The sequence below is a fragment of the Eumetopias jubatus genome, unplaced genomic scaffold (genome assembly GCF_037043125.1).
Source record: "Eumetopias jubatus isolate StellerSeaLion01/CBP00866 unplaced genomic scaffold, mEumJub1_p1.0 scaffold_8, whole genome shotgun sequence".
Lineage (NCBI taxonomy): Eukaryota > Metazoa > Chordata > Mammalia > Carnivora > Otariidae > Eumetopias > Eumetopias jubatus.
The window spans coordinates 49,813,115-49,957,293 of NW_028274814.1; the positions used below are offsets into that span (position 1 = coordinate 49,813,115).

The 144,179-nt window shown below is 43.6% G+C and overlaps 2 protein-coding genes across 10 annotated transcripts; one reads left to right on the forward strand and one right to left on the reverse strand.

Moving 5' to 3' along the window:
- The first annotated feature begins 29,697 nt into the window (after nucleotides 1-29,697).
- Nucleotides 29,698-63,768, forward strand: FAM234B (family with sequence similarity 234 member B). Of its 2 annotated transcripts, XM_028119666.2 has the most exons (13): nucleotides 29,698-29,758; nucleotides 39,849-40,247; nucleotides 43,567-43,665; nucleotides 46,260-46,448; nucleotides 47,498-47,628; nucleotides 51,268-51,415; nucleotides 52,187-52,328; nucleotides 53,355-53,498; nucleotides 53,669-53,750; nucleotides 56,916-57,071; nucleotides 59,684-59,801; nucleotides 60,474-60,694; nucleotides 61,289-63,768. In XM_028119666.2, exons 1-13 carry the CDS (start codon nucleotides 29,722-29,724, stop codon nucleotides 61,292-61,294), a joined length of 1,872 nt encoding a protein of 623 aa, XP_027975467.1. In that variant the 5' UTR covers nucleotides 29,698-29,721; the 3' UTR covers nucleotides 61,295-63,768. The 2 variants fall into 2 exon arrangements, with proteins under 2 accessions (XP_027975467.1, XP_087882054.1); XM_088025928.1 differs by lacking the exon at nucleotides 61,289-63,768 and having other exon boundaries at nucleotides 60,474-60,709.
- Nucleotides 63,769-64,605: 837 nt separating this feature from the next.
- On the reverse strand, nucleotides 64,606-80,613 carry GSG1 (germ cell associated 1). 8 transcript variants are annotated; one of them, XM_028119791.2, is made up of 7 exons: nucleotides 80,566-80,613; nucleotides 70,431-70,749; nucleotides 69,514-69,582; nucleotides 69,127-69,174; nucleotides 68,053-68,205; nucleotides 67,321-67,432; nucleotides 64,606-64,951 (listed from the first exon to the last, which is right to left on the reverse strand). In XM_028119791.2, exons 1-7 carry the CDS (start codon nucleotides 80,611-80,613, stop codon nucleotides 64,606-64,608), a joined length of 1,095 nt encoding a protein of 364 aa, XP_027975592.1. The 8 variants fall into 8 exon arrangements, with proteins under 8 accessions (XP_027975592.1, XP_027975591.1, XP_027975588.1 ...); XM_028119790.2 differs by having other exon boundaries at nucleotides 67,321-67,459; XM_028119787.2 differs by having other exon boundaries at nucleotides 69,004-69,174.
- Between the last annotated feature and the right edge of the window lie 63,566 nt (nucleotides 80,614-144,179).

A 144,179-nucleotide genomic window follows, 5' to 3' on the forward strand; every position in this document is an offset into this window, starting at 1 on the left:
TGGAAACTCGTTCCATTGTTGTACGTTATTGCAATCAGGCATGAGGAGCCATTTTGCTTTTGGTCCTCCGACCCCTTGCAGAATGGGCTTTAACTTATTGTTTTAAAAAATCACTAGCACATTAAAAAACTGGCATTTTACTTAAATGTTCACGACGAATATGCTAACAATACCACTAATAATATCAATGCAATCAATGAAGACAGCTCCTAACATATTTGGCATCTTTACTGTATGACAATTATAACTTTGTTTCCTCTGAGAAAAAGCCACTCTGAAAAGCCAGTAAATCAAGTTTCTGAGCCTTAAAAGCTGAGGCTGATAATTAGGCTCAGGACTGTGGTGTCTTGGGGGAGAGATGTAGGTTGGAGAAATAGATGTGAAAGTCATCAATATCTTCGGCTCGTCATGGGCACCTTGGAAGTGATGAAATGGCCCAGGTAGAGTAGGCAGAATAAGAAAAGAGACCCTGGACAGGACACTGAGGAATGCCAACATTCGATTGCACTAAGGAGAACGAGAAAAAGTTGTGACATCAGGAGGGGAAATCCATGGAGCCACTGAGCCAAGAAATCAAGAGAAGAGTGTGTCTCCAGAAGGAGCGATGGACAGTGTCAAATGCTGCTATGGAGTCAAATATGAAAGGGACTGGAAAGCATCCATCGGGTATAGCAACAAGAATGCCTCTGATCTTGGGGCGCCTGGGTGGTGCAGTCGGTTAAGCCTCTGACTTGTGATTTTGGCTCAGGTCATGATCTCAGGGTCATGGGATTGAGCCCCGAGTCGGGCTCCACACTCAGTGCAGAGTCTGCTTTTGTCCCTCTCTCTCTGATCCTTCTGCTGATCTCTCTCTCTCTCTCAAATAAATTAATAAAATCTTAAAAAAAAAAGAATGCCTCTGATGGCAAGAACGGTTATGACACTTGAGAGGTGCATAAATCAGACTGAGTGACCCAAGGAGGGTGTGGATAGTAAAGAAGTGGATGACAAGGTTTGGTCGTTTAAAAGGGCCGAGGGTGATACACAGCCGCTGAATGAGGAGGGAAGATCTGGGTACATTTTTTTTGAAACACGGGAGGGGCTGAAGCAAGTTTGAATTTTGAAAAGGACCTAGGAAGAAGGAAGATGTTGAAGATTCAGGATTGAGGTGGTCGACTGAGTATTTCTGAGAAGTTAAAAACAGGTGTGAATCAGACCATTCTGAGGAGTCTGGACGTTATCTTCCATCCTACAGAGAGGGAAGGAGGAAAAGATGAGCATAGGTGTCTACGCATTTGTAGGTTGCAGGTGGGAAGTTGTGGGAGCTCATGTCAGAAGGTTTTTCTTTTCTCCGTGAGCGGGTTATGAGAACGATGGCACAGGCACAGGGACAGAGCAGGCTCCATTCTTTCCCTATAGGCAAGGCATCGGCGAGTCAAATAATAATTGGCAAAAGGGTCTCCAGCTTGCACCAGAACACAGTTGTGTGCACTACTAAGAAGGCTAAAATGTATGGACCAGGTAGTGGGGATCTATTCCACTAAGGTTTTTACCTAGGCTGACCAAATAATCAGTGTTCCTGCCTCACATTAGCAGAGAGTGTCATCTGGTGCAACCAAGATTCTTTTGAATGCAGGCCCAAGAGCCTGAGGCTCAGAGAGGAGGGAGCTCCCTCCTCATTACCTTCTTCCCCCATCTGCGCAAAGACTGCGTCCCCGGTAAGCCTTTCTCATCCAGGACAACCTGCCGGGAGTTTGCCTGTGCACATGTTCCAACCTCAGGGGAGACCCCCCTCTGCTCACAGTAGTGATGGGTTTTCCTCTGCCTCCTCTTAGAACATAGCATAAACTCAGTCCCACAGATATTTATTCACCAGGGAATTGCTTCCTTGCAGTTTTGCTTTCAGATTACAAAACAAAAGGTCATTTCTTCTAATTTTGAACACTTCTTAGGGTCTGGTTTGTTTAGTCTTATGTTCATTTGGCACACATTTATTTAATGCCTACTCTGGTCTCAGGTAGGCTCCCATAGTGGAGCAGTGAGCAAGACAGACAAAAACTTTTGTTTTTGGAGTTTATTTACATTTCAGTGTGGGAGACAGGCGGTAAATAAATGCACCAATAAATATATAATAGTGCAGGGGGTGTGTGTTGAGGCAGATATGTGTCAGTGTGTGCCACTTTAGATAAGGTGGTGACATTTGAACAGAGACCCAAAGAAATGAGGGAATCATTGAGATAGCTAGGGTAGAAGTTTTTAAGCCAGTGAGAAGAACATGTGCAAAGGTCCTGAGGTAGGAAAATACCTGGTATGTTCAAGCAAGTGAGCAAGGCAGTGTGGCTGGAGGTGACTGAGAAGGGGAAGAGGTAGTAGTTGCAAGAGTGGCTACAGGCATGCGCTCTTCTAGAGCCAAGCTGCCCAGGTTCAAGCCCTAGTTCCACCGCATACAAGTTAGGTGACCTCAAGCAAGTTATTTGTCCCTTCTGTGCCTCAAGGTTCTCATCTGGAAAATGACGATGAATACCTACCTCATAGGCTTGTTATAAGGATAAATAGTTGGAAATCCCCTAGAACAGTGCCTGACACACACAGTAAGTGCTCCGTAATGAATCTTAAACCCAGAAAGAAGAAAAATGACTTGAGATGGTATGATGATTAATTTCATGTGGTAACCTGACTGAGTCATGGGAATACACAGATATTTGCCTCAGCATTATTCGGTGTGTGTCTGTGAGGGTGTTTCTGGAGGAGATCAAGATTTGAATCAGTAGCCCAGTAAACCAGATTGCCCTCCCCCATGTGGGTGGGTCTCATCCAATCTGGTAGAGGCCTGAATAGAACAAAATGAGGGCTAAGGGAGAATTTGAGATCTTGCCTGGTTTTGAGCTGGAACATTGGTCTTTTCCACTCAGACTAGAACTTATACTGCTGGCTCTCCTGGGTGTCCAGCTTGCAGACAGCAGAACGTGGGACTTCTCAGCCTCCATAACCACATGAGCCAATTCCTTATAATAAATCGCTATATATACAATATACAAAATTAGATATGATAAGATTATATATAAATCTAAATTTAAATAAATAGACATATTTAAATAAAGACATAAATTTATATAATTTGTATAAGAACACTGCCTGATACAGATGGGGTGCAGAGCAGATCATGTAGGACCTTAGAGGTCATTCATGTTCGTGGTAAGGACTTGAGTTTATTCCAAGGAGGATGGGAAGCCAGTAGAGGTAGGGGCAGGGGCAGAAGCAGGGAGGCCAGCTAGCAGGCCCTTGAGGTAATTAACATAGGTGAGGGGTGTTGATGGCCTAGATAAGGGTGGGGGCTTCGGGGATGGTGAGATATGGTTGGGTTCTACGAGAACTTGAAGGTACGGCTAATAGGATTCTGCTGGTGAAATGGGGTGTCAGGCGTTGAGGATGACTTGACTTGAAGGTGTTTGGCCCAAGCAACTGGAAGAATGAGAAACCTTAAAAATACAGTTATGTAGGGAGCACCTGGGTGGCTCAGTTGGTTAAGTGTCTGACTCTTGACCTCAGCTCAGGTCTTGATTTCAGCGTCATGGGTTCAAGCCCTGCGTTGGGCTTCGTGCTGGGTGTGGAGCCTACTTAAAAAGGTTAAAAAAAAGAAAAATACAGTATGTAGTACAGAAGCAATTACTATCTTTATGGCCCTTCTTCAGGAGTGAGGCTGCAGATGAGGTGCAGACTTAGACTTGCCTCTTAGCAAAGATACTCACCTCTTGGTTGTAATTGCTCAAATAAGGACAGATATATCCCGCAGCAAATAATCATTAATTTTTCGCTATAGGACAAAGTTCGTACTTAAAAATGGACATTGTTTTTGTTTTCTAAAGGAGGTGGTGTGCACAGACAACCTCAGCTCATACAACTGACAACCCATTTTGCCAGTGTTCCCAGTCTTTTGGTTCCTGGGAACCCCAGTTTCCCAAATCCCGGTAATGGTATCTGAATATTTTACGGCCCATTTTCAGCCAGGAGTTAAGCGCTTCTGCACACCAGCTAGTTGTCAGAGCAAGGAGCACATGGTCTTGCCCACTTCAGCCCTGAGGTGATGACAAAGAAGGCCTGTCTTCTTCCATCATACACCTCGTCCTCCTGAGGTGGTGCTTGGGTATTTCCATGCCAGGAGCAGTCTCAGCCCAGGCCTCATGGGGACTTTGCTATGCTAATGTTTTGGAGCCCCACCCCAGCTCTTCTCCTTGCCTGGTGTCAAGATCTTAGTGTCTGGAGAGCACATAGCCACAGCTACTGCTTGCAGCAGAAGGAGACCGTGTGTGTACATGTCAGGAAAGTGAGGATCCAGCAGTTCATAAAAAATTCATGAGCTCTCTGTGTCAGGTGCTGAAAATAGAATAAGGACCTTGCCTGTGACGCTTCTCCCCCATCATGGAATTCCATGCTTGTAAGACTCAGTAAGAATTTATAATCCCTGGTCAGAGATTAAAAGAGGCTTAAGAGATATAGCAACCAGTTGCATTGTATGGTCCTTCTTTGGACCCCGATTTGAATAAACTAAAGGTTAAAACATTTTTTCTAAATAATCCAGAAAATTGAACCCAGGAATGACTGTCCATTTTGTTGGGTATAAATTAATGTGTCTCTCTCCACCAAGAGTAATAACACAGTGGAGAACCTGGACAATCCCTTCCCCAAATGATCAAAATTAACATCTCCAACAAGGCATGATGTGCCTCTGTACTGATACTCCGGGAACAGAAAATCACCTATGTGGCATTCCAGCCAAAGATTTGTAACCTGAATCTTAACGGTAAAGACATCAGAAAAACCCAAATGGAAGAAAAATCTACAAAATTACTGGCCTGTATTCTTTTAAAATGCCAATATCTTAAAAGACAAGAAAAGGCTTAAAAAGTTGAACCAGATTAAAGGAAACTAGGGAGACATGACAGCTAACTGCTGTCTGTGATTGTGGACCAGACTCTGTTCTAAGAAATGGTATAAAGACTCTGTACTAAGAAATGCTATAAAGAACATTAGTGGAATAACTTGTTTAAATTGGAATAAGGACTGTAGGTTAGATAAATGTATCAGTGTTAAAGTTTCTAGAACTGATAACCGTATTGTGGTTGTTCAGGAGAATATACCTGTTCTTAGGAAAAACACACTGAAGTAGGAAGGGGGCAGGCGGCATGATGTATCCAGCCTACTGTCAAATGGTGTGGAGATAAATGGTGGTAGGTATGCACACTCACCCACATAGCCTACTTCTTTCCCCCAATACGTTAGTGCCTTCTTCCTAGTTTACTATGCCCCAGCCATACTGGTCTTCTTTGTACTCCTCAAGAATCAGGGCCTTTGTACTCACTATTCCCCTGCCTGGAATGTTCTTGCCCCAGAAATTCACCTGACCGGCTCCTTCTCATCATTCAGGTCTCAGATAACCTCTTCAGAGAAACTTTCCTTGACTACCCAACCTAAATGTTCCCTCTCCCCCAGAGCACTTATCATTATCGGAAAATATTTCATTAGTTGATTTCTACGTTTTTCCTCCTTTATTCTAGCTCTTTCCACTAGTATGTACATATCACGAGTGGGGGAACCTTGATTAGGACTCTGTCTCTAGTACGTAGTGTCAGAAACATAAGTTCTCAATATATTTTCTGAATAAGTGAAGGTGGGACGGGGTAGGATGGCGTGGGCGGAGTGGGATTCTAGAAGGAAAGTTGGCAGTATGAGCACAGTTATTGGAGAGACTCTGTGTGTGTGTGTTTGTGTGGTAGTGTCTAATGTTCCATCCTATACCAAGTACATTTTTTTAGAAGGGAGAAGAAAAAAGTTGTATAAAACTTGCTTGTTTGAAACTTAGAGGTTGATCATAATCAGCAATTTTGGAGAAAAAGAGGAATCAAAAGAAAGGAACTTTACTGACATATCCGTAACTCAATTGTAATGTCAGCGATTTCTTTTTGATGACAGAATCTATATTAAGATTGCAGCTAGAATGGTTAAAGGATCTAGTTCCCAGTTACATCTACATGGAATGGTTTGTCCTTTATTTTGGGAAATTCCCCTTCCATCTTACCCTGTTTAGAACAGTGTTATAATTTCCCCATTCAATGGTATCAAACACCTGGCTGTCATCTTTGGCTCTCCTTAGCTTCATTTCCTGGTGATACCTCTCTTCCAATACTTTGATATGTGGATCTGTGATGTGGGTCTGAGTTGCTCCTAGTGTGTTCTTTGCATCTCCTGTATTTCCTGCATCAGTGCAGATTCCTTGGCTCAAAATCAGAATCTCTGGGAGGGGACAACAGGAAAACAGTTAACTTTTTAAAAATTTCATGTTTTTTTTGGACTAAAGTATACATTTCAAAAATCCAAAATATGGGGCTCCTGGGCAGTCGGTTAAGCATCCGACTCTTAGCTCAGCTCAGGTCTTGAATTCAGGATGGTGAGTTCAAGCCCCGAATTGAGCTCCACACTCACTTAAAAAAAAAAAGTCCAAAACATACTGAATGATATGTAGTAAAGAGTTTCCTTCTAGCCCCTTTTTCTCAGCTACCCGCTTCCCTTTCTCAGAAGTGTATATTGTTATATTATTTTCAGGTATATTTTCCAGATTTCTTTTTGTACATAGAAAAATGCATGTATATATTCTTCTCCCCACTTTTATTACATAAATGGCAGCATACTATACTCATGGTTTCTGTACATTGTTTTCTTTTACATGCCAATATATCTTAGAAATCATTCCATATTGATATATCAGGAACATCTCCATTTTTCCCACAGGCTGTGTAGATTCCCATGTGTGGATGTGCCATACTTCACTTAAGTTGCAAATTAATAGACATTTACATTTTTTCCACCTTTTGGTAAGGAGAACAATGCTGTAATGAATAAACCGCTACACGTATCATTTCCCACGTGTGTAAGTATATCTAAAGAAAAATTCCCGGGCCAAAGGATGTATACATTTTAAGTCTTGATAACTGTTGCTAAATTATCTTCCACACAGGTTGGCAAATTCGCCAGTGAAACCATCAAGGCCTTGTGATTTCTTTTTTGGAAAGCTATAAATTACTGATTCAGTTTCTTTAATAGAGATGAGGCTATTCAGGTTATTTATTTCTCTATGCATGAGTTTTGGTGGTTTGTATCTTTCAAGGAATTAGTCCATTTCATCCAAACTGTCGGATTTGGGGGCACAGAGTTGCTTATATACTTCTTTGTTATCTTTTTGGTGTCTATGGGATCAGTTGTGATGACTCCTCTTTCATTTCTGCTATTGGTAATTTGTATCTTCTTTCTTTTTTTTCTTAGCTGGGCTAGAGGATTATCAACTTTATTGATCTTTCCAAAGAACCAGTCTTTGATTTTGTTGCATTGCTCTATTGTATGTCATCAATTTCTGTTCTAATTTTTATTATTCTTTTGTTCTTCTTGCTTTAGGATTACTCTTTTTTTCTAGTTTCCTAAGGTGAAAGCTTAGGTTATTGACTTTAGATTTTTCCCCTTTTCCAACGTAGGATTAAATTTCTCTGTAAGCCCCCCCCCTTTTTTTTGCATATCCCAAATATTGATGATTTGCATTTTCATTTTTGTTTAGTTGAAAATACTTAAAAATTTCTCTTGAAACTTCTTCTTTGGCCCATGTGTAATTTAGAAGTGTATTACTTAATTTCCAAATATTTGGGGGGATTTTCCAACTATTGTTCTGTTGTTGATTTTTAGTTTAATTCCACTGTGGTCTGAGAAATTCCTTTGTATGATTTCTATTCTCTTAAATTTGCTAAGGTAGGTCTTATGGCCCAGAATGTGGTCTTTCTTGATGAGTGTTCTCTTGTGGGCTTGAGAAGAATATGTATTCTGCTAATGTTGGGTATAATAATCTATACATGTTAATTAGATCAAGTGATAGTGCTCTGCAAGTAAACTGTATCCTTATGGGTCTTCTGCCTGCTTGATCTATCAATTACTAAGAAGAAAGTGTTGAAGTCTCTAACTATAATAGTGGACTTGTCTGTTTCTCCATTCAGCTTGGATGTGAACATGTTTACATTAGTATATCTTCCTAGAGAATCAGCCCCATTGTCATGTAGTGTTCCTCTTTATTCCTAAAATTTTTCCTTGTTCTGAAGTCTGTTTCTCTAAAATTAATATAGCTCCTCCAACATTCTTTTCATTAACATTAGCATTGTCTATATCTATCTTTCTCCATCACTTTATTTTTAATCTAACTGTGTCTTTATAATTAAAGTGGGTTTCTTGTCTTATAAAAAAAGTACATGGTTGGGTCTTGTTTTTCTTATCTACTCTGACAGTCCCTGTCTTTTAACTGGCGTATTTATGAATATATTTAGATGAATATCAACTATGTTTATAACTGCTTTCTTTTTCTCAGGGTTAGAAAGGTAAATTAAACTGGGATCGCCATCCCTGCCTCTTTTAATTCCTTGAAGGTGGAACTAATTTCTGTAATTCTTCACAGTCTGTGGTATTTCTTATGATATACTGTCATGGCTAAAAGAGGAGGCAGGTGATTTCAGAGGCTTCTTCTTGGCCATTTCTACCACGATGACTTTAATTCAACAGGTCAAGGAAAAAAATTGAGGATATACCCAGTGTTTAAGTATAGTCATCTCAAGGATGTACTTAGGGACCTGACAACCACTGGTAGGTTCATGTACCCATTGTACCCACTGTGAGATGAACTTGGGCTGAGACCCCACTGTCTCCTGGCTTTCATAAGCTTCTCCTGTAACCTGGGCATTATGGTGGCATTTCAGGTACCCTGGCATCAGTATCAGGCCAGACTGTGTGTCTAATAGCCTTCAAAAGATCTGGGTATTCCACTTTTCCTAGTATGTCTAGAAAATAACTGCAGGTTGCTTAGGTTCCTCTACAGTCAGTAAGCTCTGGGTCTCAGAATTGCCCTAGATCCGAAAAATGAGATTGCAAGTACCCATTGTGGTGAGTAATATCTACTTTGTACTCACAAGCTTTCAATTTTTGCATGGTTATATAAACCAAATAATATTCTAATCTGTTGCTCATCTGTATTGTTCCTGGTAACACCATGGTCTATTAGCCATTGCTGCAGGTCCTGGCAGGTCAAGGGACCTCGACTATCATTCCAGCCTCGGTCTGTATTACAATAATTGTGTTCACCTTGAGTTTTAAGATTAGGTGCCACCATCTGGCCTCTGCTGTTCTGGAATCCTGTCACCCCAGTTGAAAAAAGAGAGCCCAGTTTCATGGCAGAATCTCTTGCAGTCATCTGTGATGTACAGAAGATAGTTACTACTGAACTTCTTGAAGATCCTGGTGCCCCATTACCAGTGTTACCTCTTACTGCTCTTGTGATGGGAGTGCCCTCTGGGCCTTCCTGGGGAACCTAGTTAGGCGGCAGGTTCTCTGATTCATATACCAATCATTCCAACATCTATACATTCCTGAACTTCCTAACACCTTCCTCAATACTCTGTCTGGGCAATTTCAGCATTTTTATCTCATGGCAGACCAACATTGTGTCCAAGCTTCAAGGGGTCATCCCAACAGCATTTGAGGACTGACTTCAGGTGTCTCTATCAGAACAGAAGCCCCAGTTCATAAAAGAGTGCTCCCTTGTCAGTAATTGCTTCTTATCCTGCCTTAAATTCTTCCGTCCCCATCTAACATCTTTGAGCTCCACTCCCATACATGCCCTAGTTCCTGCTGATAGATGTTGGCCAGGTATTCAAATTCACTGTATACAACGTGTTTCCAGAGGAGGAATTACCCATTTGGGTTGTACTGTGATTTTTCCCTAGTCGTCGGTGGAAGAAAGTTAGAAAAGATGGAGCCAGATCTTGAGAGGGATAAGCACCATTTTGTGAAGTACCTTCCTCAGCTGGGGTCTTTTGGGAGTTTCCAATTGAATGGAAGCTGTTCTCTTTTAGCAAGGGTGAGGGAGCTCATGCAACTGGGAGGATTAAGAGCTATGAGGGTTCAAGGTTGTTAGGCTTATGTACCCTGACATCCCTGCCCTGGGTCTCTGATTCTCACTTTCATCGTATCAGGTCCTTGACCTTCATATGAGCCCTGTTTAGGCTGTTTAGTATTTTTTGAGCTCTGCTAGCCTAGTAAAGAAATCCTGGACTTGATTTTCAACAGAGTCTGCCCCCTGTGGCAACAAAGTTATAAGTACCTCTTTAAACACTGCCATGGAGGCTTTCTCACTTTCCCAGGATGTCTTAAGTTGTCTGGTTAACCAGAGCCCATCTTTTTTTAACTTTAATTTTTTAAATTAAAAAAAATCTTAATTTAATTAAAATTTAATTAATTAATTTATTTAAAAATAAATTTAATTTTTTTATTTAATTTTTTTAAAAATTATTTTTAACTTCATTTTAAAAAATGTATTTATTTGTCAGAGAGAGCGTGCAAGCGCACAAGCAGGGGGAGCAGCAGGCAGAGAGGGAAACAGGCTCCCTGCTGAGCAAGGAGCCCGATGCGGGGCTCGATGTGGGGCTTGATCCCAGGACCCCGGGATCCTGACCTGAGCTGAAGGCAGACACTTAACTGACTGAGCCACTCAGGCGTCCCTGGATTTCATTTTCATTTTCATTTTTTTTCTTCAAGGCTTCTCAGGCCATGAACAAAAGCCAGCCAACTCCACAGTTTTTATAATTATTTCCTTCTCACTTGTCACCAGTAATGGAGTCCTTACCCCTGGCTGACCTGTTTAAGTGACCCCATTCCAGAATCTCATTCTGAGGGTCTGCTTTCCACCTACTTCTACTACCAATTGTTTTAGCCCATGTTCTTAAAAAACACAGAGCCTGAGACAAGGACTTGTATGATGGTCATTATTTTGGAAAACGATCTTTCAAGGAACAGAAGAAGGAAGAATGAAGCCGGAAAGGAGGAACAGATAACCTAAGATCACCTCACTGAGTTTATCCACTGTGAGGAATTAGAGGTTTATCCTGCTAGGGAAGAATGTGTGTAAGAGTTGTCTGTTTGAATGGGAAGAAAGGGAATATCCCTGACTCCTGTTCTATGAGGGTTGAGCTGTGGGGTATTATTTCCTCTCTTGCATTTCCAGTTTTTAGAAAAATTATTTCATCCTTTTGTGTCTTCTAAAAGTGATCAATAAGGTCTTTTTAAAAGTATCATTATAAACTTATGGATTTCAACATATTTTTTATGTTTCATTCTATTATAATCATTATTCTTAATGATAAACTTCCATCTTTGGCTATTGGGAGCCCTTTCAAATTGTTTCAGTTTTGACCATTGGGAGCTCCTTCAGATTGGTTCCTGTGACCTTTCAACATGACTCGAGTGGACTTTAACAGCTTCCTTGTTTTCCAGCAAGACTAGGTATTCCAGGCCCATTCCTGCTCCCAATAGAACCTCATCTATTTTTCCAAGGAGCCTAGTTGCTTTTCTTGAGCTACTTCTCAAGAAGTATTTAGAGATTCAGTCTGGGCACTAGGGGTCCTCGTTGGGTTCGCTATCACTTTTACGCCTTCTCCTTGGACAGAACTAGAAACATGTACTCTTGTATGGAAGAGAAAAGTACCTCATCAGTTAATATTCATACTTCCAATTCAAATAAAACATTACAGTTTTTCTTCACCTAATTTATTTTATTTTATATTTGTATCTCTTTACTCTGACTCACTAACATGATTACTTAATTTAGCTTATTCTGTGTGTGTATATAATAGTTCCAAATATCATTAGCAAATTACATATTGGCTTTTTCCTATTATGTACATGACTATAATAGTTTAATACTATTGTTATTAGCAATATGACCCCTGAATACAATTTAAGATTTCTTTGCAATTTTATTTTCCCTTTAGAATACATCCCACTGGGAAAATACAGTCAAATTGCTATATTTTGAAATTACTGAATTAAATCTTCTCTATACAGTTAAGCCACCAACCTGATATATTTGATATTTTGTCTTTTAATTTTCAGGGATTGATATTTTCCCATCTTGATTTAATTTTGTTTTATAATTATGTAAAGCATTTACATGGTTTCTAAGTTAAAAGCTATACAACAAAGTAAATTCAGAGAAGTTTAGTTTCTAACCCTGCTCTCTTTAACCTGCTTCCTTTTTCCTCCTAAAAGTAGCCATTACATTTTAATTTATTCTTCCACTTGTGAAAATGTATGCATTTTTTTCATATTTCCTCACTTTTAAGATAAAAAATGTAGAAGAGTATACATTTTATATTGTACCTTGCTTTTCTCACTGAACTAAATATAAACATCATGGAATTTACTCCATAGTGGTACATAGAAATCCTTTTTTTTTTTAAAGATTTTATTTATTTATTTTAGAGAGAGAGAGAAAGAGCGTCACCGCAAGAGCAGGAGTAGGGGCAGAGGGAGAAGCAGACTGAGCAGGGAGCTCACGTGGGGTTGGAACCCAGGACCCGAAGGCAGATGCTTAACTGACTGAGCCACCCAGGTGCCCCAGAAATTTTACTCCTTTCTACAGCTTCATGGTTTTCCACCGTATGCATTTATCCAGATATAAATTGAAGACAGCAACAATAGATTTGAAATCAGTAACTCGAAGGATAGAATCATCACTTACTGCAGTGGGGAAAACTGCAAAAAGAACAGGTTTTAAGGAGACTATCGGGAGTCTTGTTGAAGACACATTTTGTGGGAGATATCTGTTCACATCTAGGGAGAGTTAGAGTAAACGCTGGTCTGTCCCGAGTCTGGAATTCAAGGACAAGGTCCAGGCTGGGCATATTAACGTGGAAGTTAACAGCCAGGGAAGAAGGTGAGGGATTAGAGGTGTAAATGCTTCAGGCTGGTGGTCAGCTCTCCCATCTTCATTAACTCCTAACTCTAGGTAAGATTTGAGTTGCTTGATTTTATCCCCCGGGGCCCCTATCTGACTGATTTCCCTGGTGAACAGGAAAACAATCATGGCCTCAAAGCAGAGTAAGGAAGAGGCAAGAGGAAATGTAAACTTGTTCTCACTAACCTACTTCTCCCTGCTGGTCATCTGCCCCAGGCTGTGGCCAACCTGTGCCCCACCAGCTACAGGTGCACCACCCCCACCTCCCCGGCCCTTCTGACTATCAATGCCGTAAGTTCCTGGAATTCATATCCCCCATAAGCCTTTCCTCACTTGATTCTGAGGAAGGGAGCCAGCAATCCGTGCCAGGTTTCTGTCTTTGCAGGAGGCAGAAACTCTATTTGATTTCTAAAATTAACAAGGGAAAGGAATATTTATTTTTTTTTAAAGAGAGAAAATATGGGGAAACTCTGGTTTATCATCTCTTTCAAATACTCTATGAAAACAACCCCAGAGACATTGAACTTGATTAGAGTCAAGTTGAGGAAAACAGGCATTCAGCAAAGCTGGGAATGGCATGCTGGGTGAGAAAATAAAATATTGACTAATAACTGCTAGGAAAAGGAAAGTATTCTTTGTGAAGAATTCTTATAATATAAAAACTCTGAAATTCTACTGTGGCAAACACGTATAATGCCTCCTTAAGAGATATCTCCCTAGTCTTTAACATGTAAGGGGAAAGATATAAAAGTTCATCACAGACTATTTTACAGGAAAATTGCAATCAATGTTAAACACGATCACCACTAAGACTATATAATTAAACTACGTGACATCATCTGAGGTTAATAAAATTTAAATAGATATTAGAAAAGTATTTTGATAGAAAACAATGTCTACATTTTCTATAATTTCTCTTGATTGACCCTATGCATTTAGTACATTTTCTTTTTTCTATTTCTGTTCTGGTGGTAACTTTAAAAATTTTTAAATTTTTTTTTTTTTTACAGGGAATACGCACTTGTTATCTACCAATACAACTGAATATAGAGTCAAAAGTGGAAGTTGTTCTACAACAGTACTCTCCCTCATGGGTGCAACACAACATACCTCCCATTTTTGACAGTTTTAGATTTATCTTTCCTATCTTAGTCCATTTGGGCTACTATAACCAAAATAACATAGACTGGGTGGCTTATAAAGAACAAAAATTTATTTCTCACAGTTCTGGAGACTGAGAAGTCCAATATCAAGGTGCCATCACATTTGGTGTCATATCTGAGCTTCCTGGCTCATAGATGACTGTCTACTTGCTGTGTCTTCATATGACAAAGGGGTGAGGGAGCTTTGTGGGGTCTCTTTTATTAGAGCACGAATTCCATTCATGAGGGTTCTGCCCTCTTTATGGAATCACCTCCCAAAGGTCTCATCTCCAAGTACCATCACACTGGGGGTTAGGTTTCAATATATGAATTTTGGGAGGACACATTCAGTCCATTGCACCTTTTCATATACGTTAAACATTTTTTCATGTACTCACACACACACACAGAGGATCATTACACATCTATATACATATATATGTATTTCTGAAACTTCTAATGGAATGATGGCTATGTTCCCATATTAGTACATTTAGATCTATGTCATTATTTTAAGTCACTGAAATTCATTTTGTACATATATTAATAAATTAGATTTTTTTGAAATCTATTTTTTAAATTCAAACAACTCAGTAGAATAATGGGCAAAAGATATAACTGACAATTTTCAGAAAAAGAAGCACATAAGAGAAGAAACATATGAAAATATTCTCAACCTCATTAGTAATCAGGGAATTACATACTGCATATACTCCCCCATTATTTTAAAGATTTTATTTATTTATTTGAGAGAGAAAGAGAGAGACAAAGAAAGAGCAGGAACAAGCGGGGGTGGGGGGTGGGGAGAGGGGCAGAGGGAGATGGAGAAGCAGACACCCCGCTGAGCAGGGAGCTCTTTGCAGGGTTCAATCCCAGGACCCTGGGATCATGACCTGAGCCAAAGGCAGACGCTTAACCGACTGAGCCACCAAGGCGCTCCTGCATATACCCTTTTATTAGCAAAAAGAAGTCTTGGCAATACCATGTGGTGGCCGGGATGTATGTACATCAAAGACTCTTACACATTGCTAGTGGGAATGATATTAGTACTACTTTCAAAAGCAAATCGCTATTTTTAAACTTTTTTTTAAGTCGGACACTTAACCAGACACGCAGACACTTAACCGACAGCCACCCAGGCACCCCTAAATTTTCAAATTTTTAAATTTTAAATTTTAATTTTTTTGTGCAGCTGTACATTTGCATATCCTTCAACACAGCAATTCCATCCCTAGGTATCTACCCCAGGAAAACTTCCCCACAAATACAAGAATGCTTACAACAGCACTGTTGCATATGGGAAAAATATGGAAACAACCAACATACATTAACAGGAGAATAGCAACACAAATTAGGACACACTCACCCAATGGAATATTGTACAATAGAAAAAGTAGTGAAATATAGCTACATGGATGAATCTTTGAAATATTTTGTTGAAGGAAAAAGCAAATCCAGAAGATGATATATGTATGATACCATTTTTATAAAATCAGAAACAAGGAAAATTAAATAGCTATTGTTTAGGTATATAACCACATGTGTTAAAACATTTTCATAAAGTAAGGAAATTGAAAGACCATCTTCCGTATATTGTTGTCACTTGTGGGAAGCAGAAGTAGAATAAACACATGGCTACAAACTGTTGGGAATGTTTTAGTTCTTGGGTTGGGTAGCAAGTTCAGGGATGACCACTAAATAATTACATTTGTAACATATATTTTATATCATGTATTCCTTTGTATCAAAACCTTTGTTTTGATGTGTAGTTGACATACTGTATTATTACTTAGTGGCAGGTATACAACATAGCGATTCAACATTTATTCATATTATGAAGTCCTCACCTCACCCAGTTACCATCTGTCACCACAAAGTTGTTACATACTATTAACTATATTCCCTATGTGTACATTATATCACTGTGTCTTAATTATTTTATAACTGGAAATTCGTACCTTTTAATCCCTTTCTCCTTATTTTGCCCACCCTTCCCCCAAATGTGACAAATTACATTTTTATTTCATTGAAACGATACACAAAAAGATAAAATTAAATGAACCATACCCTTCTTTTATTCTTTTAAAATGAAAACGTTATACATATAGTCTGAATAAGTAGTACCCGGTTATTGGCCCCAGTTGTATCTAGTCTCTAAATTGCCAGTTTGTATTTTTTGCTCATTCACTAAAAGAGAGAACAAATCCACAGATCTATAAGGCTAAGGTGTAAAAAGCAATACATTTGTAACAGAAGCAAATGGACTCTTGCATCCCTGATCTTTAAGGCGGAAAGAGTGGAGGAAAATGTAATCAACAATTTCTCAGATAAGAGAACAGAGCTGCAGGACTAAAATTAAAGCTAAAAAAAGAATTTGTAAGGGATTATATGGGAAGGGAGAAAAACATGGAAAAATCCTTTCTCTAAAGTGCTTTCTCTTATTTAGGTTTGGCCTACTAAAGAAAAAAGGAGCTTCATTCTTAGAAATGAGAACCAAAACTTGATTCTTGAAGGTTAACATAGAAAGGAAAACAAAGAGAGAGTTCTGTGATGGAATAGGATAAGTCAAAGTAGCTCTAGGTACATTCTCTTCTCTTAAAAAAAGCTATTCTTGGGGTGTCTGGGTAGCTCAGTCGGTTAAGCATCTGCCTTTGGCTCAGGTCATGATTCCGGGGTCCTGGGATGGAGCCCCACATTAGGCTCCCTGCTTTGTGGGGAGGCTGCTTCTCCTTTTCCCCCCGCTGCTTCCCCTGCTTGTGCTCTCTCTCTCTCTCTCAAATAAATAAATAAAATCTCTAAAAAAAAAAATAGAAAGAACCATTCTTGATCTTCAAGCTTCTACCATGGAAATGGACACTTTCAGTTTTTAGAGTACATACCTAAGGTCTATAAAGATTTAAAGCCCATGCACTGAAAGAAAACCTTTTTGAGAGGAAGGACAGATTAACTCCATAAAAAGCCTTCTCTCTAAGAAATGTGAGGCTGGATTGCTGAAGGAGAAGTTAATGTCAAAGGAAACATCTTGCACTGGGAGACAAGACTTCATATACCTAAGGCAAAGGGTAGGAGGGAGTAAGAAAAATATTTTTGATGGAAAAGAGCAAACAACTTCAAGTGAAATTTCTTGAGAACATGCCTCGTATTTCAGGCCTGTTAAGGATTGCCATATGGCAGGGGGATTAGGCTTTGTTCCCTATGGCTTCAGAAGGGAGCATTACTTTTGCTGGCTGGGGGTCACATGGTGTAGGATGTAAATGACTGGGGAATACAGAAGCAATTCTAACTTGGTGGGAGTTAGATTTGCAAACCTCTGAAATCCCTTCCAACACTGAGATCCAGCATTATTAAAAGAAACAACCCCACCCCCTCAAATCCCCTTCAAAGAGGCTGACACTGGACATGGGGGTGGGAGCGAGGTGGGGTGGCTCTGTGTGGTGGGGAGATTATTAGTAGGTGTAGGGGGTGACCTGGGGAAATATTTTTAGCAGGACCTCATCAATAAAACAGGAGCCCTGTCTGCCCTGGTGTGAAGGCTGTACTTACTGTCTTTTCATCTGAAGTTGTCATTCTGGATTTACTTAGAAGGCATGATGTTAAAGTTGGAGAATGAATGATGTCGGAGGCAAGTACATAGAGTGTGATTAAGGTTAAGGAAGTTTTTTTATTTATTCCATCTTAAACTAGATTTTTGCCAAATTGTCTCCTCCATTCCTTCATTAAAATGATAACTTGAGAACATGTATTTAACTATGTACCAGGAGTTGGAGGAGATGATATATTATCAATGAGATTAATATTTTAAAACCTGCATAATGATGTAATGGAAGATAGATTGAAAATTAAATTGTTATTCCACTTGGAAAGAATTATATAATAGAAAGCCAAAAGGTAATACGTTTTCCAGTGTCTAATATTTCTAGCCCAGTTTCAAGGTGAAAGAGAGAAGATGCACAGAGATTTTCTCAATAGGGAATTCAATCATAAGTATTTAAGGCTGAGGGAAAAAAAATAAATTTGTACTCTTAAAAATGGGCTGACGTTATGTGATACGTCCACTATCAGAAATCTACTCATCTTAAAGGAGAAAGTTTTATGTAAATAAATAAAAATAAGGGTTTTTCACAGGCATGAGAAAGTAGCTTCATGTACAGTCTCCTGAATAAAAGAATAAAATCCTACCCCCTGGGTGAGAGGTGAGAATGAAACTAAAGTATTGTTGATGATAATAAGAAAATAACTTCATGTAAATCTAAGAATCCTGCTTAATAGTTTGTAAAGCAATTGACAAGGCAAACAATAACAAAAAATCCAAGGTCTTAAACTCTAAGGTAAAAGAAAGAATGAAGAATAAATAAGTTTAATTTCACGCAAGAGGAGTCCCATGCACTATCATCTCTCGAATAAATCTCAATTGGTTTATTTTTGGGCTCTTTCAAAATTGGGGCCAGTGCCCTATCTCAGCTAGATTGCACCTTGATGCTTTTGACCTTGAGGGAGAAATTTCAGATACCAAGGGCCAGAGGCCACCAGAGGATTGCCTACCACCCTTATGACTTTGTGGCTCCCGTTGTCCTCCTGAGGTCTTTCTTAAAGCTCCAGTGATCCTTGGCCCAGATTTGGTGTTTCTTTTTCTATGAGGACATGGAAGAGAAAGGGCAATTGAGTGTCTGCAGGCATGACCTGCTGACTTTCAAGGGTTAGGATTGTTTTTCACTCCATATATTGCTTTGCTCAGAGCAGATACTGTGGGCTCATGGAAAGAGCCCATCATTTCCTCCACTTTGTTTGGGTCACCAAGGGGCATGTTTCTTCCTGTCCTCTTAGATATATGAAAAGAAACAAGCATGGTTTCTCCAGAAAGAGGGGCTTTTAATGGTGAAGTTATAAAAAAAATTCACCTTCTTCTCCTTTGTGTCTGATGTACAGCCTGGCTTCTGGGAAGAGGTTGATGAACCTTGCGGTACCTTGTTTAAGGACAATAATGAGGAATGGTCTGTTGATCCCATCTGCTACCCATTAGAAGAAGGAATCACTACATGGCTGGATTAGGATCTGGGTCCATGTCAAGGTATCTGCAGCTCCCATGAGAGTAGCTTCATGTACAGTCTCCTGAATATCTGCAGCTCCCATGATAGGTTTTTAGAAAGCTGAGCTAAAGAAGAAGAAAGTAGCCTGGGAGAGAATCTAAGATAGGGCAAGAAGAGGAAATACTGTCATTTGGAAAACATGGTATAAGAGAACAGATATTCATACCTATCAGGCAGAGATATAAAAAAAGAATATTTATGATTGTTGAAGGTTTGGGGGACAAAAAATTAATACCCATCTTCCCTGCATAGCTCTGACTGAACTGAGGATAGATCAAAGGGATGGGAAGATGGAGATAAAAATATCAGCTTCGCTATTAAAAGAAAGCTAGACTGAATGACATGGCTTAGATCTGTGGCCAAAAGGGCTTACAGAGTCTTTCTTTGAGTTAGAGAGACTTATCCAGCAGGACAACTGCAGAGAGTAGACCAAAATGTATGCTCTGAAAGTAGGAAGATCACTCCTAGTCTATTCTTCCTTGGCCTCTCTGCAGCATTTCAAGCTGTTGATTACACACCCACCCCCAAACATGTTTTTCTCTTGGCTTCTGGGACATCAAATTCTTCTGGTTTATTCCCTAATCTCACTGGCTACTCCTGCTGGTTTCCTCTGCTGGTTCTTCCTATTCTCCAAGGATCTTGAATGTTAAAATGCCTCAGGGCTCATTCTCCCCTCCCTGCCTTTCCCTTCTCTCCTCTATCAAAACTCACTCCTTGAGCTGATTTCAAACGGGCTCTTAGCAAATTTACATCTCTACCTAGGACTTCTCCCTGAACTCTGTTGCTTAATCGCCATTTCCATTTGTGTGTCTAATTGGATGTCCAATTTGGCACACCCCAAACCAAACCGTATCTCCCTTTCATCCTGGTCATCTCCGTCTCCCCTTCATTGCTTTTCCAGTTGCTCAGGCCAAAAGCCTCAAAGTCTCCTTAATCGCTCTTTCTTTCACAGCTCACATTCAATTCATTGGTAAATCCTGTGGGCTCTACCTTCAAAATAAATTAAGAGTCTTTCCAGTTCTCCCTAATTCTTCTGCCACCATTCTTGTCTAAACCACCATCAATTCTTTTTTTTCTTTTTAAGATTTATTTATTTATTTGACCGAGGTGTGGGGTGGGTGGGGGGCTGTGTGTGGAGAGAATCTTCAAGCAGACTCCCTGCCGAGCTCAGAGCCCCAACGAGGGGCTCGATCCCACGACCCATGAGATCATGACCCGGGCCGAAACCAAGAGTTGGTAGCTTAACCGACTGAATCACTCAGGCGCCCACCACCATTAATTCTCACGGGGATTATTGCACTAGCCAAAAGCATTCACCACTCCCACCACCCCCACAGCCTGTTCTCAGAACAGCAAAGTGATCCAAAGGAATCCTTTTGAAATCTAAGTCAAATCAACACTTTTTGCCCCCAAACTTTCAAAGGCTGCCTATTTAACACAGACTAAATGCCAAAAAGTCTTTACTTGGGCTGACTACAAACTGCATACCTTGTTTCTGCTCTGGCCATATCGGATCGCATCTCTTACTAATCTTTTCCTAGAACCACCCAGCACATTTTTGCTAGTCCTCAGATGGGCCAGGCTTCTGCCTCCAAAACTTTTCACTTGCTATTCATCCTGCCTCCCTAAATCTTTGTTCAAATATTACCCTCTCTAACCATCCCATTTAAAATTGGGCCCCCTGCTCCCCCTCACTGCCTGCAGCTTCCATACTTCATTTCCCCTTCCTTATTCTGTATTTCTCCATAACATATATCACCATCTGCTACAGCATATATTTTATTTATTTATCTACCTTCTTCCCTGCCTGGATCTACTGCCCCCACAAACACATACACCCGAGGGCAAAGAGTTTTGTCTGTTTTGTTTGATCTCACATCCCCAGCATCTAGAATAGGGCCTGGAAAGAAGCTGTCACTCAAATATTTGTTGAGTGACTAATTTTAAAAATGAATGAATGAATGAGTCCCAAAGTGGAAGCCGCTATGCTAAGCATGCCTTCTTTCCTTCTTCTGAACTTACCAGTCAGAAAACTCACTTCTTCCATGATGCTCTAGTGGAAATCCTTCCATATCATGGAAATCTGAGCATTGGGGAATAAGAGTCCCCCCAAAAGATAACAGAGGAAAATATTATACCTATTATAAAACATCTCCTCAAATAAGACCAGCACTAGTTTTTAAGACTGTGGAAGTCGTGGAAAGATTAGTTTTATGCAAAACTTTCCAGGTGAAGAACAAAACTCAAATTCTTAAGATTAACCCAGAAGAAGAAATAAAATGAGACAATCTGTATTAGGAGGAAATAACTTTACGCACAATCTCATCTCTAAGCAACCCACCTGTGGTCTTTAAGACCGGTAAGGAAATAAAAAGTAATTACTCAGATGAAGGAATAAAATTCCCAGGTATGGAAGATTAAGATATAAAAGAATAATGTTCATGATAAGAAAGAAGAAAAATCAATGAATGTGATTTTATGAACTGGATAAGTAAAAAGCAGCTTCATATAGAGTTTCTGGGAAAATTTCTCAGAGACTTTAGTTCTTTAAGGACAAGCTCTTGACAAGAAAATAAAATAAAAGAAGAAGGAATTAAAATATTTGTGGTGGCAAAGGTAGAGTAGATAGATGTATTTGTCTCACGATCTTTGCATGGTTTGTGGTGATGTATGTCATTTCAGCTCTGCCATTGTGATTACTCCTCTCAAAACCTCAAAGAACATGTTAGAGACAAACTAAACATCACATCAAGTACTGTGCCATATTAAACTCCAGGTTGACCAGACAAGCTCACTACAAAACCCAGAAAGCCAGTCAGAAGTAAACAGTAAATCAGGTTTTTATTAGATTGTCTTAGATGTAAGATTATCATGAAAGAAATAAGTTTTAGATCACAAGATTATAATGAAAAATACCTAAGACATAATTTTGAGGTTAAAGGTTTCAGAAATAATTTTTAGGCTTAACATAATTCATTAAATTACATTATAACAATGTGCTTCAAATAAGGAAAACTAGAAGTGTTAATTGTATAGGAATGAAAATAATGGGAAGTATTTAATTGTTTAATTTAATTTAATTTAATTAATTAGGGAGAACTTAATTTTATATTCGTATATCTCATACTGTGGCTGTTTAGCTTCCCCTCATGGCAGATCCATATAGAGGGAAAGAGTTTGTTTCCATACACAACGTGCTGGGCTGTCGTCGAAGGCAACATGGCCCAGTGGCTTCACTCAAGGTGGAAGAGAGCCAAGGAGCCTGTGTCTGTGTGTGATCACGTCACCGTGGCCCGGCGAGCTGGCAGCTGATGTCAGGCTGGGTGTAGGTCAACTGTCCCATCTACAGTCAGGCTCCCAGGAGAAAACATATGAGTTCTGTAAGGTTTATAATTTGCATAATACGAGGAAAAGAAACAACACCCATATTTTCTTTCTTGCCCAGAACAGGAAGGCAGGTGAAAAGTCAGAATCTGTGCATACACCATGTCTGAAAGACTAAGCACCAGTAACTCAATCCACCATGACCTCTTTCTTACAACTGCTCCCTCTGTGTGCATTCTTGTCTTTCTCCAATTTATTCTCCACATAGCAGCCAACGAGATCTTTATCACTTTTTGATCAAGGTCCTTTGAAGTCACAGCCTTCAAGTTATCTGCATGATCTGGCTCCTATCACCTCTCGCTCTCACAACCAGCTCTTTGCAACTCTCCTCCAGGTGTACTGGTTTCCTCCCAAGAACCAAGCTCCTTTCTGACTCAGGCCTTCACATGCATTGTTCTTCAGCCTTTATACCGCCAACTTGTACCTGTGCTTTGGGTCTCAGTGTCCCAGAGAGCCATTTCCCGTCCCCCTCCCCTCCTGCTTCCATGTTCTTTCTGTAATTCTCTCTCATGATCCTGGGTTCTTTTCTTTCATAGTGCTTATCACAATTTATAATGATACATTTTTTATTAGTTGCTTAATGTCCAGCTCCTCCAATAGATTACAAGGATCTCAAAGGCAAGGATCTTGCTGGTTTGGTTCATTATTTTACATTCAGCTCTGCTGAAAGAATTGGCCAGGAATGGCCCCTTGAGAAGGATATATAGTCTGTGGACTCCAGGAGCAAGGGTTTTGAGATAAGTGTCAATGTTTCTTATTCTGTATGATGATGCCTGGTGGGGACGCAGAGGTGAGAATGCCAAAAGTAATGATCATACAAGCACAATCCACCTAACCAGAGGGATGGGCAAGTGGCGGCATGAGGCATATGGGGTGTGTGCAGGGACTACTAAGGGACAAACCTTCAAAGCGACCAGGTTTCCTGAAGTCAGGCAGGCTGGCTGCTTGCACCATGGCAATGGTAGGAAGAGCAGTGGTGAAAGAACTTAAGAATATTTGGATTACATGAATCTGGCAATGCGAACTTTGGGGGAAAAAAAAGTTGTCTTAATTATAAAAAGTCTTCTCTCGTTCTTTAAAATTTACAATCAATTAGTTAACATATACTGTATTATTGGTTTCAGGGGTCGAGTTTAGTGATTCATCACTTGCATATAACACCTAGTGCTCATTACATCATATGCCCTTGTTAATGTCCATCACCCAGTTACCCCATCCCCCTACCCTCCTCCCCTTCAGCAACCCTCAGTTTGGTCCCTGTAGTTAAGAGTCTCTTATGCTGTGTCTCCCTCTCTGATTTCATCTTACTTTATTTTTCCCTCCCCTCCCCTCTGTTTTGTTTCTTAAATTCCACATATGAGTGAAATCATATGGTATTTGCCTTTCTCTGACTTCTTTTGCTTAGCATAATACCCTCTAGTTCCATCCACATCATTGCAAATGGCAAGATTTCATTCTTTTGATGGCTGTGTGTGTGTGTGTGTGTGTGTGTGTGTGTGTGTGTCTATAAATTCATCTGTCAGTGGATATCTGGGCTCTTTCCATATTTTGGCTATTGTGGACATTGCTGCTATAAATATTGGGGTTCTTCTCTCATTTTTAAAGAACTTCTTTTCTGAGTTGATTTCATTCTACTCTCACATGAGTCATTCGTGAATTCACATTTATCCAATAGACATCTGAAGGCAGTGTGCTCTGCATTGTATAGGGCTAAAAAAGACACATGAATCTCACTTCTATGCTTTAAGAACTCAACATTTAGTGTGGGAGTTTTAATATGGTAGAAACATATTCAAACCATTACAACACACCGTTGTCTGTGATAAGTAGTCTAAGAAGGGCAGAAAAAAGAAGTCAGTTATACAACCCGTGGTACCCTAATGTATTGACTTTTAGAGCATCACTTAGGACTTAACCAGTGAGCTAGAAGTGCAGAACTAAAAAGACTCAACCAGGGGTATAGTCTAAATGTTAACAAATTAGTACCACATAGGTCCTGGCCAATCAGAACATGTCTGACTAATCAGCTAGGAGTCCCAACCACTCAGAGCAATTGTTGGCCAAACATCAGTTATATTTAACACTGAACTCCTATCATGAACCAGGGACCATCTTTAAAGGGGTTTTTAGTGTGGTTACTATGCTGTGAGTGAGGCAGGGGTTACAAATAGTTTTCAATTTTGAGGCCAAATTGAATTAATAGGTCCTGGCTCCCCAGATAGCTGAGTTAAGGATTTGGAAGCTGTGTGTAGGCTCACTGGGAAAGAATATGGTGGTGATGGATGTGTGCCAGGGATGAAGAAAGGAGAAACTGTATCCATGTGCCATGTATTTGATATCCCTGCTTGTGATTAGAAACGAGACAAACCTGCATTCGAATCCTCCTTCCAGCATGTAGGAACTGTGAGACTTTGGGCCAGTGGCTTTGTCCGTCCAGCTTATACATCCTCATTGTAAGATTAGGGTGGTAAGACCTAAGGGACAACATCACGCACATTGTGTCCGCCTGCCCCCTGTGGGAGGTAGATGTCTTCATGCAAAGATCGTGCCCACTGTAGGATGGAGGCGAGATTCCAGCCTCCTGTCAAGGCTAATGGTAGCAGGAGGCAGAAAGGGAGGAGAAGGAAGAGCTTAAAGCTGGGACAGACACAAGAGGGTCCTGGTGGAGGAAGACGCAGTGATGGAGGTAGGAGCAAGGGCCTGGGAGAAGAGATGTGTCGAACAGATATTTCTGGTGAAATGCTATGTGTCCTCTGTGACTCCACCCCTAACCCCTTAAATCTTCAGGAAAACTACACAAGTCACGATATACTTGGTTCACTGGGGGGTTTTCTTGTTTGTTTGTTTTTTTGTTTTTTGAAAGCTGGTGAAGGGCCGAGTTTTGGGCCAAGGTTGGCAAGGGTCCAAAACAATGTCCTCTCCTGTAGGAGATTGGTGCTCAGTAAACGGTAGCTATTGGCATGCCCATTACTACCACAAGTGCTTTGGTAGACACAGTAACAAGCTAGGATGAAGGTCCAGAGGAACGGGAGCCAAGTTGTCCTGGCCAGGTCTGTCCTTAATTATAGTGTCATTCTTAAACGTATGTTCCAGCCAGAGACTTAAGAAGAAGCCTTTGTTTAAATCTCAGGGCCCAGAAGGCATTTTAAAGTTGAGACTCTAGAAAGTTCTGTAGACTGGAAGTCTGTATGAATCCAACCTGGATGGGCCTTGTGTTTGATTAAAGAACACTCTGAGAACATAAACCTGTTTGGTCTTCACCATAAGCCACGCAACTCCTGGTCATAGAATCCAGTTATTTGTGATGAGAAGTGAATATACCTCGTGTGCATGCGCTTTTAGACCTTCCTGATCTGAGCGCAAGGCTGATTTCATAGGACCCTTGACATGGGCATTGCTGAGCCCCTCCTTTACTCTTCTCAATCTCCCTGCTCTCATTGCTATTTGCTTTTCTTTTTGCTTTTTAAATCTTATTATCGCTTCCTGATTCTATGTCTTTAGCACCAGTGTAGCAGAGGGTAGTACTCTGAGCCTGAGACGGGTCTGCCAGTGGGTTTGGACTTGTCCATGCCCTGCTGACAGATGTAGGAATGGCCCCTAGAGAGATTGAGGAACCTCCTGAGAGACCTTACACACAGTGGAAAGTCTTAACTCAGGACAACAAGCTCAGCTCAGAAACAAAGCTTTAGTCTCTAGAGGAGAGGGGTAACTCTAAGTAGAGGAGTGCCGAACCCCCTCCCCACTACCAAGAACTCAGGTATGTATCCCATAAAGATGTAGGGTGTCTACTATGGCACAGACTGAATAGATACTCACTAAATTGTTTCTTTTTCTTCCTGGGCTCATACCTTCCTGGCATACATGTTCTGTGTCTGAGTTCTGGCCAAATAAATGTAGGCAGAAATCACATATACCACCTCCAGGCCTGGCCCAGAAAACTTCCTGCCTGACTGGGGATGCAAATAATCCGGTGGAGGAATCCAAGGCCTAAGGATGAAGAAAGAAGCCCTAGATGGAAACCCTGAATAACTAGGAGGAATAGAACCCCCATCGCTGCCTATCCCCATTTTCACTTTGACTGTGACATGAGCCCAAATGAACACTTAGCCTCTAAAACCACTGACATTGTGAGGCTGTTCGTTAAGAGCAATGACCCTGCCCTGACTGACTTACTAAGGAAAAATGGAAAGCTCTGTTTAATGAAAATACTGCATCTGACCTTGAAGAAGAGGCAGCATAGCTTTTGTATTTTTTCTAATTAAGAGTAACATAAAAACAGAAGAGAGGCAGTCTTCCCTGCCCTGCACAGCTTTGCCATTTTGACAGCGCTGAAATACGAAGTGGCATTGACTGGGGGGAGACAGAGGAAGAAGAAGCAGCAGTTTTAAAAGGAAGTAGAAATGGCCAGGAGGCTGGGAAGTCTCAGTGGTACCAGGAGGAAGGGGCGGGATCTGCTGGCGGACACAGAGGTACTGGTTCCACGAGGAAGCGGGGAAAGCTAGTCGGAGGGTCAGAACCAGCAGATGTGGAGACAGCGGTCACAGAATGTTAAGGATTAGATGACCAGATTTGATCTCGAACTATGTAGGATGCTCAGAGATTTTGAGCAATACTTGGGCTATCACAAAAGTAGTAAAAGCCAGCCAATATGGGTTCCCTCTACCAAGTATTTGAACCTTGGAAGGTTGGGGAAGACCATTGCCACCGCAGGCCAATGTAGGAAGAAGAGAGGGGGGCTCTTCTGGCTTCAGTTCTGACTTTCTGAAATAGTATTTCTGCTTCTCAGAGCGGGCGCGACAGTCAGGCAGCTTAGGGCTGTCCACAAGCATCCCTCTGCAGGTTTTTGTTCCTCTTGGTTTACTTCTCGGGGAGGTAAGCCAAGCTGGGAAGTCAGGAAGCCCAGAGCATTTTTGCATTTTCCACAGAGACCTCGGTGGGTGTTTGGGCAGTGAAGGTGCTCACATGAGGCCCGGTAACCAGAGAGGAACTTGCAGGCAGCTTTGAGTTCTTTTTCCCCTTCATGTGTATTTATTTTTTTTATAAAGATTTTATTTATTTATTACAGAGAAAGAGAGAGAGCGTGAGAGGAGGGAGGATCAGAGGGAGAAGCAGACTCCCTGCTCATCAGGGAGCCCGATGTGGGACTTGATCCAGGACCCTGGGATCATGACCTGAGCCAAAGGCAGACGCTTAACCAACTGAGCCACCCAGGCGCCCGGGTTTTTTCCTTTAATTGGAAGAAAACCACATTCAAGTTGAGAAACACTGTTCTAAGCCCGAGGTCCTGTGTTAAGATGCAAAAAGATGCAGAGGATGAAGGAGAATTCCAGAAGTTCCGAGGAAAATAAAGAGGAGGACTGCTCAGGGAGCTGGGAGGGAGGGAGTCCTCAGCATCTGCTTCCCCCTGAACATCATTAGGGCAAATCTGGGGTGATTTGAGGGAGAGTGGAAATGCCACAAAGATTAGGCATGGAAGGCTGAGGGGCTGGAGATGACACACGTCTGGGACGTGTGTACACTCACATATGGTTATATGCTCACACATAACTGTCTATGCATATCGGTGCTTTTGGTGACTATACCACGTGAAGGAAAATTTTAATTGAACTTTAACCTGTACAATTCTATTTTACTTCCATCACATAAGAATATGCCCTTTCACTATGAAAAGTGAACAGATCTCCTCTTTGCTTCCTCTTCTGTGTAACCTGGCTGTTCCAGCCCCCCTGCTTTCTCCCAGAAACACAAGTTCCTGTTCTTTTGCAGCTAAAACTGACCTATCGTACAACCTGCTCACTCTAAAGTTATTTTCCTCAGTCTTCATATCTCAAGAATGTGTTCCAATTAGCTAATCTGATGTCAGGCAAGCCACTACTGGCTTATTGTGCCTTGTAGTGCTGCTCCTTAGAGATGACCTACATAGATGTAAAATATGGTTTTTAATCCTACCTCCAGAGAGGGGGCAAACAGTAAAAACTTCGGGTATTATAGAACGCTGAAGGAATAAATGAATACATTACGAATCCATTATTATGAAATTTATTACTTGTTATTAAATGATTAAATTGTCAAAATGAACAAATTATTAGTAAAAAGAAGAGCTAACACTTATAAAACCTGTACTAGGTGATAGGCACCTTCTAAGTGCTTTGCATGTATCCTTTTAATTCTCAGGACTACTCTTTGGAATAGGAACTATTTCAACCCCATTCTGCAGATGAGAAAATCGAGGCAGAGATAAGCAAGTAGCCTTAGATCTGGCAGCTAGGAAATGGTGGAGTCAGGATTTGAGCTCAGTGGCCTGTCTCCAGACCCTGTGCCCTGTCAGAGTCCCTGATACGTTTTCCTGGGGAAGAGGGTGATGAGATGGCTGTTAAGAGTTCTCTCAGATTACACACTCAGGGTAGTCTTGCTCACCGTTTCTCATGGGAATGAGGCGGAGTCCAAGAGAGAGGTATCTTAAGAGCTTTTGTTTGACACTAGGAAGTCACATCATCTTTCTGGATCTGTTTTCTCTTCAGTGAAACAAGGAGGGTGGACTAGGTGGCCTCTAAGACCAGCCTAACTCTAAGCCCAACTTCTTTAGCATTTCTGCACTAAAATGCTGATCTCTTTCTTGGTGCCTGTGGGGAAGAAGCAGGTCAGTTCCTTTTCCTAGACCCTTCAAGCTAGAAGCTGCAGGGTAGAGTGTCCAGGAGATACCTGGAAAGAACTGGAAACCCAGGACGGGGGTTAGAGCCCTAGGAAACCTCGCCCTTTACTACGAAACGTAAAGAAACACACTTACTAGGTGCCTACTGTGTGCCGTGTGTTGTAACAGATTTATTTAATTCTCACAGTAAGCCTGTGAATGAGGTAGTGTCTCCATTTTAAAAATGAGGCTGAAGCTTAGTCATACCAAGTGACTTGTCTAAGATGGCCCAGCTTGTAAGGGATGCAGGCAGGATTCAAATCCAGTCTGTCTGACTCCAAAGCCCACGCTCATTTCACAACCGGCGCCTCCTTTATTACCTGCTATCTCATTTCATTATCGCTGCAAGCCTGGGGGGTAGTTATTATTACCCCATTTCGCTGAGCAGGAAAGTGAGACTCAGAGTGGTGAAGTGACTTGCCGGTGAGGGGTCCGGCTCGGAGCGGCGGGGAGGAGAGCCCGCCGCAGCGCGCACGTGGCCGCGGATGCCGCAGGCCGGGCCTCTCCCTGGCCCCTCTCTGCCGCGGTTCCCACCTTCCCGGGTGCCAGCCCCGCGCACCGCCCGCTGCGAACTACTCTTCCCGGCAGGACGCGGGCGCGCGCACGCGCACCGGGGCCTCCGCCATGGCGACTGTGCTGTCCAGGGCGCTCAAGCTCCCCGGTAAGGAGTCGCAGCCTCGCGACCACCCTGCCCCCGCGGGGCCTCGGGAGACTAGGAGGCGAGGCTCTGGGGGCGAAGCGGGCCGGGGCCTGGCCCCAGCCCCAGCCCCAGCGTAGCTGCAGGCGCACGGAGGCGAGCCGGTGCAGCCCCCGCGGGCTGGGGTCCGTCGCCACCAGGGGGCGAGAGGGGCGCACGGCTGGTCGGGGGTCGCGGGCGCGGGGCGAGCCTGGGAGAATCCGGGGAGGGACCGCTGAAGGCACGCGGGGCTGGTGGCCGGGAGCGGGCGGGCGCTGCTGCGGGGGTGACTGTCAGAGCACGCGTCGCCGCCATCCCAAGGGGAGGGCTGGTGAGGGGAGCATCCTTTCCTGAGGAGCCGCGGACCACGTACCGCAGGGTCCTGGGCTCCTTCTGTCTTGGGCTGCCGCTGGGGGCGAGGGGAGACAAGGGGGACAGGGGCGGCAGGAAGCGGGCCACCCTCTGGAGCAGCCTCTCCACTTAACAAACACTGACGCAGCCGTGAGGTTGGTGGGACAGGTGTTTACCCCTTCTAGTTTACAGAAGAGGGAAATGAGAGTTATTTGGCTAATTGACTTGTCCAAGGTCGCACAAACAGTATTGGAAAAACTTGAACTACAACGTCGGGATCTTTTGATTCCACTTGGTCAGCCTCTGGCTGTCGAGGCTAAGCATTTAGGAGGGAAATGATTTGGCACCTGCAATTTGCACATAAATTTTGGAATATTCTTTAAGGAGGCTCTGGTGGTGATGACAACTTCAGAGCTAATTCAGTACTTTGGGCAGCAGCTCCAAGCATTTTAGGAAAATTTTTCTCTTAAACTTCTAGAATGAGACGGTGCTGCTGCAAACTTGCTATTTTGATAAAGCATATTTATTCTGCCCAAAGAAATTTTAAACGTTAAGGCTTTACAATTTTTATGGCTCTACCTAAATAAATTTTAAAACCTTAAGCTATAAACATTTATTTGTAGGGATGACACTGGGTTGGGTATGAATTTGCATTTCTGTCCCCAGACTTCATGACCTCAGAGTTGTCCCCCCCACACACACATAGGCTCATGAGAACATTGGAAGAAACATTGATAATATCTATCTTGGAATGTGTATGTAACATTGAAATGAAGTGGGGGATGTGTCCCTTCACCTGCAGGATTAACTTTAAAGAGAGTACCTTTGTATATCCTTAGTGTAGGACGATATCCTCCCCAAGGAATAATGAGATGTCAGACATATTTAGCTTTATTTCTTTTCTCTTTTAGATTCCTTTTCTTCCCCACCCCATTCCACCCCAGCATAGATAATTGTTCTTCTCTAAGGATGGGAATGCAAGAAAATCGCTTTCCAAATTCTTGAGCTCTTTTGCCTTCTCACATCCTGAGGCTGTGGCATTATTACTCCCTGGAGTATCCAGTTGCAGTAACTTGGTCAACTGACAGGGTAGGGTGGGTACAGTCTGGTTCATGGGCCTGTGTTTGGACAGCATCTTGGGCCTGAACAGATAGGTATGTTTGATACTTTTTAGGGCCCAGATACAATGGCGATGTGTTCTTTTCTGTGATACGGATTTTTTTTTGTTTGATTGTCTGTTTGTGTATATACTTTTGCTCGTCTCCCTTTTGCCCTTTCTCCCCACTGTCCTAAATACAGTTTTTGGCTTTTATATTAGGTAGAAGTTGCTTTCTTATAGCTTTTTTTGGATGCCCTGTAGTTGGGACTGTGAGGCTGCTGTCCTGTGTGGGCTACTGTGTTATGTTACGTTAGTTAACATCCTCTCTTTTTTAAAAAAATTGAAGTCTAATTGATATGTCCTATTAATTTTAGGTGTACAGTATAATGATTTGATATTTGGATATATTGCAAAATGATCACCGCCATGACATCCTCACTATTTCTATGTGTGAGTAAGCAAACTAGAATGGTGACTAAGAGCACGAGACAGCCTTGGGTTCAAGTCTAGTCTTTACCAGATTAGTTACTTAACCTCTTTAAGTGTTAGTTTCTTCACATATAACGTACTGTTATTATGGAACATTCACTATATGCCTCACACTCTGCTACGTATTTACCTCATAGGGTTATTTGGCTCAGTAGAAGAAATGGATGTACTGAAGAGATTTGTTTACCTTTGACACATGTTAATTTTTCAGTGTTAGCTCTTATTATCACCTTCATTAGCACCATGCCCATTTACAAATGTGATACCTGAAGGAAGGCCTGATGTAATCATGAGCTAATGACAGATATCATCAACCTTGTGAAGAAAGATCAGTTTCTTGGAGTCTGTTTCACAGTCTCATACCCTTCCACTAAGCTCAAGACGGAAAGATGTTTGGCTCACATGCATACAATGAGGTTAATTAGTAACAGAAGGACAATGTGACATTCATAAAGCAGCCTGTCGAACAACTTATCTTAAGTATATATATATTTTTAGTCCATTTTAAAGTTTGAAGGTCAAAGACTGAAGGGAATATCAGAGCACAATGTTACTGTAATGATTTGTTTTATTATGTGTAATTTGGAATCATTATGTGCCCCTGGATAATCTAATCCATGAAGTGAATTACTTACCTTCAGTTGCAATAGAGTTTATGGTATAGTCTATGTAAAGTATCGTATGTATCATAGAATAGTATATATTATAGCATGTTTTCCTAAACATGTCTGGGGATGTTACAGTTGCATCTCTTTCCTGTTTTCTTCTGTACCATTGTGGGAATGCTATTTGGCATCCTCAGTCTTCCTAAGAGCTTTGCAATATAAATGCAAAGCTCATTTATATTGATGTATTATGAAATCAGCACCCTCTCCTTTATTCTTTGAAAACCTAGCATTGATTTAAAATGTGGGTGGTGGCTGAAATCAGCAGAGAAAAGAGTGCTAAAATGCTCTGTGTTTTGAAGCGTGGATTTGATGTCCAGTTCCTTGGCATGATTATAACTTTAGGCAAGTTGGTATGCTTTATACTTCACAATCCCTTGTCTTTCTATGAATAGATAGCAAAAATATTTACTTAGGAGTTGTCTGATCAAAACTTGCACTCTGTAATAATTAAGCTGAGGTTTATCTCTGTAATGTCTGGAAAAATATACTATCTTTTAATAATACATGTTACTGCAGAGAAGTTAGCCTGATTTTTGTTCCCATCCTTAGTGACTTGAATCTTTTTTACTGGCTGCTCATATGATTCTTTTTTTGTCCTTGAAGTTCAGCACCTTTACTGCGATATGTTTCAATACTGATTATTCTGTAGCAGTTTTTCTTGGGACTCTGTGTACCCTTTATTTTACAATTTTAGGTCTTGCTATATTATGGGAGCTTTTTTGGTATATCTTTTTAATTATTGTTTTTGGTTCCATATCCTTTTCTGTTCTCTTCTTCAGTTCCGAATATATTGGGTCACCTTTGCTCTCTCTGTCCATGCCTTTCTAGTCTTTTTAAAAGCCTTGATCTTTTTCAGTGGGAGACAGCACAGACTTCCTTCAAAGCCAGACTGCCTGGATTTGAATCCTTGCACTATGGCTTGCTTGCTGTTTAACTCTGGGCCAGTTACTTGACCTTCCAAACCTTCTCTTGAAAATGGAGATCATAGTGTGTCTACCTCCAAGAGTATGCAGATTTGTGGAGATAAGACAGTAAAAGGGGTGCCTGGGTGGTTCAGTCGGTTAAGCGTCTGCCTTTGGCTTGGGTCGTGATCTCGGGGTCCTGGGATTGAGCCCCGCATCAGGCTCCCTGCTTGGCCAGAGGCCTGTTTCTCCCTCTCCCACTCCCTCTGCTTGTGTTCCCTCTCTCACTGTCTCTCTCTCCCTGTCAAATAATAAATAAATAAAAATCTTAAAAAAAAAAAACAAAGATTAAAAAAAAAGGGTTTGGAAGAGTACATACAGAGGAAGGGCTTGGAACTGCCAGCCATTGTTGTTTCCATTTTATTTTGCTTGGTTTTTCACCAGCCTGCCATTTCTGTCTCTGATTCTTTTCAGCCACGTCTGCTCTCTTTGCTCATCCTAAGGATAGCTTTTCTAAAATTGTTTTATTATTTTCTTCCATTGTTTTTCTGAGCCCTGCTTGTTTACTTCTCATCTTCCCTATTGAGTTGTCATTTCTTCTTAGAAATATTCTTTTTTTTCTGTGATCCCGTATTTCAGAGAAGACTGTTTTCTTTAATTTTTTGGATTCCATAGCGAAGCATCTTTTCATTGTTTCCTCCATGTCGTGACATCACTTGCCCAGCATCAGTTCCTTGGCAGATTTTGTCTGCTTTGTTTTGTTGTAACTTCTTCCTTAAATATCTGCAGAACTTTGTAGTATCTTATAGAACGAGTACTAATGATAGCTTCTTTCTGATTATAAATCATATTTAACTGTCAGTTGTTTTACAGCTAGCTCTTGGCTGACATGCAGGCAGAGGCTGGGGCCAGGGGAGGGAGTGAGGGCAGTGAGAAGCTAGAATTTAATCTAATGGGACCCAGCCTGTTAAAAAGAAAAGAAAAGAAAAGAAAAATCCCCCTTTTTAGGACTGATTGCTCCACATGTGCTTTTCTTACTTGTTATGCTGACAGCCTGCTTCTTGTAAAGCCTTTCTCATGTCATCTTATCTCTCCTTTGTCTCTGTGGTGTTGAGGGGGACTTCACTGATGCCTCTGGGATGCCAGACTTGGTCTTTCTAAGCAAGAGATAAGTGGTTTGGCTGTATATCCATGGAACAAGGGAGGTGGTATAATTTATTGGTTAGGACTGTGGACTGTAATCAAATTGCCCGGTTTTGAGTCCTGGCTTTTTCTTCCTAATTCTGTGATCTTATGCAACTCACTTCTCTGTATTTTCATTTGCCTGTTGATACAGTGGGGATAATAATAATAATGCCTGCCTTCCAGGGTTGTCGTGAGGCCTAAATGAATTAACATCTAAGTGCTTAGCCCGGTGCCCAGAATAGTAGGTACTGAGTACTTTCCCCTTACCATCATCGCTGTCATCGTTGTTGTTGTCATTATTAACTCTGAACTGTGCTCATTGTTGGAGACCTGAGACCATCTGCCCACTCTTACTGTGCTTCTTCAATTGGATACAAGTTTTGCTGCATTTGGCAGTAATTTTTCATAAATTGTAGTTAGGGAATGTAGCTCTTTTTTTCCCCTATTTTTATTACCTCCCCTCCCCAGTTTTTAGGAAGGATACTGACAGAGTGCTTTCCTTTGCCATCATCAACTGGAAGCATGTAATCTTTTATTTTTTTTAAAGATTTTATTTATTTGAGAGAGACAGACTGAGAACATGAGCGGGGGGAGGGGCAGAGGCAGAGGGAGAAGCAGGCTTCCCGCGGAGCAGGGAGCCCGATGCACGGCTCCATCCCAGGACCCTGAGATCATGACCTGAGCTGAAGGCAGACGCTTAACTGACTGAGCCACCCAGGCGCCCCTGTTTTTTTTTTTTTAAGATTTATTTATTTTATTTTATTTTTTTTAAAGATTTTATTTGAGAGGGAGAGAGAATGAGAGAGAGAGAGCACGAGAGGGAAGAGGGTCAGAGGGAGAAGCAGACTCCCTGCTGAGCAGAGAGCCCGATGCGGAACTCAATCCCGGGACTCCAGGATCATGTTCTGAGCCGAAGGCAGTCGCTTAACCAACTGAGCCACCCAGGTGCCCAAGATTTATTTATTTTAGAGAGAGAGTAAGGGGCAAGGGACAGAGGGAGAGGGACAGAATTTCAAGCAGATTGCCTGCTGAGCTCGGAGCCCAGTGTGGGGCTGGATCACAAGACCCTGAGATCATGACCTGACCCAAAATCAAGAGTTGGACGCTTAGCTGACTGAGCCACCCAGGCGCCGCTGCAAATTATTTTTAGTAAAGATATTACTAAAAATTAGATTTAGTAAAGATTTTACTAGTTTCTGTAACGTATGCAGCCACGTTCTCTGCCTGTGATGGTGTGTGATATCATAAAAATGCATTTCCTTTAAACTGTTTTTTTGGCCAGTATTTTAACCGATTGAGCCACCCAGGTGTCCCTGTTGGCCAGTGTTTTAGTAATGATTATACTTTGTTTTAGACTGGTATGTTTGTTGCGAGATGACTAGCAAGATTGAATTTAAGTATCAGTGCTAAATTTTTCACTTGATGCTAAAAATCCAATTGTACTACTATAGAAGACAGCTTAACTGTATGTAGAAGATACTTGGGAGTTTGAGTTGAATCAGTTGTGTGATGTGACTGCGAAGAAAACTGGCAAGATCTTAGGTTACAGTAATTGAATTGTAGTGTACCCTCTGGGCTAGGGAGGGCACGGTTCTGCCCTTTGCTGCTCTGGTCAGACTGCACCCTGGGGATTGCTGCTCTGGTCAGACTGCACCCTGGGGATTGTATCCAGTTCCGAGAACCATACTTAAGAAGCACTGACATATCACACTGTGTCCAGAGAAGAGTGAACAGGATGTTACGGATAATGTGAAACAGTGTTTCCTCAAGTAATGAGTTTAAAGAGATGGAGACATTTAACCTGGAGATGAAAAGATTGGGTGGGCAGTTGGGAGAAATAGTGCAACAATAATAATAGAAGCTGAAATTTGTTTATTTAATTTCTGTCAAATAAATAAGTAAAATCTTTAAAAAAACAGTTTTATTTATTTAATTTGAGAGAGAGAGAGAGCATGAGCAGGGGTTTGGGAGGGGCAAAAGGAGAGGGAGAGAGAGAATCCCAAGCAGGCTCCATGCCCAGCATGGAGCCGGACACGGTCCTGGATCTTAGGACCTTGAGATCATGACCTGAGCTGAAATCAGGAGTCAGTCACTCAACTGACTGAGCCACCCAGGGGCTCCTAGAAGCTGACATTTATCGAGTGCCACTGTAAGCCAGACACTAAAGAGCATGCATATGTTATCTTATTTAATCCTCAAAAACAATCATATGAGGTAGGAAAAATAATTACCCATTTCAGAAATGGGAAGAATAAGGCTTAGTAAAGCTAAGAAATTTAATCGAGGTCTCATGGCTAATAAGAGATGGAACCAAGATTTGACTCCGTTTGTCAGTTTGTAAAGACTTAAACTCTTTAAATACCATAGCATATGTTTCTTATGATTGATATTTTCAAGTTTTGAAGGATTTGCATGTGGAAGAGGGGCCTCAGAAATTAGAACCAGCACGGATAATTGGCAAATGCCCAGAAATAGATTCTTGAATCAGTGTATAGAACTGCTTTCTGGATTGGAGAGCTGTGAATTCCCTCATGCTAAGTGACTGCTTGGTGGGTGTTTGATTATGTGATCTTCAGAGTCTCCTCCTACCCTGAGATTTGAGGCTGCCATCTCTGTTTTCTTCTTTGTCAGATATATTCTTTTTTTTTTAATTTAAAAAATTTAAAATTGTGGTAAAATACACATAAAATATACCATCTTAATTATTTTTAAATGCACAGTTTAGTATTGTTAAGTATGTTCACATTGTTTTGCAACCAATCTCCAGAACTTTTTCATCTTGCAAAGCTGAAACTCTAAAAGGTATCCCCCGCTTTTTGATAATTTTGCATTACGCCACTTTGTTTTTATGAAAGACCTACCTGTTTTCTCTAACCTAGAGAAATCCAAAGAGGATTCCTGCTTTTATGAAAAAAAGGTAAAAAGTGAAAGTAGCATTCAGCGTTTGTTCTGCAGCAAGTCATTATAGAGGCAGCGCTCAGCCCCCCAACCTCAGCAGTGAGGGGGCCCCGCCTAGCTCCTTCCCCGGGAGCCACACTCAGCATCTCAGCCTCAAGCCACCGGAGCCTTGAACTGTGTCTGGGAGCATCTGTGCTTTATCTCCGTTTCTTTTGTGCATCTTTTAGCAAGATGTATCCTGAGGTATCGGAAAAGCCTAGGAGAGGTTATTGCTTGGGTCTGGGAAACCTCAAAAAATTTTCCATGTAAATTCATGGTTGTTGTTTCTTTGCTTTATGCTATTTTAGCTTACAGGGAGTTTGATAGGAACCTTCTACCTTGGGATAGTGAGGGAAACCTGTACCCATTAAATAATAGCAACTCCCCATTTACCTTTATTCCCAGGCCCCAGAAACCACATTCTACTTTGTTTCTGTGAATTTGACTGCTCTGGATAGATGCCTCATATAAGAATCATGCAGTATTTGTCCTTTTGTGATTGGCTTATTTCATTTAGCATAATATCTTGTGGCATGTGTTAGAATTTCTTTACTTTTTAAGGCTGGATAATATCCCACTGGATGTATATACCACGTTTTTAATCCCATCAGGTATATCCTTTTAGTTTAAAAAAAAACTTTAAAAAGTTTTAGAATTAATGTTATTACAGCAGCCTATGGTTGTGTTTGCAAATTATTGTAACTAAAGTTATATGGGACGGTTAGGGAACGGTGTATCCTAATTAATAAAATAATTTGGTTCATAGAGTAGATGTGTAAATTGTAGGAGATTAGCTTGAACCTGTACTGACTTTATGGCATATCCTGGAAATACTAGTTTGAATTAAATTCCTAATAATTGATCTATTTTCTTATAATTTGTGCCTTTAAAAATCAAATCCATGTGGGATAAAATGAATAGCTTTGAAAGTGAAAATACATAAAAGTTTCCAGTTTGCCCAGTATCGTCTGTGGGTTTTTTTTTTTTGTAAAATATTTAATGTTATAAAATATTTCTGTGTAATGTTTATTTTAATCAAATATTTATTGACTTTCTGTGTATGAAACACCAAGCTTTACACTAATGATTTTACTTCCTGTGTTAGTTTCCGTATAGTGTTTTATTGTTTCATTTTATGTCTTGAGTAAACAAGACATAATATATGAAATGACATCACTAAGATAACAGTGACCAGAGGCAGAGATTTACATCAAGAATTCTTCTTTCTTCCTTTTTAATTAGCTGGGTGGTATTTTCTTTTTTATGTCTCTTCTTAATAAAAGATTTAACAGTATAGTTTAGTATATATAGTTTATATTAGTACAGTCTACCATGTAATTTCTAAAACCAGAAATCTTTTCTTGGTTTTTGCTTGGTTATAGCATGAACAAAAGGCATAAAATCATTCAGTCCTTGGCAGCGGGGGCCAGGGAATGGCTTGGGAGGAGGAGTGCTTAAACTCTCCTATAATTTTCACCTCTCAGCCACCCCAAATAAATGTAGTGTCTAAGTAAAAACAGGGTGCTTGTTGTGTAAGCCAGCTTTGAGACAGGTCCTTTACCTCTGCATTCCTGCTTGATTCCCTCCCCTCCTAGAATACTTGCTCAGAATGGCATTTTTAAAGGTAAACACTGTTTACTGAAACGTGCTGACAGGGCATCAGAATCATAGGAAGCTCAGAAGTGAATTTTAAGTAAGATGTCTCCAGGTGACATTTAGTGTTCAACTTTCCAAGTTGTTTCCATGGAGACAATTGGGAAGCCACAAATATCTGACTGTGAGAAGCAGTAGTAGAGAACAATTATTCTAAAGTTTAGGCAAGTTCCAGGGAAGATTGGAACATCACAGATCTAAGAAAATCAAAGGAAATATGCACATTAGGCATATGGAAGGTTGATATAAGAGCCATGTCTTTTTCATTAGTGAGATTCACACAAATTAAGAGAGTTTTGTTTGTTTGTTTGTTTCCAAACTAAAAAGGTATCTAAGGGATGCCTGGGTGGCTCAGTCGGTTAAGTGTCTGCCTTCAGCTCAGGTCATGATCCTGGGGTCCTGGGATGGAGTCCCCTGTTAGGCTCCCTGCTCAGCAGGGAGCCTGCTTCTCTCTCTCCCTCTGCCACTCCCCCCTGCTTGTGTGCTCTCTCTCTCAAATAAATAAATACAATCTTAAAAAAAAAGTAAAGATTAAAAAAATAAAAAGGTATTTGAAATTTACCACTTTCTCTGTTTCCTTTTCAATTTTCTTAAGCTCGTGAAAGCAGTAATTCTAGAACACTGATTTTCATTCTCCTCCCATTCTTTTCCTTACAGATAGCCATCAAGAGCTAACCTTGTAAACTTAATTTGTTTTCTGTGTTTTCTTTTAGGTGTCCACAGTTGCCATGTAGTTGGTAAGGGTTTCTCCTTCCTAGTTCGCCCTGACGCTCTGTCTTTCTGTGTTTCAGGGAAGAAGAGCCCAGACCTAGGGGAGTATGACCCCCTCACACAGGCCGATAGTGACGAGAGCGAGGATGATCTTGTGCTCAACTTGCAGCAGAAGAATGGAGGGGTCAAAAACGGGAAGAGCCCTCTGGGAGAAGTGCCAGAGCCTGACTCCGATGCCGAGGCTGTGGGGGCTGTAAAGCCACATCTTTCAGAGGTCGCCACAGAGGGGTACCCCTCGGAACCTCTTGGGGGCCTGGAGCAGAAGGCAACCTCTTCCATCATGTCTTATGTGCGCACGTCTGTGTTTCTGCTAACTTTGGTCATCTCCATGATCCTGGTGCTCGTATGTGCTTTCCTGATCCCCTGTCCCCCCCGAGATCTGCACAGCACTTGGAGCCGCCACCTGGGCCTGCAGGGAGGTGAGTTGTAGCATTTCTCGTCCTAATTCTGTAAAATTTTGTGTTTACCTGTAATTCAATAAAACTTCTGATTACGTGGAAAATTCCCTCCAGGTCTTTACAAATAAATGTGTGTCATATAACATCTCTCTCCCTGTGTGTGAAGGTGGTTAGGAGGTTAAGATTGGAAATAAAACAGATAGATTGATACAGCTCCAGAAGCTTGGGAAGATCACTGCTCTGTTGTGTTTCTATTGGCGTTGGTCTTAATTAGTTGCAGAGAGGACAGAGGATTGGTTTGCTGGGTCTCTGCTGTGCAGCCAACACCGTATTAGGGGAGAGCAAAGCCGTAGGAAGGGCTGTTTACCGAGAAAAGTAAGGCTCAAGGCCTGGCCAGACCAAAGGCCAGGGATTTTGTAGGACCCTCAGGCATTCGTCAATTATAGGAGCCTGACCCAGTTTGAATTTTAAAATAATTTCAAGTAAAATGAACTTGCTTTCTTGCAGTAAGTTTTCTTTCTTGCTCCTAATGGTTGGGGTGGTGCCACCCAAGCAATTCTAGCTATTGTGTCTCATTCTGGAGCAGATTTCTTTAAAACAGCTTGCTCTGGGTCAGGAATAAGGATTACATCTCAGCTGTCAGTGCTGAGTGGTCTTGTGTTTTGTAAACTTCACTGGGGTGAGAGGGGTTCAGAACGTACCACCACAAAATATGTTGCTTTGGCATATTGTGTGAGTTGAAGACACATGAATAACAGCAGATGCAAGAAGGGCACTCCAACCTTGACCTTTAAATTCTTCCTGGAAGCAGGAGATGAAACTCCCATGTGCAAGATGCCCTCCCTGTACCAGGAGGAAAGAAACATTCTCATCAACAGAGATGGGGAGTTGAGGCCAAGGGGAATCTGTGCAAACAGACCTTGTAAAATAACTCTTACCTTCCTGTAGTCTCCTCGTCCATGTTGGTTTCCTTTCCAGGGCTACCCCTCTTTGTTCAATGAGCACAGAAGCCCTGAGGCCTCGCCACCTGTGCTCTAGGTCTTTATGTTCAGTGGGGGCTCCCATGGACATGGAGAATCTCATTAAATAGACTTGAATGCTTCCCTCTTGTTAATCTGTCTTATTAATCAGTTATCTCATTTTCTGTCTTGTTACTCAGTCCCAGCTGGAAACCCTAAGAGGGTAGAGGAGAAATTTTCCCACCTCTACAAAACTCCCAGACCGCTACATCATTTTGATCTGGAAGTATTTTACCTCTGACATATCACTGGTCCTAGTTGATTTAGCTTCGGATGAGTTCTGTGTTCTCACTGTTACTATCTCTCAAGGCAAAACTGAGTAGATGTGACTTACAGTATGTTCCCACTACATAGGAGATCTCTCCCTCTCTTCCTTCCTTTTTTGGTGGTTTTTTTTTTTTAATATTTATGTATTTATTTGAGAGAGAGAGAGACAGAGATAGCGAGAGAGAGCATGAGCGGGGAGGAGAGGGAGAAGCAGGCTCCTGCTGAGCAGGGAGCCTGACGTGGGGCTCAGTGTGGGGCTGGATCCCAGGACCCTGGGATCGTGACCTGAGCTGAAGGCAGATACTTAACTGACTGAACCACCCAGGCCCCTTTTTTGATGGTTCTAAGTGAGCTCTTACAATATTTATATACGGTGTAAAAACTAGGAACAAATTGTTGGTGTATCCACCACTCAGTTTAAGAAATAGGACATTGGGGTGCTTGGGTGGCTCAGTTTGTTAAGCACCAGGCTCTTGATTTCAGCTCAGGTCATGATCTCAGGGTCCTGGGATTGAGCCCTGTGTTGGGCTCCATGCTTAGCAGGGAGTCGGCTTGAGGCTTCTCCCTCTCCCTCTGCCCCTCCGCCCACCACTCCTGCTCTCTTTCCCTCTCTCTCTCTCTCAAGTAAATCTTTAAAAAAAAAGAAATAGGACATTATAAAGACCTTTGAAACCTCACCAAAGCCACCTCTTCCTGCCAAAGAGTTCCAGTATCCTGAGTTTTGTGTCATTATTTCTTTACTTTTTGTTAAAGTTTTACCACATGATAAAATAATTTTGCCTATTTTGAATTTTATGTAAATGTAATTAAGCAGTCTTCTGTGACTTGCTTTTTGTTTAGCATGTTTATAAAAGCATTTTTTGAGATTCATCAATATTGATGCACTGTAACTAGAGTTTATTCATTTTTACTACTGTCTCATTTCCCATGGTATGAATATCCCATGATTTATTGATCCATTTTACTGTTGATGAACATTTTGGTGGCCTCTATTTTTTAAAAAATAAATAATGCTGTTAGGAAGATTCTTGTGCGTATTTCCTGATGCAATGTGTAAGAATTTCTCTCAGGCATTAACTTTTGATTGATATTGCTAGGTCATAGGGTGTGTGCATGTTCAATCTTAGTAGTTTATGTTAAATTATTTTCCATAGTGGTTATGCCAATTTATACTTCCACTAGCCACGTGTTGAGTTCTCTCCATATGTGGCAGGCATCCTCTAGACTCTACACTGTTGAGGGGTAGGACAGCACTATCTACTTGTCACTGCCCAGGCTGGAAGTCCAGGCTCCCTGCTAGGCCTCTTCTGACACCACTGGCAGGGGTGGGGGGCTGCCTCATTAATGCAGGGTGGGGTAGAACTGTTGGCTTCCCTTGTGTGTGGAGGACCCTAGGTGGGGAGGAAAGTCCCGGCTCCCCACCTGGCCTTCTCTGACATGACCTTGGTTGAGGGGTGGAGGGGTACCTTCTTATGATTGGGCAAAGGTAGAAATCTAGGCTCCCATTTAGCCTTTGTTGTGGGGCTGGGGCTGGGGCCACAGTTCTATATGTGTGGCGTTTGGTTGGAGTAGCACAGTTACCATCTAAAACTTTTTCTGTCTTGCTCTGCTGTTCCTTTCTTGGACCTTTGGCTAAGGGAGCCAGCTTTTCTTGGGCCTTTTTTGTCTGTACCTGTTGGCATTTCTGGGTTGCCAGCTTCTGTAGCACCTTGTCTGGGACATATGAGGCCAAAAGAAAACTCAGGGGAGTCATCACCTTGTTATTCCTTAGGCTTCTCAGTCCCTAGCCAGCCTACATTTTCCCCACCTTCCGGAGTCTTCTTACATTTATTTTCTCTGTAATGTGCAGGCAGTTGAGCTATACTTGGAGGGATCGACATAATTGTGTGTACTCTGTCTTATCCAGGAACCAGGAGTCGGCCTGGTGTTTATGAAGGTGCTGGCAGTGCTATGTGTCTGTTCCCTTTCTAACATGGAACAGAGAACTCGTTTGTGGCGACTTAACTCAGAAAAAGTTAACTCTTCACTTTTTCTGTTTTTGATATGTTTATCAGGTGCGGACCTATCTCCATTGGAATTGGCTGATGTGAATGGAGACGGCCTGCGTGATGTACTTCTTTCCTTTGTAACTTCAAGGAACGGGAGTGCAACTGGTAAGACACATGCATGTCTTTTAGAGGCTGCTACTGGACAGGCTCACTGATTGGAGGGGCTGTGAGCTAAGAGAAAAACATCAGCGTTGTCTCCTGACGGGCACTGTAGAAAAGGGTCTGGAGTGACTAGAAAGTCATTGTGGGGCTACCGTACATGACAAACCTTATCAGAAAGCTCCTGCATGTAAGTAAAGCTCATTTAAAGAAATCATGGAGATCCGTAGCTGGAAGGAACTTTTAGTAGTCACCCAGTCCCGTGAAGAAAGGGAGATCCAGGGCGCCTGGGTGGCTCAGATGGTTAAGCATCTGCCTTCGGCTCAGGTCATGATCCCAGGGTCCTGGGATCGAGTCCCGCATTGGGCTCCCTGCTCCTTGGGAGCCTGCTTCTCCCTCTGCTTCTCTGTCTCTCATGAATAAATAAATAAAAAAAAAAAAAAGAAAGGGAGATCCAGAGAAGAAGAGACTTGTCCACACACTTGCAATGAACAGCATTAGTTCTTAAGGTTCTCGTGTTTTCTTCCAGCCAATTTTCCATTGCTTCTTAGATCATAGTAAATGTTGACACAATCCTACCTTCCCATCCCCAGCAGAAAGCTTCTTGTTCATGTTCTAAAATATTTTACCCACATTACCTTGGCCGGGTGCTTTCTTTTTACTGCTTCTATTTACTCCTCCCTCTCTGCTCTCCATCCTGCTGTCTGCTTTGGAAGGCTGACCAGTATGCATTATGTCAACAGGCTCCCTCACCTACCAATTTCTAGTTAGGTTTGGCCAACAGGGAGCACAGGCAAGAAATTGGAGGAGGAGAAGAGAGTGAGGAGAGGGTATTTGTTCTCTTGGCTCCCTCCCTGCCAGGATGACCTCAGGCCGCCTACGTTCTTGATCATAGGTCACATCCTCTCTTAAGGTGGTATTCTTATAGGACTTTTCTTTTCGTGGATTCCAGGAATCACTTCCTCTCCTGTCTCTTTGGGCCTGGGACTGTTCTGAGGGACTGCGCTATCCCTCATGGTTTCTCTACAACCTGACCACATCTCTGTAAATAATCTCTTTATTAAACCTTACACAACTTAACCTAATTGAGTGTGCTGATACACATCAACTGGAAAAAAAAAAGAGGTTGCATTTTCAACATAGGTACATGGGGGCTCCTGGTTTGTCCTGCAGCACCCATTAAAGCGGGCGCACCCTGCAGTCTGTAAACTGATATAGTAACTCTGGTTTGAGGCTGAGGATGCCCTAGTAGCTACTTTTTAATCATCCAGGCCCTGGGATAAACATCTAGGTATGTTCTAGAGAATTCTAGGCTGCCTGCTTCTCTGGTGTTATTAGTAGTACCTTTCTGAGTCTTGTGTAATATGTAGAAGCAATTTAGGAATAGATCTGTTTACAGAGAGGACCTTCAGCCTAGAAGGTTGACTTTTGGCTTTAATAGACTTTAATTACATTTTTTTTCTTCCTATGACTCATTAGCCTTTGAAGTAAAAAATTTTCCCCATCCGCTTTTAGATTTGGAGTTTTTTTTTTTAATCATTTGATATTTTACACAGTTTCCTGTTTATGAGGACTCGTATGGCAAGGCTGTGGGTTTGGACACCACACGGACCAGCCTGATTTGGTTACAGATTATAAAAATAACAGCTAATCTATGGTACTTCCTGTAAGCAATGCACTAGTATAAGGGCATAACAAATGTTATGAATGAATTTATCCCTCCACATAATCCTACGGGGTAGACTAATATTCTTATCCCCCATTTGCAGATGGGGAAACTGAGACATAGGGAGGTTAAGGAACTGGCTCAAAGTTCCATACCTGGTAAATGGTAGAGCTGGGATCCAAACGGTGTAGCTGAGAGACTGTCTCTAGAGTTCATATCCTTGGCCCTTACGTTTTCCTAAGTATTCTTGGGAAACCTCCGGGGCTGTGTCAGCTGATTCCATGGGACTCTAGACCAGGAAGACCTACTAAGTTGGAATCTTCAGGTTTATTTTTAAAACATTTACTTTTTCTGCTTTTAGGGAGCAACTTGCTAGCAACAATTAGAATTCAGGGATTCCTTTGCTCCCTGCTCTGTACATGTTCTAGATCAGTCTTACTTTTCTGAGCATGCCTTTCCCTTTTGATTTTTTTTTTTGTTGCTGTTCTCAGCAATGACTTTCCCATATTCTGGATTTTGCTCCTGTCTTTTATTCAGCAAATGATTGCTTGGTCGCTGTATGTGCTAGGTGTGTTGCGAGGCACTGAGGCTACAGAAATGAATGTGATAGTCTTTATCCTTCAGGGTATTTAGGATATTTAGTGGGGGCTGAGGTGACAGACATGTAAGCAAGCGTGCTGGGAGGGGTGCAGGATGCACACAGGGTGGCCTGGAGGAGGTCCACAGCATCTTGTCTGACATGAGGAATGTGTTGAGCAGATATGATAGGTGCTTTGTTGTTCACTTGGTGCCAGGAATATGGGAGGCTGTGGAAGACACGGGTGTGAGTTGCTGCCTTAGCACCCTTTACTTGTGGTTTTCCAGCCTCCTGCTCACCTGGACTGTTTACCTTCTCTGCCTCTTTTCCTTTCTTGTGTCTCTTGTGTGCTTTTAGGTGTCTCAAAGCCAGCTGCTATTCTGGTGTGCCTTTCGGGGATGAATGGCAGCACACTCTGGTCAAGTACCTTCCCCGAGGAGGCCCGGGATATAACATGTTTGGATCTGATGCCAGGAAGCGTGGCTGAAACCATCTGCCTTGTGACAGGGACACACAAGATGCTCAGTGCATTCAATGCGACATCAGGTAAAGATCATTCCACGAAAGTCTCTGTCCCAGTGAGCCGTAATCTCGGATCAGAACAGTCTCGTAGGGAAGGGACCTTTCCGCTCTCACATGGTGGGAAGTCTGATTTTCCTCCTTTGGAAGGGGGATTGGAGGTAAACAGAGGAAGGGGTTGACTAGGTTGAGTAATAGATCATGGCCAAACCTGTCTGGTGATAGGATGGGACTAAACTGAGTTACCCAAACAGAAACTACCCTGAGGCTTTGGCTTCTGAGTAGTCCTCCTCCTCTGTGCAAAAGACAACGGCGCTTTCTCTCTTCATATTTGATATAGATGGGGTCCAGGGGGAAACCTGGCCGTTAACCATTTAAAACAAGGGTCAGGGAAGATACTGAGGTTCGTTGATGCATCTTGATTTGACCTTTTACCTTCTTACTGTATTTAGACACCCATGACATGAGGAATGAGAGAGAATCAAATATAATGAAGGCCCTGTGCAAAACCATAAGTGTACTGCTTGTTAATGCTTTGGACTCGACCGAAGCTGAATGCATAGCAACCTTCCCAGTTTTAGAGGTTGGAGTTTGGTAGCGGGGTAATTCTGAGTGAAAAAAAAACTTAAATGTGAGTGAACCCCAGAACTGATGTCATTTGGAAAACCTCCTACAATTTCCCTGCTCGTGTGAACACGTGGTAGGAAAGAGAGTCGGTCTGGTTGGCTGCCCGTAGACGGTTCCTTAATAGTTGTAATAATCTCTAACAGATCAATGCCTCTGCCCCAGACAAGTGGGCTCCTCTTTCTTGGAGAGACTTCAGCACCTCCATTTTATCTAAAAAACCTAGGTGTGATGTTATCACATGGGTTTATTAGTCAGACACTTGAGGATTTCAGCTCACACTCCCTGCTGCCTTCGTCCTCAGTAAGATTAAAACTAAAAGAAAAGATGGGGTCTGCTATCTGTCATTTGCCCACTGAGTTTCTCTCTTCTGACCCAGGAGCACTGCATCTGCCTTTTCCAGAGGCCAAAAGCTGTCATTGTGATTAGCCTATTTCCCCCTACCCCCCCAGGGAAAGCCATTTGGACTTTAAACCCAACCTACTTATCCAATGGTACCCTGGCTGCCCCAGGGGTGGTGCTGCCGGACTTGGATGAAGATGGCGTTAGAGATCTTGTCGTTCTGGCCATCGGGGAATTGCAGGTATGCTCTACATTAAATGGTCTCCGTTTCTCGCAGGACGTGCTTCAACTTCAGTCAGTTCCTAGTATTGGTATTATAAATGCTGCTTGAAACCTTTTTACAAGGGCTTAGTTTAAGAAAATTCTCTCTGGGAGATTTAATGAATAAACTGCCATCATGAACTCATTTTCCCGGCAGTCTCATTATGTTCTCATTGATTGTGGCATGGTGGAGCTTAGGAGCCAGAGAGCTCTGTGTTTACATTCCTGCTCCACTGTGGCTCTGTAGCCTCGGGCAAGCCATGGACTGTCTCCAAGATAGAACATGGGGATGTTCTATCTACGTACAGGGTTGTTGTGAAAGTTGGAGCTCACATATATGAAGTGCCTAAAGTAGTGCCTATTTTTTACCGTGTGGGTGTATTGTTAGTTATAGTATATATAGTTAACCTTTATATAAAACAATAAGACAGTTCCTCCAATATATATAGGAAACATCATACATTGAATAATAACAACAATGTCCTAAGAAAGAATAGTTGTAACACAGGCTATGACAATACAGACTTTGAGTCCAGTACACTTGTCCTTAAATTATGCGCCTTGATTATGCTTTGCTGGAGCTCCAGTGTACTAGAACTAGTTATTCTGTGCACAAATAAAATAATAGTAGTTTTCCTTCCTAAATCACAGGAAAGAATACATTAATGACCAGATTTATCTCCATTTTAAGTTTTTACTCCTAACACTTTCCTTCGAGCTTGTGTCAAAGTTCCTTTAAGACTTTTTCTCAGACTTCCTATGTGAGTTTGCCAGGAATTTTGCTTGTGGACAAAAGAATTGAACAATCAGCAAATAATATTTGTGGGACAATGTGGATATAGATCATTTTGCTTTATTTGATAGCTTATTTTAATTTTAAGAGACCTTGTGTTTGCTCTTGTGATTTTTGTAATGCATATACATGGAGTAGAGTTATAAAATCTGCAAGTAAAATGATTTTGAACAGAGTGAAATCTGTCAGTATTTTATGGTTTTCTGCCAGGAGCACCAGAAACAAACTGAAAGTGCTTCCCCAATCCCAAGTTTTGAGGTGCACTGCTCTAGTACATCTGGTGATACTTTGTAAGATGAAAACAAAGAAGTAAGGTAAATTTCTGAGGGCTAGTTAGTTTGATGGGTGCTTTCTGTTAGTTTTCCTTCCACTAGCAAGTTGGTCTCAAAGTAGATTGAACCAAAAACTCAATTATTTACATAATCTTTTTTTATCCCAGTCATTGTGAATAAAGAGACCAGGGTCTAGGGAAAATTTCAATAATTCCATCAGGGAGTGACTATCTGAAGATCCCAAAGTGGAAAGTATGGGGTGTTTCTTTTTAATGGTTTAATGAAGTATGGTTAGCAGAGGCATAGCAAGAAATTGAACAAGTTTATATATCCTGAGCAAGTTTAAAAATCTTGGCGTTCATACCCTATTTGGCTTCTTCTTAGCCAGTGGTGGTTGCCAGGCTGGAGGTTCAGGCTTTTAGGGACCCTCCACAGTGAGGCAGCCTCTATTAGAGGACCTGGCTTCTTGCCTACTCCTACTCTGTGCTTTTTTTTGGTCCTAACCAAACAGCAGAAAAAGTGTACTCTCCAACTTGCCTCACAGAATTTACTTATTTACACATAGTGTAGAGATATGAATAGTCTCCATTCTGTCTGAAATGTGATAGTACTAGAAACATCTTAGAGAAGCAATGGGTTTAGAGCAGTAGCCTCACCTTTATACTGACCTCTTTTGACCTCTAATGCCAGCAACAAAGAACCTGGGGAACCTGAGCTCTGGTTTACTCTAAGCTACAGTATGGAAGGCTCTCTCTTCTTAATGAATGGAACCTATTAGGTCTATGATTTAGAGTGATTGCATTCTTAGATCTGGGTTTAGAGTGAGGTGGGCTTGGGACATAGGAACTGATGGTTTGGGGTTAGAGAAACTGATCTGGCCTAGAACATTAGTGGGAAGGGACCTCAAAAGCCATGTGGTTGACCCTCTCACACCATGTTATAATCTCTGATACAGTATTCCAGACACATTGGACTCTCCTTGAGTCCTCAGGCTAATGGGAATATCACTGATTTGTAAGACAGTTCATTTCATTTTTGGTCAGGTCTAGAAAATTCTGTCATATTGGTGAGAATTCTGCTTTCTCGTAGCTTCTACTCACTATTCCAGCTTCAGCTACTTTGAATGAATCCTAATCCTCTTTCTACATAAAAGCCCATTAGCCTTAGCCTCATCCTACTAAGCCTGCTACTCCCAAGGCTAAATACCCCCAATTTCTTATACTGTCCCCCATGCAACATGAAATCTAGACCCCTCTCTTTCTTGCTTTCTTTCCCTTTGCACTCCATTTTATCCATATCTCTTTTGAAATGTTGTACCTGTATCTGAAAACAGTACTCTATTTGTGATATGACCAGTTATATCAATGTAAGGAAGTTGTTACTTTTTTTGATATAGGCTTTATATTTCTACTAATGCAGCTGAAGATTGTGATAGCCTTTCTGAGATTTAGTTTTTTTTGTAATGGGTTAAAGCACCCACCCCTTTTAATTAATCAATTAATTAATGGCCCCATTTCGTCTTTCAGATTTTGACTCATCTTCCAAGCCTAAGACTTCTTTGAATTTCGAATTTGCCATACAGTGTATTAGCTATCCCTTTCAGCTTTGTGATAAGTTTGAGATAAGCTATACATTCAAGTCCTTGATAAGAATGATTAGTAGGAATGGGACAATATAGCAGGGTGTTGTGACATTCCACAGAAACCTCCCTCTGGATTGACATTGACTCACTCTGGGTACACTGAAAACTGTATCTTTTTATCTTGTCCAAAAGAATTCATGATGCTAAACTTTGTCAAAAGCTTTAGTGAAGTCAGGATATCACTACAATTCTCGTTATTTCCCAACTGGTGACTCTATTCTTAAAAGAAAACGCTCTAGAGCAGGAGTTGGCAAACTGTGACCTGTAGGCCAAATTTGGCCCACTGCTTGTTTTTATAAATAAAGTTTTATTGGAACACAGTCAGTGCCTATTCATTTATTATTATCCGTGGTTGCTTTCATGCCATGGCGGTTGACTAGTTGCTTCAGAAATCATCTGGCTTACAAAACCTACAATGTTTATTTACCATTTGACTCTTCACAGGACAGGTTTGTTGATTTCTGCTCGAGAGTAAGGTTGATAGCAGCCAGGCAGGCTAGGCATGTAATGTTATGATGGGAGAGGCTGCCTGTATTGATTTTAGTTGGGACCAAATATTACTGGGGATTTCTGGGTTTGAGAGTAGAGACCAGGAGTCAGCTGTCTGTAGTTAACACTGGGCTAGAATTCTGTGCCTCAGAAGACTGTTCATCAAGCAACAACCGTGCTTCAGAGAAATTGCCTAGGCTACCATAAAGATGGTTTTTGCACATATCTACCAAGGGAATGGGAACGATGGCTTCATTTTCTTACTTCCAGGGGAAAAAAAGTGAAGCAGGTTTGGCTTTGTGCTTTCTAACTTTGCGAAGTGTTTCTGAACCCTTAGCTAAAGAGAAAGCAGTGACTTTTGGAGAAACTACTTGGTTAGGAAATGATAGGGCATCTACTGACTCCGTTTTTTCACTTCTTCAGCCAGATCTGTGCTTTCTGTTGGTGTCTGGCCGGACAGGGAGTCCCGTGGGCCGACCCGTGAAGTACAACATCGTGGGAGTGGGGAATCTGATTGGTCCTCAGGTTTATGTCACCACAAATGGGGCTGTCTACATCCTGTTTGGCTTTGGTAAGAAGCAAAGCTAGTTTTGCTGCCGTTCCCCATCTGTGTGTGTGGTAGGCCTCCCTTTTGAGACAGAGTGAAAGCTCGGGAATTGCTGACCCCAGCCCTTTTGCCACCTCCTGTCCCAGGGGCCTCTCAGTCTCCCCCACGGATGGCTGGTTATTCACTCTGCTCTCCCCGGCTGTCTTCTCCAAAGAGAATACTCTTTGTCCAGCATTTCCTTCATCCCTCACCCACTCCGTGTTCAACCAGTCTGGGTGGGCTCTGTGAGACGCTCCCTTTTTTTTTTTATTTTATTTTTTTTTTATAAGGATTTTATCTAGGGACGCCTGGGTGGCTCAGTCAGTTAAGCGGCTGCCTTTGGCCCGGGTCATGATCCCAGGGTCCTGGGATTGAGTCCCGCGTTGGGCTCCTTGCTCAGCGGGGAGCCTGCTTCTCCCTCTCTCTCCCTCTGCTTGTGCTCTCTCTGTCAAATAAAATCTTTAAAAAAAAAAAGATTTTATCTATTAATTTGACAGAGAGAGAGTACAAGCAGGGGGAGCCTCAGAGGGAGAGGGAGAAGCAGGCTCCCCACTGAGCAGGGAGCCCGATGTGGGGCTCGATCCCAGAACCCTGAGATCATGACCCGAGCCAAAGGCAGCCGCTTAACTGACTGAGCTACCCAGGGGCCCCTGTGAGACCCATCTGATCAGGCTCTGTGTCTCTTGCTCAGATCCTCACCCTGGGAGAGTTCTAGTAAATTCAGCTTCTCAGTGTTGATTCTTCCTGTGGTGCTAGGAAATATCCAAGCTGTCGCCCTGCGGGACATTTTTGTTCAGGCCCAAAATCGAGACAGCTTACCACCTTCTCTGCAGATAGAAGAGCCAGAATGGGAGAAACGAAGATCCATCAACCTGTCTGAGCTCATTGACATTTACAGGTAGGGCAGATGTCTGACCTTGTCGCAGTTCAGTCTCCTGAGATCTCACGAGCTATGGAGTCCCCACGTTTGAACTGGGCCGGTGAATAAGGGGGCAGAGGTTTGGGGGGAAACAGTGCTAGCCTTAATATACCATCTGCCGATCTGGTGAGTTAGAGACGTTTTTTTCTTGGTAACATACGGTGCTGATGACTGTGTGTTGGTGATCGTGATTTGTGATCACTCTGCACATAGACTGCAAAGAAGGATATTTGTTTAGTGTTCTGAGTCAGAGCGGGGCAGGCTGAGATGGGGAGACCTTTAGGCAAGGAGAGAGATTTATGTAAAAAAACCTGCCTGTAAAACTGAAGTATCTGCCCTACTCTTTTTCTGTGTCTTTCTCTTAGTTGAAGAATCATTTTGGCAGGAGCAAGGCTAGCATCCATGAAATCTTATTTTTTATTCTTGTTTATTTCTTAATCAAAAGCATGTCGTTTGTCACATGCAGTGGATTTTACCCATTTAACCCCAGGCCTGGGTAGTGATTGTCTTCATTCTCTTCTATCAGAAATTTCAGATCATTTTCTAGCATTTTCTCAGACAGTATCACATTGTTTCAGTGAATTGGGCAGGTGTTAAATCGAATGGTCCCAGTTGTCCAGGAAAAGAAATAATTCGAAGCAGTGTAGACCATGAGTTGTTATGCAAGCTTAGTGACAGTCTCAGGCCTCCTTTCCAGGTCTCCGTCTGCCTTCCCTGCCATTATCATTGGCTCTGTTATCTTCCCCAGAGTATCCAATGTGAGAGATCTGGCTCTGCAGCCCTTCCCCTGGGAGTTCCTTTTGAACTTGCATGAATTTTCTAGGGATTCTTGCTTTCTAAAATGAGATTCAGCTGGAACAACAGAGTGCCCCCCTCGATAAGATAACGGTGGAAGTTGAATACAAGAGTATATAGAAACACGTACCCCGAGAGAAAGAGCCCCAACTTGTGGGTCTGGAATCTCATCCAAGCTGGAGACTAACCACTGGGTCTTGTTTAACTCAGCGATGGTGTTGAGCTACTCCAGATGGTGAAGGCACCTGATTCCAACAGCAGCAACCTCCTGATTACAACCAGACAAAGCCTCGTCCTGCTTCGGGGGCAAAATCTTACACCTTCCTGGACACTGAGCCTGCAAGGCCTGCACAGGTTTGCTGTGTGCGCCTCCTATGGGCTGCTCTTTTGATCTGCTTTCCCACGTTTAAAAAAATTGCCCAGAACAATTGCCTGATATCTGGGGTGGTGCAGGAGAGGGAGAAAGAAGTCCTTGATTTCTCTTCTGCTTCACTCCTCATCACTTACTTTGTTCTCCTTTGCAGCCAGCCTACTCCTGGGTATTTCACGGACGATCAGACCTTAGACTTCCTTCTCCAGATACAGGATGGAGTTGGGATGAAAAAGGTAAAACTTTGGGACTCAAATCAATTAAAACATCTAGAAAGTGTATTTGTTGTGTCCAGCCGTACGCTAGGCACTGTGAGAAATAAGAACCTAAAGTATGGTCCCTTCCTTCAGAGAACTCAAAGTCTAGCTGTTGGATAAAATGAAAACTCACAGGTTAGTGCTAAAATCTGTAGCATTGGAAGCTTTTCCAGCTAACCTCCTTCCTGTACGTGAATTCCCTCTTCTGAATTCTTAACTTAGAGTTCGGCACTAGGAACCTTCTGAAGTCTCTTGGTGGGGAAAGGTAGGCATAAATAAACTTAGTACTTAAGTATGTATCTTCCTAAGATTTCAGAGAAGGTGGGATATCTGGGGTGGCTGGATTGTTATGGAAGACATAAAAAAGGAGGGAAAGATGATGAGCAGGACCTCAAAAGTTGAATTGTATTAATATGAGGAGGGGTGGATATGAAGGCCTGTTGGGTCAGGAACACCGACACCAGAATGCCCAGAGACAGAATAGTATGGCATGTTCTAGGGACACTGAATAGGTCTTTCTGATTTTACATGAGGTTGCATATTGTGAAGATATAATGATTGGATAGGCAGTTTTCGTTATTTTTTTAAAGATTTATTTATTTTAGAGAGAGAGTGTGCGTTCACGCACGAGCAGGGGAAGGGGTAGAGGGAGAAGGGGAGGGAGACTCTCAAGCAGACTCTGTGCCCAGTGAGGAGCTGATGCAGGGCTTGATCTCACCACCCTGAGATCATGACCTGAGCCAAAATCAAGAGTTGGGACTTGATCCCAGGACCCTGAGATCATGACCTGAGCCGAGGGCAGATGCTTAACCGACTGAGCCACCCAGGCATCCCTAAAATTTCTTTTTTATAATTAACCTAGCTTTTTGGTTTATCTTCACTGTAAAATATGTATTTATATTATTGTACACCGTTCTCTGGGAGCCAACTCAACACTTAATCATCGCCTCTAATGTCTGCCAAGTCCTGTGCCAGATGCACAGATAATGTCTCTGGAGACATAGCATTAATGAAGACAGGGCCCCGGTCTCGTATAGTTCGTAGTAGCTGGGGTGCCTATATGCACACAGCTCTGCCAGGTCTTGGTGAGTGCTGTAATGGAGGTCCGCACAAGGCCACAGGGCATGGGGAGCAGATATAGTGAAGGGAGTCAAGAGGTGCTTCATGTTGGTTGTGGGCTAGATGTTCACATCATGAAAGCAGAGAAGTGGTTTGCTGGATCCGTATATAAGGAGAGGCTGAGGGGCCTTTCCGCCAGGGAGATCCGAGATCCGAGTGAGCTCAGCGGATGGAAGGCCCTGAAAAGCAGGGCTGCAGCATTTAGGTGACGTATTGGAGGCAGTAGGGTTATTTGGTCATGAGCGGAGGACAGAGCTGATGATAAAGGCATCACTTCAGGGAGAGTCTTCCAGCAGTGCTGGGTAGGAAAGAAGCAATGTCTGATGGTGTTTCAAAAGAATTTCAGGTAGAGATTGGAGTTTTCATTGGCATTCCCAGCAGGATTAAGGGAGAAGGGTGTGTGTGTATATATATATATATAGCTTGATTAAGAGCTGAGATGCTGAGGGTTTGGACCTGGAATTTAATCCTGGCTCCACTGCTTATTGATGGCCTTGGGCAAATTACATAATCTCACCTAACTGTAGATTTTATGTCTATAAAGTGGGGGTGATAATATTACCTGTCTTCATAGGGTTATTATGACAGTTAAATAATGTGTGTGACTGGATACAATTTTTTAGTGTGGTGTCTCAAGACTTTTCTCTCAAACTACCAAAGGGAATCTTGAACTGCTGGCTTTGGGGAGTCTGTCTCTCCAGGTCTGAGCATGGACACAGAAGGGCCGGATCGAGGGGCTGGAAGAGTAGGGAAGTGGTTGTTGACAGGGGTGCAGGCCTTCTACTTACCCAAGAACAGACACCGAGGAGAGGGTCCGTACAGACAGGGGCTGGGGTTGGGTGGGGAGTTTCTTGTGGATTTGGGCCAAGGAGAGGCTCTAAAAGGATGAAGTGCAAGGTATTTGGGGTGAAAAGGAGATAGAAATGTGGCCAGGGATTATGAGCTCAGTCCCCTTCATTATCCTGTGAGAGGTGCTACAGAGGAATACATTTTCTCTTGGTTTATTTGTTTGCCTGTCTCAATGTGCTCTTTTGGATTTGAGACCAGCCTGGGGCTGAGCTCCGTATGCGTGACACCCAGGAGTCGAACTCATAAAGCCTGTAGCACAGCGCGTGGCGCAGGCATCCACTCAGTCGCTGCCCCCTCAGTGGGCGCTGTGGTCGTGGGAGGGAGGGAGCGGGCCGGAGGCGCTGCTGTGGGCCTCGTTACAGCGCCCCCCCTCCGAAGGGTTGCCCTCTCTGGAGGAGGACTGCCACAGACTCCGAACGGTCTTGAGTTCCAGCCTGTCCCGGAGCCTCCATTCCCTCATCTGCAGAATGAGAGGAGGATTGGTTGCTTTATACTGGTCCCGTCCCACTCGAGGATTTGGCAGACCTTTACACTCTACCTTTAGGGCGCCCGGGTGGCTCAGTTGGTTGGGCGACTGCCTTCGGCTCCGGTCGTGGTCCTGGAGTCCTGGGATTGAGTCCTGCGTCAGGCTCCCTGCTTGGCGGGGGGTCTGCTTCTCCCTCTGACCCTCCCCGCTCTTGTGTGCTCGCTCTCTCTCTCTCTCTCTCTCTCAAAGAAATAAATAATAAAATATTAAAACAAAATAAACTCTACCTTTAAACTCCCCTTCTATAGACAAGGGCTACAGAAAACCAGGTCTGGTCCCTCGTCGCTGTTTAATGCTCTCTGCATGCCCAGTTTGTTCACATGTAGTGAGGTCAACCTGTTAATATATGTGGTTTTTCATTCTTTTGTGTGTTTTCTTGACCTGCTTCCTTTTTTTTAAGAGAGGGAGTGGGGGCAGGGGCAGAAGGAGAGGGAGCAGGGGGAGGGGCAGAAGGAAAGAAGAGGGAGAGAGAAAATCTTGAGCAGGCTCCATGCCTGGTGCACAGCCCAACGTGGGGCTCCATCTCACAACCCTGAGATCATGACCTGAGGTGAAATCAAGAGCCGGTTGCTGAGCGACTGAGCCACCCATGCGCCCCAGCCTGCTGCCTTTCTGAAGGTGGGCTGTACTCACTGTCTTCTCTCTTGCAGATGATGGTGGTGGATGGGGACTCAGGCTCCATTACCTGGAGTTACAGTGCTCCCTGTCACATGAAAGAGACGCCAACCACGTCAGCAGTTACTTCGGACCAGAAGTCAGTCTTCCTCTTCTGGGCTGAAGGGATGTCAGCTGCATCTCCCAGTTCTGTGAGTGAGCCTGGCGGGCGTGGGGAGGGGGGTCGTTTTGTCGCTTGGTGAGATGACAGCCGCTCTGCGGGGCTGCCTGGGTCTGGAGGGGTTAGTGGAGAAGCCACGCTTCCAAGTGGGTGTGGGTACAGCACAGCAGCAGCCGAGTGCGCAAGGCTGGAACCTGCTTCCTCCCGAGCTCCGCTTGCCCTGGCCTTGCCTTTCAGCCAAGCACTGTGAAAGCTGACAGCAGCCCCTGGCTACAGCTGCCAACGCTGGGAGTCTAGGTGAAACAGAAGTCCTCTCAAGACGCTAGGTCCAAATCTCCAGATGATTCACATGTGCTGTAGTCAAAGAGAAGTAACTGTGACTCGTCTGGAACGGGCAGAGGAGGTTTCATGGTGGGTGAGGCTGGGCTTCGAGATGAATAAACTGAGTCTGCAGAAACGGTGTGGGGCAGGGATGGCTAGGCAGCTGGAGAGGACGGTGACGGGGCTGAGGTTGAGGGGTCATCTGGGGGAATAATAGGAGAGAAGATCCGATGCCCGGAAGGCAGATTTTCGAAAGTCTCAAATGCTATCCTGCAGTATTTTAATGGGGTTGATGAGGCAGGGTACCACCTAGAAGAGGTGCCTGGGAGTTTTTGGTAAGATCCACCCTGAGTTGGTTCAATGAAACATATCTTTTTTTTTTTTTTTTAAGATTTTATTTATTTATTTGAGATAGAGAGCGAGCAAGCGATAAAGAGAGGGAGGGAGAGCGCGCAAGAGCGGGGAGGGGCAGAGGGAGAGGGAGGGAGAGAAGCAGGCTCCCCGCGGAGCAGGGAGCCCGACGTGGGGCTCAGGACCTGAGCCGAAGGCAGACGCTTAACCGACTGAGCCACCCAGGCGCCCCTCAGTGAAACCTATCTTGACCAGCACCTGCTCTGTGCCAGGCACTGTGTTCTCTGTAGGGACCTAAGGATAGACTGGAAACAGTGCTGGTGCTCTAGCAGAGAAGGCAGATGGTCCCCGGATGCTGGGGGGACCCGGAAGGATGAAGAATCCTGAATTCATCGACCGTGCACTCTTGGACAAGCCACCTAACTTTTCTGAGCCCCGTGCTCTTTATTCATCAATGGAGATGCTAACATATTCCCTCATTTTGAAGATCAGATTTACTCAAAATCTAGATTATAGTCCTAACTCTGCCCTGCCCTAACATGTGCCCACAGATAGTTCACCTGACATGTTAACTTCTGGTTTCCTCACTTAATAAAATGAGGGGATTAGAAGAGGTGACTCTCCAATGTAAGTGTCTATAAATCACCACAAAACAAAGGCATCTTACAGATGCTGTAATTGAAGCACAAATAAGAGGTTTAGGTGGAAGCACAAAGGGAGGGGTACTTTGTTGGGGGCAGCTGGGGAGCTTTTCGTAAAAGAGGCAGCATTCAGGTGTAGGATCTAAGGTCGAGGGTTGTTTTCATGCGTGGAAATGGGCTCCAGAGAATCGTTAGACAGTCTCAGGGGGAAGTAGGGTTGGCAGACGTTAGACGGATCAAAGGTTACAACCAGACATTCCTGAAGCACGGCCGGCCAGGTGAATGATGGAAGAGGCTGGAAAAGGCAGATTTGGGTTAAATGGTTTAAGGCCTTGGCTTTCAGGCTAAGGAATTTGGGCTCCATTCCGTGGGCAGTGAGGAGGGAGTTTGGCTCTTTGCTTGTCATGTGGACAGAGTCAGAGGTCTGTCCTGTCAGGTTTGTGATCCTGAGGGTATGTGGAAAATGCCCTCTTGTGCTTCCTGGCACGTGGTGGGAGTGTGGCTGCAAGCGTCCTGCCTATGTTTCTTCTCACTTCGTGGACTTCCTATGCTAAGAAAATGGGATTCCCGTTTCCTCCACTAGTGGGGTCCAGGATGGTCCCGGGGTGGGGGAGGTACTTGGGAAGCTTGGTAGAGCAGTCATTTACTAATCCGTATGTGCTATTTGTGTGCTTTAACAACTGCGTGGCCGGGCTGCACACATGTGTGAGAGCCCAACGTCCTCCCTGCACCGGGGTCAGGCTGGCGAAGGCAGTTCCAGTGTGCATTTCTTCTGCTGTCAGGACTCTGGAGACTGCCACTTGGAATTGGAATTTTTGTTGTAGAATTAATGATTTGCCTCTGTCTGGACAGTGTTCGGTTTGTTTCAGGAACTGAGAAGATTTTTGTGATTTTAGCTTGATTCTTGCAATTGCCTTTCATATCCAATGAGAGATGTCTTTTCATGTATACATTTTGTGTCCACGAAGCCCCACCACGAAGCAAGAGATGACCCAGTGTTCTAATACTCCCACAGGCAGAAGGCTTGGATTCCCCCCCCGCTCACCCAGGGCATGCACATTTCCATTCCTTTTTTCTTCTCATAAGGTAGAAAGCGTTTTATACTCTAGTGGTTTGAAGAAGTTAGTGATTAGTCTGTTTTGAGTGCTCTGAAATATGTCTCTTGTATATGGGAGTTTCTCTCAAACGCATGCTTGTAGTTGGGGTCAGGTCATAGCATCTGAGAGGAATGAGTAATCACCATGGTCTCCTCTGCCCTTTTCATCGGAGGCCTGTCACATGTGGGAATGCAGAGTTACCTACATTCTTCCCTTTTGCTTCTCATTGTCAGGATGTCATCCCAGGAACTGGGCCACCCAGCCTTCACCACCTTTACCTCCTGCATCCAGCATTCCCCTCTATCCTTCTGGATCTGGCCAATGCCACGGGCACAGTGATGGCTTCCGAGGGTAAGTCCTAGTGATGGTAGGGGCTGCGTACAGATGAGGGGAGAAGGTGTGCTGGCTGTGTGTGTGAGGATACCCTTGTCTCACCGAGGGAGGGACGTGTGCCTTCAAACAACAGCAGGGGGGTGGGGACATTGAGCCCTTCCCACGCATCCTACAGAATCCTCTGACTGGATCTGAGTTGTTTTTCAATATTAGCGTAAAACATTATTCAGTGGGCATTAAATAGTGGTAATTAGGAATTGAGACCCTTTTTATTACAACACCTGTTTTAAGGATAAGAGACAAGTGCTGGCGAGGCAGATAGCTTCTGTGACCGTGTACTGACAGTCTAGGAAGTCTCAGAAGTTCTAGTCCCCTATGCTCACTTTTTGTCCAGTTGTCACCACAGTTGGCATATCCTTGTCTCCTGATTTGGGGCTTTCTTAGAAACAGCTTCAGAAAAGGAAAGGTCTAAAGACCGAGGGGAATGTGCTGCTTGGCCGGCATCCTGTCATTCCCCACTATGCACCCACTGTCTGGCTCGGTGCCAGGCATTTATTAGGTGCTCAATAAACTTCGTGTACGAATTAATGAGTAAATGAATGAATGAAGCTCGTTGCTAAGTCAAGCCACTCTCCTGTTAGCAGAAATTTTCTGTCCTCATTAATTGCTCTTGTTTTTGTCCTTCCTCAGTTGGAATTAACGACCTCTGGAAAGATGCCTTTTATGTTACCAGGACAACAGGGCCAAGCTCTGAAGGCCATCCGGCACCCCTGGTGGTTAGCAAGCTTAGTCTACGGTGGGCACTGATGGAAGGCCAGGTGGTGCAGCTCGAGGACACCACCCCCAAAATCGGCCGTGGGGAGCTTCGGAGATTCCTCTCTAGGATAAAGTTTGTTGATCCTCCCCACCAGGTGAATCTCTTCTGAACGATATATTTGATTACTACTAAGGGTTTGGGGCAAAGGCTACCAACTCCAGCTTTGTTCTCTAGAAAGTAGCGGGGAGTAGGAACCTTCTTGATTAGCTGGGTGTCAAGAACGTTGTTCGAGAGCAGCTCTATTTTCTTAGGGTGCTTTATGACCATTCAGAAATGGTACTCAGTTGTTTTTAGCTGGGAATGGTACCATCGCCCTTAGGGGACACTTGGAAATGTGGAGTCATGGTGTCTATTATCTCAGTGACTGAGGGGGTGGATACGACCGGTATTTTCTGGGGAGGGGCTAGTGATGCTAACATCTTGCAACACTTGCGAAAGTTACATACTCCAAAGGATTATCTTGCTCAAAATGCTAACCTCCCAGCCCTCAAATACTGTGGTCTAGTTCAGTGTTCAGGAGTTTGTCATGGAAAAAACAAGGTTCCTGGATCTTTCTGGCAGGACTTACGAACTATCAGGGCTAGACAAAAGGACAGAAGAGCAGAGAAATAGCCTGACCTTTGGGTTTCCTCCATTTCTCTGTCATGAAAAGAATGAAAGTCACTGATACCTGTACTCTTTCCCCTAGATATAGTCTGAGGAATCTTCCATCTCAGAAGAAGTGAACAGAGTGGTACCATCTCTCTCCCAGCAGCATCACGTCAGTTCTTTGGAGAGAAGGAAGACTTCAACCTCACTTCACCGGCTCTGCGTGATTGTCACAAAGCACTCTGAGGGCGCATTCTCGGATGACAGCACCATCCGTTTGGCTGGGGTGTCTGACCTACCTTCCCAGTCCCTGCATTAACCCCCTCTAGGCACTCCACGGATAGTTTGGAAATGTGACTCTCACGGTGTATTTTTTGTGTGTCTAATTTATAAACTCCTGCTGGGAAATTCCGGTGAGGTTCTTCTCTGGAACATTCTGTTTTGCGTTATGCCACCTGTGTGTATGTGTTGGTATTGGGATGACATAAGTTTCTCGATCTGTTCTAAGCTCTAGGGGCCCAGTTTCTTGTCCTTCTGAGATAACACTCGGCTGGTTTGAGACTTAGGACTTCCAGTGCCCTGCCTCTGATCGGGGCCACTGGTCCTTTCCCTCCGTGTTCTCTCACCGCCTGGACCTTGGCTTCTTCCCACCCTAGTGGCAGGGAGACACAGACAGCGGGAGGCCGAGGGAGCCATCCTTGCGTTCCCATCTTTTATGTTCCATAGCCTCCCGCCTCCCGAACTTTCCATCTCTACACACTCGGTGACCATGAGCACCACCACATTCCTGTCGGAAGGGGAGCAAGAGCATCAGAGTTTGTGAGCAGCCTCTGTGGGGTCCGTGTGGCATTGCGGGGCCTGGATGGGCCTGGCCAGCATGGCCTTTTCCCCGCAGTAACTTCTGAAGCGCTCGTGGGCGCGGCTGCCCTGGCTCTGTGAAGTCAGGAACCGTTCAGCCAGGTAGCTTATCCCGGCCTCATCTCCACTCTGCTCTCTCGGTCTCCTGGCATCTCCTGTGGGCTGTCCTCCATCCTGCCTCTCGTTTGCCCTCTTTTATTCAGAGGTGTTTTTGCTTTGCTTGCATGAGAGCAAAGCTGTTTCTGGATTTTTATTCCTGCTCCTTGAGTCCCATATGCAGCCATTTTGCCTGCACATCTCCTTCCTTGTAGAGCCTTGGAAAACACTGTACTTTGAGAAAATTCCTATGTAATTACTCTAACTTTTATAATTGGTTAAGTTCTTTAGAATTATCTCCAGTGCTTAGTTCTCCCTTCTTCCATAAATGTTGCTTCTAATAAGTTCTCTCCTAAACTTCTAGGTCATTGTTTTTATAGCAGAAAATCCCACGTTAGCTGGTGGAGAACTGCTTTTCTTCTTGAATAATTTTGATAGGTCTTACTCGAGTGCAACTCAGGTTCTGTCTTTACTTGGGCTTGTATCTTTTTAGCTTGGATTAATAAAGGGAGTCCAGAAAAATTTAGAGATTACAGAAATTTAGGGATCCCAGATTTGAAGGGATGTGTATTACTTGCCCAATGGTAGGCATTGTGACATAACATATTGGTAGCAATAGCAGATTGGCCTGCCAGGTTTCTGGGCACCCCCTTGCCTTAAGATCCTGAAAGCAAATTTGGTTTCAACACTTTGGGAGACTTTGTAAACTTAGGGGAACAGTTAGAGGATAGGGATGATTTTAGATTCACTTCTAGAGTTTGAATCTGCTTAGGTAGAAGAGCCTAGGATCTTGTTTAGCCTAGTAGAGGATTCTAAGGACTAATTTATAGTTGACTGAAGAGCTAAAACTTGACTTGTGGTCCTGTGGCCTGGGCTGAGCCATCTACGTCTCACCCTCATTCTTCACCATGTTGAGGCTTTCTGGGAAAGCCACTTTAGGTGGAGGAGTAAAATGCAAAGTCGTTTACCTAAAGGGCCTGGTCTTGTGGGGGGCGGGGGTATCTTTTTGGGTAGAAGATGGTGTCTATACCGGGTGAGTCCCAGAAATGAGAGGAAGCTAGAAGAGCATCAGTCCCTAAATTCTTCATGGTGTGTTTACAAACTAACTTAACATAGATTGTTTTGACTCTGAGAAGTTTGAATCCATTTTTGCCAGACACGGGACAGGCTCTGGGTTTCTCCTCCCTCCTGCAGCCAGGGCAGAGGGTTGGAATGGTGGCCGAGGGTTGCGGAAGCTTCATCTGTCCAGCGTGGGTGCTAGCCTGTCAGGTGTGTCCTGACACTTCCTTCTCCTTGTAGGCACCCACCCAGCCGGACCTCTAAGATAGGAAGAGCTCCTTCCTTTCCCCACTCAAGCAAGGCCAGTGTGACTGCCACTTAGGGATCGCAGTGACTTGTGCAGGTGTAAGGGTCTTCCTTCTCCCAAGCTCTCCTCCGTGCTATCCTTAGAGCCCCTTGCACCCTAGACAGCATCCCCCCCCACCCCCCAGATGCTCTCTACGCCCCCTCCCAGTCAGGGATGCTGATACCAACCCCCTTGAATGTGAATTGCTACTTTTATTGTCCATACTACAGAAGAGCCAGCTGGTATATTGTCAGGAAGCACTATTTAAAATGTGAATTGTTGGAGAACAAATAAATACTATGTATAGGAAACACACTTGTGTGTCATTCTCATTCTTCTTAGCCATCGCCATGGTTTGTTTTCCCTTATGGAAAAGAGGAAGAACAGGTGGGTGGGTGAGTTGGGGATCCAGAGGGGAGTGTATGCTGTGGCCTTGTTCACTGCGGAAGTGTCCCTTACCGCAAATCCCCTATGAATAACTACAGTGGACCTGTCCCTGCATGCTGTGGGGGCCTTCTCGTGTATACTAGTCCCCTGGTGGCTTCTAGATTAATATTTAAACTTCCACTGGGTCCCTACCATGTGGGTGTGGGACACTGTGATGGGCAGTGTGGAGGGTATCTGTCCTACATGCCCAAGGTCCCAGGAAGGCCTCTTTGTCTTCCATTCTATGACTTCCAGGAAAAGTCAAGTGCACCAGGGAAGGCTGAGCCACCGTGGACGACTGTTGAGTTGCCTGCCTGCATGCCTCCAAATCCCAGATAGAGGGCCAGATGGAGAAGCCCCTAAAGGGCAGGAACTGGATTTTACTTCTCTTTTTCGTCTCCACTGCTGAGCCCGGAGCCTGGCACACAACAAGCCATCAGTAAAGGAGAGAGGGTGACTCTGAACACGGGAGAGGGGTGTGGTGAAACGAGACATGGGAAGGGAAGGAAAGCGCTGGGAAGGAAGAGGGGCAGTGGCGCCCTGGCATGCACCCCTTTGGACCTGCACCTTAGATACACTTGTCCCGAACCTGTGAAAACCATGCTCGAGAAACAGACTCTGGCTTCAGTACCTGTTGATAGCAAATGAACATGGAAGGTTGGGTTCCGCCTGCCCTCTAAATCTGACTACTTCTAACACAGTTCTTCCTCTACGGATGACCCAGCCACCTCTTCCTTTAGCCTCTGGCTGGGTTCTTGCTGAAATCCCTTGTGGTGTAGCCCCGAGTAGAAGTCAGCTCCTTCAGAGACTGAGCGGACGGGCTGAGGGTGGCGCTGGTGGTAGCTGGTCAGAGGACCCCCCGTGGGGGCTGCACAGGACGGCTGCTCAAGGAAGCACTGGTGATGGTGCGGCAGGCAACTCAGCTTTCCTTTGAAGCTCCTACTGTGCTTGCACTTGAACTGCAGCACCAGCTGGGTGTATGTGTTTAAGGTGGTGACCGCCGATGCCATGCAGCAGGTGAAGGAAAGCCAGGCCGTGCTAGGGATGAACAGAAAAAAAATGGGACGGTCAGAATCTGACCTACGTACAGGCTTGAGAGAAAAATATGATCCCTTCCTACTAGTAGACTAGGCTGATGCCCCTTAGGGATTCAAGGACCGGCGTGTGTTCCCTTCCGCCGTGCTGCGGGGAAAGCACTGTGCTGCGGGGAAAGCACTGTGGGCCAGAGGCCTGAATTTGGTCTGACTTAGTAGGGTATGTTCTGAATGGTTTGTAGTCAAAGAGAATGACTCTTGTAGTGTTGCACGTCAGACCAGGAGTTTAACAGACTGGGTTTCACTGGATCGATTAGCTGTCAGAGCTGTGCGCTTTTATTCCTGGTGTGCCTTTGCTGCGTACATAGAACACGCACACACTCACACGCAACTTTCTGGACTATGGTTTCCCCACCTGCAGTTACCCTTTTGATCTCCCAAGATTCACAGACCGATAGCTCAGCTGTATAGAGTGGACGTAGCCCAATGCAGCACCCCACACCCCCCACGCCCCCCCACGTCCCCACGCCCTCCCCACGCCCTCCCCACGCCCCCCCACCCCCACGCCCCCCACACCCCACTCCCACACCCACCCCACACCCCTCACCCCACATCCACCCAACACAAACACACATCCAACACGCACACACACCCAACACACACACGCACACACACACACCCAGCACACACACACGCACACACACACACCCTGCCCAAGATTTTCCTTCACTCAGATCAGATGCTAGGAGCGATCATTTCTCTTCCATCTTCTTTTGTTTTGAGTTTTTTTTAGCTATCTTAGGGGCCACAAAGTTGAGCCTCTGCATGTCGTTCGTTCAGGCAACACTCACTATAAACCTGGAGGTATTATACATTATACCAGTGGAATTTGCCTCTTGGGAAAACAGTGCAGTTCTTGGCTTACAGGAGTTTATAATGGATGGAAGAGAAGCTGGAGACTTAAGAGAAGCTGGATGGATTCAACAAAGAAAAAAAAACAACCAACCACCAGGGAACTATATCAAACGCATTCCTAAAATCTTGGGAAGTCAACCCCTAAATCTCCCCATGATTCTGGGAAGCCCAGGAAACAGGAAGTTGTGTGAGGTTAGTGAGGAATTTCATGAGGTCAGGTGATGGGTAAAGCCAGGCCACACGGTGGCGCTGCGTGTTCCTATCTGCCGCCCCTGACAGACTCAGCCGACTCAGGCCGGGGATGGGGCAGATGGGAGTGGGGTAGCCTGAGCTCTGCAGGTGTCTGCAGACAGACAAAAGGTGCAAAACCATGTGTCTGGAACATAAGCTCTGGGGGCTGGTTTTGGAATAGCCCAAAGACGCCCGAATCCAATAGCACATGTTCTATCATGAGAGAAGGGGATAGGATCTCCTAACAGGCATGGATAGGCTTCCAGATTGCCTCCGTCAGCATGGAAACTCGAGCCCAGTGCCGTGTGTTTTCAGCACTGTTAAAGTACTTAGCACTGACTCCAGCCCATAATGCAGGCCCAAGGTAGCACCTGCGCGGTGAACAGAGCGTGTTCCTCGGGGGAGGAAGTGAGGAACTCTTAAAACAGAGGGGATATTTGCTTCCAATGTGTTTGTCATGGTTGCTGCTTCTCTCTTCTTAAGAGAAATCAAAAATAACTGACCCCTTAGTTCTTTAAGGGTTAGGGAATGACTGGTAGGGGAGGTTCTATTTCTCACACAATGGGGTGGAATAGAGCAGAAGTAGGAAGAAGTGACTCTGTTACAGGAGAAGAGTCAGCCATTCACAGGGGATGGAATTCGAACCAAATCTCAAGGCTAATCCTTCATTTCTCGGCCCTCCAATACCTTGAATCATAAAACGTATAAAATACAGAGCATCGGCGCCTGAGTGGCTTAGTCGTTGGATATCTGCCTTCGGCTCAGGGCATGGTCCCAGGGTCCTGGGATCGAGCCCCACATCGGGCTCCCTGCTCGGCGGGGAGTCTGCTTCTCCCTCTCCCACTCCCCCTGCTTGTGTTCCCTCTCTCGCTATCTCTGTCTCTGTCAAATAAATAAATAAAATCTTAAAAAGAAATAAATAAAATACAGAGCATCACTTGCATAAGCCACACAAAATCAGTCTCATTTCCCAAGGGAACATGCAACAGCTGTATCATTAGGAAAACTGGACAAAGCAAGCTGGAAGAATCCTCTCTGTGCCTCCACAGGAGGTGGGGAAAGAACAGGGGTGGCCTGATGGTCCAGCTCTCTGGTCAACAGACTCCCGGGATGAGGGATGAAGAGAAGACAGAAGGACACCCGAGCAGGCATCTAGTTGAGGGCAGCACATCTAATGCAGGTTGGCTGGGGAGGGCCTAGAAGGTTCAGGAGATGGTAAGCACTTACTAGAAGGCCCAGCCATAATTCCAAGCATGTGGCCTCCAGTCTTCTGGACCCAAGTTGGCAGTTGCCTGGAAGACTTGTGAATACATCATATGGGCCACCATCCCCAGGAGGCCTGCAGAGGGAACAGGAAGGCGGTGCCCTTAGAGAGAGGCTGGATTTGCCAGCTACAGGGAGTATGAGTTTGGAGCAACCTCCTCATTTTGCATCAGGAACAGCCTACGGGGAGATGCTCCATTACTCATCTGCCCCCCACATTTCTGGGAACACTGATCTGTGACGGGGGCTTCTCCTTGAACTTTGCAAAAGGTTGCCCCAGGCTTTAGGTGGCGAGGTATGGAAAAAGTTTCTGAGTCAATGCTGCACTTAGGGCCTTTTACTTCTTCCCACCCATGCCCTCAACACGAGCTTTATTCTTGATCTATCTTTATATCTGCATCTCTTACTCCTACTTGATCCGACGGAGTCTTGAAAAGCTGTGTGTAAATGCAACTGAAAAGTAAGCCAAACTGTATTTCACATACTGAGAAAACTTGCAAATAAAAAGAACCTAGAGAGAAATCATTTTGCCAAGTACATAATGATCTAATAGAAGATTTCATTCCAACTCCAAGACGCCTGCAACGTCTCTCATCCCTCCATTCTTGACCCTGCCTCTGGACAGACACACGCGCCCACCAGAGGCGCTCCAAGGTGGCGAGGCCCCCCATCCACTCCAGCCTGGGCGGCACGCACCCGACAGGATGGAAGAAAGGGCAGCGAAGGCGCTCAGCTTGAGCCCACAGCCCGGGTTCCCGGTGAACAGCAGGTCCGTTAGTAGCAAGAGGAAGCTGACGAATTCAAGTCCGATGGACGAGAAGTGGGCTCCCAGGGATAACCATAGGATCTCTGTTAGAAACCAGACGAAGAAAATAAAATTCAACTATAAAGAAAAAAAGAAAAAAGAAAAAAGAAACCAGAGGAAGAAGAGCCCTCACTCTGACACGTTCCAGGACGGAACCCACGGAGCCCGGCAGAAGGGAAAGCCTCTCAGAGTCAGAGAAGGGGAGAAGGGGACAGAGTTGGCACCAGGTGGGAGCTTTCCCTACTTTGGGTCCTTTGCTGTCGCCCCTGGGCTCGCTGCTAGCTGCTCGGCACCCGATAAGGAATCAAGTAAACTTGATTGACTGGAAATACCGTCAGGGCAATTCAAGAAGAAATCAGCTGTCACCAAATCTTGCAGGGGCATGACTTTGCTGTGGGTCATTTTTGTTCCCTTTTTCCTTATTGAATTTTGGAGCAATCACTTCTGTTTCTTTCTCCCTCCCTTTCCAGTTTCACTCCCTTCTATTAAAAAATATATATATATATATCATTTAAAAAATACGTACATACTGGAGGGAAAAAAAACACCTCTAAGCTTTTCCTTTTCTTTTTTTTTTTTTCCCTCTAAGCTTTTCAACATGGTTACTTGGCAACGCGAGGAGGTTAGAGCTGTTGGTGGTTTTCTATTTGTGAACTTTATTTGTCCCTGCTGTCCCTTGTTTGCATTCCTGCATATGAATGAGAGGCAGCTCTGGAGGGAATGTGGGTCACCCCAGGGGCTCAGAAGAAGGGAAAAGAAGATCACAGAACAGTGTAGAGAGCATTGTTGGGCCAGAGGGGTCCAAGTCAATGGCGGCTAAATTGGTGATCAAACCCACATACTTGCCACAAGCCCCAAGGGAGGGTGGGGGAGGAAAGCCTTCTCCATCAACCGCTTCCCTCCAAATCGGAGAGCGGGGTGACGTGGGCCTTGCAACGTGGCAAACTCCAGTAGTCCTTTCTCACCTCTCTGGGTTGGTGGTGTGAGTTCATTGAAAGTTCGGCACCTCTCCCCTGAAACACAGATAAGGTATGACTTCAGGGGCAGATGAAAACGTTCCCCCCCCAACCCCGCACCGTCCCACACCTGGCGCCACCCCCTCCCTTGGCTCGGACCAGTGCCTGCCCAGCATGCGGCAGGTAGGCACTAGACGCCTCTCTCTGAAAGCAGGAAAGAAGGGCTCATGGATGGACAGATGGATGCATGACTAGGCAAGAATCACTCAGGATCCATTTCTCCGTCCCCAGTTCCTGACAGTGAAGAAGAGGACGTGAGCCTGAAAGCGCTTCCGCGGGGAAATGTTCCCACTTCTCAGGTCACGGAGGGTTAACAAGCCTAATGTTAACCAGCACCTTTTGCTGCCACCGTACCCCTGGTCTGAATGGTTCGCAATTGTTTCCGGGGCTGGGGTCGGAGCTGTGCTAAACGGCACGTTAATAACACACATAAACACACACACATACATTTATAATCCTCTTCCATCTCCTTTTTCCCTTGGCCCAAATTGGGAGAAATAGGTTAATTGTACTGGATTCTGGGCTTTAGGAAAACGTCACTACCAGGTGATGTCTGATGCTTTGAGCAGGGAGGAGGGCTGTCCCTAGGCCAGCTGGTCCTAAGCCGAGGAACACAAGTTAAGGAATGCAGTGACACAGGACCCCGCTTTGCCAGTACGTGCCGAGCTGCAGGAGACCTGGGAGGTCAAGGGTGGCCTTCTTCCGCCTAGTTACCCTCCTGCGGCTTCAGTTCCCCTACCTTGTAAATTGTAATGGTGATAGAGCAAGAAAACCCTGTTGGTGGGGTGGGGGAGGAAGGGGCTTCACAGGTGATCTACTCGGACCCTTTCATCTCACCAGGGAGAAAATCAAGGTCTGTAGAGAGGAAGCTGCGCATCTGAGGTCACAGCTGGGCAGAGCCAGGGCATTTTCTCTAAGAATCCTCTCTCCTCATTTGGTCTCCAAACAGCAATCCTAACTCGCTAGAGGGGGAGTTCTCATGATGTTACAAGTCGAAATGAGACCCTTTAAGGATGGTGCGATTTTAAACCCGCATGGCTGCTAGACAGGAGGTTTGGAAAAGCCAGATGGACTTCTGGGTCTTATTAAAAGGGAGTCCTAGGGAGAAGCGACGGGATACAGAGGTGGGAGATGCTGAGCCTGGGGGTGAGGCCCGGTGGGGTGCGGGGAGTGCTGTATACTTCCCACTGGCTCTCTGCCCGCGTTAAATTCCCTGGGGGAAAGAAAGCGGGCAGCTGGACCGAGGAACCTACCTCGTTCTTCCACAGTTTCCTCACAGGATAGCCACATGCCACTCCAGAAGGAATGGAAGGAGAAGGTGTCATCCCCAGCCTCCCAGCTGTATTGCACCACCTCCTGGGATGATGCGTTGGTGCTGCTCCCATCCAAGGGCACCGGCACGTCCAAGCACTCGGTTGCCAGACCTTTTCCGCACACGGGCTTGGGCACCTTCTGTGTGCCCACAAACCAGCTGTTGCTGAGCAGGGATGTTGTGGAGAGGCTGAGTGATAGCATGTTGAGGAGGGCAGATAGGAATGTCCGTTGGCCAGAGGAGCCCTTCGGGAGTTCCATCTGTAACAGACCAATACACGCGGAGAGCGTGATTTCAGAACCTCCTTGGAGATCTGGATACCCTTCCCTGCGGCTCCCTGAGCTCAAGCCACGCTCCTCCATGGTGACGCACCCCCCCCCCCGCCCCCCGCCAGCCCCGGGAGCTTTCTCCAAGGAGCCTCGCGTGTGGAGGCTTAGCTTCAGGAATGGCCTGGAGTAGGCACACCATGGTGATGATGTTTATTTAAGCTGGACCTCATTCTACTCAAATGCTTATTGAGGATGATCTGAATAAGTACCCGATAATAGCCTCAGGCGGAATGTGATTAAGCCACAGAGCTAGTGTATATCAAGTTGAGTACAAGAATTGGAGCCACCCTAATGCGCTTACTGGTCATTATTTTTGGTTTTGTCTTCAGCGAAAGGTAGTAGCACTGATTTGCTGAGGTATTTGTTGTTGTAACAACGCAAGTTTTTTGGGTGTCCTCTTCTCTGTATCACAGACTCCTCCAAGAGGAGAGTAAAGGAGGATATGGCCTATCAGTCAATATTAAACTGGATCACCCCGGGGCGGAGGAGCAGCAAGGATTAGGGCTTTCAGGATTAAAGAAGGCAGTGGACCTACTGGGATGTGGGGTTGTCGAAACCCTTGGAGGGGAGACGAGGCTGTAGGTTCTGAGAGAGGTGGTGATCTGGGTCCAGCTTTCAGACACTACCACAGAGAGGGCAGAATCTCAAATGGGAGGTGGCTGTGTGGCGCCCATGTAGACGGGACACCAAATGTCGTGGTCACGGAGAGGGAACTGGAGGGGCATCTCCACTGCTTGATGCAGCTGTGGTGATGATTCACAGGGGGGACAGTGTGGCTCTGGCTGGAGCCCCCGACCTCCCCATCATTTTTAGCCTAAGAGAAGAGGAGAGCCAGCTGAAGAATGACCAATATTAGATGTTTCAACCTTGGCGAGTGGTGGCTTGGACCCCAACTGAGCTGTAGAAAAATAAAGAAATCTGCCAGGTTTTGCACTTTGTGTTACGGAGCAGTTTATGCTGTTACATTAATACGTACTGAAGGGAAAAGAAACCCATATTTAGTTGCTGACAGACGCTTCTTAAAGTAAACCATCTTGAGCTTTCCAGGGGATCTCTCATATCAGAATTAATCAGACCTAAATCTGCTTAGCTTAAGAAACGTAAATAAAACCATAGCTAAATGGGACAGGCCCATAAATCTGCTTAACATTTTCTACATCTAACAGGGAACTTTATCTTAGAAATATAGCAGTTTGTTCTCCAGAATTTCCAGGGACTAAAACAGTACATACCACAGACAAAGTGCAGATTATTTATGGCCATAAGAAATATACAAGGTTCATATGCATATAAAAATCAATATATAGGACATATGATAAAACAACTTCTAGAAAGCAATCTGCTAATACGATTTTTTAAAAAGCACTCAACAAATTAAATCCACCGAAATTGTCAGTCTATGCAGGACTCTGGGTGACCTTGGTAAAGACTGAAAACCACAGCCTCTGGAGTGAAGAAAGAGCTTCTATTACCCGGTATGGAAGTCACACACTGCCCCTGTCCGCCCGAAAGAATGTTTCCATCTTGCTTTTAGTTGTGAAAATCCTATTGGTTTTAGCCATTGTTCCATTACTATAAGTTATTCTTTCTAATTATTTTCATATCCATTGCTTGAACAGGAAATGGACTTCCAGGTAAAACGTCTTCAATAATCATTCTGTATAAAGATTGAACTAATGATTTAGGCAATTCTACATTTCAACAACTTCATTTTCAATCTAATACAGGTTGGAAATTTGTCTACTATCACAGATTTTTTACTCTACCCTCAATTCGTTTCAAGTTATGCATATTTATAAGTTATTCTGCAGATTATTCACAGATAAGAATAAGGAACCCCGCACCAAGGTGATAACCAATTTAAAGAAGAAGCGATTTGAGAAACAAAGGATGAAAAAGAGCTTGGAATGAAGCTCAAAGAGGATGCTTCCAGAAAGAGTGTCCAACCAAGGGCAGACACAAAGAGCCTCATTCAAGAATTATCTTGACAATTGAATGGGAATTCATTCAAGAGCCTTTTCAAGAATCATCTTCAACACTTACAGTACTGTGCCCTTCATCATGTGTTTTATTTCTCCCTAAACATGCCTTTTCTCTCCAGGATCCAGATAGCCTGTTGAATGGCAAGACCAAGTCTAATTTTGCAATGATCTCTTTAAGGAGATCATGGAGAAGTAGCAGCCATAAGAAAAGTTGTATCTTTGCCTATGCTGACAAGCCCTATACCAAGGTGACTCTTTACTCTCTAGAAAAGTGACAGAGAGTGGCTTCCCAGACACTCCAAGCTCAGAACGATAGGAAATGCATAGGTGCCAAAATGTCACTAATTCTTCCATCAACATAGGTTAACAGACAAACACAGAGTTAACAAAGACAACAAACTGATGAGACAGGCACAGCTCTTAATCAGGTGCAAAATAGCTATGCAATGTGTGTTCTGAGCAGTCAGAGAGGGAAGCTGGTTACCTTGGCCATGGTCAGCGTCTTGCAGCTCGTCAGGAAGGACCATAGGATGACATCTGCGCCCCAAATCCCCTTGGTTTAATGTTGACAGAGTGAAACTGCCTTCCCACTCCCCCGCCTCCCTTCCTGTCCCTCCTCTTCTATCTCCTATTTTTTTGGAGTGCCTCATGATTAAATGCTGCCTTGCAGGGAACTTGGGCATTTAATAATTGACAATGCAATCATGGCCCAGCTGTTCTGGAAGATTACACAGGAGAGCTTGCCAATGGGTATCAGGGATTAAACACAAAGAAGCAAGGACCTGCATTCACAGGGGGAAGTTTCTCTAAAAAGTTAAGTGAAGATTCAGTTTTCACCTAACTGCCATTCCCTAGGAAGCTGGTGTGAATGGCTTGGGCTTGATTTTATGGCAGATACGGAAAATATTACAGGGTTACCATTACTACAAGAGTTCCCATTCCTTTGTGTAGGGGTTTCCATTCCCCCTCCTTTTTTAAAAGATTTTTTAATTTATTCGTTTGAGAGAGTGAGCGAGAGAGGACAAGCCAGGGGGTGGAGCAGGGAGCCTGATGTGGGGCTCGATCCCAGGACCCCGGGATCATGACCTGAGCCGAAGGCAGATGCTTAACCAACTGAGCCACCCAGGTGCCCCTTCATCCTTTTAATAGGCTGTTATCTGCAGTGTCAAGCCTCATAGAGCCATGGGTTTGAAATTGCTTCCTTGTGTCATGGGTGGTCTCCACCTTCCAGTTAGCATCGTAAGGATTATTATTATTATTTTTTAAAGATTTTATTTATTTATTTGACAGAGACAGAGACAGCGAGAGAGGGAACACAAGCAGGGGTAGAGAGAGAGGAAGTAGGCTCCCCGCTGAGCAGGGAGCCCGATGCGGGGCTCAATCCCAGGACCCCAGGATCATGACCTGAGCCGAAAGCAGAGGCTTAACGACTGAGCCACCCAGGCGCCCCCGCATCGTAAGGATTATTAACAACGTCCCTCCAACGGAATACCGAGAGGGTCCTCCGTGCCTCTGCCGATGTTCTTCCTTATACCTGGAATGTCTTCAGTCTCTCTTTATCTGGTGATCTGCCTCTCATCAACACAAGTGTAAAAGTCACTCATCCTTTGAAAATGTTTCTTTTCTCCCAGAGAACAATTCTCTCCTCTCTGTCCTTCCATACTGGACCCCTCTCGTAATACTTTCTATATTTCATGATAGTTGTCTGGATTGTAAGTCCTCAGAGGCCCCTCCTTTATTGGAGCAGCCGTTCTCAGTTCCGCGACTGAGCATCAGAACAGTCTTTGAAACTTTGGAAAATATTCAGATTCCTGGGCCCCGCCCTGAGATTCCACCGTAGGGGTGAGGCCCAGGAATCTGTAATTTTAGAAAGCTCTTCGTAGATAGCCAGGGATGGACTTCTGGTTTCCGGTTCCGCATGTAAAGAGCTTGGAAGTTGCCACTTCACCTTAACAAGTAAGAAGCTGAACAAACTGGAAAATATGGAGCCAGAGAATTAATCAAGTATGACCTGTTTGACTCACGTGGGGCTTACGTTGAATGAAACCCTCATATTCTGCCCCGGCCCTCCCCCTCCTGGAATATTCCAGATTTGCCACCAACCAAGTCGTGGTTTTCCCATTCTGTATTTGTGCAGTTAGTTGGGGGAATGAAAGGCGGGCTCCCCTCGGAGGGAATTAGTCCACGTTCTAGCCGGAGGAGTCTCTCTGGCTCTTACTTCCTACTTTTCTAGGACTGACGTGTCCGCACATTTGACACACATGTGCTTATGCCCAGGCGTGATTCCCGTTATCACCCGAACGACCCTTATTCATCCGGACAGAGCTGGGAGCTGGAATTTGGTGGTCACGTTTCACGTTGGAATTGGCTGTCGGTTTCCTGGCTACAGCTTTTGTCCTGACGCTGGGTGGCGCTATCGCCTTACATTTTTTTTTTTCCCCTCTTCGGGCGCAGGCTGCCGCCACCCGTCCGCAAACGTGGGTGCAGGTGGTGGCTCCTCCCCGTGGGATGGCTCTTTTTTCTTCCTCCGGCCTCCTCCCCACTCACACATCTATAGAACGCCTTGTGTCAGCCCTACGGAATTCAGGGCTCGGAATGAACTCTGGGAGCATCCAGCCGCTCCCTCGAGGACATCTTGTAGGATTATTTCCTGTAGCACATTTTTCGTGACCGGGTTCCAGTTTTCAGTGACTCATGGATCCTTAAATACTTCCCCTGGGAAATACAACTCCACGGTATCAGAAAATAGAGTCAGCCAGTGCTTCCTGAGGGGTTCTGTGCACATTTTTCTTTATTGAATCGTATCCTCATTCCCTTTCCACCCCACAACAGTGAACAATTCTTTTCCCTTCTCTGTGCTTACACCCCTCAAATACTTGCAGACACTTCTCATATCCCGCTTGAGTCACCGTTTGGCACAGTCTGATGTCTTTGGTTTTTATTGCCTCTGCTCATAAACCGCACCCCCTGTGCCTTAATGGGCTGAAATTTGCCTTCTCCGGGGAAAAGGGGATGGGAGCGGCAGAGTCTTGAGGTTATGTGAGGAGGCCTGGAGGTAGATTGAAAGTGAAGCAGCTTTGGGGTCTCTCACTGACTCGGACCCCTTCCAAGAACCCTTACATACTCATCACTTTGTATTAGTTTTTTTTCTTTTTTTTTTTTTAATTTTTTCATTTATTTGACAGAGAGAGACACAGCGAGAGAGGGAACACAAGCAGGGGGAGCAGCAGACAGAGGGAGAAGCAGGCTCTCAGCCGAGCAGGGAGCCCGATGTGGAGGAGGGAGCCCGATGTGGGGCTCGATCCCAGCACCCTGGGATCGTGACCTGAGCCGAAGGCAGGCGCTTAACGACTGAGCCACCCAGGCGCCCTGTATTAGTTTTCTTAAAGAGAGCCTCCGAAGTTGTATTATTTGAGGCCTCTCCAAAGCCTGAATCTATCCCTTCAGAAGCCGTGCGTTTTGCATGGCTGGGCTGGCTGGCTGGCTATTAGCCATGATCCATCTTGAGGACACCCCCTGTCCCCATGGACCCTATGCCACAATGTCTAATTTCTTTTTTTGACGAAACATGAGTTTCTCTGCCTGGCATCCCACTCACTTCCTCTCGTTATAATTTAGGTATGTTTATATTTTTTCCTTCTTCTCTTTCCTCCCTTAGAACAGAAAAAGTCATTGCTAGTCAATGCAACATGAATATAATTAGGTTGGGCTCAGAAGCTCATGACTCAGGCCAGACACAAAGATTCCGTATCTCAAAACAGTATTTAACTTTGGTATGCGGGACTGTTACCATGTCAGGATGATTCCCTGCCCCCTGGACATATATGTGACTCAGCGTTTCTGACATCACAAAGCCAAGGCCTGGGACTAACCTGTGCTTGCTAGGGTCCTCAGTGACTATAGCCTGCACTGTACCAAACCATATTTACTAAGTATACACAAAGAGAAACAGTGGTCTTGGGACACCCACACAAAGTCTGTAAACAGGAATCCAATTTATTACTTTGTGAATACACGGTAGATTAGACGTGATTAAAACAATGGGTTAGAATGCCCAGCCAGAGCAGATTGTGTGGCATAGCCCTTGCCTCATGGCAAAGCCTGGGGTGAAGGGATTTGGGGTTTGTTAGTTAGTTTGTTTTTTTCCCCATTATCAATAGAGGCATCTTCTCCTAAAATTGGTTCATTTGCAGCTCCCCCCCACCCCCACCCAGCAGTAGTATCTTTGTCCTTTGCCCCGAAGTCAGATTTCTGACCCATGCCTCATAACTAATTCCTTTCTGTTACTCAGCACTCAAAAAGCTGGAGTGGGACGTGAATGATTCTGCTGTCACTGGCTCTGATCTACAGGCCCCTGTTCTTTGTTCCTGCATGTTCCACTGTGTGCCTTTCTCATGCAGCCCAGAACATGCAGGCTTGACTTCAAGTTGCTAGCTATAGGAGCAGCTGTGTTTTGTTCATGGTTGATCTGCAGAGCCTAGCACTTTCGAACATGCAGAAATGAGTGAATGAAGTTTGTAATGGAAACCAGGCTCAGAATACAATTAAGAAGCCTATGAGTGAAGAGAAGATATGAATAGAGAAAAGTGTCCAGTCTTCTATTGTTAAAGGACGCACGAATTCTCCTGATTCACACACATAAGAGCGGCAAGAAGTAGAAGGTAGAAGGTCCGCAGATCCACAGACACACCCGTGTGCCTTTCTACACAGATGCACATCGAACAGATCCTCTGCCAATACATTTCCTCCCACCTGTGGAAACATTCCTGTTTTTTTGATGAGCGAAACCCAGAAAACAGCAATGATCTCATGAACGAGTATTATCTTTAGTTCACAGAGACCAGGGTACAAACAGATTGCTTAAAAGCCAGTGACAGATTGCAAATGCCATGTTCCTTTCCCAAGCTCCAGGATTCCCTACTGATTAGAACCCTTTGGATGACATATCTCGAACCATCTGAGATTTTCCAGCTCCACAATTTTTGCTTCAGTTCCTCATGTTTGACTCATTCACTGATGAAGATACGGAAGGTCTTCACACATTTTGATCTTCCTTCCAGTCCGGAGGGGTACAGTAATGCCACAAAAATGCCCATGCTGAGTGTCCAAAATATTAACACCAGTATAGGACACTCAGCTCTGGGATTTCTGGGCTTTCAGGTTAACCTCCACCGCAACAGTGTTTCATGTCCACAGTGCCCCCAAACAGGGGCGTGTAGAATAAGAACGACTCCTTTCTTTCTAACATGGGTCAGGAGTTCTGGGAACACTTCTACTTCTGTTCCGCGGGAAGGACTGAAGAAAAGCACTTTGGGGCCTCTCCTCTCTGTCGCCTTTCCCTTTCCGCTGTTAGTGGAATTGTTAGAGGGCTTTTGCTAATGCAGGCATTTCCAGGAGAGGAAGCCGCCTTTCTTCCCTGCCCCAAGCAGCTGGAGTGAATCAGAGGGGCAGCCACATCTGCACATCCTGTGGGGCAATCGCTCACGCGCGGGTGACCGAGCCCTCGGGGCCTGCTGGGGCTGGGGGATCTTGGGGACCGCGCGGGGCGGGGCGGGGCGGAGGGGGGGCTGACAGGAGCTCTCGCCTCTCCAGGGGTGCTCAGGGCGCCGAGCTGGGCTGCCCCATTTCCATTCCGCGTGCGCCCCGCCCACCCCGTTCTTTCTTTTCCTGCTCTCTCCCCTCTCTCCCTCCCCGACTGTCACGGTGCCCGAGCCCAGCCGAGTCCCCGCCGGCTCCCCTCGGCCCTCTCCCTCCGTGAGTAACACGCCCGCCCCGGGTTTACTACGGCGCCCCGGTCGCCTAGCAGCGGGCGCGCGTTGCCACGGCGACGGGCGCGGAGCGTGTTTGGAATTGTTTGGCGAGGCCCCGCCCCAGGGGCCCCGCGCCTGGGACTACGCGAGCGGGTGGGGCGGGGAGTGGGGCCTTTGGCTTCCTCTCCCGGCTCTGGCGTCCGCTGAGAGCCGCGGCCCGGGGGCCCTCCCGAGAGAAAGAGCCGGCCGGAGGGAGGCCGAGCCCCAGGGCCGGGGCCTGATGGCCGTCTGCCCTGGCGAGGCTTGGCAGAGGGAGGGCAGAGACGAGTCGGTCATCTGATCAGCTCCTCACACCTAGCGAGGGTCAGGAGGTGCGGGTTGCCCTGGAACCCAAAAGTCAGGCATTTCCCAGCCCCGCCCTTCCCCTAAAGCTGCAGATCCCTGTTCTGGTCTAAGTCTTTGCCTCGTTTCCTGGCTGCAAGAGAGAAATCCAGAGACCACGAATCCTCAACTGATCTGGGTTCTAGTCCCAACTCCACCCACGCCTGGACTGATTTTGGCCAAGTTACGTAATTTACCTGAGTGATTCAGAAGTAAATTAGGAGAAAGAGTAGTCCTTCACAGTTTTGCTGTGAAGACCAAGAGGCAGCGGGGAAAGTGTAAAGGAAGTGGGGGGGGGGGGGCGGCGAAGGGAATGGGCCGTGTTCCAGACACCTTGCTAGGCTCTTCAGGCAATCCTCACAATCAGCCTGAGGGAGGGGTGGTGACTCCGTTCTAGAGGGAGCACTTGACTTGCTCAAGGCCACAAGGCTCATAAATGGTGGAGTCTATATTCAGAACCTCTTGATTCATCCCCAGGCTGCCAATCAGGAAAGGGGAGGTGCACACACTTCAGCAAAAGGCAGGGATTGCAGGTCAGATTATGGAAACTCACACGGAACGGCGCAATGGATGAAGTGTGTTTTATACTTCAGATATATACTGATAAACCCTCCCATATTCCCTCTGTTTCTCCTCCTAAATCAATAATAAAAAAATAAAATTTACTATGCTTGGCTTTTTCTGTCATGTTCTTACCCATTTCTGTGGGTTCTCCTATTTACGATCTATTCACTTTGGGTGCTATCCTGTCTCCTGTGATGCCTAGCATCCAGACAACGAACAGCACACCACGTGTGTGCGTGAGTGCGTGCTTGTGTGTTTTATTTCCCTGTCTAATTGTAAGCTTCATTTTTCTCTCCTGAGAAAGGCAAGAAGTGCGAGAAATGAACAACATTTGCTTTTCTAGTAACCCTTGGGGCTGAAAGTCGGCCGTTCTCAACTATCTCAGATGACAGGCAAGTCATTTCCAGATGTGGAAACATCTTTTGTTGACTGAGGGTCTTTCTGGATCTGGAAGGATCCCTGCAGATTCTCCCAGATTCTCTGAGACCAGAAAGAGGAACTAGCACAACCAAGGTTGTTGTCCTCCTTAGTTCCAGTAGATTCCGGATCAGAGCGGCTACCGGCAGGACCGTGGGGGGTGCCTCACCTTTCTCTGGCAGAGAACTTAATATCTGCTCTTTCAGTTCATTAGAGTCATACACAGCTCTGGGGTTGCCCCTGCCACTGGGCCTTTTACCAGGAACCAGATTTTGGCAACAGGAATCATACAGATGGGAGAGGAAAAAGGAGAACTAGAGGGCTCTAAGCCGTCCTGGGAGCAGCAGGGAAAAGTCAAGTGAAGAGGCAAAGGGGGAGGAAATGAAAGGTTAGTGGAAGAAGCTGAAAACAGAAGGTCGAGGTTTGGACATCACCAGGTTTATCAATAAAAATGGGGCTTGAGGAACCGATTTCTATTTCCTTTTGTATAATCCTACAGTGTGTTCTCTAGTTCAGAACCGTGAACATGTGAAATAAAGCGGTGCATTTGTATAACCTGTATTACAAATCTAACACTGTATGCCTGAAACTAGTATTACACCGTGTGTTCACTGGAATGTCACTAAAAACTTAAAAAAAAGTGGCATACCTACCTTCTGGGTGAGACAAACATTTTGAGTCAGTTGAGAGGGATTGCTCATTCACTTTTCAAGCTCTGAGACAAAGGTGTTTCAGTTCCTCTTCTGCTCAGTCTTGGCTCGTTGCGTGGAATGTGTATCTGGTTGGAAGATGAATCAGGCCCCCTCTTGCCAGCAGAGGGGTGAGGTGCTATGAGGTGGGCTGGGGAAGATGGAAAAGGATATCCTGCAGCCAGGACACCAGTTTGGGCGGGGCTGGCTGATGCAAGAGGTTTTTCTCTATGACATCACAGTGGTGGGCAGGGATCTCTCTGCCGCCCCCACACACCCCCGCCACCTTGGGTACCCCCGCCCTGGGGTACCTAGCAGAGGCCTGGATGTCTTCTGAGTCATCCGAATCAGAGGTTCTGTTACTGTGTAAGAACCTCCGGGCATCCTTGTAAGCGAGCGGATTCTGAGGGTTTGGGTTAGCTCCCACATGATGCTGCCCAGACCACACGCAGTGGTGAAGCTCTAGACCAGGGCTGCCAAAGAGAAATACAATATGAGCCATACATGTGATTTAAAGTTTTCCAGTAGCCACATTTAAAAAAGTAAAATGGACACGCGCGTCGCAGTACAACAGTGCTATCTTACGTAGTGGTATAATTCAAGTAAAATGTAGTCCTCCTCAAAACAATAAAGTTGACTTCAATGGACGAATAGCTGACACTGCTTCCACTTTTAAAATTTAAATGAAAGTGAAATAAAATGAGAAATCCAGCTCCTTAATTGCGTTAGCCGTGTAAGGGCTCAATAACCACGTGTGGCTCGTAGCTACTGTATTGGATAACACAGCTCTAGAGCGTTCCCAGAAAAGGCCACAATGTACAGAAATCACCATTCTAAAGGACCAGTATCTGGAAATCTAGCTGATGTTCACAAACTTAATTTTAATAGTATGTAATGAGGATTTGGGAGCTATTAACACTGAGATGTAACTCTGAGGCTTAAAGAGAGGGGTGGTGTCTTCTCCAGTATTCCAGCTAAGAGTCTGCCTGGGGGCTTTCTGTCCTGTGAGACATGTCACCCGGAGTATACCCCTGAGCTTAGCCTGGGTGCTCCTCACTGGGATTCCATCTTCCTTTTTGCCATCCACCTAAATCCTATATGACCTTCAGGATGCATGACTCCAGTCTCAGTTCAGCCCAGAGTCTTCCCTTGTGATTCTAACTCTTACCTCTCTCTCTTCCCTTTGAGCTTGCGTAGCATGTATGGTCTGGCTCTGCAACGGGGACCTTCTTACTAGCTAAGATACCTAAGTAAACGTCTAGGAGAGGACATCAGATCTAAAATGACCTATCACTAACTTGAACAGGAGGAATTAACATGCTTTGTTCTTGGCGTGTTTCAACTTGATCAGATGTCAGCTCTCTCTAATTTGCAAATTTAATGTAACCCTAACACAGATACCAATGAATATTTTTAAAGAGCACGACAAGCTGATAGTAAAGTTCATTTCAGAAAACACATGCGCAAGACTAGCCAGGAAATACTGGGAAGAAGGATCTCTGAGAGAGGACCAGCCCTAACAGATATTAAAGCAGGCTACAGGCCTCTACAGGGGACACAATAGGGAGCTGGGGCATGACTAGACCAAGAGACCAATGGAATAGAAGTCCAGAAATACACATAGCTATATAGAGACATCCAGCACATGGCAAAGGTGGTATCTATAATTACTGGGGCAGAGACGGTCTTTTTAACAAATGGCATTGGGACAAACTGGATAGCTATTTAGAAAAATATAAATTGTACCCACTTTTTATACCATATACAAGAACAAACTCCAAATGGACTGGAAATCTGAATGTAGAAAACGAAATTATCCAAGTGCCAGAAGAAAGCATGGGCAAACGACGCTAAAATCTGGGTGCAAATAGAGGCTTTCTGAGGATGGCTAAAAATCCAGATCCTAGATAAGAAGAGATTAATACATTTGACTACATTAAAAAGCAAATAAACAAAAACCGTCTCCATGGCAAAAATCACCATAAACAAAATAAAAAAACAAACGTAAACTGGGAGAAAATATGAGCCATCCATATGACAGATAAAAAGCTACTATCTCTAATATATAAGGGACTTTTAAACATTAAGGGAGAAAAGAGATCAAAATTCCTATAGAAAAACAGGCAAAATTAAGGAACAGGCAACTCATGAAAAGAGACATATAAGTGGCCCTAAATATATGAAAAGGTATTCAACTTCATTTATAGTCAGAGTAATGCACATTAAAACAGCAATGAAGGACACCTGGGTGGCTCAGTCAGTTAAGCAGCTGCCTTTGGCTCGGGTCATGACCCCGCGGTCCTGGGATCGAGTTCAGCGGGGAGTCGAATCGGCAACATTTAAAGAAACTACGTGTGCATTTATCCCTTGGCCACAGAAATCCTAGTTCTAGGAATTTACCCTGAAGATGCAACGTCAAAAATATGGAAATATATATGTACAAAGTCACTCATTGCAGCACTATTTGTAATCACGAAATATTGGAAACTACCTGAATCCCCCAGCATAGATTAGTTGAATTAAATATGGCACATACAAACAATGGGGTACTGTGCCGCTATATAAAAATAAACTGGAAAGTCCACATATATACTACGGATACACACTACGCTATCTTTTGTGGAAGAAAGAAGGGCAAATAAAACATGCAAATATTGGCTTACTGTTACCAAAGAAACACAGGAAAGATAAACCAAAAAACAATGAGGTTGATTACTCAGTGGAGGGAGGGGTAGAAGTGATTCAGGAGGGAGAGACACTTCTCTGAGAACAATGTTTTTTGTATAGTTTTGACTTTTGGAAGCATGTTAATGTTTTACATATTCAAAAAGAAAATTAAAGCAAGATGGGAAGGGAAAGAAAAATCCACAACTGAAAACAAACAGAAGCAAACTAAGGCAGTTGTATTTCGTATAAAAACAGCAACCACACTGAAGGGGGCAAAGGAATAGAACAAACCCAAGAAACTCATGAAGACGGTGTTGGACTCTACCTTCTGTCTGGGTGAGGTTGAGTTGGGGGAGAAATGCAACCAACTCCTGAGCTCATTTTAGTCAATATACTTCATTCATCTTGTGTGGGCGTGTCAAGCAATTTTGAAACATTTTAGTTATATTGTGACACCCTGCAAATGGAAATGTGTGACTGCTGCTGGGAGCTACAATTCCCATATGGGAAAGTGACATCGAAATAAGGAATGAGGGAAGGCAAGAAGGAACCTTATCGGGGTGGATTGGCATTAAGGGCATCAGCGTGAATACACACACACACACACACACATCTATACATATACATATAAATATATATACACATAATTATATAAACATGTACATATTTGTACATGTGTGTATATGTGTAATATGTACATGTGTATTATATTTGTGTAATACATGTCTATTTTTTCTAGCTTTGTCCACTGAAAGGGCCTAGAAGTAAGGACTCCCCAGTAGCAATGAGCACCTAGTACTCAAATCTTGGCCTCTAATATCAAAAGCTCATCAAAGAAATGGCCAGTCCCAGAGATGGGGCAAGGTAATTATGAGATGAACTTTGAGCATTATGTCAGAAAGTAAGGTAATGCTTGGGAAAAAAAAAAAAAGGATGAAGGGCGTATCAGAAGGGGCAGAAATCACCTTGAAGGGATTTCTACTGGTTAAATCTGGTATGGTTTGAGCACCAAAATAATTAAGTACAGCACTGGGTGATAAATGATTGGAAAAAAACAATTTTGGAATTAATGATTCTATACTGATACATATATAGGCAGATAGATACACAAATAAATAAGGGACAAGGGAAGGCGCTTGCTTACTGAACAATGCAAGGAGCTGACTGGTTAATGGAGACAGCAGGCTGGAATTGAAAAATCATCATTTTGCAACTGTTATAGTAAAGACAGGTTTAAACCCAATCATCAGTGAATGCTAAATACAGGGGAAATTTTTGATGAGCAACAGGCTATTTTCAGGGTCTCAAAGGGCTTCCCCATAGATTGCTCAGTAATCGCAAGGGAAAAAGTAACTGTGCAGTAGAGAACTCAGATAACCCTTTGACCAGGTGATTAAAATGGACCTGACCAACGAGGGGCAGATGGATATCGTTGTGTCTCTAGATGTGAAACCTGAGCCAGAATGTGGCATCGCTTTTGTAAGACTTGGGTGGAGACAGTGTGAAGTGGGTCTAAGCAGGAAAAAGCGTCGGGCAAATCCCAAATGAGTAACACTCGATTTAAAAAGTTGGACTGTGGGCTTCAAAAATGTCAGTGTCACAAAAAGCAAAGAAAAGCTAGGGAAATAGTCCAGATTAAGGAAATTAAAGAGGCATGACAACTAAAGGCAATACCTGATCCCAGACCGGATTCTGTCCTGGAGGAGGAAAAACTTAAAATAAAGGACTTTATTGAGCCGATTGACATCATTGGAAATCTGATGGTAGATTAAAGTATGATATCAGTGCCACATTTACTAAAGGATAACTGCATTACGTGTGCGTAAGAAAATACCCGTTCTTACAAAATACACAATAATGTAGGAGCAGAAGATTGAGATGTAAGGAATTTGTTATCGGGGCGTTTAGAAAAAAATTATTTGAGTATGAGAGACAGAATGAGAAAGAGTGCAAATGATAGAGCAAATGAGGTAAAATTGTAACAACAGGTAAATTTGGGAAAAGGGTAGATGACTATTCTTTGTCTTAAACTTATCTGTGCAGTTTTTCCATAAATTTGATTATTTCTGCCCCCTCCACAATTACTGAAAGTGTCCAGAGAGCCCCAAACATTTCTCAACTATGTTTTGGAAATAGATGTGAATAGATCCAGAGCCGGTGTTAGATCCTCTTGGGACCAGGGCTTTTGTCCCGACGTGGCTCTCAGTCTTCATTTCGATCGATGTTTTGTTTATTCTGTTATTGTTCATGAAGGAAAGGGGAACCACTGTTCCTCTAGTCCCACCCAGTTCATTCCCGGGGGCAGAGAATATACCTTACTCATCTCTGAAACCCCCACGGTGCCCATAATGCCGATGCTTGCTCAGTTCTCATTGGCTGACTTGAAATGGATTGGATAAGGCCAGATTGTTCTAGTATCTGAAGCTTTTGTGGGGAGATCTGGAGAAAAACCTCTTCAAAGTCAAGGAGAGCAGTCTAGGGAGTAACATCTCTGAGATCGTCCCTTTTGAATCTGGTGAAAGGGGTATAAACAGAGCTGGGTGCAGAGTTTAACAGAAAAAATGGTTGTGGTAGGCTCAACACGCACCCCCCCACACCCCTCCCCCAAAATACTCCCATCCTAATCCCTGATCTCTGGAGCCTGTAAATGTTAACTTACACGCAAAAAAAAAAAAAAAAAAAAGAAAGAAAGAAAGAAAGAAAGAAAGAAAGAAAGAAAGAAAGAAAGAAAAAAGAAAAAAAGGACTTTGTAGATATGATGAAGTGAGGGACCTTGAGATGGGGAGATGATCTCGGATGTCGAGGTGGACCCTAAATGTAGTCACATGTGTGTTTATCAGAGGGAGGCTGGACACAGGCAGAAGAGGACAAGGCAGTGTGGCCATGGAGGCAGAGACTGGCGTGATGGCGGCCACAAGCCAAGGAATCCAGCAGCTGCCAGGAACTGGAGGAGGCAAGGAGGGATGCTCTCCTGAGCAACCCCAGACGGAGTGCCGCCCTAAACTGACACCTTGCTTTTGGCTTAGTGCAACAGCTTTCAGAGGCCGAAAATCTGAATAGTCAATTTCTGCTGTTTGAAGCCATCGAGTTTGTGGTAATTTGTTAGGGCAGCCACAGGAAATGAATGCAGCGGTAGAAAAGGAAATTACTTCAACTTTCATCCTCGCCCCCAGCTCATACACAAGGCTCGTGGGAAGACATGTCCTCTCTGAGCCTTGTTGCTTTTAATTTATAAGAGAAACGATGACCAAGTAGGGATTCTGTGAGTGAAGGAACAAAGGTCCAAAGAATACAACCTCTTCATGCAAGCCTCTCTTCCCTCCGATACATAAAGGTAGGTGGTTCTCAACCTTTCCTTCTTCCCCTGATCCATTCAGACAGCACAGGCCCAGCATGATCTGAGTTGACTAGATGGATAATTCTGCCTCTTGTCTTTTTCTTTCTTAAACCACTGTTTGGCTGAGAGAGGACCCAGTTCAGAGTTTTTAAAGACAAAAATCTAATTGCATATACCGATTAGTCATATACTCCTTAATTAAATTCAATATGCTCAAACTCTTCCTGAGTAGCAATAATAGTATAATGATATTACATGATTATTAATAGCACAGTATAGTACAATATAATGTGATGTAAGACACTATGATGTTGTCTAGCTAGTATTTATTGACTACTTACAATGTTCTGTGCTTTGGGCTTTTTTATTCATTGTCTCATTCAGTCCCCATAATGCAGTCAGGTGGGTTTATTAACATTATTTTACCCATGAGGAACCTGAGGATATGACTGTCCAGATCGCCGACCCTTGACTATCTGGTAAGTTACAGCAGGACTGTGGTTCTCAGGAGGGTTCTGAGCAAGCAGAAATACCATGGTCTGGACACACATCTTGCCCAACTTACTAGAATGACTAACAAACGTGGCAGAAGTTCAGAGAAGGTGACTCTCCATGGAGGCAAACTGAGAGAGGATAGGGCTTGCAGGGAGGGATGCCAAGGCAGTTTGAGGTCTGAGTCACCAGCGATTCCAACAGAACTGCTAGTTTCGAGTGGTGAGCGCTCAAGCAGTTCTGTTCAAGGTTGCAACCATCTCTGGCACCGTGTAGCTTTGAGAGAGTCCAGGACAGGAGTTTTCTCAAATGTAGGTCATTTCCAGCTTGGCTTTGAAGAGTCCAAACCATCTGCACGCATTCTCTACTGGGTGAAGGGTAGAATTTTTAACATTTGGATGCGATGCTACTCGCATAGCAAATAATTAAAAACTGCATGGATTGCCTTCCTGCTTATACTTCAGTCTCAAGACTGTTTATATAATATTCTGGCTTTCCCTCTTGATCTAAGTAGTTGCTGGTGCTGTGGAAAGATGATGGGATAGATTGTTAAGTGGAATGGAGGTGCAGGGTTAGTGCCAAAACTCTCAGGTAAATCATCTAAACTCTGGATAAATCTGTTTCTTCATCTTTAAAGCCGGGATTAATAAAACCTCTCCTACTTACTTCATAAGGCTGTCATCAAGCTACAATGGAAAAATAAAAGCTTAAGAGCTTTGGATTTAGACAGATCTGGGTTCAAATCTACTTTTTCCTTACAAGCTGTATGACTTTGAGCAGATTTATTCAAAATCTCTCTGGCCCTCCGTTTCTGTGTCTGAAGAGTGAAGCTAATAAGAGCTACCTCATAGGGTCTTAGAGGCGATTTAATGAGATAACAAATATAAAGCACTTAACAGTGCCCGGCACAGAGTAAACATCTAATTAATGGAAGCTATTATTATTAATAGCCCTAATTGACATAAAAGGAATTTAAAAGGGCAAAAGGAAGTGTGCCGTATATTAGTTGAAATAGTAGTAAACGCAAGGCTGAAATCTAAACATGAAATCTAAACGTGAAATCTAAACACGCCTTTGAAGATGTGCAACTATGTTTTTATTAACTAATGACGGTGAGCAAGGCAAATATGCTTGTTCAAGCCATTAGCTGTAGAACTCGAAGTATGACCAAACTGTAACGGAGTTCCCCAGCTGGAGACACTGTCCACCTGTATGTAGATTTCACATACTGGCATTCATCCTGGCATTTTGTGAAGCATTTTATACCATGTGTGACTTGCTATGCATCTTCTCCTACTTCCTCTTAAGACTATAAATTCCTTGAGAATAAAGACAGCATTTTCTCTGTGGCCATAAAGCCCCGCAGGGCTTGGTGAGGATTGCGTGGGTGTTCAATGCATAAGGTACTAATTGGTGCCCGAGTGTGGCATGGATGGTTATGAACTTTCCCTCCCAGTGTGATTCTGGGAAGCTGTGGACAGTGTGTGTGTATGTGTGAGGGGAGGAGTATGCAGGGAGAGGCTAATGATTTGCCAGGTATTGGGAGACTCTTAGGCAGGAAAGCACATGCACTTCTCTCTCTTGGGGCTTCCATCCACGGAGGAACGAAGAAAAGCAAATTCCAAAGCAAAGCAAAGAGGACTGGTTATGCGTCCTTTCTTTCTTTTTCGAAGTACTGCCTTTCATTAATGTCGACCAAAGCCAGTGTATGCTCTGACACTCCCCAGCCGTGGGAGCTTGACTGTGTCATTTAGGTCACTTTGAGCTTTAGTTTTTTTACTCTTAAAATAGGGGTGATGCTATCAGTTCTATTTACTTCACGGAGGTGCTATGGCATCTGATGAGATAGCACGCATAAAAGTTACGCACACTCTAAAGCCTGATTCGCAGGCTTTGATACACACAGGTACCATTATGATGTCACTCACCTAGGGGCACGGATCTTTATCGGCTGCTGCTTCTTTGCCCAGAGATGGCCGCTGCATTCAAAGCATCACGTGCTTCCCTGGCTTTCGGGGGGGGGGGGGGGCGGGGACTGCTGTACAGAGCACTGTAGGGGATGGGATATGCCCCCTCAGTGGCCCTCGTTTTCCAGCTCACACACTGGGCTGTCAGTTGCTCCCAAACCACACAGGCCCCAACCTGGCTCTCCAGAAGCAGAAGGAGATGTGCTCAGATATGATCCCCCCCCACTCCAACACTTGTGTGCAGGCACAGACTAGTAACTGTTTTGTCCCGGCCCCATGTGGCTGTTGGCAGGCATCGAGGCGGCAACTAGCTGTGTTCAGAATTCTCTTGAGGACCCAGAACAGAATTTCCATGTGGGAAGGTAACTAATCCCCAGCTGTTCCGGCTTCGTGGGGGCTTGCAGGGTTTTCCACAAATATATCTACCCCGATACCTCCCTTCTGCATTCCACAAGTTGCCAGATTTCTCCTTCCAGATTCTTCGATTTAACTCACCGTGTTGGGTGACCCACTTGTACCCCTGGTCCATGGAGCTTGAAGCCTGAGCTAGCTTAGGATAAAATCAGCTGCTGATGCCGCACAGGCCTCCTGTCTGCACCTCCTCAGGCCCCAGAGAAGAAGGGACACTATCAGTTGTCACCATTACCTCCCTTATCAAGGAGATTTCCAGAAGAGAGGGGGGCAATCTGAGGTTGCTTTTGCCTTTCCCATTGGTGATCACAAGACGTGGAGTAAGTAAGACAGGGGAAAAGTCTGGAGACTCCCCTGCTTACGTTTCTCATCAGCTCAATTCCTTTTTGCCAGCCCGTCAAGACCCTCCTGGGCAAATACTCTTCCTACCACTCTCTCCAGCTCATCACTTTACCTGGAGGACGTGCCTGGGGCAATAACAAGAAGGGGCCTTGGAAACACGGTGCCCTAAAGGTTTCATGTGGACACTTGCTGACCCTGAGGCGCCAAGAGGTGAGGTGATTTTGTTAAAGGCCCCAGAGCCAAGCAGGGGAAGAGGTGACCCCAGCCAAGTCCTCTCTGTTCTCCCACACTGCACGGGACTGAAGGTCTTCTTTGCAATAATCAACACATCGTAAACTAGAAGAAACTTGAGAGGGCTTTTGCTTTAGTTCTCTGATGGAGGAGCATCTGCCTGGCACCCAGGCTGCGGGAGGCTCTGTTTACTTCTTTTTCCTAAATGACTTTCTTTCCTGAGCTCTATTTCCCTCTCCCGATCCCGATCTCTCTTTTTTTCTCTTAATCCCTTCCTCCCTAGAAACTGTCATTCCAATGACAATTTTAGCTCCTAGCCTGGGGATGTATTTTCTTTAAAAAAGAAAAAGCACAAAGCAAAACAAAGCAGAACTGCAACAGCAAAGGACAAGGGTGTGTGCAAAAGAACTGTTTCCCCCTTGGCACCTGGGGACACGGGGGCCTGGTTCCTGCCTGTCCCTCCGGCCCTTGCTGCTCCGTCCCCATTTATTTTGATCTTAGATTCTTTCATCAAGTTTTCTGGGCCTCAAAGAACACCCTGTTCAGAGAGCTCCGTCACTTCTCCACCCTTGCTGCCACAGGCCGTGGAATTCCAAGTCAAACAGAACTTTCCTGCCTTTTTCCATTCAGCACAACATTCCTGGGCTTGTTTCCTTGGCTGGTGGGAGCTCACAGACAGGAAAATGGAGCAGTGAAGGACTCAGCTCAATTACCACAATAGAGATGATGGAAAAGTAGATACAGAGCATAATCCCCATACTTACAAATCATTAATAGGATTACTCTCTGAAAAACATCTTGTATATGCAAATTTAAAAATTACATGGGGCTTGGAAATGTTTTGAAACCTAGACAAATCATCCAGGAGCGAAGGGGCTCTGCTCCCTCTTTCTGGTGACCGGCAATTTAGACCCAAATCAGGACTCTTCTGAGAGTGAAAGGATGTGTTACTAACAAGGATGCCAGGGGTCTTCCAGCTTGTAATTAAACACCTTTGCGAAGATAGGCAGTGCATTTGTCTTTGGATAGCTCTGAGCATTAGCTAAAATTAGCCTCTTTGCCCGTATGTAAATTCTTCCCCTGGATTTGTCAGGCAGGGTCTCATCCCTCTTCCCAGGAGAACAGATCAGGTATTTGAGGATATAGCTCTTCTCTCTTCTGAGTCTGTTCTTCTCCAGGCTAAATATGTCCAGTTCCTTGAGCAATTCCTTATTTGGTATAGTCTCCTGTTCTTTCACCATCCTGGCTGTGCTGAATGAGTTCCACATGGTCTGTATTTGCAAGTGTCTGCCCAGAGCTCAGTGTGGTCCTCCTTCAGCCTCCAGCAATTAGATGTCTCAATCTGTTCTTACACAGCAGCTATTTAGACAGACTTGAGGAGCAAATGCTCAGCAGATACCCCCTTCTTTTTCTTTCTTTCTTTTTTTTTTAAGATTCTATTTATTTGACAGAGAGAGACACAGCAAGGGAGGGAACACAAGCAGGGGGAGTGGGAGGGGGGAAGCAGGCTTCCCGCCGAGTAGAGAGCCTGATGTGGGGCTCAATCCCAGGACCCTGGGATCATGACCTGAGCCCAAGGCAGACGCTTAACGACTGAGCCACCCAGGCGCCCCACCCCCTTATTTTTCTTGAGCTTTCTTTTACACACTTTCTCAGGGCACACTGGATAGACTGGGTGTTCACCAATATTGAGGCCGGAGGTACAGAGGGAGGAACATGGGCAGGAGGATGGAGGCTCTAGTCCCACCTGAGCTGGTCTTTTATGAAATGGACAGGATTAAGTCACCTTGTTTCTCTTTCTCTCAAGCACTTCGTTTCCAGAATTCTGTCGTTGCGCCACTTACAAGATCTTCAAATTTGAGCAAGCTACTTAATCTCTCTGTTGCCCCCCAGCTTCCTCATCTGGAAAATGTAAAATCAAACTGTTGTCATCAGGATTAAATTGAAGGTACTGAGAACAGCATTTGGCCACGTTGTCTCACCCATGCTGTTATTATTATGAGGCTTGCTGCTCTCCTGCCCTCCTTTTTTTTTTTTTTTTTTTTAGTTTTTATTTTCTTGGTGCTGTTGATCACTCCTGGGGAGGTTTTCTAAAGCAGCAAAATCTGCAAGCCACCTGAGCGCTTCGGGGTGAAAACTCACCTTCTGCCCTCTAGATTGTAGGTGTCTCTGTGGGAGGATAATAACACCCAACATCTGTCATTAATCCCTTTCAGGCTCCCAAGACCTTTCATCCTAAAGGATTCCAAGGCTCCTGAGTAAAAGAAGCAAAAACATTCATTAAAACATTAACATTTGTATGGCAGGTACAACAAGTCATTCGGATACAGCACTTCATAAAACTGCTCCTTACCTGAAGTTTTGGTTTTAAGAAGTGAGTTTATTCCAAATAATCTCTAAATTTTAGCGAATTAAATTCAGAACTTCACCCTGAGTTCCCCAATCTTTCTTTCCCCGCAGAGACAAGGCTCCGAGTCCCCCCTCCAGGTCTGTGTCCTCAGGGAGGGGAAGTGAAAGGCACAGGGCAAAAGAGGAAAAAGGCAGTAACGGGTTCTTGCAAATAACATCTCAAAGAGCAAAGAGAATTGGACCTTTCCTCTTAGGATCTCCAAACTGTTTATACTTGACATAGCTGATACCTGCCGCCGGGCATAATTGTACTTAATTTATAGAGAGAAGATTTTGACTTGCCCAAGGTTAGAATTTCACCTCTTAGGCGGAAGCAAACAACAATATTATGTTGGTTTGGGAGACCCGACTCACTGTTCCTGATGTTTTAATTAACGCCGTGGTGTTCATCGATCCAGGATGTGCTGGAGGTCTGCTCTGATGCTAGTTCTGGGCAGCACCGTTGGCCTGGTTGCCTGCCTGGTAGTGACCCAAAAGTAAGGGATGCGGGGCTTGTCACATGCCCAGTCTCGAGGGATAGAAGGCTGGCTCTCTGTCTAGCTCGGTCGCATTAGAAATCCTTCATGTTCTGGTGAGAGAAAGTGATGGCAAAGTTCTATTTCTGATGGCCCACATGAACGCTCTCAGTAAGGGGTGTCATCTGCCTGGAGATTCACCTGAACCTATCTGGGCGGATCTTATCACAGTGCAAGCTTTTAAAGACAAGTGTGTCCATCTCCAGTGGCAGCAGATGCTGGGTTTTCCTCTTGCCCTACCCCCTCTCTCCCCTCAACGCATGGCCGGCCAGGATGGAGGTAGCACCAGACGAAGTGGGCTGTGGTCTCTCACTGTCTCTGACTTCTTGGGTTTGGTGGCAACATTCTTAGCTGTAATTTCCGGTTCCTTTAGGGAGAAGGGAAAGAGATGTGAATGAACAGTCAGTGAATGCTTATGTTGAGTCAAAAACACTGCCTACGTGATTTCACTTACTTTACCAGGTTGTAATGTTACTTGAAACCCTTGGTTTTTTTTTGGAAAATCCAAGTGAAGGAACATGGTGGGCCATGTGTACTTTTGACCAGAACATAAAGGGACAGAAGATTCTCTTTGTAGGGCCTCTGCTATTCTCTCTACTCATAGGAGATGAAAACGCTGAAATGTCAGATTATAACACCGATAAACTTCCACGTGTGGGTGCTTTTTGAGAGTGCCAATCCTCAATTGCGGGTTTGTGAACTGATAGATTCCTATTACTTTGTGGACTACCATACCTGATGACAGTAGCAATTTGGATTTGTGCTGGTGACTCTGTAGGAACAACTTAGTATATTTAGCATAACAAATTGAGAGAGCATTCTCAACTCTTTACTAACCCTGTGTCTGAGCTATATAGCCGTTGGGCTGGGAGGCCATGACTGAGGTACCTCTACCACCGTGTACGGGAACTAACTTGGAGAAAATAAACTACCTCGATACCCCAAATGTGTATAATGATGGCAATAGCGTAGTAACTATTTGTAGGATCAGCTTGATTTTGGTCCGTATTGCTTTAGTTTTGCTTTTGCTCATGAGAGTTATTGCTTGCTGGCCATAATAGCTCAGAACTTAATTTCATTAACATCTTTTTGAAATAGATGACATGTTTTGTGGCCCAGAGATCTCAGGAAGAGGGCAAAGATGTTTGCCCTGGGCTTCTGAGGTTTGACCCTGACTGTTTCCTGTGGGTGGGCAGATGGTTTGTTCCACATGACGAGTCCTGGAAAAACCTTATGTGAATTATTGCAATTTGCTTTGCATATATAAATACTTAAGTCTGTGTTTAATAATACACTTGATGCAAATATCCTATAAACATATTAACTGCTAAATCAGCCGTTCAGATAAGTTCAATGGGCTTGCCATCCCACGAACAGTTTTTATTAACCTGTCCTCTCTCCTGGCTATGAATCTTGTATCAGACAGTAAAACTGATTAAAAGCAATTAACATTCTTTCCTATTGACTTTTCTTAAGCCTCTCCCTCCTGGTAATAGGTATATAGAATGGTGACATATGAGACTCAATCAATTTATAAGTGTTTACGGGGCATCTTTACCATATAGCTAAGTATAGATGCCTGATCCAGAGGAGGTGGGAGATATGATCCCTGTCCTCAAACACTAACAATCAAGTCAGGGAGCTAAAAATAACACTCAAGAAGTAAGCAGAAACATTTCTGAGAGTATGTATAAATTATGTGACTAACCTCTATCCTGATACCTATTTGAGAAGGTCAAAATGGAGACAAATGAGCTGGGACTTGAAGAAGTTGTAGAGTTTGTACTGTTAATAACAGTTAGTAATAATGGAGTACATTGGTATTTATAGTGAGCTCTTTTTATGATTCCCTGTACCATCTCTCTGAAAGAGGTGGTGGAGGAATACAATTTGTTGAGTAAATATGCAAAGTAGACCAGATGATACCTACCTACCAGATGAAGTGGGTTTCCCTAGAGAAGAGGAATCTTGAGCTTAGGGAACCCAAATCTTTTATAATGGGCAGTAAGCCTTCTTGAATTTTGTTTCAAAGGGAGACTCTATTTTTCAAGTCTACTTATTATACAAATGTCCTTGAAAAGATAAATCTGGAACAAAGAGTGGTCAGTGCCTCTCTCACAAGACAAGTGAATGAGAGAGACTCTTGCAGAGTGGTCTTCCACCTTGCTCAAGGTTGCCCAGCTAGTTAACATCAGGGCTAGGGTTAGAACCAAAGTAGCCAAGAGAAGTGTCGTGATCTCACCGGTTCCCTGTTCAAGACATCAAACTCAAATTTGTCCCAATACCTGAGACCAGCCCTCATCCTGTTTGGGGGAGTTTTGTTGCTATTCTCGTTCATATGAGGCATCCATTATAAGTGTTGGGGTTCCTTCTTTGTGCCATGGGCCCAGCCCCTGTCTTGGGCTCCATTCTTACGGTGTTTCTTGTCTCATTCCTCGGGGCTGAAGTGCCTGCCTTGGTCTTCCACCCAGTTCCACAGTCCCAGGAATTTCACTGCTGTATTCTGGGCCACTCTTGGCCAGCATCATGCCTGGATCTTTGTGTCTTCTATCTCACTGTACGTGGTCCAGTTGTCACACTTGCAGGGACTTCTTGATGCTGACCTGCCCACCAAGACCTTTATCCTGTCACTCCCTCCATAGGAGCTGTTCCATAGGCCCAGTTAGACTTCAAATATCTTCTCCTATAACATCTACTCCTATGTGTGTATCTGACTCCGTGCATTGTATTTTGTTTCTGGGTCATTGTCCAGTTGCTTACTTGATTTCATTCCAGTAAGAGAAGGAGGTGGTGATGGGGAGATCAAGGATGAAGATCATAAGCTGAGCGCTGTAGGGGGATGAGTATAGTGGACCAGCCCCAAGGCCAGTGTGATTAGAACTGAGTGGCCCAGAAGAGACTCTGAATGCCAGGCTGAAGAATATCAATATCAATAGAACAACTAACTGAATCATAGAACATCACAAGGCTTAATGGGAATGTGCACAAACTGATAGAGAGAACCTGGGTTTTGGAATCAGACGGAACTGGGTTTGAATCCTGGATCTGCTACACACTAGAGCATGACCGCGGAACTTTTGGTCTATGTCAGAGTTCCTCATCTATAAAATCATGGTAATAACATTTACCTCATGGAGCTGTGATGAGGATTGTTGATAATACGGATGCAACATCTAGCACTGTGACTTCAATTTTTAAAGGCTCAATAAGTGGTAGCTGTTATACATTTATCATTATGGAATGTTTGCCCTGGAATAGACCTTAGAGCTTGAGCTAACCCTCTTATTTTAGACATGGGGAAAAAAGAAAAAAAGAAGAGCAGAGTGGTCAGCAAAGTAACCTGTTTGCCCAACCTTGTCAGCTAGGGACAGAATCTTACTCATTGAACACTTATTTATCAAGCAATACTTGATAAGTGTGCAGTCAGACATTTATTAGTTGGTGACTTTGCTGCAAGCAGTCAGGAGCATCCTCGGGAGACACAGACTAGGGGTTTAATTCAGGCTTACCCTATGCTGGGGGAACTTTCCTTTTTAGCCGTAGACTGTCTAGATGTAAACGGTAATGTGCTCCCATGACATGGCCAGCCTCTCAGCTCTTGAACCTCACCACCTTTCTTCTGTTCCTCAAAACTGCCTCACCCTTTGCTGCCACTTTGGGCCACTTCAGTCAGCTTATTCCTACCCATCCTACTCATTCCTATTTTGTTTAAGGGTCATTTTCTCACGGAAGTCTTCCCAGATCTCCCCAATGAGGCTAGGCTGCCTGTCACGTGTTCCTGTAATGCCCTGTGCTTCTTCTTTGAGGTATTCCTTGTGCTCTGATGACATCTTCAGTACCTATATTTCCTGCTAGAAATGGTGGCCCTTGTTCTCTGGGACATCCCCAGAGCCTGACAGAGAGTAGATACTTAGTGCATCTTGGTTAAATGATTAAATAAGGCTTGCTAATGGCAATTGCTGTTCCAGAATTTTGGAGTTGCTGCTTAGAATGTAGAACATGCTCTCAAAATGGGATGATAATAGTCTCAGAATAAAGGAGAAGTCTTCCAAAGAAAGGTAATTAGAAAAATTATAGTGATATGTACATATTTATGTACTCTACCTACACACACAAGCGTTTTGCAGTGCCCTTATTTTTTCTCATTTTATCTTGTAGGGACACTTCATTATGGACTTACTTGGCCCGAGGACTAGCATTTGGAAACTGTGCTGCTAGAAGTCAGTCATTAATTAACTGTAGCAATTGCCATTGCTCCACAGTGCTGAGGAAAGCAGATTTCAGAGTCCCGAAGGTGTTCATGACAAATGTACCAAATATACATCCATCTTTTATTTCCTCTTGGTACGATTTTTATCCCTAGTTGTACTTCTTTTTTTTTTTTTTTAATGAACATCCCCACCCCCCACCCAACCATGATGGCTTATTTAGTTCCAGGGCAATGCACACAAGAGAGAGGCACATGCAGGAAAAGACCATTTCTCTGAGAAATGTCATTTAGCCAAAATAGAACATGGTCCCCTAGAGCAGCTGAAATCCCTTCGTGGATTTATGGTGTCTCCAGATCGTCCCAGTCCTGCCTCAGGATGAGAACAAAGGAGGCATGCTTAGGAAATGGGGCCTAGGGGTCCCGTGTAGAGCTGTGTAGGCTGTGCCCCTGTCCCCAGCTGAGAGAAGTGGGATCTCTCACCAAGCTGTGCAACCAGGTGGGGACTGGCTGTGCTAGAAGGACGAGGCCACATGCCCCAGGTCACAAGGAGAAAGGGCTGGAGGTGGTGGCGAGTCAGTGAGATCATAGAATAGTTTGGTTTAGAGGACGTGAGCTTTGCCGTCAGAGAGACATGCGTGTAGATCTCTGCTCTGCTACTTACTATGTGCCTTTGGGCAAGGTTGTAAGCCTTGGTTTCCTCCTCTGTAAAACAAGGATAACAGGGGTGCCTGGGTGGCTCAGTTGGTTAAGCGTCTGCCTTTGGCTCAGGTCATGATCCTGGGGTCCTGGGATGGAGTCCCGCATTGGGCTCTCTGCTCAGTGGGGAGTGTGCTTCTCCCTCTGCCCCTCCCCCCCCCAACTTGTTCTCTCTCTCTCAAATAAATAAGTAAAGTCTTAAAAAAAAAACAAGGATAAGGGGCGCCTGGGTGGCTCAGTCGGTTAAGCGTCTGCCTTCGGCTCAGGTCATGATCCCAGGGTCCTGGGATCGAGCCCCACATCGGGCTCCCTGCTCAGTGGGGAGCCTGCTTCTCCCTCTGCCTCTGCCTGCCTGCCTGCCTGCCTACTTGTGCTCTCTCTCTCTCTCTGTCAAATAAATAAATAAAATCTTAAAAAAAAAAAAAAAACAAGGATAAGAGCAATATCTGTTTCATAAGGTTGTTGGGAGGCTCAAATGGGATAATGTGGGTGGAAGCCTCAGCAGAGTGGCAGGGCCATATTTAGTGCTTCATGCACCTGTGTCAGTCATCTGTGACGTACTTCTGGACAGAGAGCTCATTTACCTTTTGCTCTTTTCTCCTTACCTCACCCCCCTGTCCCAACCTGTGCCTCCCCTTAGTGTCCCTACCAGTCCCATTTATGAAAACTGGAAAACCAAAGGCCATCCTAGACTTTTGTCTCTTCTTCTCCCTCTAACATCTCAGTGGTCCATCAGTTCTGCCAGCTCGACCTCCATCTCCACCCCTTATTCCTGCTACTTGTTCCAGAACAGCACGCAAGTCCTCTCTGGGACAATGGCAGCAGCTTCCAGGCTGTCTCCCATTCCCAATCTTTCAGAAAGACACATCTGTTCTCATGCAGTCTCTTGCTTAAGACTATCTCTGTTTATCTACAGAATCAAGCCCAGAGTTCTTTGGGAGTAATTATGGCTCCACAAGACCTGGCTTGTCTCCTCACTGCTTCTGCCTCGATATCTGTGTTCCAGAGATACTTTCTATAGACTCAACAGCTTCATGGTTTTTGTTTTTATTTTTAATCTCCACACCTTAAATGTGTTGCTCCCCCTCCCTGGAATGCTGTTAATAATAATGATAATGATGCAGCAAAGGAGGATATAATAACACCCAGCATGCACTGGGGAATTTACAACATACCATTCTCAGTGCTCGGTGCTTTACGTTCATAATCTGCCTTTCCCCAACCTTGGTCACCTAGTGAACTCATCAAAACAATTATAATTTTTTAAAATAGATTTTTTATATATTCACAGGAGTAATCCAGAGGGCTTGACTTTGCCTGTGTCTCTTACCTACAGGCGGAACCCACATTGCTGCGTGTGGTAGCTAGTACTATGCCTCTTATTCTTTTTTTTTTCACTTTTAAATTGACCTTATTTTTTAGAGCACTTTTAGGTTCACAGTAAAATTGATTGGAAAGCACAGAGAGTTCCCATTTACTTCCTACCTCTCCTCTACAGCCTCTCCTACTATCAGCATCCTGCTGATGTATCACCAGAGTGATACATTTATTACAATTGATGAACCAACATTGATACATCATTATCTCTAAAAGCCCATAGTTACATTAGGGTTCATTCTTGGTGTTGTACATACTATGAATTTTGAGAAATGTATAACGACATGAATCCACTTTTGTAGAATCATACAGTATAGTTTTGCTGCCTTAAAAATCCTCTGTGCTCTGCCTATTCATCCTTTCCTCCCACCAACCCCTGGCAACCAATGATCTTTTTACTAGCTCTACAGTTTTACCTTTTTCAGAATGTCATGGTTGGAATCATACAGGGGGTAGCATTTTCAGATTGTTTTTTTTTCACGTAGCAATATGCATTTAAAATTCCTCCATGTCTTCTCATGGCTTGATAGCTCATTTCTTTTTAACAGTGAATAATATTCCGTTGTCTGGATGCACCACAGTTTGTTTATCCACTCACCTACCGAAGGGCATCTTGGTTGTTTCCAGGTCTGGGCAATTACGAATAAAGCTGCTATAAACATCTGTGTGCAGGTTTCTGCATGGACATCCATTTCCAACTTCCTTGGGTAAGTGCCAAGGAGTGTGACTGCTGGATTATTTGGTAATAAGAGTATGTTTAGTTTTATAAGGAACTGTCAAACTGTCATCCAAAGTAGCAGTACCATTTTGCATTCCCACCAGCAATGAGTGAGAGTTCCTGTTGCTCTACATCCTTCTCAGCATTTGGTGTTGTCAGTGTTCTAGATGTGGGTCATTCTAATTGGTGTGTCACTGGCATTTCATTGTTGTTTTAATTTTTAATTGCTTAATGGTATATGATGTTGAACACCTTTTCATAGGCTTATTTGCCATCTGTGTATATTCTTTGGTGAGGTATCTTCCTATAGGTCTTTTGTCTATTTTTTTTAATTAAAGATTTTATCTATTTATTTGTCAGAGAGAGAGAGAGAGAGTGCACGAAAACATGAGCAAGGGGGAGGGGCAGAGGAAGAGGGAGAAGCAGGTTCCCTGCCAAGCAAAGAGCCAGGCACGGGGCTCAATCCCAGGACCCTGGGATCATGACCTGAGCCAAAGGCAGATGCTTAACTGACTGAGCCACCCAGGCATCCCCTTTTGTCCATGTTTTTAAATTGGGTTGTTTGTTTTCTTACTGTTGAGTTTTAAGAGTTCCTTGTGTATTTTGGATAAGACTCTTTTATCAGATGTCTTTTGCAAATATTTTCTCCCAGTGTTTGGTTTATCTTCTCATTTTCTTGAGCTCCTACTCATTTTCAAAGCACAGCTCAGAGCTCACCTTTTGTGACAGTAGGCCTATCTTTTCCACTCCCCAGCAGTTGGTCTGGATTGACTTTGTGCTATTACTGTGCCTTTAACGAACATCCATCCTATTGTAAATAGTTACCCACCAGACTATGGGATTTTTGGGGAGAGAGTCACGTGACTCATTTTTGCATTTCCAGAGCAAAGCACAGTGTCTGGCATGAATCAAGTACCCAATAGGTGTGTGTTGACTAAACTGAGGTGGCAAATGAGGAAGAGCATGCACAGGGCACCCCTGCCTCCCTCAGAAGCATAGGGTGGGTTGGGGGGTATTCCTTTAGCAGCAGTAGTGAGAAATACGCTCTGCGAATGGCATTTTGGTTTAGGCGACGTTCGATCTTCACCTGAGCACGGGTATTTTTGCCAGATTCCAGATGCAAGCCATCCAGTCCCCACCAGAGAAGCTGCAGTTGGGCAAGAAGCTGAATGCCCTGCGCGCTCACAACAAGAATGTTTGTTAAAATGCTCTGAAACCCTCCATGGGCAGGGAACCTGGTCCGCGCAGGCGTGCAGTCTTTCAGAATGTATCCCGACTCAACACTTGCCGCACCTCTTTCCATGTCTGCGTATCTGCAAAGCTAGAACTCTCACTCAGAAGGAACGATTTACCATTCTGTCAGCCTCCAGACAGTCCCTTCTGGTTTCCTGAACAGAGCGCCACATGCATGTACAGGTGCATGCTTAGGTGCCCAAATTCCTTCTGAATTCTTTCACGGGTCAGAATGCTGCAAACATTACCATCAAAACTCTTTCCTTACTCTCTCCCCCATCCCCCACCCCCATCTTCCTTCTGCTTTTTCTTCTCAAATTTGCTTCTCTTTCCTTTGGCTTGCAATGTTTTTGTAAAACTCTCCCCTGTCTGACCCATCGAGTCTTTGGTATTTAGCTCAGAATGTGTTCCATTATGTTTAAGAACACTTTTCAGTTAATGGGGCTTCTATTGGGAGCAGACAGCACCCAGAGTTGGGTGAAGCCCTAGGGGAATGCGGTTGGAAGAAGAAAGGACTTTCACATGATTTATAGGCTTGTGACTGTTTCGCTTCATAGACACGAATGCTGAGACATTCAGATGAATAGTAGAGAAAAATCCTGTAAAGGATCACCAGATGTTTTGTCTGCAAGACTTCAGGCTTTTGATGTTAGGCAGGAAAAACATGTGAATTCTTGACTGAATTTTGCAATTGTCACAGGGCGTTTTAGGGATATTTGGATTTTATATTAATTTATTTATTTTTAAAGATTTTATTCATTTATTTGACAGAGATACAGCGAGAGAGGGAACACAAGCAGGGGGAGTGGGAGAGGGAGAAGCAGGCTTCCCGCGGAGCAGGGAGCCCGATGCGGGGCTTGATTTCAGGATCCTGGGATCATGACCTGAGCCGAAGGCAGACGCTCATCGACTGAGCCACCCAGGTGCCCCAGGGATATTTAGATTTTAATCTTTATTAGCATTTTGGGTCAATTCAGGGGATTTAAAAAGTTACCAAATTATTGCAGGCTCATTGTAAAAAGTCCAAGTCATATAGAAGTCTACAGACTAGCAGCTTAAATGTCCTTCTCTGTCTTCTCTCCCTCGCTCCAATTTTGCTCTTTTCTAAGATGAGTCACGGGTTGAAGATGTATGTTTTTGGACACTTTTTCTGTACATTTGCATACACACATAGTTTTATTATTATTTTTTATGTAAATGGTCATTTTATACAATGTATTCTGTAATGTCCATTTTTTCAGTGAACAATAGACCTTGGGAGATCTTCCATTTCAGTATAGACAGCACTGCCTCAGACTGTGTCTCTGCACATTGGGCTCTGTACAATGACACACTGTCATTTACTTCACCATCTCCCCAGGAAGGGGTATTTGGGTTGTTTTCTTCTCTTTTTTTCCTTTCCTTTCCTTTCTTTTTCTATTTTAAACAAAACAGCAATAAATATCCTTACACATATTTTTTCCCTGTGTGTGTCTTTCTGTTGGATGTTATCAAGCTTTATACATTTTTTCTTATTCCAAGGGAAATTAAAAATCCTTTTCTATCCATTTTTTAAAATTTCAGATTGTCTGCTAATTTTCTTTGTCTACTGTTCTTAGGAGTTTTATGTATTTTCTTATTCATTTTAGGGGGCTCCCCTCCAACATTTTATTATGAAAATTTTCAAGCACACAGAAAAGTTGAAAGAATTGTGTAGTGTGGGGGCGCCTGGGTGACACAATCAGTTGTGTATCTGACTTTTGGTTTCAGCTGGGTCATGATCTCAGGATTGTGAGATCAAACCCTGGGTTGGGCTCCTCACTCACTGCAGTCTGCTTGAGATCCTCTCTTCCCCCTGCCTCTCCCCCTGCTCTCTCTCTCTCAAATAAATAAATAAATTTTTAAAAAGAATTGTGTAGTTTATGCCTCCATATACCTACCATCTAGCCTGATAATTAACATTTTGCTATATTTACTTTATCATATATCTTTTCATCTATCTATTCCTTTATTCATTTGTCAATCCACCTTATTTTTGTGCGTTTTGAAGTAAGTTGCAGATATCAGTACACTAACTATTTCAGTTGCTTATCAACAACAGGATTTAACATTTGTTTATAGTCCTTTTTATTTTTCTATGTGAAATTTACATACAACAAAGTACACACATCTTAAGGGTATGACTCAATGTAGGGAGCTTTTCTATTTTTTTTTAAAGATTTTATTTGTTTATTTGACAGAGAGAGAGATGGGGAGAGAGAGAGAGAGTGAGCATGAGCAGGGGGGAGGGGCAGAGGGTGAGGGAGAAGCAGACCCCCCGCCGAGCAGGGAGCCCTATGTGGGGCTTGATCCCAGGACCCTGAAATCATGACCTGAGCGGAAGGCAGATGCTTAATGGACTGAGTCACCCAGGCGCCCCTCAATGTAGGGAGCTTTTTATATATTAAAAGTAGTCATCTTTCTCTCTCTCTCTCTATATATATATTGCAAGTATTTTCTCCCAATCAGCTTCTTATTTTTCAACTTTGTTACGTTAGTTTTCACATATGGAAATGGAAAATTTACATAGCCAATCTATCAATAATTTCCTTTGTCCATTCTAGGTATTTTTATTTTTATTTATTTTTTATTTGTCAGAGAGAGAGAGCACTAGCAGGGGGAGCGGCAGGCAGAGGGAGAGGGAGAAGCAGACTCCCCACTGAGCAAGGAGCCTGACGCGGGACTCGATCCCAAGACCCTGGGATCATGACCTGAGCCGAAGGCAGACACTTAACTGACTGAGCCACCCAGGCGCCCCAGGTTTGGTAGTTTTATTTTTAATTTGTAAATCCATATTAAATTACATTTTGTTGGGGGAGGACTATAACTTCACTTTTGCATTCAGAAAACCAATTGTCCTAAGCTAAACACTCTTTTTAGAATTATCTCCGATAGTCTTTGACTGTTTTCTCCAAACCTTGGAAGAAACCGGGAGAGCCAAGAGAAAAGGCGGTAAGACTTAGCAGCAGGCAGGGGAGAAGGGGACGGAGAGAGACAGGATGAGAGTTTCGGAGTGAAGGTTCTAAAGGTCTCGCTGCAATTTTCCGCAACCATTGAATGAAGCTATTTCTGGCATAAGACAGTGAAAGTGTTTGGTTTTCAACAGTATCTCCCAATAATATCATTTTCTAACCAAAACAATACGGTAAGATGATTCAGTGTTTGGGAATTACATAAAGAACAGTTTCTGGATCTCCTTAGCCAAGACATCTGTGAAAGAGTTGGAGTCCAGATTAAGTTTGTAAGATATGAACTGCAGTATTAGTGATTGATGAGTCTGTAGTCATGCGGAATGAGAGAGGAAGAAGGCAGGGGTCAAGAGCAGACATGTGGAGGATCTGGTCTGCACCTCGCTGATTGACTTTTGCAGTAGGGACAAGGTGGCCTTTGGCAAGGGAGTATGACTTGGTGTAAGTGTTGCCATTTGAGAAACAAGGAAGCAAAAGCAGCTTGGATATGTAGTTCTTTTGAGAACATATCTAGAATACTTCATTCGGTCTTGGACGTGTATTACTGTTATGTAGGATGACAATCAACTGGAGTGAATCAGAGAAGGAGAAGAAGAAATTACTTGTGAAGATACATGACGATAATATATGCAAAAGCATTTCGTGAACTGCATTGTGTAACACAGAAGCAAGTTCTTTCTATTATTATCATAACAGAGGGAAAGAAGAAGAAAGTAATTTTTTTTTGGTTCCATGATAAACAATTGTAGGCATCAAAAGAACCGTATGTAGGGGTTCATATATATCATGCTTTTCTCCAAACACAATATCTATTTGTTCAGGATCTACTCAGAAGATAATATTGTACCGCAAGACCTAGCCATTCCACTTCTTGGTATTTACCCAAGAGAAATGAAAGGATATGCGCATGCAAACACTTGTACACGAACATCCATAGCAACTTTATTTGTAATATCCCTGAGTTAAAGCAACCCAAATGTCCATCAACAAGTGAAAAGATAAACAAATGTAGTATATCCATACAATGGAATACTTATTAACAATAAAAAGGAATGAACTCTGATACACCCAACAGCATGGAAAAAAAATCTCAAAATAACTTTACCAAGTGAAAGAATCCAGGCAAATGTTTGGGGTGGGGTTAATGGGCATATTCATTATCTTGATTATGGTGATGGTCTCATGACTGTATATGTATGTGAAAACTTTTCAAGTCATACAATTTAAACAGTATATTTTGTTGTATGTCATTATACCTCAATACAGCTGTTAAAGGTTAATGTCAGAAGGTGGCATATTCACTTTGAAAAACCTAATCTTTTCTAAAAATTGAAAATGAAATTTTTTTAAGCAAGCAACATTTACTACTGCTTTTAATCCACAATTTGGTGTAGAAAAATCCAGTTTATACCATATATTTTTAAAGTTAAAACTTTTCAAAGATTTTTTCTTAGAGTTGAAGCAGTCTGTGTTGATCATGTATGAGATGAAAAATGAGTCAGAGGGAAATATAAGAGGTTTATTTTTTTATAAAGATTTTATTTATTTATTTGACAGAGAGAGACACAGTGAGAGAGGGAACACAAGCAGGGGGAGTGGGAGAGGGAGAAGCAGGCTTCCCGTGGAGCAGGGAGCCCGATGCGGGGCTCGATCCCAGGACCCTGGGATCGTGACCTGAGCCAAAGGCAGATGCTTAACGACGAAAGATAAGAGGTTTATAAAGGCATCTATTCACCACCACCCTCTTAGGGTTAAGGAATCAGTTCTCCAGAGGGAAATTAGAGAAGCTCCTTTGCCATAGTCAAGGAAATCCAAGTGAACAAAGACTCAGCTTAAGAACAGAGCTCAAAACTTGTAAATGCTTTCATCCAAAGATACAAGCTTTTCCAAACACCAATTAACCAAGTCTCACAGCATGCTGGGAGCAAAGGGGTACAATCATCACTCCTTTTACAGAGCGAGAATTAGAATCCAAAACGGTTCAGACAGCCTGCCCGAAGTACCTGGTGTGGCAGCTGCTGACTCGGGTGAGGCTCGTGTTCTGCCTCCTGGTTCCCTTACTTACTCCAACGAACAAAGAACCCTCTAGCCCTAGACCCACCTGTGGAGGGAGAAGAAAACTTAGGTTTTAACCAGTTTGCTTTGGAGCAGAGATGGTATGAGAGGCACACCAAGGGTGGGATCCAAGGGTCCGATGCTAATCTCATTTCCTCACTTCCTCCTAACTATTTTGAACCAGTTCATTGCTGTCTTCACTGCACTCTTTGTGAGTGACAGAATCTATTATCGAAGGCTAAATGATTTTCTTGGTAAACTTGAAATCGGGATTTTCACCCATTTGCTTTGTGTTTTCAGAGAGCTGTTTAGCACAAAATAGAGATTCTTTCCACTCCAAGGAAACTCTGGGAAACTCTCAATCCTCCTGGATTGCTTGTGTGATCAATTTTAGAGTCTTTGGGACCCAGAGAGGGAAAGCCTGTTAGACCCAAAGGACCAGCAAATGGAAGATCTATTTGACATAACCTGGGAGGTTTACTCATGAATTTTGAGAAATATTATAGCCTATCTGGGGCTTCCCATCTCCCACCCTTTCCTGGAATGTGAGCTCTGTTGGCTTTGCCTCGTAAGTGTGGAGGAACCAGTTAATTTAGATGTGGGATCCTATGATTAGTGGCAATCTTTTCCTGGATGACATATGGTGAGAGGTGCTAACCCAAGTAAGACTCATTTATTATGAGTTTCTATTGCAGCTCTCCCGGTAATGCTTGACTTGCCTGGGAGTTACTCATTTAGCAGGAGCAGCCATCTGAAACCCAGCTGAGAGAGCAGAAGGAAGCCAAGAAAGCCTTTGGGTGGCCAGTATGGGCATCAAAAATTCATAGAGCTACTCGACCTCTTTTACTTACTTTTATTTCAGGCATTACCTAATAAGCTTAATTTTGATCTACAGTAGATTATAGTCAGTGCATTAATGGGGCAGGGAGGAAATTTTAGAAACAGGAGCAAGAAGCTGGCAACTTGATGGTGAAGGACGAGACAGAGGAATTATAAAAGCACAAATAAGAATGCAAGAAACAATCTGAGATGAGGCCAAAGAGTTTTCTGTAATTCCAAAGCCCAGGAGTTCTTTTATTTTGGATATCGGAGCCCAATATTGGAGGTTATTTCTTTGTTCTACAAATATGTATTGGGAGCTTGAGCACTCCACCAGGTACTGGGTATGTAATGTCAGAGCTGGTTCTGTCCTTGTAGAGGGTAATAAAATGTGTTGGGTGAGTTTTATTTAGGAAACTAGAGAATAACACAATATATTTAGAAAGATTTCTGTAACAATGAAAAAAAATGTTTCAGTGATTTGATTCCCCAAATTTTAGGCTCCAGGAATCTGGGATAATCAATTATATAGAACAATTCATTCCCCACTGGACCTAATAAATGAGGCATCAATTATATTAACATGACTTTGTTATTAGTTTTATATTAAGAGCAGTATGCATATGTGTTATTTTCTGGAGACACAGATGTCTGCTTTACCCTTTAATTATTGCCAGTTCCTGTGACATTATAAATTTCAGCTCAATTAAGGCAGCCTACTGCTCCTTGGGGTGAGGAGACTGGGCACAAGCCTGGGTGTTTGATGAGTGGAGGTGACAGATTTGAGGGAAGAGAAAGTAAAGAGGCAAAACAGGGGTGCAAGGGACCTTCTATTTTCACGTTTATAGAGGACTCTCATTTTGCCAGCTTCTCTCCCTACCTCTCACCCAGTCCCACTGTCTAATGGAGAAAAATAAAGGTCTAAAGGGAATAGATTTAATGGAACTGGAACAGAGGGTGGGGCTGCTTGGGGATGTACTGTGCATTTAAAATAAAACAAAACAAAATGCCTCTTGATTGCCAAGTCCTCTTGACTGCCAAGGCAGGAAATTTCTGCCCAACTGGAAGGGCTGGTTGCAGAAATCCTTGAGGGCCTTTCTGGAAAGCCTGGAGGAGGCGTGGCTGTGAGAGAGCTCCTCTGGGCATCCGCAGTCGCCTGTAGCCTGGTTGAGGGAGTGAGTCAAGTGTACCAGGGGTGTGAGGGCAGTGAGATGAGTCTGACCCAGCAGAGGGACTGGGTCAGAATGTGACCACGTTCAGGCAGGGTCATCTCTGTGTCAGAGGACTGTGTGGGCCCAGCAGGCCAAGGACGACTGAATTAAACAGCTTCGATTCAGAACCAGAGCCAGCATCAATCCATGGACAAGGCTTCTCCTCATGCAATTTACTTTGACTTCCACCTTTTCAATGTATATTTCTCATCCTTGTACCCTTAGTACCTAGAACAGCTCCTGGTGTGAAGCTCCCGCAATGTTAAATGAATGAATGAACTTAGGAAACTTTTTTGCTACCCTCTTACCATTATAATAAACTCTATTTCTGGAGCTCCTTGTCATCCCTGGTTTAACACACACACACACACACACACACACACACACACACACACACACACACACACCAGGAAACAAAGGAAACCGTTCCCTACCTTGCCTAGAATTTCTCATACAGTCAGATCCAAGGAAATTAACCAGGTGCTAAAATTGGCAGAAATTGGGCAAATTATCCCCACATTCTTATTGCCCATTACTTCACAAAAGTTTCCGGAGAGTAAAAATAAATACTTAGTGTTGTCTTAGTAAAGAGTTTGGTGGTTTACCCTTAGTAATGAAGTGTACACTCAGAAGTTTATGGTTAGGCAAGTTTTACCCTGAGGAGTTAGCAGTCTAATTATAAGGAACACAAACAAGCATAAATACACATAAGTGCTTCGCTCATCAAAATAACCTCCAGGCAGGGCCTCTGTTCTGAGGTTTCTGAATAGCCCTATCTTTTCAATATGGTGTCTGGGATGTCAGTGTGTTCTAGGTCTCTGCGGTGTTAGGTGACTGCACTTAGGGAGGTAGAACCGCGGTTCTGCCTCCTCAGAGCCTGAACCTTGAGCCCATGGGTAAGCAGTAGCTATCCTGCCCCCTGCTCTATGGACGGCACTCCTCGGAGGGTCCACAGAAGCCAGTCCACAGACGACTACCAGCCTATCATTAGTGAAGGAGTTGGCACCAGAGGTGCCCCTAAGCACACTGTTAGGTTCTGTTAACATTTCAGAAGATGACCTCTAGAGCAAAGGTTGACAAACTTTTTCTGGAAAGGGCCAGAAAGTACATATGTGAGGCTTTGCAGGGCAATATCGGTCACCATTACTCAATGTTGCTGGTGAGTAGTGCCCAAACAGCCAGAGACCACACGAATGGGTGTGGTTGTGTTCCAGCACAACTTTTCTCTTCCCCCTTTTCCTTCCTTCCTCCCTCCCTCCCTCCTTCTCTTTCTGTCTTTTGACAAATATTGGCACAGGTAAGAAATGCCCAGTGGGGTAGATGTGGCTTGGGGGTGGGGGAGGTGCTGTAATTTGCCAACCTTTGTTCTAGATGAAGGAAGCTCTTCATGATTATGTTCTAGTGCAGGTTTCTTGTCTTGAGTACCACTGGACTGGACAGCCTATGAAGGGCCATGTCAGGTAGGATCCCAAGGCCCAACCATCTGTTGTCAGTGAGAACACTAATACAAATGTCACGGGGAGGGTTTTAGTTGCTCTCCGTGGATAATGATTTTGTAAGAGTAAGCAACTACCCCTTGACCACACTGCATTTTCTCCCAAACTCACTGATGGCTTTACCATCATTGCCAACCTTATAACTACTTCATTTAGTGAAAGCCCACCCTCCCTTTGCCCCATCTCCTTCTCAATCTTCTATGCTACTACCTACCTTCTTACTTCTCTCTCACTTCTAGTTTTCTGTTGTGGTTAACCTAGTTTTTGGCCAGTCACCCCCGCTTCCATTTTCTCCCACCAACAGTTCCACTTTCTCCCACCAACAGTGCTTCTATTAATATCTCCTGAAGCAGATGCTCCTTTTCCCATTGTAGTCACAAAATGGTCAAGCCAGGTTTTTTGGGTCATCTTGCTTCCTATTTAGGTGTCCATATCCTTTCTCTGGAGTTCTGTGCTATTTAGATCTTCTACCTCTTACTTCTCTGGGCCCTAGTTCTTAAAGACTTTCTGCATTTTGCCACCAAAAAGACCCTTATCTCCAGAAGTAAGTTTCCATGCTGTGCGCCTTATTGCTTCTTCTTCTTATACTTTTCTATCTAGTTTCCACCTGAGCTCACCTCTACCTTCCTAAATTGTTTCCCTGACCTCTTGATTTACTCTTCTGAGTTGCCATCAAAAAGCAGCAACTTTTTCTCTGCATGAAAAGTTACCCAACCACCCTTCTTGTCTATATTTCTTGGTCCATTCACATTCTTAGACATTGAGTCTTTACTTTATACTGTCACAATCGATACAGTGGACTGCAATTTTTTTTTGTTTTTTATTTATTTATTTATTTTTCTAGGAATCAACCTCCCCTACTGGGTTGACAGAGGCTGGCTTCTTTAAACCTTGGACTCAAAGGTATCTAGCTACTACCTGGTATCTGGTGCATAGTCTACGAATTTATTAGGCTAGGCTAAAGACTGTACAGATCCACCCCCGGCCCCATGATTTCTTGTAACTAGGCAAAGGCACTCTCAGAATAAGCAGTGGTAAGGCTCCTGAGGAGTTGTGTGGCCCTTGGTCAGCCGGGCTCTAGACAAGGTCTTCTGTCTCTAAGTGGGTCTTTCTTCCACTGTTACAATATCCACCTATCTTCTTTGAGGTGACCACTCTGCCTTCTGGGCTCTTGCAGGTCCTATAGGAATCTCCCAGAAAGGCTGGATTGCAGACATCAGTAGAATGGCTTCATGCACTTGACCATGACAGAGAATAGGATTGGGAAGGGTTAGGAAGGCTCTGACTTCTCCCCTTCTCCTCCCAATGGTGGGATGCTCTGGATGTAACATGAACTCCTCTATCAGATTGCTCGTCAGTGATGGCACCACCATCCACCTGTCACTTAAGCCAGAAACAGATGTCCCCTAGATGACTCCCTTTCACTCACCTGTTCACATCTGTCATTGATCCTGTCATCATAGGCCTCAATATCTACTTCCTTTCCCCCCACTGCCACTTTAATTCAGGTGAAAATGGGAATGATAATAAGCTTACCTGCCTCTTAAAGTTGTTATGAGGATCGAAGAAGTTAATACACATTAAGTACATAGAACAGCATCTGACACACAGTAAACACTCACTAGACTTGAGTTTTTATCATTGTTGTTATTGTCATTGTTATTTTCTCTTCCACTTTGGGGTCAGGTGCCGCTGATATATGTAATTAATATTCCAGTCTAGCTTTTACCATGCCACGTTGTATAATCTCCCGTTACTTGTGAACCTGTAAGACTGCGTAGTGTCTGACACAGAGCAGATATTCAAAACAAATTTTTCTTGAATTAATGGATGAATCTAAAGCAAGGATTTTTTGGTTTCCCCTAAAATCAAGTAGAGGGAGGAGATGAGAGGAGAAAGAAGTTGAAACAAACAAATAATCAACATTTTAAGAAGCCTTATTCCTCTCCTTGCCAGAGATACACACGCGTCCTCTGCACCAGCAACAATTGGAGCTCATTTTCCTTTTGGTTCAGCCAGGCAGGCGTCAGCGGTCGCCTTCGGGTCCCATCTCTTCGATCTATCATAATGGGTGATCAAAAGTTGGTTTCTCCACTGAAAAGTTTTGTTGTTGTTGTTGTTTCACTCCGTTGTTACTTCCAGGTTCACAGCTCTTCTGAACATTCCTGAAGGCTGGTCTCTGGATAACTGAGATATTAAAGACAGTTCTCGGGATCATTGTCAAGAGTGAAATGGACCTTCAATTTCTCAAACTCTACTAGCAGAAAGCCAATGTTGTTAGTTCAATAACAAAAGGCTTCTGATTCCTATAGCTAATTTTATTGGTGGTGGTGGCAACGTAGAATTCATTAATTAAGTTCCCCTTGTTGCTCATGGTGCCACAGTCCTACTTTCTTAACGATTGGACTTTGTCAGACATTTTCTAACAAAGCAGTAAAGTGTGCTGATTTGCAAAGTGCATAGCTCATGTGTAGGTCTCTTCAAAGAGGGAATCACATGACAGTTTGAAAAGGGTGCTGTAGAGGTGAGTGGGGTGAGACAGTTTCCCTCATTCTGATTAGGTTGTAGCCAATGGGAAATGCTGGAACCATTCAACTTTTCTTTCAACCAATGTTTATTGAGCACTACCTGTCTAATAGACAATGTGCTAGGCCCAGAAAACCCCAAAAGGAATGACACAAATTGCTGTCTTTCAGAAGCACATAGCCTGGAACCGTCTGCCTGGGACAGTGAGAGAAGTCACCATGTGATGTTATGTGGAAGAGTCACATCCCATTCAGAGATTTAGTCCAAAGTCAGCATATAAAGTGAAATGACAAATAGTCAAGAAAATCACCCCCTCAAAAATCCCTAAAATCAAGCCTCAGAAACTTCCTTCATTTTTTTCTTTGCATGTTAGCGAGAGCTTCCTTAAATTTTTTTTTTTAATTTTGTGAAGCTATATTTTGTAGGGTGTCCGGAATAAAAATATGTCTTCCTCTTTCTCTTTGTTTTCTCCTTCTTTTCCTTTTCTGTTTACTGAGCATGTGCAGTTAAATCCGTGCAAGTTAAATGTGCATTTAATACAGCCCTTTGGTTATCCCTAAAATGGAAGTTCATAATGACTGTATAAAGTGCTCTGAAAGCACAGGGAAAAAATGTTCTAACTTGGCCTGAGGAAATCTAAGAAGGCTTTACTGAGGAGGTATAATTCCAACTGGTAGAGGGTTAAGAGCTTTCTAAACACACAGAATAGCATAAAGAGAGGCCGGTAGCTACGGGAGAGCATAGTTTCTTCAGGGAATGATCTAGAGTTTATGTTTGGGGCAGGCATGATGGTAGTGGAGAAGGTGAAGAGTGATGAGAAAAGAGCTTCATCAGGGCGAGACCACGAAGGGACCAAAACACACCAAGTGGCTGGCACAGCTGGAGGAAAGTGACAGGGAACGTTGTGTCCGCTCCCTGGCAGCCCACCGTTCTCCACCCTCTCTTCTTATCGCTGGCCACTTCCCCCTCCTCTTAACTACTTCCTGAAATGGCCTAATGCATCATTCTGCACCTCAGTTCTGTTGCCGGATCTGACTCACGGAGTATTGTTGTCTAGCTGAGGACAAGGATGCTTTTCTATTTCCTAAGCCTCTTTTTGTCTAAAGATCACCAAGTCATCTGGAGACATGGAGTCATTATGGATCCCGACTGTGGCCCTAAATGTGGGTGGGTGTCATGTGTCTATTTCATAGATTAGCCTGGGATAGCTGCTCTTGGGAAATCCCAGGAACCAGAAATTGGTCTGGATGGGAGCCTAGATGCTATTCCACTTTCTGCTTTGTCATTCAGACCACGAGATGGACATCTTCAGGGACCATAGGAATATTGTCCTCTTTATTTCCCTAGAAAGAAAAAGTGAGTTCCATAGTTAGACACCTCTGGAGAAACTAAGGAAATGACAATGGAATTTCTGGACTGGAATTTATTCAAGCAGCTTTGGTGTTATCTCTAAAGCCCGGAGAGATGCTTTATCAATTAGAATCAGATAAGGTGACATATAACACAGAAACCAAAATTACAGGGTTTTAAACAACATATAAATTTATTTCCCTTTCATATATAAGAAGTCTAGAGGTAAGCAGTCTATGATTGCTACAGTCATGCCCAGTCAGGGACTCAGACTTCGGTCTTGATCGTCTGTTATCCTCTGCGTGTGGCTCCCATCTCATGGTCTTGGGTGGTTGCACAAGCTCAAGCCATCACATCCACACTCTAAACAGCAGAAGGAAAGGAGGGACAATTAAGAAGGGGGAAAGTAGCACCTGACAACTCTTATAAAGAGATTTCTTGGAAGTTGCCACACATTGCCTCTGCTAATAACACATTGGCCAGAACTTACTGGAGGCTGGGAAATGTTGTCATTTCTCCAGTTGACAAGGTAAAAATGTAGGCAGTAGAAGCCTCTGCCACAAATCCCATGAGCAAGAGCCCAGCACTATACATGTGATCAGAGAGTTGACAGGCCCTTGCCCCTCTCCTCTCCTTGATAACCAAGAGGCCTGTGTCTTAGAGAATCATGTAACTGTAGGAGCCCATCCAGAGGGTCATTAACTCCCATCCCTGTGTGGCGTGATTAGCACTGGCATTATTTAAATGCTGAAGAAGGGAGAGGTCTCCCTGTTTGCCAACAGACTAGCTTCCCAAGTATCTTGAGAATACCAACACGGATGAATGGATGTTCTTGGCCTATTGGATGGATGGATCCCGCCTATTGATGTTTTATCCATGTAACACTCACACATTGTTGGCAAGCACAAATATCAGGGCCCTTATGGAAATGCTTTCTCGGATTCCCTACCTTTCCTCAAACCCTCAGCTGTTTAAATGGCACACAAGAGGTACCTGGGATCTTTTTGGCAATCACGAACATGAATTTCCTCTGTAACCTAGGCAACATAGAGTGGAGCCCAAGGACACAGGAGGGGAAGAGGAGGAGGAGGTGGCTGTTCAAGTAGAGCAGTAATGGGTGGAGAGAAGGAGGAAGGAAAGAGGTGGGGCCAGCCCAGCCCTGTACAAATATGTGAATGAACCCAGTTTCTTTTCAGCGTCCTTCTGTATCTTTGGACACAATCCCGTTCCCTTGTTCTCCATGTCCTTACACCCCTCTAGTCACCCCCCCAGCATCCTCCTTAGCATGCCATGACCAATCTTTCCCTTCCTTTGTCCCCATTGCAAGCAACATCTGCTGTACTATGTCTTTAGGGAGTCACAACAGTGATAACACTTAAATAATGGCCAATAAATCAGAGTCTCAAAATATGTTACATTTAGCCCCTGTCCCCAGTAAGTCCGATAAGCTTATTCACTTCCATAATGACCAAGGTAAGAATGTGCTCCTCCCAGAAGTCATATTTACATTGTGAGAGAGACTTCTAAGCCTAAACCCAGAAATATATTAATCACCTTCAACAGCATTTTAATAAAGGGGAAAGAATTAGGCAGCAGTTGCCCCTGTAGGGCAGGGGTTCGGGTTCCAGGGCACTAGCAGGACGGAGGGAAAGGTGAAGTAGGGCTCACTTCCAGCACCAAGGTGGTGTGTGCCTAGAACAGCATCAGCCCCATACTAAGTGACTGATCCATAATGAATCAAAATGTGGGACGCCTGTGTGGCTAAACGTCTGCCTTTAGCTCAGGTCATGATCCCAGGGTCCTGGGATTGAGTCTCACATCGGGCTCCCTCAGCAGGGAGTCTGCTTCTCCCTCTGCCTGTTCTGCCTGTTCTGCCTGCTGCTCCCCCACTGCTTGTGCTCTCTCTTGCACGCCCTCTCTCTGACAAATAAATAATTAAAATCTTTGAAAAAAAATGTGAATGGAGGTTTAGTGAAAGGACAATTTACACAGCGGTGGGGTATGGTTTAGAGAAGCAGGAAGGGATGGCGCAATGTGCAGGATGAACATGAACATGGTAGAAAACTCATACCAGTTCTCAGTCTGAAAGTGTGATGGCAAAGAGTGGCCATCAGCCCTGGAGAGGGCTGTGGCTTTTGGAGAAGGGCCGTTTAACAGGAGTTGTGGTGTTTGGTAGAACACAGCCACGGCCCAAACATGGCCTAGCAGGTAGCAGTAAATTCCCAGACCATTTTCTCTTCCCACCCTCCAGTTTTCCATCTGTACCTCCCATTGGAGAACCCATTGGAAGTCAAAGATGCAAGGGAGCCTGGGTAGAGTTCAGCCTCCCAAGGGCAGGTGGAGAAAGAAGAACCAAAGAGAAATAGAATATGTTTTAGCACATTAGTCATTAGCAGCTTATACTTTAGTACGGGAGACAGACTGATATGAACATAATTTATGCACGAAGCGGCCATCAAGGTCATTAAAATAGAAGTGTGTTATTTGATTCATTTTATAAAATAAAAATTCACTGGCTGCTGGCAGGCCCTGAGTAAGGTCTGGAGGTCTCCAAACCTTCAAATCAGCCATAACTATCAATCAAAGTACCTGTTCCATCTTTCCTCCCTCTTTCCTTGCCTCTCTCCCTTCCTTCCAACAAATATTACTTGAGTCCTTCACGTGTGGCAGGAATTGTGCCTGTCACCTGCTCCTGGTTGCTTTCAGTCCTGGGGTGGCTCTCTATCACACCTGCCCCTTTCTCTCTGTCCTGCAGACTAGCCTTTCCAGACCCTTTCTGAGGGACAGTGACGCTTCCCTGTTGCTTGGGGCAGAAAGAATGGTGATGTGAAAGTTTTTTCCAAAAAAGTAAACTGTGTGGAATTTTTAAGCTCAAGTGTGGACTGGGGAGCAGAGGGAAAGACGGGGATTCTGGAAATCCTGGGCTAGAAGGTAAAGGCTGTGGGGCAATGGGGAAGGGGAATAGCTGGGAGATTTAGTTCAATGTTATGGGGGGGGCCTTATTAAATGATGGCTCATGTCGCTTCCTTTTCACCCCTTCCTGAAGAAATCAGCACAAATACAGAGGAAATCTACATCAGTGGGTGGAAGCAGAGCCCTCTCAGCTCACTTGACCCTGGCTGACACTTTTTCAGACCTAAACCAGGAATGCAGTGGTGTACAAGACCCATTCAAACAGTCCCAGAACCGTTAAGCAACGGAGACTGGCTCTTGGACACTTGGGGCATGAATTTCTGGCAGTTTCCCCTCACCAGTATGCCTCCCTCACCCTGTCTGTAGGGACCTCCCTGTTTATCTCTTCCTCATTCTGCCAATGGTCACTGACCTGATTTCATCTTTTTTTTTTTTTTTTTTTTGAGAACGACTTTTCAGTCTTTCTCTCCTCTGTCCCTTAGAGCCACTGTTTTGTTGGCCAGCCTATTCTGAAGTATCTCTGAGGCATCCCCCTGAATTTTACTGAGTACCTACGTATCTGCTAGACAACGTGTTTCATTGCTTTTACAACTTCTCCTTCCTCCCCTGATGAGTCTTCAAATGTCATCGGGGCCTCCATCTTGGTCTCGACTTTGAACAGCATAGTGGTCAGGAGCGTGATACTATAGACTGCCTGGCATTGATGTCTGCTTCTGCCATTTGAGCAGCAATGTGGTGTGGGAGAAATCACTTACCCTCGTTGAGACTTAGTTTCCTCATCTGTAAAATGGGAATGATAATAGTTTTTTTTTTTTAAAGATTTATTTAATTTAGAGAGAGAGAGAGAAAGAGAGCATGCACAGGGGGAAGAGGCAGAGGGAGAGGGAAAGAACCTCAAGCAGACTCCCCGCAGAGTGTGGAGCTGGACATGGAGCTTGATCCCACCACCCCAAGACCATGACCTGAGCCAAAATCAAGAGTTGGACACTTAACCGACTGAGCCCCCCAGGCGCCCCAGGGACAATAATAGTTCTAAGTTGTGGGAATTAAAGGAGTTAATATCTATAAAATGCTGGGCCCCATGTCTGACCCCTGGGAGTCCTCAATAACAGCATGCTTTTATTACTATGAGTGCTGGGATATTACTGTGGCCCAGGGCATGGGATAGAGTGCTCATTCATCTCTAAATTGTGTTCTGTGCTCAGTTACAAGGGTCTTCTAAGAATAGAGATGACTTAACAGTTCTCAGGTTTATTTCCATGTGAAACTCCGTCTTCTCAAGAGGAGGAGACCAAGGTAGGGTTCAAGCTCTGGTCATTAAGGCAGCTGGAAGCTTTGTCTAGAGCTTCCTTGCAATCAGAGAGTCAATTTTTGGGGGGCTGATGGTCCCTAGACCATGGACTAAAAGTCCACACTGCATTGATCAGTTGAAACAACCCCAAGACTTACAAGTTATGATCTTGCCTAAGACCATAGTGGGACCCAGTGGTGGTCTGGGCTAGGGCAGTCTCCTAACTCCGAATGCAGCATTCATTCTACACCACTGGGGTTTTCGTGTTTTATATATTTTATCCATCTATCTGTTTGTCTCCTCTACTTGGACCTTATTCCCCCAAATTAAATCTTTTCCAGAGCCCCAGTTTATGAAGAGGGAAAGCGGAGCTGCTGTGGCTGATGGGAGAGGCAGGGCCTGGATCCCTGCACACTGGCTTTTTCTTTGCCTTGATCTGGGGCCCTTGAGACGGCCCACATTGCCATCTTATCAGTACCTACGCATCTTTTTCTTTGACACGGTGTCAAATTCCATTTTTCTAACCAGTTTTTCGGGTGTATGGAATGTTTGAACCTATCCCGTCTTACAAGGGTGTTGTCAGCAAATACTCTCCATATAATATATTGTAAATGCAGAAGTTTTTGGACTGATCATCTTGAACTCTGGTCTTTGCAGGAAGTTTGGAAGCCAGCCTGGCTCTATGACATTGGCCAGGGTTTTGGAGGATGGGAAGGACCCTAAATCAAACAAGCCTACACCCCACTTTCATAAACCCAAATATCTCTGTCCTCAGCTTGCAGCACACCCAGGATCAAGTTCCAAAAATTCCATTTAGTTTTCTTGGCTTCTATATTCACTCAGTTACAACTGGTCCAAAAGGAGTCTTGGCACTAAAAGCCTGCAAGGAAAAGGCTGTTTCTTTGAATGTTGTTGCCCAATTTTGCAGACAGTTTAGGTTCAGATAAGGTTTTGGGTGGCCAGTTAATTCTTTCTACATGTTGTTCTGAAATGAACCCAAACCCTGCCACCTTCTGAGATTCTCTGGTCGAATCGTGGCACTAATAAGCTGACATTCCAGACTCTAAAGCCAACTTTTCCTAAAGGTCATTTCTCCTCAGTGTTCCTTCCTGGCCATGTAGCTCTCCTTACCCTCGGGTCAGGGGGAGTGTAGTCTGCGCCTCTTCCTCTGGTCCCGTGAATGGCTGCTTAGAGACATCTGTGTGGGTGCTCTGTGTTTTCCTTGAGAAGATAAGAAGATTTCTTGGAAACATCACCTCAGCTTTCTCAGCTATTGCTTATTGTTTTTTAAATTTTTTATTGTTATGTTAAGCACCATATATCACATCATTAGTTTTGGATGTAGTGTTCCATGGTTCATTGTTTGTGCATAACACCCAGTGCTCCATGCAGAACATGCCCTCTTTATTACCCATCACCAGGCTAACCCATCCCCACACCCCCCTCCCCTCTAGAACCCTCAGTTTGTTTCTCAGAGTCCGTCGTCTCTCGTGGTTCGTCTCCCCCTCTGATCTCCCCCCCTTCATTCTTCCCCAAACCACTATCGCTGCCCTAGTCAATTGAGTCTTCCACTGTTGGGGTTATAATGAGAGCTAAATGTATAGTTTCTTTCCTACTCAGCTGTCTGTGTGTGTGTGTGTGTGAAAATGCAAAGGGGCAGATAAAGGGGAAGAAGTCCCATTATCTTCTAAGCTCCATGAAGTCAGGGAACATATCCACTTTGCTTACTGCTATAACTGTGGTACAAAGTAAACACTCAATAAATATTGGTTGAAGGAATGAATGAACATCTGCCTTCCCGTATCAGTAGATCTCTCCAGCCTCAGGGTTAAAGAGTACACCAGTCCCTGAGATCCAGGACATGGACTTCAGTGGATTGTCTGATTATGCTGTGGAGTCGGCTCAGTAGGGCTCCCTTTAAGCCAAGGTGGTGGCTTATATCGTATGTTGGAGGGTGTTGGTACTTCCTAATGCTTACAATGATCTCATGTCTTAGGGTCTTGAATGTGATTTGTTCAGAATGTTATTTGTACTCTCTGAGAATGCTGATGTTCCTGGCAGGATAGCCCCTTTAGATTTGTTGAAAAGTGTGGTGGCTGGAACATAGGTTCTGGAGTCAGATGAGCCTGAGTTTTAACTTCGGTTTCACCATTTACCATCTGTGGGACTTGGATAAATTATTTGACCTCTCTCAGTGGGTTTTCTTATCTGTAAAATGGGAATAATAACATCTTCGTCTCAGAATTATCAACCTTAAATGATAAGTGAGTATGAAAGGTGACCACTCATGTACTGACATGTAGGAGACACTCAAATACTATGAGGTCTTTTTCTTGCTCTTCTTCCTAAAAGCAAGGTTCTAGGGAAGAGGTATTGGAGGGTGGGAGGAAAGAGAGGGTAGTAAGAACAAATCTTGTTACACACTTAAAAATTTGTCTGGGACTAGTCCCATTGACCAATATTGCCTAATTGTCATGTAAAACTACTAAACAGGGAAATATGAAACTTTTCCAGTTATATAATTTTATTGGATGGAAGAACTTAATTTTGCCTATAGGGTCTGCACAAAGTACTTCTATGGGGCTCTCAACCCTCTGGCCATATTGCTTGGCAATCAGACTGTGCCTCTGGGCACATCTGAAAAGGGGCCATTTCCTCTGGGCAGATGCAGCCCTGAGCCATGGCACACAACTTGGTAGAAAAAGCTCAGGCTATATATCAGTCTTCATCTGCCCCTCCAGTCAGTTGGCCCTATGCAGTGAACTACTTGCCCAGCCGTATGAGGATGGGTTTGCCAACCAGAGACTACAATTTGCAGTAAACTTGGACTGAATCGTCAAATACAGTAGAAATTTATGGAGTAAAACCTATCTGAGGCAGAAGACCTGGTTGAAATCACTTCCATTTCCAAGTCTTTAACCCAGGGTGGGGTTACAAAGCAGGTAAATACTTCAATTCTCAGTTTCTTTATTTATAAAACAGTGATAAAAATACTGTATTATCTATTCCTACATAACGAATTATCCTAAAATTTTGTAGCTTATAAAAGAATAAGCATTTATTGTCTCACACAGCTTCTGTGGCTCAGGAATTCACGAGCAGATTAGTTGGTTGGTTTGTGTTCAGGATCTCTTATGAGCTCAAGATTTTGGTAGGTCAATCTGTGTAATTAATGTAATACAAACTAAAACCACAAGAGCATTTTATAGATTTAGAAAAAACATTCAGCAAATCTAACACCATTTCATGATAAAAGCACTAAAAAATTAGGAACAGAAGGGAACTTCCTCAACTTGGTAAAGGCCATCTATGAAAGACTTAGAGCTAACATCATCCTTAATGTTCAAAGACTAGATACTTGCCCCTAAACATTAGCAACAAGACAAGGATGTTGCTGTCACCACTTTTATTCAATATTATATTAGAAGATCTAGCCAGGGCAGTTTGGCAACAAAAAGAAATAAAAAATATCCAGAATAGAAAGGAAGAAATAAAAGTATTTTTAGATGACATGATCTTATATATAAATAATCCTAAGGAATTCACAAAAACGATTACAACTAATAAATAATTTCAGTTAGTTGCAGAATATACTTGCAATGAATACTCTGAAAATGAGATTAAGAAATCAATTCTACTTGTAATAGCACCAAAAAGAATGAAATACTTAGGAATAAATTCAACAAAAGAAGTGCAAAATTTATATTCTGAAAACTACAAAACATGGTTGAAATACATTAAATAAGCTCTAAATAAATAGAAATCATTCTATGTTCATGGATCAGAAAACTTTTCTTTTAAAGTTTTTTTTTTATTAATTTGAGAGAGAGCGAGCCCATGGGTGGGGGGAGGGGCAGAGGGAGAGGGTTAAGCAGACTCCCTACTGGGCAGGGAGCCCTACATGGGGCTCAGTCCCACGACCCTGGGGATCATGACCTGAGCCGAAGGCAGAGCTTAACCAACTGAGCCACACTGGTGCCCCAAGGATCAGAAAACCCAATATTGTTAAGATGGCAATATTCCCCAGATTTATCTACAGATTCAATGTAATTCTCATCAGAATTCCAGCTTGCTTCTTAGACAAGCTGATTCTAAAATTCATGCAACCAGAATAAATAAACAGTCCTGAAAAAAAAAAGAACAAAGTTGGAGGACTCATACTTCTTGGTTTCAAAAATTATTATAAAGCAACAGTCATCAAGAAGATAGTATGGTAGTGGCATAATGATAGACATGTAGATCAACGGGATAGAACTGAAAGTCCAGAAATAAATCCACGTGTTAACTGATTTTTGACAAGGGTGCCAAGACCCTTCACTGGGGGAAAGAATAATCTTTCTGGTAAATGGTACTGAGACAACTGGATAGCCACAGGCAAAAGAATGAAATTGGACCCCTATCTCACACCATGTACAAAACTCGACTCAAAAGAGATCAAAGACTTAAGTGTAAGAGGTAAAGCTATAAAACTCTTAGAAGAAAACATAGGAGTAAATCTTCCTGATCTTGAATTTGGCAACAGAATCTTATTTATGACACCAAAAGCATGAGCCACAAAAGAAGCAATAGATAAATGGGACTTAGTCAAAATGAAAATATTTTGTGCTTCAAATAGCACTATCAAAAAAGTAAAAGGACAACACATAGAATGGAAAAAAAATGTAAATCATGTACTTAGAATCTAGATATCTAGATCTAGAGTATATAAGACCTCTTATCTAGATGTCTATCTAGATCTATAATATCTAGAATATATAAAGACCTCTTACAACTCACTCTTACAAAAACAAATAACCCAATTAAAAAATTAGCAGAGTACTTGAACAGACATTTCTCTGAAGAAGACATACAAATGGGTACTAAACACATAAGAAGATGCTCAACACCATTAGTCATCAGGAAAATGGAAATCAAAACCACAATGAGATGCTACTTCACACCCACTAGGATAGCTCAGTTCTGCAGCCCTGCTTGTTAATTCAGCATTTGTCTCCTCTTGGCTTTATTATGTGGCTAAAAGATACAAAGAAATAAATTGCAAAATTAACAAAGAGAAGGGGAAAAGAAACCCAGGCCTGGGACCCAAGAAGAAATACAGCCTCTGTGGGGGATTGTCTATGAAAGGGCACTCTGCCCCCCAATTTATATGGAATCTAGTCCAGCTTCAGGCAGGCCCCAGGGGTGCGGTTTCAGACAGGATGGAGATGAGGGTGTGGTAGAACTGGAGCCAGATGGTTGTAAGCGGCCAGCCCTGTCCCTCCCATGGTTACAGCTTCCGGGACACAACACTCCTTGTCTCCAAAACCCTTGACAGCAGTGGAGTTCGGGCAGTCCTCTGGTGTTCTTTGGTTGTCATTCTATCACAGGCAGCACGTGGGCTCAATAGGATTATAAAAATAACCCCACGTTCACAAGTTAAGAGCAGAATCTGGTTATTTGGGTAATTGCCGTCATTGGCTTGAGTGTGTCCTTCCAGCTTTCTGAGTGTTCTTTCTCTAGCTCCAGAGGCTTCCTTAGCCATCTCTCTGGTTTACTCCCCTTGTTGCTTAGAAATCTACCCCCTCACCTGTCTAGGTACCTCTCTCACAATTTTAGAAATATTAATTAACCTTTGTGTTAGATGTTTCAGGAATGTTTGGGTATCTTATCTCATCTAGTCCTCAATATGACACTGGGACATAGGTAATGTTGCCCTCGTCTGAAAGCTGAGAAAACGAAGACCTGAAAGGTTGAACAATTTGTTGAGCAGTGCACAGCCAGCAACTGGCGCCCATACCTGGGTTCTCTGGGCTTTCTTCTGACCCTATGGCTTCTTTCTTCAGCCCCAGACAGTAGGGTTTCCCTTAACCCTACTTTCTTGGGGAAAAGACTGACCTGATATAAGAAGCTCACCTAGACAAAAATAACACTTTATACATTCTCCCTAAACATCCAATTCTGATTTGGATCATTTGCAGGAGCTCCTATCTAGCCCATTTAGAAGTTAACGAGAAGACAGAGCACAGAGCAAGTCCTGGGAAGGGCCAGAGGCCACTCACTGATGAACTTACAACAACTCAAGATGAAGGTCAGCCCGCAAACCCTAGATAAAATCTGGAATCATTCTTACCTTCAGAGGCTCCTCCAGATTGGCCTCAGAAGGGGCCTAGCACTGGGTTGGATCCTGCCGTGTGATGGGGTAAAAACTGGACCATCATCTGTGGGCATGTGGGGGTGGGAGGGAGGACACGGTTTTGTCTTATGCAGAGATCTAATGACCTTGCTCATCTTGTGGTACTCCTTAGCACCTAGCACAAGTCAGCACCCAGCAAATACCCAATAAATGTTTTTTTTTAATTTAATCACATGCTAACCAATATTTTGTCTTGTTTTTTTCCCCCTCCAGGAAACCTCTTCCACACATGAAATAAACTTAACTGAAATTCCTCCCTCTCTCCCTCCCTTCTTTTCCCTCCACCTCTTTCTTCTTTTCCTCCTTACCTTCTATATGTTCACTTAGATAGAATGTTCGTATTTTCAGAGTGTCTTCCAAGTCTCCTCAAGCCCTATACAGAGAAGGGCAGAATATAAACAGATAACGAGCCTCCCCCCAAATAATCTCATTTGATTTGTACATTTCACCACTTTTACCCATAATGCATATCAAATATAAATTATCATTAATTCATTCCATTCCAAATGCTAGTGTTGGTTCTATTTTATTTTTCTACTTCCTGTACCAAGCAGTTATTACCCACAGTCCTTCACTCCCACCTCTGGAGGGAGAAAAAAAATCCTCTTGTTTTCTGTGGGTGGCCTGTGAGGGTTCCTGAGCAGATGTTCAGGGAGTTGGATTTCAGCATCTGTGAATTCGACTGGATCACTTTGGTAAGCTGTTAGTATTCCATAAGCTGCCACCTGGGTACACCCCCCCACCTCTATAACTTTTTCCCCTGTCAGTTCAATTCTATTGTTTAAACAAACTGTGCCAGTTTCTGACTATGTAGTTTCTTACAGTAATGATTGCCAGCTGCCCAATATCCAGGGAAGATTTCCAAATTATTTAGATCATACGTATATTGATAATTCTTTTTTTTATGTTTCTGATGCATTCTTTTCTTTTTTTTATTATGTTATGATAATTCTTATTTCTCTTCTCTCTTAAAGTCCCAATTCAGGGATTTGAAGGACATCAAAAAAGTGAAATGTAGCAATTAGCCCTTTAGAAAATGATATGTAATCTCTTGAGCAAGCTCCACAGTTTTCTTTGAACAACTTACCCAAAGTTTTCGATGCAAAATGCAGTAGTATAGCCCAACCATTTCTGTGTATACCTTCTTTGAAAAGAGACAGCATGAAAGTGACATAAAGTGAATTCTCGGGCTCATGTAGGACAAATAGCCCTTTATGGCAAGAGATGGAAAAATCAAATTAGCGGATTGAAAACGCCCCTCTTTTTTTTTTTTCTTTAAAGATTTCATTTATTTATTTGACAGAGACAGAGGGAACACAATCAGGGGGAGTGGGAGAGGGAGAAGCAGGTTTCCCGCTGAGCAGGGAGTCAGACGCAGGGCTCGATCCCAGGACCCTGGGATCATGACCTGAGCCGAAGGCAGACACTTAACAGCTGAGCCACCCAGGCACCCATGAAAACACAACTCTTGATGTGATACTTATGTTCGGGGAATAAGTATTTGAAAATTTAAATTTATCAACCTGGTTGAAAGTGACCATATATTTATACATTGTAAATGTATGATTCTGAAGGACTGAAGGAAGGAAACCAGTAGGAGAAAAAAGAATGATAATCAACAAACTGGAGTCCACTAGCTTAAAGGGTCCCCTGTGGAGGTTTTTTTTTTTTTTTTTTAAGACAAAGAGGTCTAAGAGAACTGCTTGTTTCATAAGAAAACAATATGGTTTTAATAACATAAGAAAAAATGATCTTGATCCATGAGAAAGCAGGGAAGGGTAGAAAGAAATTAACTTGGCGGGGTCAAGGGTTGCTTTAAAATGATCTCAGAAGTAGAAGTTCGCCAGGCAACCAGTGAAAAGGATGGTCAAAAATTGAAATAATTTTCTGAGAAAACCAGAAGAGCTAAAGCAGGAGATGAAATGCAACTAGCAAATGATATAAAGAGAAACAGAAAAAAAAATTTAAATATTTAAGCCATAAATGAGAGATAAAGAAAAATATTCCCCTTCATAAATGGAAACAGCTGAAAATATGGGATACTTAAGTGCCAAAGTTTTAAAAGTTTTACATCATGAAACTAGTAGCTCAAGTCTTAATCCCTCTATTCATGCACAACCATTTTATATGCATTTTTGAAAAACATTTTGGTACAGTTTCTTCTATCCCTGAGCTATATAATACTTGAAATGTGGCTAGTTCAAATTGGGAGGCACTGTGTCAAATACACACTGGATTTTGAAGATTTAGTAAAAAAAATCCCATTAATAATTTTATATTGATTACATGTTGAAATTGTTATATTTTGGATAATCGTAAGTACAATATACCTTTAGAATTACTTTCACGTAATTACACAATTGGCTCACATTATATTTCTATTGGATGGTGCTCTTCTATTCTTTATTTTCTATATATAACAATTATGAAATCTTTGTTAATGTAGAATCATCTGAAGTTAATTAAATGAGAATCAAAATTTCATAAGTGGAGTGTAATTTTTATCTTGAGAATATAATAAAAATTATACAAATAATTTTATTATAAACCTTTAAAATAAAGGTTAGGTTCTACTTGCAATTATACACTAAATCTCGGAAGAAAATGTCAATAAATAAAATGATGGGGGAAGGGATTGTGGGGTGATTTTTCCAAAGAAAATGAAAGATAGCTTAATACTACATTTTCACTCTACATTTGATTATTTTGTAGCACAATTATAAAGAAGACCAGTTGTGCAAAGATGTTTGAAGAGTTCATCAATTTCCTGAATCGCCTCTCATTATACTTTAATAGATTATTCTCTTTTGCTTGGTCCATCTTGTCATCATTCTTGTTAATTTTCTCTTTGATTTTTTTTTTATTGATCGAATTCTCGAGATCCTTATTTGCTAGTGATTTGTGCAGCTATCTAAATGCCCTCTCATTATTTTAAATCTTGCAACTATGGAGGCTTGGCTCATGAATATGTAGATAATGAGACCCCTGTGTGTATTTATGTTGCTGGGGCAGCACTGTAATACAGGTCTATGCCCCACCTGTCACTTAATACTGCATCACAGTTATTCCCTAGTATCTTTGAGAATGCTTGATAAGCATCATCAGAGGTGAATGACTATGTAATAGTCTATCTTATGGGTGAACCGTAATCTATAAATTATTGAATCATTCCCTTGTTTTGGATATTTATGCTTTTTTCTCCTTTCTTTTGGCTATTTTTATAAACAGGGCAATAAATAACATCTCTGAACACAAATCTTCATTACATTCCTGGTTTTGTTTCTTGTAGATACATGGAGGTGTAATTGTGAGATTAAAAAATCTGGATAATTTTATGCAAACTGCCAAATAGTTTTTTTGGCTATTGATAGTAATTTATAGTCTTACCAGCGGCATATGAGTGTACATGGAATCACCTTTGCCAACACTGAGAATTTCAAGTAAAATATTTTTGTTAAGCTAATATGTGAAAATAATACCGATTTACTCTTTATTTGAATTTATTTGATAATGGTTTTTAAAATGTGTATTAACAGTACTTTATTTTCTGTAAATTCTCTGTTCATGTTATTTTTTCATTTATCTATTGTGGATGTTTTTGACTCCATTTATTTGCAAGAGGTTTTTTATATTAAAGATATTTACCCCTTTGTTTAGTGTATTCGTAACAACCTAGACTTTTACTTCTTTTTATTATTATTAAATATTTCAACATATAGAAATGGAGACTTTCTAAGAATTCTTTATACTCACCACTGGTTTTAAAATGATAAATTTTGTCATATTTGGCAAGACAGTACAAAAATAATTGAATCCCCTGTGGAAGTCCACCCCTGGTTGCCACGCTCAGCTGTCCTCAACCCCTACCCTCACCCCAAGAGCCAATTTTTTTTTTTTTTTTAGATTTTATTCATTTATTTGAGCAGCAGCAGGGAGCAGCTGAGGCAGAGGGAGAAGCAGGCTCCCTGCCAAGCAAGGAGCCCAATGTGGGGCTCGATCCCAGGACCCTGGGATCATGACCTGAGCCAAAGGCAGATGCTTAACCGACTGAGTCACGCAGGTGCCCCCAAGAGCCATTTTTAATGCTTCTGATTGTCATTTCTTTTTTCTTTTTAAAGATTTATTTATTTATTTGAGAGAGAGAGAGAGAGAGAGCATGAATCTTTAAGCAGACTCCCTGCTGAGCATGGAGCCCAACTCAGGGCTCTATCTCACAACCCAAGAGATCATGGCCTGAGCTGAAACCAAGAGTCAGAGGCTTAACCGACTGAGCCACACAGGCTACTCTGATTGTCATTTCTGTGTATGTTTTTGTATTCATTACACATTTGTGTGATCATAAATTATGCAGAGCATTGTTTTTCATGTTTTAAAAATGTATAAATGGTGTCTGTCATACTGTATGTCTTTAGGAGGTGGTTTATTCTTTTCTTTTTGTGATCCAAGGTAATTTTTTGGATTAATCCATGGTAATCCACTTTAACTGCTATAGATATTTAATCATAACTATTCATTCTTCTGTTTAAGTTTTTTCTTTTACTACTACAGTCAAAAAATTTAGAAATAAGCTTTCCTGTGCACTTGTGTTATAGTTTTTCTAAAGTGTATATACCTAGAAGGAGAATTTCTGTCCGTTCAAAGAATGCTTATCCTTAATTTTACTACATATTTCCATATTTTAATCCATAGTGGGTTGTACCAATTTACATTAAGAGTTCTTGTTTTTCTGCATTTTTGAGAAAATTTGGTACTGACAAGCTTTAATTTTTTTTAAAAACTTCCTTTTTCCTGATTCTAGTGAGGTTGAGCATCATTTCATTAGTATATTGGCCATTTGGGTTTTTCCTGCATATTTCCTATTTGTATCTTTTGGCAATTTTCTATTGGGTTATTCTTTCTTATTGAATTAAATAAACATTTCATATTTTTTGGACACTAATGTTTTGTTGATTATATGCACTGAAAATATAGTCTCTCAGTCTATGACTTATGCTTTCACTTTGTTTTTATATTTGTAATACTGCAGAAATTTAGAAAAACCTATTTAATCAAATCAATCCATTTTTTCATATAAAGTGACTGCTTTTTTGCTTGTTTAAGAAAATCTCTACCCTGAGATCATGAAGATATTCTCCCAATTTTCTTCTAAAAATTGTGAAATTTTCTTTTCCAGTTTGTATTTAAGTCATTTGGAATTTATTTCTATGGTTGGTAGGATAGAGGAGATAAAACTTTGTAGGTAATCTGTTGTATTGGGATTGTTTATTAAATATCCCATCTTTTAAGAAAATCTCCATTGATTTTTTTTTAAGGTCTCTTGTCTCATACACGAAGTTTTAATTTATATGAAAGTCTGTTTCTGAGCCCTCTATTTGGTTCCATTGGCTTATTTGCCCATCTTTACTAATACACTCTGTCAATAATTCTACTTTATAGGAAGTTTTGATCTCTGGTAGGGTAAGCCTTGTTTCTCACTTTGTCTACTTCAGCAGTGTCTGGGCTATTTTTAGCCCTTTTCCTTTCCATGTGACTATTAGGATCAAATAAATATCTGAATGGAATCCTGTTCCTTTTATGGATTTATTTAGGGAGAATTGATGTTTTTGCAATATTGAATATTCCATTCATAGACATGTTTTATTTCTCCATTTATTCAGGTTTTCTCTTAAACATTTTAATATTGCCATTTTCTCAATAAAGATTTTACACAATATTTGTTAGCTTTCTAGGCACCTTACAGATGTCATTGATTTTGTGAATGAAACTTCTTCCATTAAGTTTTCTAACTGTTTATTATTTATAGACATCTCTCGACTTCTTAATACCTTTATTGAGAAGGAATTCACATACCATAAAATTCAGCCACTGAAAGTATACAATTCAATGGTTTTTGGTATATTCAAAGATATGGGAAATAAAGATATGGTCTTGGGAAATAAATCTAGATAGGTTGGAGTTTTATCTTGTGATGAAAACTCTTGTGATGACTTGCAGCACAGACTGGAGTAGGAAAGCCAAACTCTCGGGCAGGAGGCCTTTGCTATAGTCAAAGTGAGTAATAGTGAAGACTCTTCTTTTGCACCTCATCAATTTTAAGATGGAGTCCAACCAACAATTAACTCACCCTGATTGACCAGGGCTGACGTGGTCTTTCCCCTCCTTCTCCAGCTTCATCTCCCCCCTTGCCCTCTCAACTCCAGCCTCACTGGCCTCTTTCAGTTTCATGAACCTGCTATGTTCCTTTTGATCAAATGGTCTGAATAAATTATTCCATCACTGAGGAACTCTCCCTTCTCTCAGCATGCCACATCCATTTTTCTAATCAACTTCTAGTCATACTTCATGTCTCAATCCTTAGCTGTGTTCTTCTCTTTCAGAATACTCATTTCGATTTTCAGTCATATATTCATTAGTGTTTTCTTGAGCAACATCTCTCTCTCTCACCAGACTGTAAATTCCATTGCTGGAGCAGGGACAATCTGGGTCTGTTTTTGTTTGCCTAGTTCCCTGCACAGAGCCCCACACAGAATAGGCCCTTAATGCGTATGTGTTAAATGAATAAATTAAAGAAAGGAATTTTCTGAATTAGGGAAGGTGAAGTCAGTAGGAATGAAATGGATAAAAAGAAAAGGAGATGGCAAAATTTTTTAGAAAAAAAACTGACTTGACTTGATAATTGACTAAATATGGGGAGGAGAGAGGTAGAGGAATTAGGAGTAGTTCTTAAGTTTAGCACACTAGTGATTAATTAAGAGAGAAGTTGTGTTATTAGTAGAAGCACAGAACCCAAAAAGAGGATGAAATTAATTTCAGATATATCAAATCACTATGAAGACCCTGAGGAAGACAACATCCAATAGGCAATTTCAGGTATAAGGAAATTAAGATTTTAGACATGTCTTCAGACTAAAACAAAAACTCATCTAAGAGAGTGGATAAAATAAGGAGAAGAGAATAAACAGAATAGCAGAGGTCCTGGGAACTAGATCCTGACAAATGTCTATATTAAGGAGCCAGTAAAAGGAAAAGGACTCGACAAAGGGGGTGTGGGCACAGGAAGAGAGATGGGGACGTGAGGTTGTGTGCCGCCATCGAAGTCATGGGAAGAGCAAATCCCACTGAGTGGAACATCCATACTGCAGAGGAAGAATGAGGACTGAAAATTAGCCATTGATCTTTAGATAACACCCTGGTGACGTTTAGGAGTCAAGTTTTCATAGAGCATGAGGTAAGGCAAAATACTGATTTTAGGAAAACAAGGGACTGCGTGTATAGATCAGTGATTTAAGAAGTGTAGCCACGGAAAGAAAACAAAAATAAGACTGTAAATAGTGTAAGAAACATCAAGGAACGTCAAATTATTAGAAGTCTGAACGTGCTTATAAGCAGACAAGAAGAGGTCTGTGGAGAGGAGAAATTGAAGGGGCTGCCGAATGGGGTAAGCCATGCTGACTGAGGGAGATAGGAGGGTTTGGGTAGAAGTGACCAAGGAGGTGGTGAGTAAGGGGACGCTCTTTCTGGAAGGAGCAAAGTCTTGAGGTGGAGGATATCACTCTTAGTCAGATAGGAGATTATCATTTCTTGTCAAGACTGCTGAAGATATCGGAGTGAGAGGGTGAACTGGGTGCTCGAAGGACTTGAGCAATAGGGAATAGGTGTCCACATCCTCAGTATTCTCCACTACCACAAGCTCAGACTAAGAAAAAAAAAAAGGGATGTCACCCTAGAGCAAGCGGCCTGTTGTCCAGGCCAGTAGTGAGAAAGCTTCTTTAAAATGCTCCAGAAGCCATGAGAACCCAAATCAGGGGGCGGGGGGGGGGGGGGGGGAAGCGCAGAAAGAAAAAAAAAAACACCCAGAGGGGCTGACACATAGAAGGAGTCACTGCATTCCGGGATTGTGCTCACATCTGGCTCCAGACACGACCTGCCTCCACCAAGCCACCTCTGAGGACTGTGGGAAGGGGCTCTTTCCTGTGCTCGGAGGCAGTAAGGAAAATCTCTTACGTTTCCTCTCAACAATTTCAAGTGTTTTCCCAAAATATGATCTCATTTCATTCTCAGGGCACCATGGTATTATTGTCCTCAATCTGAAGATGCCAGTCATTGAATGTCTTGAGTAAAGTCATGCAGCTCACATGTATGGAGGCCTTTTGATTTGAAAACCCTGGCTCTTTCAACCACCCACACGTCTACACCTGACTGATCCACTTTAGTGGTGAGGAGATTGGTTCTGGAAATTGGGAGGCAAGAATGGAGAAAAAAAAGAAAAGAAAAGAGGTGGATGACAACTCCGGATAGCAAAAACCCTGTATTTATCACTCAGCTGGAGTTTGCCAGGGATAGCCAACCCCTTCTGTGGGCCAGGAAGCCATTCCCATACATGCTGGAGGGAACGAATGGCACCTAGAAATTTAAGATCTTCTCATGGAAATAAAAGGCTTAGTGAGTTCTTAGAAGCAGTAGAGCAGGCAATTTATGTGTGTCTTTGGCAACCATGGCGGTGGTTGGGGCATGGACAGGAGGCAGAAACGTCTAAAACTATACTTGTCAATGTTAGGCAAACCCCATTACCTGAAACACAAGAGAGAAATGGCCTGCTTCCTCCTCCTTCACTTGCATGTGTGCTGGTCCACTCCCAGGTGAAGGGCACTGACCGGATGTGTGACCCTGGGCAAGTCCCTTCATCTCTCTGGGCTTGGGCTTCCTTTCCTGGAAAACAATGAGCTTGCACTAGTTGATTCCTAAGATCTGACTAACTTAAGTCATCTCTGAGTCTATGGTTCTTAGGAAGATGGACATCATGACAGCAGGAGGGGAAAAGTTTCTTCCCTCGGACTTCCTGCTCAAGGCTGTTTTTCTGATTTCCCTCAGGGGCAGGGAAATCATTAGTGAGTCTGTGAAACATCATTTTCTAGGTGGTGGGCTATGCCTTTGTGCTATTTGTAGAACTAGCGAACTAATTAACCAATTAACTAACTAATCACCTCACTGACTGACTGACACATATCTGAGCAGTAGCCAGAGAGCCAGGGAGGAGCCTCTGCGAGCATCCTCCGCTGTGGAAACCAGTGTGCAGTGCTGAGGCTTCCCCTCAGCAGGCCTGGCACTGCAGCCTCCCACAGACCCCAGATGTGGACAACAGGCCTTAAGTGGCCCCTTGGACTGGTCCTTCAGCCAGACCACCAGACCTTGGAATCAATCATTTCCAAGCCAGAGTCTTCTCTCACGCTTGAGGGGCCGGGCGGCAGCTTGGGGATGTTTCCCGATGGCAGCGCTGTACCTGCCTGGTGCTCCTCACCTCGCAGGGCACCGCTGATTTGGGTTTCACGAGGCTGTGCCAAGTGTGGCGAGGCCCCGTGTGCACTTTCTGTCACATGGCCTGGTGACTCAGGCCCCTTCTGGTTCATGCTTGTTGGAGTATGGGAACCAGGGAGGAAAGGTGAGAGAAGACTTTGCAGCAGTGGCTCCCCGGGAGGGTCTGGGATTGAGTAACTACTGGCCCACAGGTTGCCCCGAAGCTGCTGAATGTGAGCATGATGATGAAGTCATTGTGGGGCAGCAGGACCTCCGTTTTCAGGCGAGGTTTCTAGAGCCGTGTTTCCAGCTGCAGGAAAGAATCTACGTTTCACCACTTCCTTTAGTGAAATAGTTTGGTATTTAACCACCTCGTTACCAGAGAGATTTTTGGGGGGCTATTTAACCTGAGTCCCCCCTGCCACATTTCAGCATGAGTCCTCTTATTCTGGGAGACAGAGTGGAAAATTCATTCCGGGACAGGAGGGAGGTCTAAGTAACCGTAAAGGAAGATGCTTATTCCCGCTTTCTTTTCTCTTCCCTGCCTATCTAGAGCCCTCTGTTCTTTCACACTTGACTTCAAAGATCCCCTCCCCCCCCCCACCCCCCAGGAATCTTGCTCTGGGGAAACCTTGCTTTCCATGGAAGAGACTGGAGCACTCAAGCTCAAAGTTTATTTGATCACCCCATTGTTCTTGCTGACAGGCTGTTTTGAAAATACTTTGAGTGGGGGCGCCTGGGTGGCTCAGTGAGTTAAGCGGCTGCCTTCAGCTCAGGTCATGGTCCCAGGGTCCTGGGATGCAGCCCTGCATCAGGCTCCCTGCTCAGCAGGAAGCCTGCTTCTCCCTCGGCCTGCCGCTCCCCCTGCTTGTGCTCTCTCTGTGTCAAATAAATAAACAAAACCTTAAAAAAGATCCTTTGAGTCCATTTCAGGGCACAGGGCTGTGTATTCCCTAGTAGGGGTGATTCTCTTTAATACAACCATGATGTGAAAAACACCTGGGCTTGGAGTTAGAAGTCCTGGACTCACCCCTTGCCGGCTGTGACTCAAGAGGCTCAACCTCAGAAAGACTCCGTTTACTCATCTGGAAAACAGAGAAAATGAGGCTTTCACTTCTGGGGTCACAGTGATGATAAATAAAGCACTGTATATAAAAGTGCCAAGGAAAATGGCTTTCAGTTAACAGGCGACCCACAGACCCTACGTCACATTCTGTAAGGGCAGGGCCTTCCTCTGACTTCCATATCTGTAGTTTTTCTCTGTAAGGCCTCAGTGCACTGCTTTGCCCACAGGGTAAGCTTTGTGAGCACTGCTCACTGATCCTCTATTCGGTAGCTGAGGACAAGCAAGCCGGAAAGGATTTGAGGCCATTTTGAGGTCTGGTGAAGTCTGGAGAAGTCCAAGATTGAGGCTCCCCACTCCAGGTGGGTGGAAGGAGACGGGGAAGACGGTGCAGTGTGTGTGTCTGAGTTGGGAAACGAGGTGAGGTAAGATCCATGGACTAGGAATCTAGGGGAAATGGAAAAACTGAGGATTTGGTCCTCGAAGAGAAGTCGGGTACAGGCATATGTGGGAGAAAAAAGGGGCCAGCTATGTGCCCATCTGCCTCTTGTAAATTCACCGGCTCTTCAAGTTCACCTTTGTACTGCCTTGTCTGTATTACTATGTCATTTCAATAAGTCCATTCTGATCCTTATCTGTGGGAGGTGGGGTTTCTTTATCCATGTGCGCAATTTATTACCTAGGAGGGTGCAGAAGGAAGCCGCGGACATCATTTCCCCCAGAAAGCATGAATCTTGCCTTCATCTGCTTCCTTAGTTCTTCTTCTCAGCTCAAGGGTGGGAGACCCAGGAGATGCTACGGGGCCGCCCTGGTGAGTACAGGGACAAGTGTTGACATTGCTCTAATGTGACCCCGGGTGAAGTGGGCAGGATTGCTGTGGGATTGAGCAACCCACTCTAAAGGGTGCTGCTGAAGGAAATGAGATTTGAGTGGGAAACACTCAATAAGGGCCAGGGAGGGGTTTGTTTACAGAAGGTGAGGCATTGTCTTTCTTTCCATGAGGCCAGATGAATGGAGGCCAGGGAAACTGTTGGAAGGTCAAGGACAGGGAGGGTGACGTCCTCCACCGCACAGCTCACCTCTTCGGTCAAAGCAAGTGATGCAGTCTGGCAGCTACAGCTCATTGGTTTTTCTACCACAGGTGCCTTGACCCAGGATAGGATAAAACCAGGTGGTAAATAGATGCTGGTGCATCGTGGGTTTTGTTTTGTGGAGCCTCAGACACAGAGAACTGAGTTAAACACATTCTTTAGTTTGTATTGCATTCTGGTTTTGTTTCATTATTTGTTTTTCCTGTTCATCCTTGATCTTTATCCCCAGTTCCCTTCCGTCCCTTCCCTCATTCCTACTCACCCCTGCCCCCCAGCCACCAATCCCTGATGCACACAAGACATTCTCTAATGATAGGACAAGTAGGCGTAAGTAGGCTTATACATGTGCTCCCTTGGATCTCTGCAAGAGCTGCTCTGGGCACATACCCAGCATGGGGGGATTGCTGGACATAAGGTACATGCTCACTTAATTTCACTAAATACTGCCTGGTTGCCTTCCAGAATGGCTGTGCCAGTTTAATGTTGCTTCAGAAATGCATGAACACGTCTACTTCCTTGAGTCTGCCTGTCACTTGGGATTACCTGGATTTCTAATCTTTGTATCTTGGATGTGTATGAAGTAGTATATCGTTGTTTTAAAATGTGTAATTCTCTGATTTCCAAGCCTTCCTAGAAATACCTATCTCATCTCATACTTGGTATCCATTCTCTAAATTGTGTATTGTTACATGTTTTGCTCATTTTTCTTTTGGGTTTCCAATCTTTTTCATGAAGATTCATGAGTTTCTTATATATGTTAGACATATAATTATCCATGTATATAGATACTATAATTTTGTTTTGTGTTCCTATCCTGTTTTGGAATCAAGGTTATACTTACTAGCCTCACAAAGTGATTGATAATTTAATTTCTATAATGGCCATTTATCTATGCAAGTTTTTAATTTATTCCTTGCCAGTTTTGATACTTTATAAATTTACAGTAATGTATCTAGGTGTGGATGGTTCCATTTATCCATGTTATATAACACTCTGTGTGTCTTTTCAATTCTACTTCTCTGTATCTTAACATTTTATTGTTTTTTTTTTTTTTTAGGGAAAAAGTGATGTTTATTGTGCTTATTTATTGTTAATTAATGTAAGTCTCATAGTATTTTCCTGCATTTATTTCTCTTCTTACTAGAGTACTTCTTCCAAGAGAATATTAAAAGACCTTTTACATATGCCTGAGATACCATTACCTTGCCCCGAATTTTAAAAATAGTTTAATCAGTATTAAAATTCGAGGTTGATGGTTCTTTCAACACTGAAAAATTATTCTTTTGGCCAGCATCTATTGTTGATATTGAAAATTCTTGTTCCTTTTCAGGAGACCTATACCTTCTCTCTGGAAACTTTTAGAATTGTTATTTTTATTTTTGGTTTCTTGAAACACACATTTATTATTATTTTTAACCTTCTGAGCCCTCATGACATGACGGCAAAGGAATAAGAACTGGTACAAACTACCAGCAATGAAGAGAATGTGGAGAGGTCTTCAGAGGATAAGCAACTGTGTGATACATGGACTGTAGGAAGGAGGAGGAAGACTAGGGGCTGATGAAGTGAGGTGGACGGAGGAAGATGTGTAGTGCACGCAGCTGTCAAGGACAATTGTTCTTGCAGATTCCTGGAAGGGCTCAGGTCTCAAAATCTCTAGATAGGATGGTGGGCAAAAGGGAGATTCGGGCTGAGAGAAACCCCCGACTTCTCCACCCTGAGGTCATGGGGGGAAGGATCGTTTCTCTCTAACAAAACTGAACAACCTGTTGTTAGTGCAGGAGCTAATGCCACTTCTGGGTCCATTTCTACTCACCCTGAAATGGAGGCCAATAGTCAACTAGGTATTTGAGGGAATTGTGGTACATGAAAAGGAAACATTGTGAAATAGAAAAACGATCCTGTAAGAAAACAAGAGATAATTCAAGGTAAATAAGGAGCTTGAAAGAGACGAATTTGTATCCTCAGAGACATTCATGAAGATACCACATCAATTAAACAAGAAGAGGCTATGGAATGCCAACTAAAAAGGTGGAGGATAAAATAGAGAATAAGGAAAAGAAAACGAGTATAAAATCACCACCACCACCAAAAAATAGCATTTAGAATAATCCAGGAGCTCAATATCCATTTGAGAGAAGAGCTAAAAAAGAAAAATATGTGGGAAGGAATTATTAAAGAAACATTATAAGAGAATCTGCCAGAGCTGAAAGATACAAAAGTTAAGGAAGAAGTGTTTGCTTAGAACCCATCATGAAGCAACATAAAAATTCAGAACACTAATAATGCAAGAGAGACTTAAATGTTTCCAGAGAGAGCAAAGAATGAAGAAATGAAGCAAAATGAACGACAACCCACAAATATATGGGCACCGGAGACTTGTAAGAGCAACACTAGGTGTTAGAAGATAATAAAGCAGTGCTTCAAATTATGAAGAAAATAACCTTCAACTAGAAGTCTATATCCAGCAAAAATCACTGTGAATTTGAAGGCAGAAGAAAAGACATTTTCAAACAGATGAGGTGTGGAAAATCTTAATGCTACACATCTCTCTAAAGAAGTCACTGGAGAGTGTATTCTTGCAAGACGTGGGAGTAAAGCAAGCTGGGGCGGGGGGGACTTGGGTTCTGGAAGCAGCCCCTCCACCCTTGAGCTGCAGAAGACTGGTGTGCTTTAGAGGGAGTGCGCTGCAGGGGGCGCTGGGCTTGATAGGAGAAGCTGGAGTTGGCTCTGGAAAAGTAGACTAGGGCAAGGCTGTGGAAAGCGTTGAATACCAGGCTAAGAAGTTTGGAATTTCCTTTGTTGGCAACGGGGAACCATGGGAAGTTTTGAGCAGCGCGATCCCATCTGTGTTTTAGAAGGCTCATCCTTATGGTGACATCCTTGTGGTAGGATCTGAAATGTGGGGTCGCTAGGAGGCAGGAGCCCCGGAGGATGGGCTGTCACAACAATCTTAAGAGATTCTTGGGGGCCTGAAGGAAGGCTTTCGACCTGTGAGGAAACTGAAGCTCCAGACCTGTGACTGGAAAAGAAAATCTTCCTGCCACTTTGGCTGCTCCGCGCATTGCCGCCCGCCGTCCTGGCTCTGCGGTGGGCTGGGTGGCCCCTGCCAAGCGGTGGCGTGGCGGCGGGTGGGCCCCGGCCAGTCGCCCCGCCCCTCCTCATTCAGGAGCCACTAGGAGCCCCCCTGGGCCGCGGCTTGTTTTAGCTTTTTAAACCTTACTCTAAACCATTTTTTGGCCACTTTCCAAGACATGTTTTCGTTTTCAGTACAGGATTTTTACCAACTTCTTTTCACTCCCCTCCACACCCTTTAATGATTCCCTTGGTTTTTATAAGCAGTTTTTCAGTTTTTTCCTCCCGCCTTGCCAACTCATCTAAGAAGTAGGTTTTTTTTTTTCTCCCCTCCTCCTTTTATTAGTAGTATCTTTAAAATAATAAAATGGAAAAAATGAATGTCTGTAAACTTCTGGCCTCCTCCTGCTTTCTAAGTTCACACCCACTGGACCCTCCCCCGGAGGCTTGTGTGTCTGTGTGACCGTAGCTCTCAGATGGCTTCAGCCCTGCCTCTCCTGTTCCATTATTTCCTCCCTGCCGGGTTACCGACTCCCATTCCTCCGGTACCCCTGCCCTCCCGTTGCCAGGCAACCCAGCTCAGGGGCAAGAGAGGCTGGTTGCCAGTGCCCCACCTACAGACACAGCATTGGTCTTTTCTCCCTCCTGTAGCAGCCTGGCTGGGAGTTGAGCAACTCGCTGAAGGTCAAAGGCAGCCATCCATAACTGTGGCATTCTCCACTTGGCGTGAACCTGACTCAGGAGGGGAAATACTCGAAGGCAGGGAATGGGGTGAAGTAATTAGTTTTCCCTTCACGCCCAAAGGCCACGTGGCTCCCGCCTTCCGGCAGGAGAGGGTCAAAGTTAAGCTGAATAGGTCTTAGTGCATTTCAGGAATGTGAATTTCATTTCTTTCTACACCTCTCTTCCCACTGACTGGGCTTGAGATTTAGATTGGGCACTGTAAAAATGGCAGGTTCACTTGTTAGCAGAGGTTGAATTTTGGGGCTGGGGATCTACTTCCCTAGGACCCAGCATGTCTGGGGACAGTGTAGGCATCATCTGGGATTGTTAGAAATGCAAACCACCATCCCACCCCAGACCTGCTGAACCAGAATCTGCATTTTTGTCAGAATGAACGGTCAGGTAATTTGTATGCACCCCACTGAGAACCACTGATCAAATACTCTGTCAACTTGGTTAGGATGACAGGTGTGGCTGACAGCGGGATTTGTGTTCCAGAGACCTCTGCCCTTCTGCGCTCAGTGGTGTATCATAGAGAAGTAGCCTAGGGCCCTTCTCTTTTCTCCATCTGTCCTTATGTTACCCAGGGTGTGAGACCAGGCATGTTCACTATGTTATCTCACCTTACCCTCAAACAATCTTATGGGATAACAAAACACATTCATTGGTCTAATTTTAGACAAGAAACCCCCATTTTATTGATGAGGGAATGACTATCTTGCTCTGAGTCACAGAGCTAGGAACTGGACTTAACGCTGGTGATTGCTGAACATCTCACTTTCCACCTTCCTTTTCTATGTGACTTAGGCTAGAGCTTCCAGTCCTTTTAAACGTGAAGCTCAGAAAAGTAATAACTATAGAAAAAAGAAAAGCAATCGGCAACATAATGTTTGGTTTGAGTCATAAATTCCACCATGTAGGGATAAAACGAAGGACTTTTTCCTGAGCCTCTGCAAATGATTCCAGTAGTTCAGAGGCCCTTTTGAACAAGAGGTTACATGGATTGAGTTTCAAAGAAAAGAATGTAAAAAAAAAAAAAAAAATCTTCCAGATGCGAATGGCCTCCAGATGTGCACAGTGCTCTTCCAGATGCGTGGAAGAGTGGGGTGGGGGTGGGGGGCCGAGATGCCTCACATGTCTGCAAAATGGAATGGAAAAACTGCTCTCAGCCACAGGGGGAAAGTAGGACGGGGGAAGAGAGATGAAACGAGAGAGATGGAATCCAAGTTAAACTCTTCAGCGCGGGGCCAGACTAACTCCAAGGAATCATTCCCACGTGGGCTGACCTTTTGATTTGCATGGCACATGGAGGCCACACCTCAAACTGTGTGGCTGGAGAGAAACCTCTGAAGGTGTTTCGCCTGCAGGAACTCAGGCTCCTTAGACCTGAGCGAATCTGATTGGGCCCCTTCGAGGTTTCCCCAGTGCAGGGGGCAGGGCAGGCAGGACCGGCTGGGCTTGCAGTCTTGCGGAGAGAACAGAAGTGAGGCCAGAATGCGGAAGGAGGAGAAGCCAGGAGCTCCCCAGGTCTTTCCTGCTCCGGCTTCTGAATCAGCTGCTCATTCTCTCGGGGATCTCCTGCTTTGTTCCTCCATAATGGCGAGGAGGTCCCAGGCTTCTCAGATGAGTAAATCTGAAACTGCAGGAAACTGAGGCCTCATGGCCAAGTCATCATGGTTTGTCACATCTCCGAGAATCAGAGCCATCCTCAGACTCCTGGCCCCATGACATAAAACCCCTTTCTTTCCCTCTGTTGTCATCTTCGCCTTCTCCGGGCAGATCTGCCAAATTGAGTTCCAGGTGCATGTCTCCCACCTTCCCACGTGTCCCTACCTTTTTCTTCTTCCATGTGTATAAAGACTGTCCTGAGCCTCCATTTTCCGTGCCACTCTGGAGGTATGATTTTGATTTCCACTTCCGCCTATGTTTTTTCCACAACACAAACAACTCACTCTGTGCTGGTCTCTCTGGGAGGCAGGGGGGGAGTCCACATTTTTATTTCCCTCTAGGGCTTCTTAAGATCTAAAGAACACATTCCAACAGAATGAGTAAATTTAAGTTGCTAATTATTTATATTATTAAAACATGTGCATGTGCAACAATGCCTACATACTGATCGCTTACACACACACACACACACACATACACACACATACACACACACTGCTATAATCTTTGGCCAATATACTAACAATACCATTAATAATTACTAAGTGGAAAAGTTAATTAGCCATCTTCTGTTTTCCTTTGTGGATCTAATCTCCTCTGATCTGTAGCCTAATGCATTTCTCAAAGGCCAAACCAATCAGAGGTAAATGATCTAATTGGAAGGTACTGAGATTGTTGAAGGGCGAACCCAGGATCAGTGCACCCTGGATACATAGATAGATGTCATTACTCTGTGATTCAAGTATCAGGAAGTATAGTAGTTTCATGATCAGCATCATTGGCCTCATCACTACTGGCTAATTGTAAGCTCTATATTTCTTTTTGTTTTAATCTAACCATATTTGAATTTTCAAGCTACTGTTTCTAAGTTTTGATTTTAGGCATATTTTGATATCCCAATGAGTACCTGATTCAGTTTTATGAAATTGATTCTGTCCTGGCTCACTAGGATACCCATCTTTAAATTTTTTGTACTTAAACCCGCTTAGCATTGGTTTAAGGTTTAGGCAAATAAATGACTTTGGTTTAGTCCAATCATGTGTTTCAGAAAATGTATATACTTCATTCTGGCTTTTAACTACAAACTTGGTGTGTTTCACGCTTCTGAATCAGACAGATTTCTGTCTGGCATTTGTGACGGCAAAAAGGTATATTATTTTGTTCTTGTAAGTTGGTTGTATTCATTGTTATTTTGAAAAGATTCCAGAGATCCTGGTGTTGCGGTTAGCTCCAAAATGCTGCACAGGAGGACGTCAATCATTGCATTCTGCTCAGGCACCAGGATTAAAGAGATTCTGCACCTTGTAATAGGCTTTTCCCATGCCTCCCAGCCCAGAGCCACACATCTGCTGCAGGACCTAAACTTCGCCAGTCCACATTTTCCTCTGCATGAACAACTTCTCTACTGACCTGACTAGGCCCTTGGTTTCATTTGCAAAGTCAGAATACTGAACTCAGCTCTCTTCCAACTCAAGAATTCCAAGATTCAATGGAAGGGAAGGAAAAATAAAATAAGATGAAAACAGAGAAGGAAGCAAACCATAAGAGTTTCTTAACTCTAAGAAACAAACAGAGGGGGGCACCTGAGTGGCTCAGTCGGTTAAGCGTCTGCCTTCAGCTCAGGTCATGATCCTGGAGCCCCAGGATTGAGTCCTGCATCGGGCTCCCTGCTCAGTGGGGAGCCTGCTTCTCCCTCTCCCTCTCCCCCTGCTTGTGTTCCCTCTCTCGCTGTCTCTCTGTCAAATAAATAAAATCTTTAAAAAAAAGGAACAAACTGAGGGTTGCTTGGGGGGGGGATGGGGGTCACTGGGTGATGGGCATTAAAGAGGGCATTGACATAATTAGCACTGGGTGTTATATGCAACTGATGAATCACTAAATTCTACCCCTGAAACTAATCATATGCTATATGTTACCTAAATTGAATTTAAATGAAAAATTAAAAAAAATAAAAAATAAATACATTCAATAGCACTCCTTCAATCCCAAAGCCTTTTTTTTTTCTTTTTTTGCTGAGTCCTGCTAATCATTCCCCTGCCTCACTTCCTGTTTTGTGGGTCTTTTTTTTTCTCTATTCCAAAGGTATCAACACTAGTTCCTCTTTTAAGATTCTCAGTGCTAGACTACTAGGTCTGTCTTCCTAGGGATTTCTCTGGTTTCTGTGGTTTTTAATGTGAATTGATACACCTAAGCTCCTCAGAATCACCAGCTCCCAAGACCATTTCATATCCATTTCAAGATCTGTAGATGGCTGCTTACCTTCCCACCCCTGCGCCCACCTCAGCCCCCTCACCCCTGCTACTGTACAACGTGGCCCCATGGCTCTAGCCGACCTCATATCTTATCCAGCCCCCCTTTCACTGACAAGAGTCCCACTCCTTTGCCTTCACAATAACATTCCCATACTGTTTCCCCTTCTCTCGGAACCAGTCTGTGTCCCTCCTTCCACCAAGCCTTGACCCCAGCTCACTGCTCCTCAGCAGTGACTAAAGCTCAAAAACCCAGCCCTTGTCTTTGGATTCCAAAGGTGTAATTTCTTGTGGAATGTTCCTTTCTGTTGACTTGTTCTCCACCTTTCTTTTCACCTGTCTGTTATGCTTAGCTCTACCCTCTTGCATGTGTTAATTTAATCCTTTGTTGACTTAAGTTAGAGAAAATGTCTCAGCAATAAACTTTTCTCCATTTATGAGTGTTTTCCTGCATGATGTGACACCTATTCCTCTAATGTTCATATTTTAGATTAAATCTACCATTTTGTTACATGCCTGTGTGCCAAGCAATTATGTTTATCACATTTATTGTTACTAACAACTCAATCAGCTAGGTAGCATTATTCCCATTTTACAGATGAGGAGACTGAGGCTCAGGGAGGCTGAATGCTTCATCCAAGGGCCTGCAGCTGGAAATCAAATAAATCTGGTTCCTCTGACTCCAGAACCTCTTCTTCATGGACGTTCAGTCTGGTTCATGTTACCCCAGGCAGCCCTCTCTGATTTCAAGAAATTCTAAAATTCCCCTACCAAATCTATTTTCATTCATTTTATTTAAAAACAATGATGCTGGCAGGTCTTATAGGCAGTGTAATGAAGTGAAAAGGAGAAAACAGTGTTGTAGCCTGAAAGGTTGGAAATCAGCCCCTCAACCCTGAAAGGAAGATTTCAGGTTACCAATAAGTTTCCCTCAGGGTGACTTTTGCTGAAGGTGCGTGAACCTGCCACCGCCTGTTTCATTTGGTGGAT

Coding starts and splice junctions, on each gene's coding strand:
- FAM234B (XM_088025928.1), top strand. CDS start 29,722: ATGGCGACTGTGCTGTCCAGGGCGCTCAAGCTCCCCG. Junction 47,629..51,267: donor TGGCCATCGGGGAATTGCAG/GTATGCTCTACA, acceptor TCACTTCTTCAG/CCAGATCTGTGCTTTCTGTT. Junction 51,416..52,186: donor CTACATCCTGTTTGGCTTTG/GTAAGAAGCAAA, acceptor CTGTGGTGCTAG/GAAATATCCAAGCTGTCGCC.
- GSG1 (XM_028119787.2), bottom strand. CDS start 80,613: ATGAGCAATCCCTCTCAACTGACTCAAAATGTTTGTCTCACCCAGAAG. Junction 70,750..80,565: donor ATGTTTGTCTCACCCAGAAG/GTAGGTATGCCA, acceptor GGTCTGTTACAG/ATGGAACTCCCGAAGGGCTC. Junction 69,175..69,513: donor GGGTACGGTGGCAGCAAAAG/GTGCTGGTTAAC, acceptor TCTGTGTTTCAG/GGGAGAGGTGCCGAACTTTC.